General features: G+C 43.7%; 1 protein-coding gene across 2 annotated transcripts; it reads left to right on the top strand.

Moving 5' to 3' along the window:
- Window positions 1–40,234: 40,234 nt before the first annotated feature.
- On the top strand, window positions 40,235–117,565 carry KDM5B (lysine demethylase 5B). 2 transcript variants are annotated; one of them, XM_073542553.1, is made up of 28 exons: window positions 40,235–40,818; window positions 48,846–48,923; window positions 50,437–50,559; window positions 50,658–50,828; window positions 52,616–52,672; window positions 54,924–55,043; window positions 55,126–55,222; window positions 57,318–57,400; window positions 57,581–57,739; window positions 66,301–66,420; window positions 66,494–66,652; window positions 66,736–66,917; window positions 66,997–67,159; window positions 67,431–67,550; window positions 68,182–68,376; window positions 70,595–70,776; window positions 73,349–73,470; window positions 78,458–78,608; window positions 85,805–85,919; window positions 86,013–86,365; window positions 87,212–87,350; window positions 87,431–87,610; window positions 88,751–88,912; window positions 88,995–89,474; window positions 89,588–89,699; window positions 93,419–93,621; window positions 107,566–107,832; window positions 116,668–117,565. In XM_073542553.1, the coding sequence occupies exons 1-28, from the start codon at window positions 40,684–40,686 to the stop codon at window positions 116,803–116,805; spliced, it is 4,566 nt and encodes a 1,521-aa protein (XP_073398654.1). In that variant the 5' UTR covers window positions 40,235–40,683; the 3' UTR covers window positions 116,806–117,565. The 2 variants fall into 2 exon arrangements, with proteins under 2 accessions (XP_073398654.1, XP_073398653.1); XM_073542552.1 differs by having other exon boundaries at window positions 40,236–40,818; window positions 57,315–57,400.
- The last annotated feature ends 26,614 nt before the right edge of the window (window positions 117,566–144,179 follow it).

Raw genomic sequence — 144,179 nt, forward strand, 5'->3', positions numbered from 1 at the left:
AACGGGGTCAGTGGGTGCTCTCGTCCACTGGCCCAGCTGTCTTTAGAATGACTGCATGGACCAGGGCTCATACCACTGAATGCCCACTCTACCTCCCCGTGTGCATCATACTACACAGACAACGCAGGGTTAGGGTAAAACAGTGTGGCAATACATTACTGAACCACAACACCCAGTAGCAAGCAGAACAATTCCAGCAATTTCCCCAAGATGGTGCACATTACAAGGTCTCTCCCCTCCGCTGACTCACCGAGATGCTAGTAGATGTTATGTTAGGAGCTCCCAGGGTCGCTATTCCACCTGTGATAACACACAGAGAGGAGGTCGCGACAAGCGTAGGGAGATAACCGAGAGCAGTCCTATGTTCTTTCAGCTGGGTCTGACATACCCTCAGCTGGGATCCTGAACAGTTTCTTGTCCGTTAAGTGTTTAGCAGAATGTCCGGCTAGTAGCTCTATGTGATGAGATGAGACACTGTCTCTCTGTCTCAGGGTCTTTTATACCCAAGGCAGGTAAGCTATTGTTAGAATTACCCAGTGTCCTTCAGTACACCCTCACCCTTTCCCTATCTACAATCAAGTCAACAAACTGATCCCAGAATATAAACAAACATCAGATAAGCACACACTATGTTACATGGTATATCATTGTGCAAGTCAGCCTTCTTGACCCACCAGAATCCACACTTAAATCCACAAGCCAAATATACAGACAAAAAGTCAATTCCTCCAGGCCTGTTAAGACATAGCCATCTGGGCAATTAAGATATACTCTGGTTTCATCACACTCACCAGAAAAAAAATGTGTTGGTTGGTGATGATGTCACGAAGTGACTGGCCCTATGTGACAGCTGGATGGCAATGCAAGTGCTTGTAATATCCCAAAAGTAATAGAAATTAAAAAAATAACTTTTAACCATTACAAAGGAGTTGAAAAGAAAAGTCTTGAGTGAGGAAACGAAGGGATCAATTTTGGCTTTACTAGCAGAGGGATACAGCGAGCATCATGTGGCCTCCATCCTTTTCTCTTGGGTTTAAAGGGAAAGCACTTCCATCGAGAAGATCTGCAGTGCCACTATCTGGTCCCCGGTCCATACCTTTTCTAAACATTATGGATTAGAATTAATGTCTAATGTCTAATTAATGTCTACTTGGCCTTTGGGAGGAAAGTTTTCCATGCTATTGTCCCTCCTTGACATTATTCTTTGGTATTCCTCCTGTGGTGCTTTAGTGGAGAATGACTTAAAAAAAGATAATTAGACTTACAGGTAATTCAGTTTCGATGAAACTTCCATGACGACACAGGTAATTTCCACCCTTCAGTTTGGTTGTATTGCTTTTTTCCTTGGTGATAAGTGGTGGAGAAAGGTTGAACTTGTTGGAACCAGATCTTTTTTCAACCTGTGTAACTATATGTAATATACAGGGGTTGGACAAAATAATGGAAACATCAACAAAATTAGTTTAATATGGTGTAGGTCCACCTTTTGCGGCGATTACAGCCTCAATTCTCCGAGGTATGGATTCATACAAGGTGTGAATTATTACCAAAGGAATTTTAGCCCATTCTTCAGTTAAAATACCCTCCAGTTCTTTGAGCGACGATGGCGGCGGAAATCGATGTCTAACTTGAATCTCTAAAATCGACCATAAATGCTCAATAATGTTGAGGTCTGGGGATTGTGGGGGCCAGATGAGATGCTCAGCTTCATTACAATGTTTCTCGTGCCATGCTTTAATGATTCTAGCTGTATGAATCGGTGCATTATCATCCTGAAAGATGGCGTTCCCCTCCGGGAACAGTGCTTGAACCATAGGATGCATTTGGTCACCCAAAATGCCTAAATAATCTCGGCTGTTAATTCTTCTATGAAGGGATATCATTGGCCCGGCGGATCTCCACGAAATAGCACCCCAGATCATCACAGAACCTCCACCATGTTTTACGGTTGGGAGAAGGCAGTCTGGATGGAATGCTTCTTTTGGCTGTCTCCAAACGTACACTCGGCCGGAGGTCGGAAATAGGGTAAACGATGATTCGTCTGAGAATATCACATGTTTCCACTGCTCGAGGGACCAATTCTGGAGGTTTCTACACCACTCTAAACGCTTGGAAACATTTGTCATTGAGAGCAGCTGTTTTCTAATTGCAGCTCTTCCGTGGAATCCAGATTTGTGCAGCTCCCGACGAACAGTTTTCGTGGAAACTGGGTTCTGTAGGTGTTCATTGAGCTCAGCAGTGATTTTCGGAGCCGTGGTCTTGCGATCCTCTCTCACAATTCGCTTTAGAGTTCGACAGTCTCTCTCAGTCAACTTCGACTTTCGGATGGACCTGTGCTTTGCTGCGGATGTTTTTCCTTCTCTTTCAAATGCAGTCATTACTTTGGAGACAGTACCTCTTGACACGCCAAGCATTTGGGCGCTTTCTGTTACACTAGCGCCTGCCATATGAGCACCAACAATTTGGCCTCTTTGAAAATCCGAGAGGTCTGCCATTGGTACCAGGTTTTCATCAATGTTCTTACAATTCTGCAAAACAAACAGTTAATTTACAGACACATATCACATAACACAAATAATCAACTACAAAACATTACCATATAAAAAACAAAAAACAAATCTGAACTGAGAAAAGTAAGTTAATGTGTATGCACAATGTAAGTGCATATTAACACATGACCATTAACCAGAAAAAAACAAAAAGCAAAAAACACAAATATCCTGAACTAAAAAGTAAAAAATACTGCAAATAATGCATAAAGGTAATAATAATAATAATAATAATAATAATAATAATAATAATAAGGGTATTTAGTAAACATAATTTTGATCAAAATAATGTACAAGCCATCCCGCCACGTCACGGCAACCCTTGTGGGACAGTCCCTACTCTAGTATTTAAAACCTTTTCACTTGCCAAGTGACGTGAATGTGAATAAGGATCGAGCGGCTGAACCACTAGTAACAGCTTAGGCCAGACTGAATGGCTTTCCCAGCTCAGAAAAAGGGCGGTCACACCCATATATGCACTGAATGCACAATGAAATGAATAAAAAACAAATCTGAACTGAGAAAAGTAAGTTAATGTGTATGCACAATGTAAGTGCATATTAACACATGACCATTAACCAGAAAAAACAAAAAGCAAAAAACACAAATATCCTGGACTAAAAAGTAAAAAATACTGCAAATAATGCATAAAGGTAATAATAATAATAATAATAATAATAATAATAATAAGGGTATTTAGTAAACATCATTTTGATCAAAATAATGTACAAGCCATCCCGCCACGTCACGGCAACCCTTGTGGGACAGTCCCTACTCTAGTATTTAAAACCTTTTCACTTGCCAAGTGACGTGAATGTGAATAAGGATCGAGCGGCTGAACCACTAGTAACAGCTTAGGCCAGACTGGATGGCTTTCCCAGCTCAGAAAAAGGGCGGTCACACCCATATATGCACTGAATGCACAATGAAATGAATAAAAAACAAATCTGAACTGAGAAAAGTAAGTTAATGTGTATGCACAATGTAAGTGCATATTAACACATGACCATTAACCAGAAAAAAACAAAAAGCAAAAAACACAAATATCCTGAACTAAAAAGTAAAAAATACTGCAAATAATGCATAAAGGTAATAATAATAATAAGGGTATTTAGTAAACATAATTTTGAACAAAATAATGTACAAGCCATCCCGCCACGTCACGGCAACCCTTGTGGGACAGTCCCTACTCTAGTATTTAAAACCTTTTCACTTGCCAAGTGACGTGAATGTGATTAAGGATCGAGCGGCTGAACCACTAGTAACAGCTTAGGCCAGACTGGATGGCTTTCCCAGCTCAGAAAAAGGGCGGTCACACCCATGTATGCACTGAATGCACAATGAAATGAATAAAAAACAAATCTGAACTGAGAAAAGTAAGTTAATGTGTATGTACAATGTAAGTGCATATTATCACATGACCATTAACCAGAAAAAAACAAAAAGCAAAAAACACAAATATCACATAACACAAATAATCAACTACAAAACATTACCATATGTCACGGTTTGCATGTTTATAACATGTTTGAAGATGATGCCAAAATGTTAGGCGTTTCCATTATTTTATCCAACCCCTGTATGTTAAATATTTGAAGCATTAATGCTGGTGTGGTCCTTTAGCAAAACAAAGAATAGAGGAAATATTTGACCTCTTTGTGTTTTCTGTCCCTAATAGGCCTGGGAGTCAACCTTCTCTTATGTAGGGTTCCTAGAAGAAGCTGAACTACTGGTAAGTCTAATTCTATTTTTAAGGTGTTTGAGGCAGAGGGGCTTGTTAGGACACCAACCCAGTCCTTAGGCAGGGCAGAAGAAGGACATTTCAAGATATTTGGAATTTATTCACTTACTCCCCTCTGGCACAATGAGAAAGTCCCGGAACTGCTGTCCCTTTCTGGAGATCTGGGATAGGAGATTCAGGTGTGACTTATATCTCAGGTATGTACAGAATCAATGGTAATAGATTTTCCCATTTGCAGACCAGCTATGATCTGCCAGATGCCCAAATTTTTAATTACCTATGTGCAATGAGTGCAGAGATGGGTACAAGATTATGAAACTTACCTACCTTTACCATGTTGGAGCTGTTGCTTTTCCCTCCCATCAAGGGTGAACTTACTGCCGACATCGGCCCGTATTTCAGCTGAAATGTACTGTAGTGCAGTGACCCTCCTGCTCACTACACCGCAATATACACCGCAGGCCAATCAGAGTCAAGCAGCTGATGACGAAGTGCCTATCAGAGGTGGCGCATGGCGAGCACGCCGAATTCAGCTGCAGGCTCCTGCGCCGGCTATAGGGGAGGACTCCGAGTGTTGTGGGAGAGGAGGAAGATAAGAAGAATCATTTGCTTTTTAAAATGTGTTAAAGAAGAATGGGGAACATGTTACCATGAAAGGGCCCAGGATGGGGACATTATACCAAGAAGGAGCCCAGGATTGGGGACATCATTATTTGGGGATGAACACATATATATTTTTTACTGTCTAGAAAGCTAAAAGGGTCCATACAACTGTCCAACATGCAGGTGGGGACCCAGGTCCAAATTTTGTTAAGTATTGGAAGCATCCTCTCCCTCCCCCAAATAATTATAAGACCCTGATAATGTTTTCACCCACCCCCTAATTCATTAGGGACGGGTAATAAGGTTATGTGCACACATTGAGGATTTACAGCACAAAATCAGCCATCATCTGCTATCATCTTATTAATATATACTCATTTTATACAATACACGCTACTATTTGTACAGTGGGTACGGAAAGTATTCTGATCCCTTTAACCCCTTACCTACAATTGACGTAATATTCCGTCCATGTGACCATGGACCTAATTACCATGGACGGAATATTACGTCACCATGATCAGCGGCGCCCACGTGGTGAGCGCCGCTGATCGTGGCCGGGTGTCAGCTAATTATCATAGCTGACACCCGGCACAATGTGTCAGGGGCGGTCACGGACCGCCCCCGACACGTTAACCCCTTGCACACCGCGATCAAACGCGATCGCGGTGTACCGGGGGTTAAAGGGAAGCATCGGCAGGGAGGGGGCTCCCTCCGTGCTTCCCTGAGCCCCCCACAGCAGCGCAATGTGCAGCGCTGCTGCGGGGGGCTCCTTTCCTCCAGGCCCCCGAATCCAAGATGGTGACGGGGGCCTTCGGGGGCCTGAGGAAGCTGGCTTCCTCAGTGCCTGCAAAGCGCAGGCATGAGGAAGTCTGCAGCAGTGCCTGTGACAGATCGCTGATCTGTCACAGTGATCTGTGATGTGACAGATCAGCGATCTGTCACAGGACAGTGATGTCCCACCTGGGACATGGTAATAAAGTAAAAAAAAAAAAAAAAAAGTGTTAAAAATAATTTAAAAAAAATCGCTAAATAAATTAGTAAAAAAAAAAATATATATTCCCCAATAAATCCATTTTTTCAAAATAAAAAAAACCAAAAACAATAAAAGTACACATATTTGGTATCGTCGCGTCCGTAATGACCTGCCCTATAAAACTGTCCCATTAGTTAACCCCTTTAGCGAACCCCTTAAAAAATAAAAATAAAAAACGAAGCAAAAAATAATGATTTATTATCATACCACCGAACAAAAAGTGCAATAACGCGCGATCAAAAAGACACATATAAATATCCATGGTACCGCTGAAAACGTCATCTTGTCCCGCAAAAAACGAGCTGCCACACAGCGTCATCTGCAAAAAAATAAAAAAGTTATAGCTCGCAGAATAAAGCGATACAAAAATAATTATTTTTTATATAAAATTGTTTTCATTGCAAAAAACCGACAAAACATAAAAAAACGACCTAAATGAGGTATCGCTGTAACCGTACTGACCCGAAGAATAAAACCGCTTTATCAATTTTACCGCACGCGGAACGGTGTAAACGCACCCCCCCAAAAGAAATTCATGAAATGCTGGTTTTTGTTCATTCTGCGTCCCAAAAATCGGAATAAAAAGCGATCAAAAAATGTCACGTGCCCGAAAATGGTACCAATAAAAACGTCAACTCGTCCCGCAAAAAATAAGACCTCACATGACTTGGTGGGTCAAAATACGGAAAAATTATAGCTCTCAATATGTTGTGATGCAAAAACTACTTTTACAATAAAAAGTGTCTTTTAGCGTGTGACAGCCGCCAAACATAAAAACTGCTATAAATAGTAAATCAAACCCCCCGTTATCACCCCCTTAGTTAGGGAAAAATAATAAAACTAAAAGAAAATGTATTTATTTCCATTTTCCCGCTAGGGTTAGGGTTAGGGTAGGGTTAGGGTTAGGGTTAGGGCTAGGGCTAGGGTTAGGGCTAGGGTTAGGGCTAGGGTTAGGGCTAGGGTTAGGGCTAGGGCTCATATTAGGGTTAGGGGTGTGTTGAGGTTAGGGTTGGAGTTATAATTGGGGGGTTTCCACTGTTTGGGCACATCAGGTGCTCTCCAAAGGCAACATGGCGTCTGATCTCAATTCCAGCCAATTCTGCGTTGAAAAAGTCAAATGGTGCTCCTTCCCTTCCAAGCTCTGCTATGCGCCCAAACAGTGTTTTACCCCCCATGTAGGGTATCAGCCTACTCAGGACAAATTACAAAACAACTTTTGGGGTCCAATTTCTCCTGTTACCCTTAGGAAAATAAAAAATTGGGGGCAAAAATATAATTTTGCGGAAAAAAATGTTTTTTTTATTTTCACGCCCAGGCGTTATAAACTTCTGTGAAGCACTTGGGGGTTCAAAGTGCTCTCCACACATCTAGATAAGCTCCATGGGGGGTCTAGTTTCCAAAATGGGGTCACTTGTGGGGAGTTTCAATAGTTTAGGTACATCAGGGGCTCTCCAAACGCATATGACACCCGCAGACCAATCCATCAAAGTCTGCATTCCAAAACGTCACTACTTCCCTTCCGAGCCCCGACGTGTGCCCATACAGTAGTTTTCTCCCACATATGAGGTATCAGCGTACTCAGGACAAATTGGACAACAACTTTTGGGGTCCAATTTCTCCTGTTACCCTTGGGAAAATAAAAAAATTGGGGACTAAAAGATGATGTTTGTTGAAAAAATACGATATTTTTATTTTCACGCCCGGTCGTTATAAACTTCTGTGAAGCACTGGGGGGTTCAAAGTGCTCACCACACATCTAGATAAGTTCATTAGGGGGTCTAGTTTCCAAAATGGGGTCACTTGTGGGGAGTTTCCACTGTTTAGGCACATCAGGGGCTCTCCAAAAGCAACATGACACCCGCAGACCATGCCATCAAAGTCTGCATTCCAAAACGTCACTACTTCCCTTCCGAGCCCTGATGTGTGCCCATACAGTAGTTTTCTCCCACATATGAGGTATCAGCGTACTCAGGACAAATTGGACAACAAATTTTGTGGTCCAATTTCTCCTGTTACCCTTGGGAAAATAAAAAAATGGGGACTAAAAGATGATGTTTGTGGAAAAAATACGATTTTTTTATTTTCACGCCCGGACGTTATAAACTTCAGTGAAGCACTGGGGGGTTCAAAGTGCTCACCACACATCTAGATAAGTTCCTTGGGGGGTCTAGTTTCCAAAATGGTGTCATTTGTGGGGGGTTTCTACTGTTTTGGTACATCAGGGGCTTTCCTAACGCGACATGGTGTCCGATCTCAATTCTAGCCAAAAACGTCAAATGGCGCTGCTTCCCTTCCGAGCTCTGCCATGCGCCCAAATAGTGGTTTACACCCACATGTGGGGTATCAGCGTACTCAGGATAAATTGCACAATATCTTTTAGGGTCCTGTTACTTTTGGAAAAATAAGAATTGAGGGTGAAAAGATCATTTTTGTGGAAAAAAATATGATTTTTTAATTGTACTGCTGTACGTTATAAACTTCAGTGAAGCACTGGGGGGTTCAAAGTGCTCACCACACATCTAGATAAGTTCCTTGGGGGGTCTAGTTTCCAAAATGGTGTCATTTGTGGGGGGTTTCTAGTGTTTTGGTACATCAGGGGTTTTCCAATCGCGACATGGTGTCCGATCTCAATTCTAGCCAAAAACGTCAAATGGAGCTGCTTCCCTTCCGAGCTCTGCTATGCGCCCAAATAGTCATTTACACCCACATATGGGGTATCAGCGTACTCAGGACAAATTGCACAATAACTTTTAGGGTCCTGTTACCCTTGGAAAAATAAAAATTGGGGGTGAAAAGATCATTTTTGTGGAAAAAATATGATTTTTTAATTGTACCGCTGTACGTTATAAACTTCTGTGAAGCCCTTGTGGGTTCAAAGTTCTCACCACATATCTAGATAAGTTCCTTGGGGGGTCTAGTTTCCAAAATGGGGTCACTTGGGGGGGGTTTCCACTGTTTAGGTACATCAGGGGCTCTCCAAACGCGGCATGGCGTCCGGTCTGAATTCCAGCCAATTTTGCATTGAAAAAGTCAAACGGCGCTCCTTCCCTACTGAGGTCTGCCATGCGCCGAAACAGTGGTTCCCCCCCCCACATATCAGGTATCAGCGTACTCAGGACAAATTGCACAATAACTTTTGCAGTCCAATTTCTCCTGTTACCCTTGGTAAAATAAAGAAAATTGAACCTGAAGTATTTTTTTTGTGAAAAAAAGTTAAATGTTCATTTTTTTTTTTAATATTCAAAAAATTCCTGTGACGCACCTAAAGGGTTAATAAACTTCTTGAATGTGGTTTTAAGCACCTTAAGGGGTGCCTTTTTTAGAATGGTGTCACTTTTGGGTATTTTCTATCATATAGACCCCTCAAAGTGGCTTCAAATGTGAAGTGGTCCCTAAAAATAAAATGGTGTTGCAAAAATGAGAAATCGCTGGTCAATTTTTAACCCTTATAACTTCCTAACAAAAAAAAATGTTGGTTCCAAAATTGTGCTCATGTAAAGTAAACATGTGGGAAATGTTATGTATTAAGTTTTTTGTGTGCCGTATCGCTGTGATTTAAGGGTATAAAATTAAAAGTTGGAAAATTGCGAAATTTTCAAAATTTTCGCCAAATTTCCGTTTTTTTCACAAATAAACGCAAGTTATTTGAATGCAATTTTACCACTAACATGAAGTACAATATGTCACGAGAAAACAATGTCAGAATCACCGGGATCCATGGAAGCGTTCCAGAGTTATGACCTCATAAAGGGACAGTGGTCAGAATTGTAAAAATTGGCCCGGTAGTTAACGTGCAAACCACCCTTGGTAGTGAAGGGGTTAAATTTTTCACTCTTTTTTCATTGCAGCCATTTGGTAAATTCAAAATAATTAATTTTGAACTTCTCATTAATGTACACTCTGCACCCCATCTTGACTGAAAAAAGCCAGAAATGTAGAAATTTTTGTAAATTTTGCTCAGTATTGAGTAGAAGCATGCTTTTGAGTTAGTACAGCCATGAGTCGTCTTGGGAATGATGCAACAAGTTTTTCACACCTGGATTTGGGGATCTTCTGCCATTCTTCCTTACAGATCCTCTCCAGTTACATCAGGTTGGATGGTGAACATTGGTGGACAGCCATTTCCAGGTCTCTCCAGAGATGCTCAATTGGGTTTAGGTCAGGGCTCTGTCTGGGCCAGTCAAGAATGGTCGCAGAGTTGTTTTGAAGCCACTCCTTTGTTATTTTAACTGTGTCCTTAGGGTCATTGTCTTGTTGGAAGGTGAACCTTCGGCCAAGTCTGAGGTCCAGAGCACTCTGGAAGAGGTTTTCATCCAGGGTATCTCTGTGCTTGGCCACATTCATGTTTCTTTCAATTGCAAGCAGTCGTCCTGTCCCTGCAGCTTAAAACACCCCCATAGCATGATGCTGCTACCACCATGTTTCACTGTCGGGATTGTATTGGGTAGGTGATGAGCAGTGCCTGGTTTTCTCCATATATACTGCTTATAATTATCACCAAAAACTTCTATCTTCATCTCATCAGACCAGAGAGTCTTATTTCTCATAGTCTGGTAGTCCTTCATGTGTTTTTTTTTAGCTTTCATATGTCGTGCACTGAGGTGAGGCTTCCGTCTGGCCACTCTGCCATAAAGCCTTGTAGGAGGGCTGCAGTGATAGTTGACTTTGTGGAACTTTCTCCCATCTCCCTACTGCATCTGTGAAGCCCAGCCACAGTGATCTTGGAGTTCCTCTTTACCTCACTCACCAAGGCTCTTCTCCCACGATTGCTCAGTTTGGCTGTATGGCCAGGTCTAGGAAGGCTTCTCGTGGTCCAAAAATTCTTTCATTTAATAATAATAATAATAATAATAATCTTTATATAGCGCAAACATATTCCGCAGCGCTTTACAGTTTAAGAGTTTCAAACACAACAGTCATAAGTAACAACGTTAACAATACAATAATTAAACCAAAATAAGACAACCCTGCTCTTGACAGCTTACAATCTACAATGAGGTGGGGGAGATACAAAGTACAGGTGTATATTTACGATGATGGTCCAGTCATCTTGAGGGAGTGAGGGATAGATAGAGATAGTAAATAGGCTACACACACACACACACACACACACACACATAAAATGACTTTGATTAGGGAACGTGATAGGCCGCTCTGAACAAATGTGTTTTGAGGGAGCAACTAAAACTGTACAAGTTGTGGATGGTCCTAATTTCTTGGGGTAGAGCATTCCAGAGGATTGTCACAGCGAGGGAGAAGTCTTGGAGTCGGGAGTGGGAGGTACGGATTAGTGCAGAGGTTAGTCGAAAGTCGTTTTCAGAGCGCAGCGATCATAGAATCATAGAATCGTAGAGTTGGAAGGGACCTCCTGGGCCATCTGGTCCAACCCCCTGCTCAAAGCAGGATTCGCTAAATCATCCCAGTCAGATGTCTGTCCAGCCTCTGTTTGAAGACTTCCATTGAAGGAGAACTCACCACTTCTCGTGGCAGCCTGTTCCACTCATTGATCACTCTAACTGTCAAAAAGTTTTTTCTAATATCTAATCTGTGTCTCCTCCCATTCAATTTCATCCCATTGCACTCTAACTGTCAAAAAGTTTTTTTCTAATATCTAATCTGTGTCTCCTCTCATTCAGTTTCATCCCATTGCTTCTAGTCTTTCCTTGTGCAAATGAGAATAAAAATGATCCTTCTACAATGTGACAGCCCTTTAGATATTTGTAGACAGCTATTAAGTCTCCTCTCAGTCTTCTCTTTTGCAAACTAAACATTCCCAAATCCTGCAACCTTTCCTCATAAGACAGGGTTTGCAGACCGGTCACCATTCTGGTCGCTCTTTTCTGAACTTGCTCCAGTTTGTTGATGTCTTTTTTAAAATGTGGCGCCCAAAACTAGACACAATATTCCAGATGAGGTCTGACCAAAGAGGAGTAGAGGGCAATAATGACTTCACGTGATCTAGACTGTATGCTTCTGTTAATACATCCTAGAATTGCATTTGCCTTTTTTGCTGCTGCATCACACTGTTGACTCATATTCAGTCTGTGATCTATTAGTATACCCAAGTCTTTTTCACATGTGCTGTCACTTAGCCCTATTCCTCCCATTCTGTATATGTTTTTTTCATTTTTATTGCCCAGATGTAGTACTTTGCAATTTTCCCTGTTAAAAACCATTCTGTTACTTGCTGCCCACTGCTCCAGTTTATTTATATCTTTTTGAATCCTCTCTCTCTCTTCTCTAGTATTAGCTATCCCTCCTAGCTTTGTGTCATCAGCAAATTTAATCAGTTTACCCTCAATTCCTTCATCTAAATCGTTGATAAAGATGTTGAACAATACAGGGCCCAGGACAGAGCCCTGTGGTACCCCACTTGAGACATTCTTCCAACTGGATGTGCAGCCATTTACGACCACTCTTTGGGTCCAATCACTAAGCCAGTTATGAATCCACCTAACAGTTGCCTTGTCCATTCCATACTTAGTCATTTTTTCAATAAGGATTGTATGAGATACTTTGTCAAATGCTTTGCTGAAGTCAAGATATACTATATCTACAGCATTTCCTTGATCCACCCAATCAGTGATTCCATCATAGAAGTAAATTAAGTTAGTCTGACATGACTTATTAGTTACAAACCCATGCTGACTCTGTTTAATCACTTCATTCTTATCCAGGTACTGACATACATGTTGTTTAATAATTTGTTCAAAGATCTTTCCTGGTATAGAAGTCAGACCCCCCGGCCTATAGTTGCCTGGGTCCACCTTCTTTCCCCTTTTGAAGATAGGAACAACATTTGCTCTTCTCCAGTCTTCTGGGACTTCTCCTGTTCTCCAAGAATTTTCAAAGATTATGGAGAAGGGTTCAAAAATTTCTTCTGCTATCTCCTTCAGTACTCTGGGGTGTAATTCATCTGGACCTGGAGACTTGAATTCATTTAGGTTAGCTAAGTGTTTCCTCACTATCTTTCTGTTTATAGATATCCTGGATTCTTCTATTCCCTTAATAGGACAGTAAAGAACAGTTGATGTTAAATTTCCTTTCTGAGAGAAAACAGATGCAAAATAGGAATTTAAAAGTTCGGCCTTCTCAACATCCTGTCTTACCATTTCATCATTTTCATCCTGTAAAAATCCTATAGCATCTTTGAATTTTCTTTTACTTTGACATATCCCCAAAATCCTTTATTATTGTTTTTGACATCTCTTGCAAGCCTCAATTCATTGTCAGCTTTAGATAATCTAATTTGTGCCCTGCAGGTTCTGCAGACATCATTATATTCTTCTTTAGATATGCCTCCCTCTTTCCATTTTATAAACATTTCTTTCTTCCTTTTTAGCATGTGCTTAAGTTCTGTGTTCATCCATCCTGGTTTCCTTAAATGCTTCCTATTCTTCCCAATAGACAGGCCAATAGACAGAAATGAAGGAGGAGATGTAAGGGGGTAACGCACTGTGGAGAGCTTTGTGGGTGAGAACAAGTACTTTAAATTGGATCCTGTAATGAATGGGCAGCCAGTGTAACGACTGGTGAAAAGCGGACACGTCTGAGTGCCGATTATGATGGACGACTCTGGCTGCTGCATTAAGGATAGTCTGGAGAGGGGAAAGTCGAGTAAGGGGGGGTGTTAAATATTAATAATCCGTTATTTTCGTATAAGACTCAGTTCTGTACATTGCTTTAGCTGACACGACATAGGCTATTTTGTAAGCTTGGCTCATGGTACAGGACAACTCCATATATACCAGGATCACGTGCTTCAAGAGACGTATATAATTCATGGCTAACTGTAGAGGTCGCTCGCTACTTCCCTCACCATCATGAGACACAGACGCAAGATGTCATCTCTGCACGGACATAACTGAACATCTGGTATATAACTTTACTACGAAGAAGCCTAAGAGAGACAGAGGCCATTTTACCATTTGCAATCCCAGAGAAAGAAGGTGACAAGCTTTTCCTATGAACTAATGGACAATCTCTCTTTCACCTATTTTTATGTTTTTCTGTAATAATCTTTTCTTTGATGGAAGAATCCAAATAAACCACTACATTTTTATCTGGTAACTAGGCCTGAGTATTTTACAAGAATACGCATTATTTTACATTGGAGAGCCAGCCAGATCTGAATTTTTGTATTTTTTTGCGGATTTCCCTCAACTTGCCCAAAAGGGGGATTGAACTTTGCTAACGCCAGTCATATGTGCAAGTTATCAGGAACTCCACTACTCACAAGAATCAGACAGAACCTAGAAGTGAGGACTAAGAATTGCCAGATAGATTGAGAAGTACTACAAGTGCCAAAGTGCCAGACGTGCTGAAGCCAGACGTGTGAAGACAAGAGCCCAGCGTTGTCCATCAAAGGAACAAGCTGAGACATTTCAAGGTAAGAGAAATGGATTTCATTACTTCTTATGCTAAGCAGAGTAAATTGAAATTTAAGTCTGTAGACAAGTCTAATTCAGAAGTATTATGGCTTAGCTTATATGCAGAGTGTGAAATGGAGAATCTAAAGTTAGATTCTAAGTTGTTATCCTTTACTAGAGAAAGAGAGAAATTTAAAAATATTTTTCAAATGGTAGATGTATTCCATAAACTTGTAACAGAGAAATTTAAAAATGACTGTGCAAAGGAAAATAGTGATGTTCCTGAGATACATTGTAATGTAGAAAAGCAGTTACAAGATGAAAGGCAAATAGTAGCAGCAGCCATTCAAGGTGACCTTGCAGACGTGGAACAAGATGGATAAGTAGGAGGAGACTTCAGAACTGACATAGAGGACGTACAAGGGAAAGACGGACCACTAAAAATAGATGACTCACAGGCCCAACTCTGAAGTAAAGTAAGGAAAAGTTTGCTAAAAATATGCAAAATCATTCCTGCATATGATAACAAAATCCATGTTTGTAAAAACTCTGAGGTTTTTGAAAGCTGTGTTGACAAATTTGATTTATCTAACGAGGAGAAGAATCAGTTGTTCAAAATGTGGATCCCTCTAAACTTTGCTAGGAGATTGACTTTAAAGTTATCTGGTGAAACACATGAGAATTTAACTGATAAGGACAGATTAAAAATTCTTATTTTTTGTTCATCAAATGAAAATCATCCAGATATTGATATTCTTCAAAAATTAAGGATTGGTCGGAAGGAATGTACTTTTACGTTTATGTCCATATATGACCGTCTGTACAAAATGCTGAGTGAGAATGTCAAAACACAGTCCCTCATAAGGAGTTTTGTAAGCAAATTTTGGTTTCTAAATCCTGCATCTCGTGTTATTGCGTCACAAAAAGATTCTTTATTTGAATGTGCGCAATCCCTTGATTTTGCCAGAAAACACGAGAATCGTGAAAGGAAAGTAAATCGTGCTAATTTTGTGAAGACAGGCAGAGTAAAATCTTATCAGAAGCCTGTATTAGCAAAGCCTTCTAAAATGAGTTTTCCCCAAAATCAAATCTATGAAGAACGAAGAAAATCACATATTTGTTATAAGCCATACGGAATGATGCAAAGGATCACCGAAAAGACACAGATTGAATTAAGAAAAAAAGATGTAAAAAAGATGGCCGAATGTGACAGACAGAAGCAGGTGGTGAGTGACATCATTGACTTTGAGCTGAAGGGTCCATCTGAGCAGCTCAGAAAATCCGTTAACTTCAAAGTAGCAAGAATATTTAAAGACATCTTTTACAGGGAAAGAGTGGGTGTAGGAATTGGCTAAAAATGTAATTATATATATATTGTGTAAAAGTGTTATACAATGTATTAGTCAGTTATATGTAATCATTATATAGCGAATAAATCTGTAGTTCTATAGTTTTATAGATATACATATTCATACAGTATATATAGTGTTTGTAGGAGTAGAGATTGTAGAACTGTATTTTCTAGTGAAAATTAAAATCTACTCCAGTAATAAAATTTAGAATTATGAATATGATATTAACCTTCTCTTTTATTTTTCCTTAGAATTTTCATTTCAAAGCAGGACTTAATTGGGAAAAATTCTCTTACAAGGATTTATGCCTTTATTTACACAGGAAGTTGCAATAATTGCATGATTTTATATATTTAACACTTAAAAGAAAATAATTAACTGCATTTTAAATGTTCTGTGTGTGTGCCTTTACTGCATGGCTTGAATGACAACCACAGCATGTGAAATTTGAACTTTGTTCTAATAATAAGTATACCAGTATACTATGTCCCTGTTCTTTAGGAAAATAATTTTTAAGGGGGTCTCAACTTTTGCAAACCAATGGAATTTTTTTTCCAGGCCTAAATGTCAAGTATAGCTATACAATATATTTTTATGTCATGTGTATTTGGGGAATATTCAAAGAAATATTAAGACTAAATTTAAATAGTTTACAATGCATTGATAATTAGGATAATTTGGGTTAAAATACGTGTATTCATCACACCTCTGTATGTGGGATAATATGTGACACAGTCTGAGTGACAGTGACTGAGTGTAGGAGCAGCTGCTGAGCGAGTAATGTGATACCTTTGGTGTGTGTGAGGCCTCAGGATTCTGAATGCAATAAAAAAACAAACAAACTGTCTTTAGGAGAAATATGCAGATCAGTTAAATTATTAGAATATTAAGATATAATGAAATATCTACACAACATATATTTCTATATTTCTTTAGTAATTTCTTGATTTAGTTAATTGTGATAAGTGCAAAGTGCAATCGCACATCAAAATGGTTTATGAAGAAAATCTACATTTAAATTAATTTTTCCAAAGGATAATTTTATAATATTAAAATTAATTTTAATGGTGACACATTTTCAGACAAATAATGGTATAAGCAAGTATAATATTTACACAATTTATAAATTAATTATTTTTAATTTTGGTTTTGATAAATTAATTATTTCATAAAACAGTATTTTTCGGTATTAAGGGGAAAAAAGTGTTTTTGATCCTGACCACATCATCACATTTGATTAATACCTCTTCTTCACACATTTTAATAAAGAACAAATATACTGTAAATAAGGTACAATGATATAAGTATTGGGTATAATAACATTGAGTATTATAAAGAGTCATTTCTTTACACTAAGAGGAGTATTACATGCAAAGTTGCATAATTTGAATGTTTTGGTAACACAAGTTTATGACAATTATGAAATAATCCAGATCATGGAAATATTAAGGGTATATATTACTGAAGACATAACTACTCTGCATCAACATAAAGGCCTTATTTTTATTCTTATTCTTATTTTTAATTTTCAATTTTTTATTGTATTTTTATTTTTATTCTTAAATTTTATTTTTTCTTTCATCAATAGTAAAGTAATATCTACTATAGAATATTGCTTCATTAAATATAGCAATGATTCATTTATTCGCTCACTCATATATTCTTATTTTGGTTCATGGCTATACATTCCTACATATTATTAGTATAATAAATATATTCCTTATTAATAAAGATGAAAACACTGGTTACATAAAACACAGTGACACCTATGGGTTGAAAAAGGTAATTACACCTATGACATAAAAAAAATGTTCTATCACATGAAGAATATGGTTAATAATGTATTATCACTTATTATTGGCTTATTATTTCAAACATTGAAATCCATATACGGTACAAATTCTGATAATAATTATATGGATATTACTGATTGCTATGGTACGCTGTGATATTATAGGATAGGTAAATTACCAGATTTGGTATAGACTAGGGAATGAAGACTTCAAGCAAGATACTGAAATTACGTTAATAAAGACTTTTCATATTAAAATTGATTCTTATCAGTTGCAAGAAGAAGAATGCGATCCACAAGTCCCAGAAGGTAACAAAGCTATGATTTCTGAGAAATGAACTGTGTTAATTACAAGTGCAGTATCCACCACTGACAGTCACAAGTGCAGTATCCACCACTGACAGTCACAAGTGCAGTATCCACCACTGACAGTCACAAGTGCAGAATCCACCACTGACAGTCACAATTAAAGTGTCTAACCTGACAACCAGAGGATGATGATCCTATGATGCTGAGATGAACTGTGTTATCACGTTCTTATCAAGTTCCAGAGGTTTCCAATCACCTGTAAAGCTTCGATGAAGGCTGATGAATAATAAGGTAATTGTCAGGTAGCTACAACCCTGACATGTGTCCTGTGCATTAGGACAAGGACTGGTTATGGTGCTATGTTTAGCAAGGAAGAGTCATTTTAACCCTTGCTTTGCTGACCAAAGACGTCACAACTGTTCAAAGACCAGTGTGGATGGAAGAATCCAGAATATCCAAGGCGAGCCAATGTAAGCCCAGGTTTTTAAAGGTGACACTACACAGATATTAAAGCTACATTTCTTCTATAGACTTTGTTTTTGTATCAACATTTGAATTTATGGACTTTGATTTTATACACGACACGATTTCTACAACATCTATATGCTAGAGAAAAACTGTGTTTTTAAAAGAACCAAGAAGAAGACAGAAGACATCAAAATGAAGACCAGATGACATCAGATGATGATGACTGGACCTGAGATGCTTCAATTTAGACTTAGGGAAGTATAATTATACATATTTTATATGAATATTGTTCACGGCTTACCATAACATGAATTCACATCAATTATGTCATTGAGTACTTATAACAGTAATCTGATATTATTATTATTATTATTGATATTAAATTATTTTGTCAAAACAGAAGAAAAGAAGAAAGAAGATCTTGTTATATTTTGAGGGTTCCAATTAATGTCTGTCTCCCTCAAAAGGGGGAATTGTTAGATATTAATAATCCGTTAATTTTGTATAAGACTCAGTTCTGTACATTGCTTTAGCTGACACGACATAGGCTATTTTGTAAGCTTGGCTCATGGTACAGGACAACTCCATATATACCAGGATCACGTGCTTCAAGAGACGTATATAATTTATGGCTAACTGTAGAGGTCGCTCGCTCCTTCCCTCACCATCATGAGACACAGACGCAAGATGTCATCTCTGCACGGACATAACTGAACAGCTGGTATATAACTTTACTACGAAGAAGCCTAAGAGAGACAGAGGCCATTTTACCATTTGCAATCCCAGAGAAAGAAGGTGACAAGCTTTTGCTATGAACTAATGGACAATCTCTCTTTCACCTATTTTTATGTTTTTCTGTAATAATCTTTTCTTTGATGGAAGAATCCAAATAAACCACTACATTTTTATCTGGTAACTAGTCCTGAGTATTTTACAAGAATACGCATTATTTTACACCGACTCACCAAATCTCTGGTACCAAAAATACCTGGATGACCAGCCAATGCGGAGCAATAAATTTCAGACATCACTCTCTTTCTCCACTGATCAGGAACATACAATTTTCCCATAGGGCAACGCTCAGGTTTATCCTCCTGAAACTCCTCCAGGGCGCGTCTCAAATCGGGCGAAATGGCAGAAAGAACTACCCCCTCACCTAGGATGGTAGTAGGCTCGGTCACACTAAGAGAATCGGCAAAGAAACTCCTAGAAAGGGCATCTGCCTTAACATTCTTACTGCCCGGAAGAAAAGAGACCACAAAATTTAAACGCGTGAAAAACAAGGCCCATCTAGCCTGTCTAGGATTCAAGCATTTGGCCGACTCCAGATAAATCAAATTCTTGTGATCGGTGAGGACCACAACTTGATGTCTAGCTCCCTCCAACTAATGTCTCCTCTCCTCAAATGCCCACTTCATGGCCAACAATTCCCGATTCCCCACGTCATAGTTGCGTTCACATGGGGAGAACTTTCGAAAAAAGAAGGCACAGGGATTCATCTTAGAAGTCACAGGGTCTTTTTGGGACAAAACAGCTCCTGCACCAATCTCAGAAGCATCTACCTCCACCTGAAATGGAAGTGAGACATCAGGTTGCCGTAAAACTGGAGCTGAAGTAAATCTCTGCTTAAGCTCCTGAAATGCTGAGATAGCCTCAGGAGACCAATTCAGCACATCAGCGCCCTTCTTGGTCAGATCAGTCAGTGGTTTGACAATACCAGAAAAATTACTTATAAATTTACGGTAGAAATTAGCAAAACCCAAAAACTTCTGGAGGGCCTTCAAAGAAGTAGGCTGAACCCAATCATAAATGGCCTGTACCTTGGCCGGGTCCATTTCAATAGTCGATGGAGATAAGATAAATCCCAAAAATGAAATCCTCTGTACACCAAAGAGGCATTTCGATCCCTTAACAAACGGAATTCTCCCTCAAAATCTGGAACACAGTCCGGACGTGTTCCACATGAGAATCCCAATCACTAGAAAAGATCAAAATATCATCCAGATAGATGATCAAAAACTTATCCACAAAGTCACGGAAAATATCATTCATAAAAGACTGGAAGACAGAAGGGGCATTAGTGAGCCCAAAAGGCATCACCACGTACTCAAAATGTCCTTCTGGAGTATTAAACGCCGTCTTCCATTCATCCCCGTGCTTTATGCGAATAAGATTATACGTCCCCCTGAGGTCAAGCTTAGTAAACCAGCAGGCACTCTTAACTCTGGAGAATAAATCAGACATCAGAGGTAACGGGTACTGATATTTATCCGTCATCTTAAGGGAACGATAATCAGTACACGGTCTTAATGAACCATCTTTCTTGGCCACAAAAAAAACCCCAGCACCTAAAGGTGACGAGGATGGTCTAATATGACCCTTCTCCAATAACTCCTTACTATAGGATCGCATAGCATCATGTTCGGGTACTGATAAGTTGAAAAGCTGACCCTTGAGAAATTTACACCCAGGCATCAACTCAATTGCACAGTCATAACTCCTATGAGGAGGCAAAGACGCAGATTTGCTCTCACTAAATACATCAGAAAAATCGGCTAGATAATCAGGAATATCATGAGACTGAGGAGAGGTGGAGAAAACAGGAGCGTCCCTAAGAACACACTGACAACCCCAACTCACCACAGACCCAGATTTCCAATCCAAAACTGGATTATGAGTTTGCAACCAAGGAAAACCCAGAACAATAGTATCATGCAAATTATGCAGCACCAAAAATTTACAATTTTCTTGGTGGTCTGGGGCAACTCGCATTGTCACCTGGGTCCAAAACTGAGGTTTATTCTCCGCCAAAGGAGTAGCATCAATACCCCTCAAAGGAATAGGCATCCGCAGAGGCGTCATGGAAAAACCACAACGTTTAGCAAAGTCCAAATCCATCAGATTCAACGCTGCTCCTGAATCCACAAAAGCCTTCGTGGAAAATGTGGATAAGGAGCAGATCAGAGTAATTGCCAAAAGAAACTTAGGTTGCATACTGCCCACAGCAAATGTGTGTGCAAAATGTTTCTCTTGTTTTGGGCAGACAGAAATAATATGAGAGGCATCTCCACAGAAAAAACACAGCTTATTACGCCTTCTAAACTCCTGATGTTGCGCCTAGACTAAACCCCATCACATTGCATAGGTTCAGACGTTTGTTCAAAAGGTGGCAGCGCCTCCCATGTAGTTTTACGTTCACGTAAACGCCTATCAACTTGAATGGCTAATGACATAGAATCATCCAGACCAGAGGGAACAGGAAATCGCACCATAACATCTTTTACGGTCTCTGATAAACCCTTCCGAAATAGAGCTGCCAAAGCACTATCATTCCATGTAGTAAGGACCGCCCACTTTCGGAAGTTTTGACAGTATAACTCTGCAGAATCCTGACCCTGGTTTAATGCCAACAGGGTTCTCTCAGCTTGATCAACAGCATTAGGTTCATCATACAACAACCCCAAGGCTTGAAAAAATGCATCAACATTAGTCAGAATAGGATTTTCAGGTGTCAGAGAAAAAGCCCAATCCTGGGGATCGCCACGCAGCAAGGAGATGACAATTTTAACCTGCTGCACAGAGCTCCCCGATGAGTTAGGCTTCAAGGCCAGAAATAGTTTACAATTATTCTTAAAATTCAGAAATTTAGACCGATCCCCAGAAAACACATCAGGAGTATGGATCTTAGGTTCAGCAGCATGTGACTGCATGAGGTAGGTGGAAATTCCCTGCACTTCAGCAGCCAGCTGCTCCACACGATCAGACAATTGCTTAATCTCCATTAGGAAAAAGAAAAAAAAATCCTCCTACGGCCCCAGAGAAAAAAGAGGAAAAAAAAAAATATATATATAAAAAAAAATTCTGACATTTTTTTTAAACAACTTTTTCCTGCTTTTGAGTACCCTAGAATCTGCGGTATGGCTGGTGATTCTGTTATGAATGGGTCACCGAGGAGAAAAAAAGCAAAGCAAGCTAAGTCACAGAAAACCAGAGAGGTTGGTAACTAGGCAGATTGCAGATCCCTGATCCTACCACACAACTAGCAGCAGCCGTGGAGCGTACCTACGATGTTCCTAGACGCTTTGTCACAGCCGGAGGGCTAAATAAGCCTGAAGCATGAAAAGAGGAAAACTAACTGCCCCAGAGCAGACCCCAAAGGAATAGATAGCCCCAACACATGTATTGACGGTGAAACAAGATGAAGGCACAAACAGGCAGGAAAATAGGCTGAGCAAACAATGGGGCCCAAACTAACTAGAGAGGAAAGGAAAGACACTGTCTGCAACCTGCAAAAAACCCTACAAAAATAATGTCCAACACTTCTGATAGCAAAATTAACCCTGAAGTCACTAGATTTCTCCCACTATATCAGCACTCTGAAATATTCTGAGACAGAGCAAAAAGAGACCAAACTAGTAAGGGACAAAAAGCAAATTGGCAAAATACTGATAAATAAGAGTGGAAATTCAGCCCAGCCGAGGCTGGCTGACCACACCAAAAAACTGAATAAACCAACAAAATCAAGTGTGAACATTAGCAGAAAAACTTAGCTTTAGATGACTGGAACAGAGCTGAAAACCAAGAGCTGACAAGCCAGAAGGAATCACCAGCAACTGAATAGGGCGTCTGTCTTAAATCCAATCTGAGACTCCTGAGGTCCAATCGTCATCCTCATTCTCAGGTGGCAGATCTCCACCGATCAAATCAACCTCACTACCTCCTGTTACCACCAGAGGGAGTCTGGAAGGAGAACTCACAACTGATAAACCAGAGAATGAACTCACAACAGCACAGCTTAGGAAAAAAAAAAAGGTTACCTGTGCTTTTTATCAGTCCTGATCCAGCATGGATCATGACAGTACCCTCCCCTTAATGAGGGGCCTCTGGACCCTCAAAACCACTCCCCATCAGGTAACCACCTATAGCGGGGACACCCAGACCCAGAGTTCACCCCAGCAAGTACCTGCATGTCAGGTTGATGAGAAACGTGCCCGCTGGTATTGGCAACGTATGTTCTGGAGGCAACACACATCTCCGAAGCTGTGACCTGGGGAACGGGTTGTGTATGTGTATGTTTGGTATGAGCTGGTAAGACTGCACAACACACTTCCACTGGATGTTTTTTGGTGGCCACCCATACACACTCGTTCACACACAGGTCCGGACCTGAACGTTTATTGCCACTCGTTCGTTTGTCACAACTTGGAGAACTCTTTCTGGGATTGACAACAGAGGCGTCCCCCTGTGTCACCACACTCACACCGCCGCATCTCACCAAGGGGTACACCACCCTCCAACCCCTTCCTCCACGAGGTCTGCGCCTCCCAGGGTTGGCCAATGGCGAGGGTTGAGACTTGCCCCTACTCTCCTGCAGCACATCTGCTGCCCTCACCAGAGAGGAAGGGGTCCGTTGAAGAGAGACAGCAGAGACAGTAGTTCCTAGGCAGCAGTCCTCACACGAGTGCCCCCAGCTGACCACTTCCCTCGCCCGCCAATCTATTACCAGGTTGTGTCTCTTCAGCCAAGGGAGGCCTAAAACAATAGGTACTGGCATTCCCTCCAAGACGTAGCATGACAAGGACTCCTCATGATGTCCTATACGCAGATGGATATTCTCTGTCAAGTTCCCCTGGCTCAGTGGAACAGGGTTTATGGCCCGGACGCTTATAGGCTGAGCTAGCGTCCTACACCTCAGACCATGAGTCTGGACAAAGCGAGCATCCACCTGACTGACTCCTGCTCCACTGTCCACAAACACCGGTATCACCACTGGTACCCCGCCAGCCAAGACCTCTGCTGACATGGTACTTTGGGAGGGCAAAATGGAGGAAGTGTATACTCCCTGGTCGCCTCCCTCCAAGCTCTGCTTTTCAAAAAAAAAAGTGTTGGCTGATCAAAGCAATACAACAGGAAAAACTGTATATATTATTTTTTTCCAGGTGTGGTAATGTTGCAGCTTCGCATTAAACCATATACTCGTGTGTAAACCAATCCCTTTCCACACCCCTCTTCGGAGTACTTTATGTACCAAGTACAGACAATTATGTACCAAGCACAGGGTAAAAAGAATGACAAATAGTAAGTAAATTCATAATAAAAATATTACACATGCTGAAACTGTAACAGAGTAATTTCTTCTTGTAGGAGAAGGTAGCAGAGGCATTACTGTGTCTTTAAGAACATTTATTGGTTTTGAACATAAAGAAATGAAAACCATTAAGTCAAAATACAGGAATTGTACAGCAACAATGTAGTACATGGTTTTTTATCAATCTTGACAATGTAAAACTATAAAACCTTAGACAGGTAATGGGTAAGAGAACATACAGTCATAGCCAAAAGTGTTGATACCCTGGAAAATGTTCAAGAAAATGAAGTATTTCCCCAAAAAAATTATTTTCACTTACACGTTTTGTTATACACGTTTATTTCCTTTGCTTAATTGGCACAACACAAAACTACTGAGGAAAAACGGCAAATTGGACATCTCAAACCAAACCCCAAAAATGAACCAGAATAAATTGTTGGCACCCTCAACTTAATACTTGGTTGTGCACCCTTTGTAATAAATACCTGCAATCAATCAGTTTCAATCCTTTGGTAATCTTCAAATTTCATGATGCCTTACACATGTAAGGGTCTACCAGGACTATAGTCTTGGCCAGAGACACTAAAGCATCAGTGTCCAGGCCTAGCTTCACAGAAAATTGCAATCCACTGTACGGTGTACCTGTGTCTCCAGGTTCAGGTCCCCCTGGGCACTTCCCAAGTGTGATGGCCCCTCTCTGAGGCGACTCCCAGTAATTGAGACACAGTCCATGGTAAATTGAATGGTTTCTTTACTGATAACTTCACATAATATATCCACAGTTGGCACATCATAGGTAACACATTTGTCTTTACTTGCTTCCTCAGCTTTCCCTACTTTGCTGGCGCTTCTATATGGCACATGCCCAGACTGGACAGTCTTATACTGCTTCCCAGCTTCTTTCTGGCCTAACCTTCCCATGATGACAATTCCTTCTGGCTGTTTCGCCACAGTCTTGAAATCATCCGCCACCAGGTTTGGTTCCCTCTGGAAATGCATCCAACCCGTCTGTACCACTCCCTGCGAAGCTACAGCATCCTTCTGTTCCTCACTACATCTGACTCCCGCCCTAAGAGCATCATCCCAGGCTATGAGTCGCCACATTTTCTCTACTGCTTTGGTCCACTAAACTGATGTCCAATGGACGTGGATAAATTGGATTGTCGCTGCTTAACGTTGCGTGGCTGCCGAGTCATCCTGGGCCTATAGCCCATGTGGACACTTCGAGCACACTGGCCCAGTCTGAACTAACTTCCTTCTAATCTAACCTTAACTCCCGTCAGCCCCTCCTTCACTTAACCCTATCCTACTAAGAGCTCTATATACTAGAGTGCCCCCCTCTAGTGTCCAAAGCGAGCACTACGCTTTCTGTATTCTCTAAATGGCAAACATTGAAATGCAGTAAACATTATCACAACCTATGTGCAAATAAAAGCAACAATAGCCATAAAACATAGGTACAAACAATGGTAATACCCAGAGAGGTGTTGCAGTACCATTCCATATGTGTGGTAATACATGTGAACAGGTAGCAGTACCCTTTAGCAATGAGTAATAAATACAACGTTGAACATCTTACTTAACCCCACACACACAGCCATGGTACCCAGTGCCAGAAGCAGCAAAACCACAATCTCCACCGTAGTTTCTGTGTTTTCTTTGTGGCCGCGTTCCGTTTTCGATGAACAGTAGAATGATGTGCTTTACCAAAAGCTCTATCTTGGTCTCATCTGCCCACAAGACAATTTCCCAGAAGGCTTTTGGATTACTCACATACATTTTAGCCAACAGCAGGCTAGGTTTTTTATGTCTCTGTCTCAGCAGTGGGGTCTTCCTGCCATAGCGTTTCATTTCAATCAGATGTTGATGGATAGTTTGCACTAACACTAATACACCCTGAGCCCACAGGACAGCTTGAATTGCTTTGGAACTTGATTGGAGCTGCTTATCCACCATCCGGACTATCCTAGGTTGAAACCGTTCATCAATTTTTCTCTGCCATCCACGTCCAGGGAGAATAGCAACAGTGTCAGTTTGTAAACTTCATGATTGTTTTGCCACCGTGGACAAAGGAACATCACGATCTCTGGAGATACATAGTTACATAGGTTGAAAAAAGATCTAGGCCCATCAAGTTCAACATTTCTCCACCAATTGTAAATTTTTTAACTAAATTAACTAACCCCCAATGTTAGGAAATCATTCATCCCTATTGTGAACACCTTTGACCTGGCTTCTGAGTGTGGGCTCCCTCTGGTGGTTGCTGCTGGTAATAGAGCTGGTCTGGCTGACAGAAGTCAATCACCTGAGGATGATGATTGGAGGTCAGGTGTTACAGACTGGAGAGGTTTAAGTGAGCAACCTTCCCTCAGTTGTTGCCGGTGATTTGGTTTTCTTCCTGAGCATTTTGGAAGTCTGATTGCCTCCTGCTCCATCCTGCATCTTTCTGATAAGTTATTTGTCTGCTTGAATCTTTTTTTTACATTTTGATTCATTTTTGCTGTTCTCTGATTTTTGCTCTGCTGGTGTGAGTTCAGCCGGGTTTCCTTTTGGGACCTGTGCTGGACTCTGTTTCATATGCCACAGCTTGTGTCAGTCTTTTCTGTATCTCTAATCCCGTTATATCAGTCTCTTTGTTTTGCGCCCAGTTCACACCAGAGTTCTGATTTAGTGGGGGAGAGGTTCTGATTTAGTGGGGGAGAGGTCATGTGGCCTCAGTATTTTTGCATATCAGACGTGTTGGTTTTTTGCGTGATTGCAGACAGTATCCTTTTCTGTCCTGTTCTATCTAGACAGTTTGGGCCCCATCATTTGCTTACTCTATTTTCTACCTGTGTTTTGTGCCTCATCTTGTCTCACCGGCAATATATGTTCAGGGGCTATCTATTCCTTTGGGGTTCTACTCCGGGGCAGTTTAGCTTTCCCATTTCTCTCTTTAGGCTTAGTTAATTCTTTGGCTGTGCCGAGGCGTCTAGGGCATCGTAGGTATGTCTCACGGCTAATTCTAGTTGTGTCGTCAGTTTAGGAGTCTGCAATCCGGTAAGCTACCAACGTCTCTGGTTATCTGGTTACCTAGCCTATTCACCTGCTATCCTCCTCGGTTACCTAATCATAACACATCCCTTTTTAAAATTTGTTATTGTGTCCATTTTTACTATCGCTTGTGGCCGGGCATTCCACATTCTGACTGCTTCAACTGTAAAAAACCCTTTCCTAATTAGCAACCAGAATTGCCTTTCTTCCCCCCCCGTAATGAGTGCACCCTGGTCCTTAGTATGGTCTTTGGAAGGAATAAATCATGTGCCAGTCTTTTGTACTGATGACACATATATTTATACATGTAAATGAAATCTCCTCTGAGATGTCTTTTTTCTATGCTAAAATGCCCATCCCTTGTAATAATCTAGTTGCCCCACCTTTGAACGGACTCTAATTTCTGAATTTCCATTTTAAAATGCGGAGCCCAAAACTGGATCCCATGTGGCCTCACAAGTGATTTATAAAGAGGTAATAATATGTTGGGATCGCAGGATATTCTCTTTTTTTATACACACTAAAATCTTGTTTTCTTTTGCGGCTGCTGCTTGACATTGAGTACTGCTGCTCAGTTTACTTATCAACATTAAACCAGATTTTCCAAGTATTTGCCCATTCAGTCATCTTATCCAGATTCTTTTGCAATATTTTAGTGTCAAAGTCAGATTTTAATATCCTATATAGTTTGGTGTCATCAGCAAAGACTGAAACTTTACTCTCAATCCCATTCACAAGATCATTAATAAACAGGTCAAAAAGATCCCTGCGGTCCCCACTGCTGACTATATCCCATTTAGAGAATATACCATCTATATCAACACTTTGTTTCATGTCATTTAGTCAATTCCTTACCCATCTGCATATAGTTTCCCCCAGTCCTTGCCTCTGTAGCTGCAGCACAAGGTTGTTATGTGGTACAGTATCAAATGCCTTTGCAAAGTCCAGATAAATCACATCAGCTGCATTACCAGCATCCAGATTAGAGCTCTTACCTTCTCATAGAAACCAAACATGTTGGTCAGACATGACCTATCTTTCATTAATCCGTGCTGGTTGTCAGTTATTATATTATTCTCTGCAATATTCAGTTGTGTGAAAAAGTGTTTGCTCCCTACCTGATTGCTTATTCTTTTGCATGTTTGTCAGACTTAAATGTTTTAGATCACCAAACAAATTTAAACATTTGACCAAGATAACATAACTAAACACAAAATGCAGTTTTTAAATAAAGGTCTTTATTATTAAGGGAAAAAGAAATACAAACCTACAGGGCCCTGTATGAAAAAGTAATTCCCATACCCCCATTAAAACATAAATTAACTGTGGTTTATCCCATCTTTGGGAAGCAGTTTTCAATTTGCAGGCCTCACTTGCCTCAGTTAAGGTCAGTGTTCATGACTCCACCATAAGAAAGAGGCTGGGCAAAAATGGCCTGCAGTGCAGAGTTCCAAGATGAAAACCACTGCTGAGCAATAAGAACGTAAAGGCTTGTCTCAGTTTTGCCAGAAAAAAATCTTGTTGATCCCCAAGACTTTTGGGAAAATACTGTGTGGAGTGATGAGACAAAAGTTGCCCCAGTACATCTGGTGTAGAAGTAACAGAGCATTTCAAAGAAGGAACATCATACCAACAGTAAAATATGGTGGTGGCAGTGTGGTAGTCTGGGGCTGTTTTACTGATTCAGGACCTGGAAAACTTGTTGTGGTAAATGGAACTCTTATGAGTTCATTTTCCCCTTCACCATTGAGGTCTGATGAACTCCCTCTTCTGGCGAAGGAAGGTAGTGAGGCTGATTACCAAGCACCTGAGCTGGGAGAGGATGACTGGGCGACGGGGATCTCTGACTGGATATAAGGCAGCCGACGCCCTTCCTCCTCGCTGGTGATTTCTCTGTGGAATTCTAGGAGACCAGTCTGATTCCTGCTCCTCAAAAGCTAAGTTTTCTGCTTTGCCTTTTTGCATTTGTGTTTTGGTTTTAGTTTGCCTTGCTTTTCTGGATTCTGCCATTCCCTGCTGGGGTGAGCTGAATTCCTTTTTTGCCAGTTGCTCTGTCTTCAGAAAATACCTGAGTACTGACATAGTCTTTTTGAAGCCTAGCATCTTCAGGGCCTTTTTCCCTGTCAGTCTGTTGGCTCTTATTTTCATAGGGTTTTTCGCGGATTGCAGACAGCAGCTTTCCTATCCTGTCCTTTCTAGTTAGCTTCGGCCCCATCATTTGCTCAGTCTATCTTTCTATCTGTGTTAGTGTTTTTTCTTCTTGCTTCACCGTCATTATATGTTGGGGGCTGCCTATTGCTTTGGGGTCTGCTCTGGGGCAGTTTAGATTTCCCTTTCTGTCTTTAGGCTAGGCAGTTCTCCGGCTGTGATCGAGGGGTCTAGGGCATTGTAGGAACCCCCCATGGCTACTGCTAGTTGTTGTTGATAGGTTTAGGGGTCTGCAATCCGATAGCTGCCAACTTCTCTGGTTTTCTGGACTTAGCTAGCATTTCTGTTTTTGCCTCCTACGGTGACTCATTCATAACATGGAACCATGAATTCTGCTGTCTCCCAAAATATCCTGAAGGAGAATGGCCTGCAATCTGTTTAAGACCTCAAGCTGAAGCACAATTGTGTTAGGCAGTGTAAGGATTCCATATGTTCCATGAAGCCTGTTTTGCCCTTGTCCAAGATGGAGTCTGGTACTTCGTCCTACCTTTGAACTTCCTGTCTGTCCTGTTATTTAAGTCCGGGTTGGGAAACACTCCTTGACTATTTTATGTGCTGCTGGCTCCAGAGCTTCCTCCTGGCTTGCTTCTGTAGTTCCTACTGCTGCTCGTTGCTCAGTTGTCTGCCTCATCACTTCCAGCTGCCTTCAGTCATCTGTACTGCTTCCTGATCCTGGCTGTGGTTACCTTTGTTCGGACGTCTAAGTGAGGAGTTATACTTTTCTGGAACTGCTGTGTCTGTACGAACCTTTGACATTATTATCAGTGTACTAATTCTTGAACTGTGTCTGTGCAGGCTGCGGTGCTGGACTTTGCGGGACTTTTTCAGCTGTAAAGTAGTACAGTGGAAATCCTCCTCATTGCTGCACATCACCTGCATACTTTCGGACTGCCATGAAAGTTGCTGTGTTATGATGAGTCACCGAAGGAGGAAAAAACAAAATACCAGCTAAGTCCAGAAAAACCAGAGAGGTTGGCAGCTATCGGATAGCAGACCCCTGAACCTATCAACAACAACTAGCAGTAGCCGTGGGGGGTTCCTACGGTGCCCTAGACCCCTCGATCACAGCCGGAGAACTATATAGCCTAAAGACAGAAAGGGGAAAAACTAAACTGCCCCAGAGCAGACCCCAAAGCAATAGGCAGCCCCCAACATATAATGACGGTGAAGCAAGATGAAAACACTAACACAGATAGAAAGATAGGTTGAGCAAATGATGGGACCCAAGCTAACTACATAGGACAGGATAGGAAAGCTGTTGTCTGCCATCCGCAAAAACCCTATCAAAATGAGCCAACCGACTGATAGGAAAAACAGGCCCTGAAGTCGCTAGGCTTCAAAAAGACTATATCAGCACTCAGGTATATTCTGAAGACAGAGCAAAATATCAACAGATCAGAGACAAAAATGGAATTCAGCTCACCCCCGGCCGGGGATGGCAGAACTCCAAAAAAACAAGGCAAAACAAAAACAAAACTGAAGAGTACAAAGCAGAGCAGAAAAACTTAGCTTTGAGATGCAGGAATCAGACTGGTCTCCAAGAATTTTCTTTTCCTAAGGGTGAAGAGGATGGTCTAATATGACCCTTCTTCAATGCCTCCTTAATATAGGATCGCATAGCCTCGTGCTCGGGTACAGATAAATTGAAAAGCCGACCCTTGGGGAATTTACACCCCGGGTTCAGCTCAATAGCACAGTCATAACTCCTATGAGGAGGCAAAGACGCAGACTCATTCTCACTAAATACATCATAAAAGTCAGCCAAATAGTCAGGAACATCATGTGACTGGGGAGAGGTGGAGAAAACAGGAGCATCACTAAGGGCACACTGACAACCCCAACTCACCACAGACAAAGATTTCCAATCCAGAACTGGATTATGGATTTGCAACCAGGGAAACCCCAGAACAATGGTATCATGCAAATTATGCAACACCAAAAATCTGCAATTTTCTTGATGGTCTGGGGTGACCCGCATTACTACCTGGGTCCAAAACTGAGGTTTTTTCTTCGCCAAAGGAGTAGCATCAATACCCCTCAAAGGGATAGGCGTCCGCAGAGGTGTCATAGGAAATCCACAACGTTTAGCAAAATCCAAGTCCATCAGGTTCAGAGCTGCTCCTAAATCCACAAAAGCCTTGGCGGAAAATGTGGACAGGGAGCAGATCAGAGTAATTGCCAGAAGAAACTTAGGTTGAACACCACCCACAGAAAACGTGTGTGCACAACGTTTCTCTCGTTTAGGGCAGACAGAAATAATATGCGAGGCATCTCCACAAAAAAACACAGCTTATTACGCCTTCTGAACTCCTGACATTGCGCCCTAGACAAAACTCTATCACATTGCATAGGTTCAGACATTTGTTCAACAGGTGGTAACATCTCTCGTGTAGTTTTGCGTTCACGTAAACGCCGATCCACCTGAATGGCTAATGACATAGAATCGTCAGAATTCTCTCCTGCTATTGAGTACCCTAGGAACTGCAGTACGGCTGGTGATTCTGTTATGATGAGACACCGAAGGAGGAAAAAACAAAATACCAGCTAAGTCCAGAAAAACCAGAGAGGTTGGCAGCTATCGGATTGCAGACCCCTGAACCTATCCACAACAACTAGCAGTAGCCGTGGGGGGTTCCTACGGTGCCCTAGACCCCTCGTTCACAGCCGGAGAACTATATAGCCTAAAGACAGAAAGGGGAAAAACTAAACTGCCCCAGAGCAGACCCCAAAGCAATAGGCAGCCCCCAACATATAATGACGGTGAAGCAAGATGAAAACACTAACACAGATAGAAAGATAGGTTGAGCAAATGATGGGGCCCAAGCTAACTACATAGGACAGGATAGGAAAGCTGCTGTCTGCCATCCGCAAAAACCCTATCAAAATGAGCCAACCGACTGATAGGAAAAACAGGCCCTGAAGTCGCTAGGCTTCAAAAAGACTATATCAGCACTCAGGTATATTCTGAAGACAGAGCAAAATATCAACAGATCAGAGACAAAAATGGAATTCAGCTCACCCCCAGCCGGGGATGGCAGAACTCCAAAAAAACAAGGCAAAACAAAAACAAAACTGAAGAGTACAAAGCAGAGCGGAAAAACTTAGCTTTGAGATGCAGGAATCAGACTGGTCTCCAAGAATCCAGCAGGAAAATCACGAGTCAGGAAGAAGGGCGTCGGCAGCCTTATATCCAGTCCTCAATTCCAGCCACCCAGTCATCATCTAGCTGCCCAGGTGTTTGGTAATCAGTCTCACTACCTTCCTTCACTAGAGGAGGGAGTTCATCAGACCTCAATGGTGAAGGGAAAAATGAACTCACAACAGTCCCCTCCCGATGGTCCCGCGTCCCGCCGGCGTCATCCGGATCTGGAAGAAAATGGCGGGCGCATGCGCAGTGCACCCGCCGGGAATCTGCCGGCTCCGGCTGGCAGATTCCATTCATTCATTTTGATCACGATGATAAACTATCATAGTGATCAAAATAAAAAAAATAGTACATAACCCCCCCATTTATCACCCCCTTAGTTAGGCCAACATAACGAAATAAAGAAAATATATTTTTTTTCAGTTTTCCATTAGGGCTAGGGTTAGGGCTAGGGTTAGGGTTGGGCTAGGGTTAGGGCTAGGGTTAGGGCTAGGGTTAGGGTTGGGCTAGGGTTAGAATTAGGGTTAGGGCGATATAGGATTAGGGTTAGAATTATGATTAGGGATTAGGGTTGGGATTAGGGTTAGGGTTGGGATTAGGGTTAGGGGTGTGTTGGGGATAGGGTTGGAGCAAGAATTGAGGGGTTTCCACTATTTACCAACTTTGGGGGTCTAAAAAAATCACAGCTCTGCATTTATAAACTTCTGTGAAGCGCTTGGGGGTTCAAAGTGCTCACCACACATCTAGATAAGCTCCTTGGGGGCGTCTAATTTCCAAAATGGGGTCACTTGTGGGGGGGTTTCCACTGTTTAGGCCCATCAGGGGCTCTGCAAATGCAACATGACGCCCGCAGACCATTCCATCAAAGTCTGCATTCCAAAATGGCACTCCTTCCCTTCCAAGCTCTCCCATGCGCCCAAACAGTGGTTGCCCCCCACATATGGGGTATCAGCGTAATCAGGACAAATCGCACAACTGTGGGGGTATGATTTCTCCTGTTACCCTTGCAAAGATAAAAATTTGGGGGCAAAAAGATCATTTTTGTGGAAAAAAAATGGATTTTTTATTTTCACGGCTCTACGTTATAAACTTCTGTGAAGCACTTGAAGGTTCAAAGTGCTCACCACACATCTACATAAGTTCCTTAAGGGGACTAGTTTCCAAAATGGGGCCACTTGTTGGAGGTTTCCACTGTTTAGGGCTCTCCGAATGCAACATGGCATCCGATCTCAATTCCAGCCATTTCTGCGTTGAAAAAGTCAAACGGCGCTCCATCCCTTGCGAGCTCTGCCGTGTGCTGAAAAAGTGGTTTACCCCCAAATATGGGGTATCGGCGTATTGAGGAGAAATTGTACAACAAATTTTGTGGTTGATTTTCTCTTTTAATACTTGTGAAAATAAAAAAAAATGGTTCTGAATTAAATTTTTTGCAAAAAAAAAGTTAAATGTTAATTTTTTCCTTCCACATTGCTTTAGTTCCTGTGAAGCACATAAAGGGTTAATAAACTTCTTGAATGTGGTTTTGAGCACCTTGAGGGGTCTAGTTTTTAGAATGGTGACAGTTTTGGGTATTTTCTGTCATGTACACCCCTCAAAATGACTTTAAATATGATGTGGTCCCTAAAAAAAAAATGGTTTTGTAAATTTTGTTGTAAAAATGAGAAATCGCTGGTCAACTTTTAACCCTTATAACTTCCTAACAAAAAAAAAATTTTGCTTCCAAAATTGTGCTGATGTAAAGTAGACATGTGGGAAATGTTATTTATTTAGAAATTTGTGTGACACATCTCTCTGATTTAAGGGCATAAAAATTTAAAGTTTTAAAATTGCAAAATTTTCTAAATTTTTGCCATATTTCCGTTTTTTTCATAAATAAACACAAAACTTATCGAAGAAATTTTACCACTAACATGAAGTGCAATATGTCACGAAAAAACAGTCTCAGAATCAGCAGGATCCATTAAAGCGTTCCAGAGTTATAACCTCATTAATGGACAGTGGTCAGAATTGTAAAAATTGGCCTGGTCATTAAGCTGCAAACTGGTTCTGTGGCTAAGGGGTTAAAATCCATATTTTACTTCTTGGGATGGAAAAAGGGTTTCTTCATAATTTTACCAATCGTTTGCTTTGCAGCTAAAAACAAATAGTTTAAATTTGAAAGTTGTGACTCCGGTTGCATTAAAATGTAGAAGGGTTTCCAACCTTTTTTTTTAGCTACTGTAGGTCAATATAAGAAAGAGAGAAAATTCAACCATAAACTATAGACCAAATCTGGGTCAGTCTGGGGCTTGACTACAAAATACGGTATTTAATATATTTCCCTGTAAGCCACACAGAAGACTTCCAATCATGCGCAGTGCGCCTCTCGGAAGCTGGCACCCGTACACCCGGCTTTAGAGGATGAATGCAGTGAGGGAAAGTATAGCGCTAGCGATGACACCGGAACTTGTAAGTTATATCACACCCATAGGGGCGTGATAACAGCTAAGTGGTCCGACTAGTCTCAGGACACTAATGCCCCCTCGACTAGTGGAAGCCCTCATTTCCATATAAATGGACTATAAATACTTTTTCTAAAGATCTGTTTATGCATGTAATGTAATAAAGGGACTGTTGGGCAGAGCATTTACATATGCAGACACAACTGCTGGTGGCTCTGGGGGCACGGGAGACCTGACATGTTCCCTTTAACGCTGGTATACTAAATGCCAGTCTTAATACATTGTGACTATAATGAGGTGAAAAATGTAATATATTTATTATTATATCATGCAGGATTAACTTTATTCTACAGGTCAGTACGATTATGGTGATACCAAAATATATATTTTTTTTACATTTTCCAACTTTTTGGTAAAAATTATTTTTTTAAATCATCTGTTTTTGTCTTAACATATTCTGAGGGTCATTTTTTTTTAAAAATTTTTCCATCAACGGAGCTGTACGAGGACTTGTTTTTTGTGGGATGAGATGATACCATTTTGGAGTACATGTGTTTTATATTAATTACTTTTTATCCCATTTTTTCGGCAGGCAGACAAACTTTTTTTTTTGTTTTACATTTTTTAAACATAATAGTTTATTTTTTATTTTTACACATTTATTAACATTACAATTTTTTTGGCAAAGTGTTTATCTTTGTGCCACTTGCAGTCTTAAATGATCTGAAGTGCTCAGATAATAGACTGTAAGGGCAGGTGCAGACTACCGAATGTTCTCCATCTGAGAGAAACGGTCCGATTATGTGAATAAGAATTTGGTCACACTTTAATTTAATATTTTCCAGCTCACATTGCAATAAGCTTCCAGCTAATATCCTAACACATTCATAGGTTACTTATTAGAGGAAACACTTCCTCACCACTGTCACTCTCACCATTTTAATATGTACAATGTGTCCTTTCTTATACTGTAATAACACATATCTTCATCTTTATACGTATCAGGTCTAGCAGTCATTATTCATTCTCTCAATGCTCTATTCACTGATGGCACATCGTATAGCTCGGCTTTGGATGCCAGAGTGCACGCTTCTTTGGGTCATGCCTCTTAACCTGCTTGACCTCAGCTATCAGATCCCGCTGGCACGCACCACGGTGGTTACCATGACCGCACTGCTGGCTTGTGGGTCATCTGCCGGAAACATCAGATCATGTGATGGGGCGGAACCATGATGACGTGCGCCACGATATGTCGTCTCCAACTCATAACCCGTACACATCCATGAATCACATAACACTGTTGAAGTCTATTCATTGGTGAGTCTTTTACATTTAAGATCTGATGTCTCTCTCCTCTGACACACCCCCTGAGGAAGTGAGGACGAAACGTGCGTCGGGGTAGGGAGACGCTGGACTCAACCAGCCAGAGGCACTCTTTCCAGTAAGTGACAATCTCGATACTGGCCATTTTTACCACTCATAACTATGTACCTACCTTAATAGCTGACATATTTGTCTATCTCTTCATTACATATAATGGTTCCATAGCAGGTTGCAACTTGTAATAATACATCCATTCGTGACCAATACAAATGCCTTTTGATCTCCTATCCCATGCTACATATTATTGGCAAACTGAATGCCAAAAAATAAATAAATTAGTGGCACAAGGAATGTATTATGGAGTGTGACCTATGGTGTTTTTAGGTTAGAAGGACTAATATGTATGCATACATAATATAGGCAGTCTGCTGTTCTACATTTTCATGCACATTAATCAGCTCTTTCCTGTTCTTTACCACAGGATTACACCATCTCACTTGAGTTAATAGGGAATTACACTTATATATTACCATGCACTTTAATTCTCTTATTGCTCTGTTAGACAGCACTTCTGGGCCCATCTCAGTTTTGAGCAACGCCTCTTACTTAATTTGCATCTAGTCTCATTGTTTACAGGTACAACATTATATTCTGATTCAAGTAGGCTGATACTATTGGTGTACAGATTGTCTTTACTCATATGTGCCGGATAGTACGTCCCTGTGTCTCTCACACTACAAGCACGTTATTTTATTTCAGTGTTTATGTTCTTTATGCGTTAATAAAAATTATATTCATAAATACTTTTTTCAAGTTGTCACTGTGTTCACCTGTGTGGGACGATACACTCTTGATTTACATTTGATCAGAGTGGGTTGCGGTTTTCTCGGATGTGGAGAATTAAAAAAATTCTCCATCTTCTCAATTCAGGCTATCTGTGAAATTATCCATGGACCCATAGATATGAATTGGTGGATGACATTCAATTATTGGAGGCAAATTGTGCATACTGTGTGTCACAGCGCGGTAGCAGGATATCCCAGGGTTAGGGGTTCCTTCCCTATCCCTCCAGATAGAGGGCTCCCTGTTGTGAGTTCTTTCTCACCAGTTGTGAGTTCCCCTTCTGGACTCCATCTGGTGGTGACGGGAGGTGGTGCGGCTGGTTTGATCGGTGGAGATCTGCCACCTGAGAATGAAGATGACGATTGGATCTCAGGATTCTCAGATTGGATTTAAGACAGCAGACGCCCTATTCAGTTGCTGGTGATTCCTTCTGATTTGTCAGCTCTTGGTTTTCAGCTCTGTTCCAGTCATCTAAAGCTAAGTTTTTTCTGCTAATGTTCACACTTGATTTTGTTGGTCTATTCAGTTTTTTGTGTGGTCTGCTAGCCCCGGCTGGGGGCTGAACTGAATTTCCACTCTTATTTATCAGTATTTTGCCAATTGGCTTTTTGTCCCTTACTAGTTCGGTCTCTTTTTGCTCTGTCTCAGAATATTTCAGAGTGCTGATATAGTGGGAGAAGTCTAGTGACTTCCGTGTTAATTTTGCTATCAGAAGTGTTGGACATTATTTTGTAGGGTTTTTTGCAGGTTGCAGACAGTGTCTTTCCTTTCCTTTCCTGTCTAGTTAGTTTGGGCCCCATCGTTTGCTCAGCCTATTTTCCTGCCTGTGTTTGGCCCTTAATCTTGTTTCACCGTCATTACTTATCTAATAGAAATCTATTGGGGCCGCAAAAACGGCCCACAAGAACATGGTAAATGTAAAAGAAGCCTAAGAATACACTAACCAGACAAACAAGGGAAGACCAACAGGGATAAATGAAAATATCAATCATACATATATGCACTCAAAAACAACAGAGTAGAACATCGGGAAGTAAAGGAAGGAGAAACAAAATAGGAGAGGATGAGAATGTGCACACGGTCAAAAACTCCATGCAACAGTCTTCTAAACAACGCTCCAAAATGCCTCCTCAAACAACCAACTCCAGAACCAGGCAGTATGAACTAACACTGGCCCAGGCCAAAGGCGAATATACATAGCAGAGGGAAGTGGCCAACACTGAACAGCTGAGATAATCAAAGCAGGGAAGCTTCAAAAGCTCTCAACTGAACAGATTAACTTTTTAACTGCTAGCAAGGAAAAACCCACATAATTTAATAAGAAGGTGAAGTGCTTCTAACCAGTGCAGGAGTAATTGAAATGAGACGCAGCGTCTTCAGGCCCCACTCTGTTGCTGTATACCCATGACACAGTAATTCTTCTACTCAGACCATTCGGACATATGCACGGCCTCATTTAATAACAACGGTCTAAGTGCAATCCAATGTTTTGATGGATCACACATGAACCGAAATGACGGTCATCTGCACGAGCCCTACTACTTCTGTATTTGCAGTGTAGTATGCCTGTCAGCGTACGGGCTTCTTTATACGAGCATATTATACATGGGTGTGCTGTCGCTGTTAAAATCAGATAGCACACTGACAGATGTTATTCAAAAGAGCTGTTCAGATGACAGGTTCTTTTTACATGGATTGAGTGACCAAGCGAAAAGTAAATTTGCAGTATGGACTATTCTCTTCCGTATTTTGCATGGGACTTTCCTATTCACGCTTATGGGTGATGCAAAAAAATCAGATCCTACAGAGATCACCTATAGAGCATCCAATTTTGCAACTAATAAAGGGGTTGTCCACTACTCGGACAACCCCTTCTCAAACCTCATGTTTCCCCCTTTTAAAGTAATAGCACCTCTGGTGCCATTCCTGTGCTGTTAACATTGGCGGTCCCAGGGATCGCATAACAATGTTATGTCATGCGATCACTGCGGCCAATCACCGCTGGCTTCCCTCACCACACTTTCGGACAAATTACATACACACAGAAGATGTTGAGTGTATCTGCTGTCTCACTTCATCTGGAGGTATAGGATACATCCAAGACAGGAGAGTGCAGCCAGCGGTGATTGGCTGCAGGGATTGCGTGACATAACAATGTTATGTGATCCCCGAGACCACCAGTGCCAACGTCACAGGAATGACAGCAGAGGTGCTATTATTTTAAAAGGGGGAAGCATGAGGATTGAGAAGGGGTTGGCCGAGTAGCGGACAACCCCTTTAACATAGGAAACTATATTTGATCACGTACATTTCCAACTGTTGAAGTGGAAATAACACAGATGACACACAGATGGAAGAAGTAAGGATAAAAATTGGACGATTTCTTTCTATGCTCATCAGAATCCAGCCTAATGGCATCAGACACCCTGTGCGATGTCTTCTCCTTTCTAAGAGGCCATGATGGATGATGGGGACCAGTGACGGCCCCGGTCGGCCAGCATTATGTGTCGGAACCCTCGTGATCTACCATTGTTGCGGGAATCCATTTAATTAAAAGGACAACTGAGTCCAGTGTGATGGAGCCGGCAGTGCGTGTCTGCAGCAGGCCACACTCCCAGCCTGCACCTCGGCCGGGTCAGCACTGCTGTCAGCTACTCATCAGCCATTGCTGCGCTCCTGACCTGCACATAATAGGAGGCGGCCGCAGCCCCGGAGCGCCACGCCCCCGCACCACGTGACGCGCGGCCACTCGCTCCACACACTGTAGACAATGAGCCCCCAGCTACAGCTCGGCAGCACCGCCCCTCCACGCCTGACGTCGCCACCTCTCGCCAATCCACGGCCGGCATGAGGCTCTTTAAAAAAAGAGGTCCCGGCGATGGTGTGGCAGTCAGCTGTATACAAATCCATCCGCCCATGTAAACATAAGGAGTCGATCCCACGGTTGAGCCAGTTGGTGGAGGTGGGATGAGATCTGTCACTTGTGAAGGGCAGCGCCAATCGGCGCTCGGAGGAGGGCTGAGGAGCCTGCCTGTCACGTAGAGCTGATGAATAAACCTTGGGTCCCCTCACATGCACGTGTCCCCCCTACACTCCTCGGCTGCAGATGGCTCCTAGGACTCGCTCTATAGCGCGGGCGTCTTCCCCGTGAGGTGCTGCGCCCCCCGCAGTGCTCCGGAGCCAGCGCTCAGAGCGGACGTGAGGCGAGCGGGACTACTTGTCTTCTGCCAGCCCTACTCCGCGGACGCACACCGCCTTCGTGCGCCTCGCTCTCTCGTTCTCTGTCGGTTGGTACGTGTTGCTCCGCCTCCCTCGTGCACTGTCCACCCGCTGGTCCCGGGGGCTCGGCTTCTGTGTGTACACTGTGGCTGCTTCCCGGCGATATGGAGTTCGTGCCGCCCCCGGAGTGTCCGGTGTTCGAGCCCAGCAGAGAGGAGTTCGCTGACCCCTATGCCTACATCAGTAAGATCCGGCCGATAGCGGAGCGCACGGGCATCTGTAAGGTCCGGCCGCCGCCGGTGAGTACCGGGAGGGGCGCCACGAGTGGAGTGGGCTCGGTCACCGGCAGCAGTCAGGTGCCCCCCCGTTACCGGTGCGGGAGCCCCTGCAGCTGGGGCCCGGCGTCCCCTTATATACTGAGGTGTGAGCTCCCGGAAGTAATGTCTCCTTACATGTCACCCCTCAGGAGTTGTGTTGTTGGGGGGCCTGCTGGAACTATTCAATATGGCGCCCGAGCCCCCAGTCCTTTGTGTGCTGAGGGGGGGCGCACTACCTGACACCAGTGGGTGACCCAGCAGCTGCCATGGAGGGCACAAAGTTGTGCAGCCATCGTCCTCCTGTGTGTGTGGCCATGGAGCCCTACAGAGGGGATGATGGCTGACATGGAAGCCCCCCGAGCCTCACAGACATTGGAGGGGCTCATGTCAAGGACTAAACCTGTGCTGCCTGCTCAGAGGCCCCCGGGAGCGCTGCCTCCATTGTGCCTGTGGCTAGCAGACTGGGTTTCCTTGGGCTTTTTCCTCCCATTTTCTGGGCCCTGATCACTGTGCCTCTTGTCTTGCTGTGGTAATCCTATTACACAAGGACAGATGAGGATCACACCCTGCTTTAAAACTTCTCCGAGGCCAGTGAGCCGCTCCATAAAATCCCACATTACTCATCGTCGTATCCTAGAGCGTGCGCCGTCTTGCGTGGCTGTGCAGTGCGGACGCGCCGTCTTGCATGGCTGTGCAGTGCGGACGCGCCGTCTTGCGTGGCTGTGCAGTGCGGACGCGCCGTCTTGCGTGGCTGTGCAGTGCGGACGCGCCGTCTTGCGTGGCTGTGCAGTGCGGACGCGCCGTCTTGCGTGGCTGTGCAGTGCGGACGCGCCGTCTTGCGTGGCTGTGCAGTGCGGACGCGCCGTCTTGCGTGGCTGTGCAGTGCGGACGCGCCGTCTTGCGTGGCTGTGCAGTGCGGACGCGCCGTCTTGCGTGGCTGTGCAGTGCGGACGCGCCGTCTTGCGTGGCTGTGCAGTGCGGACGCGCCGTCTTGCGTGGCTGTGCAGTGCGGACGCGCCGTCTTGCGTGGCTGTGCAGTGCGGACGCGCCGTCTTGCGTGGCTGTGCAGTGCGGACGCGCCGTCTTGCGTGGCTGTGCAGTGCGGACGCGCCGTCTTGCGTGGCTGTGCAGTGCGGACGCGCCGTCTTGCGTGGCTGTGCAGTGCGGACGCGCCGTCTTGCGTGGCTGTGCAGTGCGGACGCGCCGTCTTGCGTGGCTGTGCAGTGCGGACGCGCCGTCTTGCGTGGCTGTGCAGTGCGGACGCGCCGTCTTGCGTGGCTGTGCAGTGCGGACGCGCCGTCTTGCGTGGCTGTGCAGTGCGGACGCGCCGTCTTGCGTGGCTGTGTATATGGACGCGCCGTCTTGCGTGGCTGTGCAGTGCGGACACTCCATCTTGCGTGGCTGTGTATATGGACGCTCCGTCTTGCGTGGCTGTGCATATGGACGCGCCGTCTTGCGTGGCTGTGCAGTGCGGACGCGCCGTCTTGCGTGGCTGTGCAGTGCGGACGCGCCCTGTGCTTTCAGGAGTTTCTCTGTGAGGCTGGATGTGGTTACAGCTGTAATGCAAAAATTCAAAATACCCCGGGACTCAGTGTGAAAAATAATTACTCTTTATTAAACAAAAATAGATAAATGAACAGTCCATCAGCAGTAATGTGTATATGGTTTACTGATCGCAAACACTAGGGTTTCCTTTATGGAAATGGATTCCTTTGATGTTTTCTCCTCTTTTATAGGGATGCCTACCCTCCTATTGCTCCCCTAATAATTTGCTCCTGAAAGGTTTGATCCCCCCTTTTTTTTTTTTTTTTTTTTTTTTTTTTTATATGGTGTAGCATCCATCCCTTGCTTTCCTTGTTGCGTCTGCAGTGTTTTTAAAACTCTTTTATAGGGTTTTATACCCGTCTATTGCTTCATTAGTAATCTGCTCCTGTAATGTTTATTCTCCTCTCATAGGGTTTTGTACCCATCCATTGCCCTCCTAGCTGTTCCTGCATTGTTTTGCTCCTCTTATAGGGTTTTGTACATCCATTGCTTTCCTATTATCTCCTACAATATTTTTCTCCTCTTATCGGGTTTTGTGCCCATCCATTGCTTTCCTAGTTGCTTCTGCAATGTTTTTTTTCTCCTCTTGTAGGGTTTTGTGCTCATCAGTTGCTTCCTAGTAGTTGTTCCTGCATTGTTTTTTTCCTCTGTTATAGGGTTTTGTTCCATCCATTGCTTTCCTCAGTAATCTGCGCCTGTAGTATGTTTTCTATGAGCACCGCAGCCTCTTCTCGGGTTTCTCTATGTTCTGCTTTTGCCTCGTTGTGAGCTGCTTTTTGGAGCATTTTTGAGTGGATCCTATGGGGCAGGATTGCAGTCCAGGGGCTTTTGTGTGTCAGGCGGAGATAGAAGTGCGTCCTCAGCACAGGATTACAGCAGAGCCATGTTGTCATTGTAGTCTTTTATTAGTGAGCTGCAGGATGTGGTCAGACCCGGGCTTGCTTTACAGGCTAGTTTGTACTTCTAGGCCATCCATGTTTTCTGGGTGACTTTCCTCCATCCTTCTCCTTCAGCCCCGTCCACCATTTTACACACAGGAGCTGGAAGCAGCAGGGATGCTGCCTGGGAACTTCCATAGATTTTCTGACTGATATTTTGGTGCAATATACAGATTGTACAAGAAACCTCCAAGTTGTGAGAGAAGCATATAAGGATGCTAGAATAGAAGGTGTTAATCTCTCAGTATTGGGCATCAGCACCACACAGTCTGACCTGTTAATGTTGGTTTATTGATCTTTAAGCCTTCCATCTAATGTTCTAAGGTCATTTAATTAAATGTGGGCATTAATTTCCACAGTACATTAGCTGTCCATATATAGTACAATGTCCGCCTTGTTCTGGATCTCCTGTAGACTTGAATGGAAGACGTACGTGCTCTGTACAGATCCCCACCACGCCCGTCCATAAGAGGCGTCATGCAAGGGATCCATTATTTTGGGGGTCCCAGTGGTTGGCACCCCCACCAGTATAATTTTTTTTTAAACTTTTTTTTATATATCTTAATGGAGGGGTCGTTGTAACATGGCGACAATTTATTTTATAAGTACAGATATTCTTGCAAAAGATGGATTACATATTTCTACTGCAGTTGCCAGAAATGAGGTGTTACATGGTACTTATTCCTTCAAAATGGGATTTTTTTTTCTTCTCCCAATTATGCAGTGGTTAGTCATTGAAATTTGCGATGTGTTCCTACAATTTTGCCATTTGTCCCAGCCAACAGCTGTGGAAATGAGCCAAGCCGACACCAACCTAGATCCCACTGATTCCATCAGTTCAGGTAATGACCTGTGGGAATGACGTGCCCCCATAAGGTGGACACTGACCTTTACCTGTATTAGGCTGGTTTCACATTAGCACTTTTGTGCGCAGCGCATCTTGCGCACCTATGTTTAACATGACGTGCGCATGGTCTTGCGCACACTTGCGTTTTCGTGCGCATGCGTTTTTTGTCTTGCGCGCCAGACGCAACATGTTGCATTTTTTGGTCCACCCTGTCTCGTCAAAAAAACGCTTGCGCATGGAATGCGCAAAAACAAAACATTGAAGTCTATGGGAACGCATGCGTGCGCATGGTTTTGCGCACACTTGATTTTTTTTGCGCATGCGTTTTTGAGGTAAACAAGTCTGGAATGTGGTCTAGACAATGGAAAAAATGCTACACCTAAAAACGCATACGCATAAAAAACACAAACGCAAGCAACACTGCTTTTTTTTTTACGCATCAGCGTTCACATGACGCTAAAAAAACGCACGTTTGTTTTGCGTTTTTCTTTGCGTTTTTATGCGCACGGCCGAAGTCAGTAAAGATGTTTTAATTTTACCAGAACAGGTATTATTAGACAGTCTGATAAATGATGCCCTATGTGTACAGCGCGACTGCAAAAATAAGCCGCCGCTCGCCACCCGATTGGTTACACAATGGTGCACAAGGACCCAGATGATACGACTGAGCACAATAGCTGGTTGTTCAATTTTTATTAATTGTATGATCAATAAAAGTCCACAGGATCAGGGAAGAAATATCAAAAGTGCAATCATATAATCCCTTTAAAAATATGAAACTTTAATAAATTGAGGTAACCCCCCCCCCCCCCCCCCCCCGGTGAAATAACACAATTAACAAACTCTATATAATAGTAACCTTCGATATCCCTACACTGGCCTCCTATCCCTTCCTGACAGTGGAGGTTGGCACCCTAAAAAATACTCCGCGGCGGCTGTCCCAGACTCTCCCTAAATGACCCTTATAAACTACAGGTGGGAAAACAATAAAGAGATGAAATACACAGGCTATTAATGTACAATATATAAAAGACAGGCTAGTACATGTAAACATAGAGAAACCTTTTGTATAACCAATAGATAGTAACAAGTCTTGTCTTTTTGGGTATTAATAGACCACAGAAAATATAGATTCCATAAGCTACCAGTAGATAGTAACAAGTCTTGTCTTTTTGGGTATTAATAGACTACAGAAAACAGATTCCATATGCATTAAGCCCCCGTTACACACTGCGATATCGCTAGCAATATCGCTGTAAAGTCACCGATTTTGTGACACAGCAGCGATATTGCTAGCGATATTGCATGTGATACTTGCCTCCGACCGGCTCCCCGCTGGTTATCGCTGATCGCGCGAGAAGCTCCTGGATCATTCCTCATCGGTCACTTCCTGCGGCGCTTCCTGTGGCGCTGACGAGCGACGCGTGGAGCCGGGCGGGAGGACGCAGGATCGCCGCATCTGACAGGTAAGTAGCGATCCCCGTCCCCAGCGATGTCGCTGGTGAGATCTGCCTGTGTGGCAGATCACTAGCGACCACCTAGCGATGCACCAGCGATCCTGACCGCGTCACATCGCTTGTCGGGATCGCTGGTGCATCGCTAGGTGTAACGGTACCCTTATCAAAGCCAAAAACAATCTCTCTGCAGTAAAATCAGACAAGCACAGACAAGAGGTAAAAAAAAATGGCGTGGTTCTATAAAGGAACATCAGAATTATATCCATATTGGTTCCCATAGAAGGCAATGGATGATACCTATTGCCAAACAAAAAAAAAAAAATTATAGAAACAGCTGGGGGTTAACCCAAGCTTAGCTTCCAGCCTCGACGTGTTTCCCCGTCCACACTGTTCATCAGGAGGCACAATAAGGAACCAGCCAATTCATGGATGTGAGGTGTCCAGATAGGCTCTATCTGGACACCTCAGTGTGTCCGTTTTTACTATGGGTGTGTCATCAGTGTACGGACAGTGTTGGTTTTTACCATGGGTGTGTCATCAGTGTACGGGCAGTGTTGGTTTTTACCATGGGTGTGTCATCAGTGTACGGGCAGTGTTGGTTTTTACTATGGGTGTGTCATCAGTGTACGGACAGTGTTGGTTTTTACTATGGGTGTGTCATCAGTGTACGGACAGTGTTGGTTTTTACCATGGGTGTGTCATCAGTGTACGGACAGTGTTGGTTTTTACCATGGGGGTGTCATCAGTGTACGGGCAGTGTTGGTTTTTACTATGGGTGTGTCATCAGTGTACGGACAGTGTTGGTTTTTACTATGGGTGTGTCATCAGTGTACGGACAGTGTTGGTTTTTACCATGGGGGTGTCATCAGTGTACGGGCAGTGTTGTGTTTTTTTTTTTTTTCCATCGGTGTGTCATCAGTGTATGGACCTTGTGTCTGTTTTTACCATGGGGGTGTCATCAGTGTAAGGACCTTGTGTCCGTTTTTACCATTGGTGTGTCATCAGTGTATGGCCCTTGTGTCCGTTTTTACCATTGGTGTGTCATCAGTGTATGGACCTTGTGTCCGTTTTTACCATCGGTGTGTCATCAGTGTAAGGACCTTGTGTCCGTTTTTACCATCGGTGTGTCATCAGTGTATGGACCTTGTGTCCGTTTTTACCATCGGTGTGTCATCAGTGTAAGGACCTTGTGTCAGTTTTTACCATCGGTGTGTCATCAGTGTATGGACCTTGTGTCCGTTTTTACCATCGGTGTGTCATCAATGTATGGACCTTGTGTCCGTTTTTACCATGGGGGTGTCATCAGTGTTTGGACCTTGTGTCCGTTTTTACCATGGGGGTGTCATCAGTGTATGGACCTTGTGTTCAATTTTATCATCGGTGTGTCATCAGTGTATGGACCTTGTGTCCGTTTTTACCATGGGGGTGTCATCAGTGTATAGACCTTGTGTCCGTTTTTACCATGGGGGTGTCATCAGTGTAAGGACCTTGTGTCCGTTTTTACCATCGGTGTGTCATCAGTGTATGGACCTTGTGTCCGTTTTTACCATCGGTGTGTCATCAGTGTATGGACCTTGTGTCCGTTTTTACCATGGGGGTGTCATCAGTGTATGGACCTTGTGTCCGTTTTTACCATGGGGGTGTCATCAGTGTATGGACCTTGTGTCCGTTTTTACCATCAGTGTGTCATCAGTGTATGGACCTTGTGTCCGTTTTTACCATCAGTGTGTCATCAGTGTATGGACCTTGTGTCCGTTTTTACCATGGGGGTGTCATCAGTGTATGGACCTTGTGTCCGTTTTTACCATGGGGGTGTCATCAGTGTTTGGACCTTGTGTCCGTTTTTACCATGGGGGTGTCATCAGTGTTTGGACCTTGTGTCCGTTTTTACCATGGGGGTGTCATCAGTGTATGGACCTTGTGTCCGTTTTTACCATGGGGGTGTCATCAGTGTTTGGACCTTGTGTCCATTTTTACCATGGGGGTGTCATCAGTGTATGGACCTTGTGTCCGTTTTTACCATGGGGGTGTCATCAGTGGTTTTCACGGATAGATAATGGCAGCTTTTCCTATACTCTGTAATGTTAAACATGGCCATGGATGTAACATGGAAGCCATCTGTGTGCCGTACTTGTTCTTCACGGCCCCTGTCATCCATGCTGCTAGAAGCTGACATATCTAGATGTGATTTTTGCATGGCCACATAGTCTGTGAAAAACACAGACATGTGAGCAGCACCATACTTTATGTCATTCTTCAGTAACATTATTCCCATTAAATGAAGAAAGAAAAGCTAAGCTTCAAATGTAATGTGTGAATGCGTTTTGATAATGTTTCATTGACTGTTACATCTGGAATACTGAGTTAAATGTGGCCAAGCCATCAGATAACGCAATGATGTAGCTTGTGATTATGGCCTTTTATAGGGATTTGATGTGTTTTCCAAGTGGAAATCTGCATCAGTTGTGCCTGGTTATCAATTGGAAAGCCACATAACCAGTAATATGGCAGAAGCATTTTCCACCCTGGACATAAGCCGACACATCTCGGGTCAAATGAGTGACTTACTACTGACCCACATACAGCCTTGCCTGATTGTATGGTGCAAACCTGTGACAGGCCAAACTGCAGTTCTGGCATGGATTCCCCTGCAAGTATATGTTGGATTTTTCTAGAGGAAAAACCTGCCGTGTGAACATGGGAGCGTGTTTGTTCAAAAATGTGCATGGTCCACTGCTTGCCTTCTGACCAGAGCAAAACCTTGTCCTGGACACAGCCAAGGCTTAACCTCTAGGCTGAAATCTCATGCTGTCTGTCGGAGACACCCACCTGCTGCCACCAAAGAGTGCGTGAGCAAAGGGCAGCACAGCATGTGAACGGCAGCCTAGGAAAAGTAGTGACTGGCCAGGAAGTGTCAGGTGTGCTCATGCTTTGCACATAATCTAGGCTGTAGGTCATTGTCTCCCTGTGCACGTGCTTGGAAGGGCCACTTTTAGTGTAACTAAGGCCACAATTGGGAAATCTCATATTTATCTTTATATAATGCATATTTTAGAAAAAGGAAAGGAACGCTGTTGCCATGTATGTAACAAAAAGATTGCATTTGTTGGGGGAACTGTGGCTGGTGTTTCAGAGTATAGAAGGATTGCTTGATGTACAGATGCAGGAAATGGGTTTCTTCTAATTTTCTGGATTTAATAACTTTTCAATTGTTCTCTGCAGGACTGGCAACCTCCATTTGCTTGCGATGTTGATAAACTCCACTTCACCCCACGTATCCAAAGACTTAATGAACTTGAGGTAATGTGCTTGTCGTTCTTCCCAGTTTCTTTCAGTATTCTAATCCTGCATCGGTGTAATTGCTCCACTCCCTTATTATCTGCTCTATTAAAGGCCTATTCTGTATGAAGTCATGGCATATTACTAGCATAAGCCCTTACTGCTAATTGGTGAGATAAAGGCTTGTGCTTCTTTAATGCTTTTAGTATCTCTTAGCCAAAGAACAGACTCCTTGCCCTACAAGTGAATTGCAATACCTGCACAGTGTCTAGATTTCCATGTAGCTCGACAAACTGGCATCAGGGCCCCTGCAACCTAGCAGGACCACATTTTCTGGCAAATATACACGTGCCTTAGTGGTGGACAGGGCAAGTGCAGACTGTAATGCTCTCAGTGGCCACTAGTCTGAAACCCGTCTTAAGGGCCTGTCACACTAAGCGATATCGCTAGCAATATCGCTATAACTTGTGACGTTATAGCGATATTGCTAGTGACATCGCTGTGTCTGATACTTACCTACGACCCGCTCCCCCGCTGGTTATCGCTGATCGCGCGAGAACGTCCAGGACGTTTCTCGTCATCAGCTTCCTGCTGTGACGACGAGCGACGCGTGGACGCGGGCGGGAGGACGCAGGATCGCCTGGTGTGACAGGTAAGTAGCGACCTCCGACCCCTGCGATGTCGCTGGTGAGATCTGCCTGTGTGGCAGCTCACTAGCGACCACTTAGCGATGTACCAGCGATCCTGACTGCGTCATATCACTGGTCGGGATCGCTGGTACATCGCTAAGTGTGACAGTACCTTTAGTCAAGAGTGGAAACTGCAGAGAGAAAAATGATATCATTGAAAGACACACTCCTGTCTCTTGAACAAATTTTTTTTCTTATAAATACTAATGAAATACCAATGTGAATACGGCCTTATTCTTATTACAGGCTCCTAATGAGTCACTAATCGTATCTAATATGTTGCATGCAGGTTTTCTCTCCAGTCTCCAAATGGATCGCAGTGCAATGAGTCACTGATAATAGAATGTCAGAGCTCTAAGGCTTCACCCATGAAAAATTGCTATCAAATTACTAGGAAGGCTTGATTCATAATAATTGTACAGACTGCAGGTCATCAAACGATGGGCAAAACCTGTTCTTTGGGTGAAAGGACTTTTTTGGTTTGCACAGAACAAGTCTTCATTCTCTGTAGCACACCATACTTTGTAATTCTCATCTGTGCTGCCAAGCAGAACGGCAGCCTTTGTGCACTGAGAATTCTATTTCCGATTGTTGATTGCACATTTGTAGCGAGGTTGGTCTGTGTAAACGGGCCATTAACAACCAGCGACATGCATGGCACAAAGTAAATGCACCTTTAGAGGAGAGCAGATTGATACCAGATCTGTCCCCACCAGCACCTCAGAAGTAGGGAAATGGGCTGGGTAAATGCTGTGCATGTACATACGGTATTTTTTTTTTTTTTTTTTCCTTCCAAACTTGCTAACCTTAGATAAGTAATTTTATTAATTTGAAGTTTTCTTCAGGCTCAAACTAGGGTGAAGTTGAATTTCTTAGATCAGATTGCCAAGTTCTGGGAACTGCAGGGATGTACTTTGAAAATACCTCATGTTGAACGGAAAATACTGGATTTATTTCAGCTAAACAAGGTGAGAAAAACAATAGCATGAATTATATAGGCTGATCATTTACCTGTTGGAGATTAAGCAAAAGCACCATGGCTGACTACATTTTCTCTTCACTACAGTTGGTAGCTGACGAAGGCGGTTTTGATTTGGTCTGCAGAGAGAGAAAATGGACTAAAATTGCTGTCAAAATGGGCTTTTCAGCAGGAAAAGCCATTGGCTCTCATATTCGGGGTCATTATGAACGTATACTCTACCCCTACAACTTGTTTCAGTCTGGAACTAGTTCACTGGTAAGCATCAACTTTTATTTATACTTTTATGTCGAAAATTCACCAAAATTTAATTTCCTATATATTTTTGAACCGTAGTTAAAAGGATATTCCCATCTCAAAGATCCTATCCCAATATGTAGTAGGTGTAAAAATAATATTTGCAAATACCTCCAGTTAGAAATGTAGTGTAGTTATTCTGATAACCTATGTTGCTTACCCCAGGTGTAGGGCATTGCAGTAGCTTAGGTATCCATGGTTACAGCCACTAACCGCTAACTGTCACAGTATGAGTGGTTGTATCCATAGGTAACTAAGCTACTGCAATGCCCTGCACATGGGTTAAGCAACATGGCAAATAGGAAGAACTATACTACAATTGCTAATTGGAGGTATTTGCTAATGTTATTACACCTACTAGGTATTGTGATAGGATTTTGGATATGGGAATGCCACTTTAAAAAATGTCTTGTGGAAAATTAACTACAACTTTTAGGGTATATGCACACGCTGCGGATCTGCAGTGGATTTGGCACTGCGGATCCGCAGCAGTTTCTGCTGCGGTGTACAGTACCTATATTTTCTATGCAAAATGAAAACCGCAGTGCAGATGCTGCGGAATTTTCCGCATGGTTTTGCTGCGGTTTCAAATCTGCAGAAAGAATTGACATGTCAATTCTTTCTGCAGATTCTGCTGCGGTTTGCCATCTGCTCCATTGTAGAGATGATAAACCGCAGGGCAAACCCGCAGGCTAATCCGCAGATAAACCGCAGGTCTTCTGACCTGCGGATTTTACTAAATCCGCGCGGAAAAATCCGCAGAGCATTCCGCAGCGTGTGCACACAACCTTGAAGGAAAACTGTCACCATGAAAATGCAGACCAATCAGCAGGCACCATGTTATACAGCAGGGGGCGCAGAGTAAAGTGATATATAGCTTTGTGAGAAAAGATTCAGTATAACCTGGGTTTTATTCATTTAAACCTCTTATCTCTGAGATTTTCGGTCCAGTGGGCGGGCCTATCAGTGATTGACACCTGTCTTTGTGTAAATGTGTATACAGAGGTAGCAGTCAGTCACTGATGGGACTGCCCATTGGACCAAAAATCCCAATCGGTGACTGACAGCTACCTCTGTATAGGAGCGCCTACCAGACCAATATTCTGATGGGGTTAACTGGCATGATTGTTTTTCCCATGGGGCTAAGAACTGATAGGCAGTTGCTAACTGCCTCCCTGTTGTGCCCTGCGTCGACACGGCACAATCACAGACTGCTCCTGCTGGTGATTCTAGTGGTTCACGCTCTTCCTTCTCGAGGCTGCTCTGTCAAAAGGATGTGACTGCTGACATCATGTTGATAGCTGCTTCCCCGCAGTAATGCAGCGAGGAGTCAGCTGCTGTTTGGCATGTCATCAGTAGTCACACCCCATCACACATGAGACCAGCAGAGAAGCAGTTTATCTGTCAGTGATGTCACCACTTGGAGCTGGCAGAGATCCACGTGGGGCACCACTGAAAGGTAGATATCTACCTGTAAGTTCTTAGCCACATAAGAAAAACGTAAAACACTGTTGTTCCGGGTAACCCCTTTCAAAGATTGCAAGTATGATGCTGTTATTTTTGATGGGTTCCCCTTTTAAAAAAAAAAAAAAAAAAATAGTCTTTTCAGTTTAAATTTTGTTTCCTTTATATAATTTTCTTTTACAATGCTGTCTCAAAATTTGTAATAATATAAATCCATTGCTACTTCTGATCAGTTAGACTTTGATTACTCTTCTTTGGTTTTATTTCTATTTTTTGCACTTCAGGCTTTAGAGTCGTGCACCAAGCTGCTTGGATTTAATGAAGATATTAATTTTGATAAGGTATGGACTGTGTGTAATTAATTGAGCATAAAGAGCGCTAACTTGAAAAAATGTGTTCAAAAGCTTAAAGGACTATTCCAGGGTTATTAAACCTATTATCAGCATAAGTCCACGTTCACACATTCAGCATTTGGTCAGCATATTACATCAGTATTTGATGAGTTTTTACCTCCGTATGTGTAAGCCAAAACCAGGAGTGGAACAGTCAGAGGAAAAGTATAATAGAAACCCGTCACCTCTTCTGTATTTATCACCCACTCCTGGGTTTGGCTTATACGTAAATGCAGAGGTATAATACTGACCAAATACTGAGTGTGTGAGCAGACTATATAGGCCCATATCCATATTATTAATTTTCATTGCATCTTTATGTTCTATTTAGAATTGTTCTGTGAGGGTCTGCTCAGCCGAGCATATAAATTGGACCTGTGCTATCCAATATTAAATCGGAGAGCAAACAGACCCCACCATGACCCTTAGAAGTCAGTAATGGGGCTGTTCAGATGACTAATTATTCTTTTGGCTTCACTGTCCAAGTGGAAAAAAAAAATGAAGCATGCACTAATTCGGTCCGATTAATGGACTAGAATAGAGCATGTAAATGGCTGACAGCTATTACCTTTGTCTGATGAGCAAATGGCTGCGACTGGTTCACGTTTTCGTATGGCTGTCTGAACCCAGCCTGACGCTGATGCTGTCTCTGAGTGATCTCCCTCCCTTCTCGGTTGCAAAGCCACAGGTCAGGGAGCATGGCTTGTTTCTGGCTCATTTAGGCAAGCAAGGCCCCTTGATGAAGTCTCATTTCTGATCTGTGTCTGTTTATTAGTACTGTCATGGCTAGAACTGATTTCTGATTCGCTATGTCTCTTACCCCATGTGCAGGGCATTGCAGTAGCTTGGGTATCTATGGTTATGACCACTCATATGGTGACAGCTAGATAATAGTGGTTGTAACCATGGATACCTGTGCTACTACAATGCACATTGGGTAAGTGACAAAGCGAATCAGAAGAACTATACTACATTTTTAATTGAAGGTATTTGCTAATATTTTTGTTCTCACGTCTACTACATATTGGGATAGAATCTTGACGCTGGGAATACCAGTTTAAGTTACCACCCATCTATAAGTTAATTTGTAAGCCATGGTTATGGGAAGGGGGTAAAAACAACCAACATATTTTTAGGGTTTTTTTAGTATAATTTTTATTAATGTTAAAAATACAGGAACACATTTTTATTAAATAAGATGTTTATTAAGGACTAGCTGATACTGGCGTTGCCCAGGCATAGACCACCCTGGCAGTGTGAGACCCCGTGTAATGTGAGCACCCCTCCCCTTGCAGTGTGAGGACCCCCTGTGTATTGTGAGCACCCCTTCCCTTGCAGCCTTGCAGTGTGAGACACCCCTCCCCCCCCCGTCAAACTCTCGGTACATGCGAGATCCTGAGCAGCAAAAGGACCTGTGATGATGTCACGACCATGTAACCAGTCATGTGCTTGGGAGGGGGAGTCAGACGCAGGGCTGTGCTGTTGCTGGAGTAGAAGTGTGAGCTCGTGTCACAGAGCAGAGTCTTATATAGCACTCTTGTCAGCGCAAGTATGTACTTAGCCTCACTCACACTCAATTATCTATATATAAATTGAAGACCTTTCTCTCTTTAACAAACAAAAAAACCCGTCATGCGCTGTGGCAGTTCAGTTTTGTTATATGGACGCTGGGCTATGTAACTGCTTAGACTATCCCTTCTGTACCTGTGACCTAGACTTTGTTCCATGGGGGTTACGGGTTTGTTTGACCGGTTTTATATGGTTTGAAATTACTTTGCACTTTGTTTACAATGGGGGAAATGGGTTGAAAGGATACAACTTTGTGCTCTCCACATATTCCACATAGGATATCGGTATTTGAACCAATCTTCATTCAAAACGCTATCAATATGGTTCTTCATGTTAGGATCCTGACTGCAGAATATGTTTTCAACACGAAACTAAGAATTTCACTCTTGACACTTTAGTGGGCTTGGGCATTCATTGTTACTACACAGTCTAATATATCCATATTATGTACATATAATATTTCTTCTGACCTTGGGTATGGGCAGAGAAGGTAGCCCAACACTGATGGAGCTTCTTTATCCACTGTATCCACATTAATGTTGCAAACATAATTCATGCTGACTTGTCCTGCAGTCTAGTTTTGTAATCTGTATCCTTTAATTAAGCAGTTTGTGTTTATTGTAAATTGTAGAAACCAACGTTTGTTCCTGATGTTAAGGATAAGGAGTACAAACCTCACGATATCCCACAGAGACAGTCTGTCCAACCTTCAGAGAACTGTGCCCGACGAGCTAAACGTATGCGTGCAGAAGTAGGTGCCACTCTTCTTCCCTTTGACTTCACACTATGATTATATCTATCTATCATAACTTTTTTTTTTTCTTCCCATACAGGCTGTTAAGATTAAAGTTGAACCAGAAGAAGGACCAGAATCGAGACTTCGTACTTTACGCCGAAGGATGGGCTCTTCACCATCCATGTGTGACAATGGTAGGTAATTATACAGATTCTTATAATGCATTTATGCGTTTGGATAATCATCTATAATCCACCTATGTAAACATTCCAGGGATCACACTCTGAGCAAAACACTTGTTCATTGGGTGACTGGAATATTTATACCCGAGATCAGTTAAAAAATCAGTATTCTGCTATTACTTTATCCCTATTATTGCTCTTTTGTGAGGTGCGGCCGCATGTTGTTGGAATGCCACAGTTTCTAGAACTTTGGCTGTCAAATGGCTATATGAGGATCGCGGGCTGCAGTTTTCCCAGGTCTGCTGTTTGCAAGAGAGAAGTTGTGTGCAGATATTAATATGGGGAAGCCATGTGTGTCTGACACTTAAGAAGTTCTAAATAAAGGGGTTATCCAGGGATAGAAAAAAAATAACTGAAGAAAAGGTTGTTATAAATAAATTCCTAAATGCATTTAATCAAATCATAATTGATTTGACTAATTACGTGATCGCTATAGAATTTAAATGTCCGCTGCCTTATTATGCTGACAGAAACCTGTCCAAGAATGTTTGGAGATGGCAGACGTGCAGAGGTAAGAGGAGGCTGCTCCCACTGCTGTCCACAATATTTATCTGATCTAATACTGTTGATGGCAGACGTGCAGAGGTAAGAGGAGGCTGCTCCCACTGCTGTCTACCATATTTATCTGATCTAATACTGAAGATAGCAGAGGTAAGAGGAGGCTGCTCCCACTGCTGTCCACCATATTTATTTGATACTGTTGATAGCAGACGTGCAGAGGTAAGAGGAGGCTGCTCCCACTGCTGTCTACCATATTTATCTGATCTAATACTGAAGATAGCAGAGGTAAGAGGAGGCTGCTCCCATTGCTGCCTACCATATTTATCTGATCTAATACTGTTGATAGCAGACGTAAGAGGAGGCTGCTCCCACTGCTGTCTACCATATTTATCTGATCTAATACTGTTGATGGCAGACGTGCAGAGGTAAGAGGAGGCTGCTCACACTGCTGTCTACCATATTTGATCTAATACTGAAGATAGCAGAGGTAAGAGGAGGCTGCTCACACTGCTGTCTACCATATTTATCTGATCTAATACTGGAGATAGCAGAGGTAAGAGGAGGCTGCCAACACTGTTGTCTACCCTGTCTGTCTGACATACTAAAGGTCACTGCACTAGAGCTTCCTACTGCACATGCTCACAGGCACCTGTCCTAATATTCTAACAGGATGGCAGACATTTTAATTCTATAGTGATTACCTCCCTAAACAAAACTATTGCGATAAGTATTTATAATGTCCACTTTTTCTGTGCTAATGAAGTCTTTAGCTAGATAATGGGGCGTTAGATTCTCCAGACGAGTCTGCCTCCTTTCCCTGTCGGCATGACAAATTTGCAGTAATTTGAAGGAGCCGTAGTCATTGCCAGGTCCTGCACATTTCGTGCATGTACGCGCCTCATTTCGGCAGCATTATTGCGAAAATTACTTTGGATCATGCGCTGTGCGTCTCTGAAACTGGGAAGCGTACACCCAGCTACAGAGGCGCCTCCTTTCGGCAGCATTAATGCGTGTGCTTGCGTGAGATGTGCAGGAGCTGGCAAGGACCTTGGTTCTTGCAAATTATCACGTTCCCAGGTGCGTGATAACATTGAATGAAGGCTGACTAGACTGGGGAAACTAATGCCCCATCAACTAGTCAAAGCCCTCATTAGCATAGAAAAAGTGGATATTATAAATTTTTTAAACATTGATTTAATATTATACATGGCCGGTTAGGCAGGGAATTCAGTCATACATATGTGAATACTTCTGGCTCGGAGGGAATGGGGGACCTGACAGGCTCTCTCTCTGGCGCCTAGGTGCCTCCTGTGTCTTCTGTGATGTCTGCTGTTTGTTGTCAGTCATAATCCATCTTTAGCAGCAGAGACGCAGATGCAGAATACATGATTTGGGTGCGGGTGTATAGGTCTGCGGCCATCTGCTCCATTTTTTCTTTTGTTATACTCCAGTGTAAAGCATAAGTCTCCCTTGGTGAGATGTACAGTTCTGTTGTACTGTGTTGTGGGTGTTTCAGAAATAATTCCTGTTTTCTTTCCTATAGAAGAAAGTCAAATAACATTCAAACGAGAGCCGGTAGAATCTGTTATAGAGAAGCCAAAATCGAAATCTAAGAAAAGCCGAAGTCCAGTAAGTATGAGATCAGTTGTTTCATGTGTTTCCTTATTTTTTTGAAGAGCATGGTGAAAATGTAAACCTGTTTCTCTAAGGTGCTCATAGTCCTATCAGGTTACATGTTTTTGTCCACAGTCAAGTTATGAATAAACTAAATCCTAAGCTGTTTTTTATTTTATTATTTTTCTTTTTAAGGTGGATTTATATGTTTGCTTTCTGTGTGGGAGTGGTAGTGATGAAGATCGCCTTCTTTTGTGTGACGGTTGTGATGACTGTTACCACACTTTCTGTCTTATTCCACCACTGCATGATGTGCCCAAAGGAGACTGGCGATGCCCAAAATGTCTGGCACAGGTACTGCCACAGCACTTCACTGATTTCATTTTTTGCAAGACTACACTGTTTCATACAAAGAAGAATGTGAAGAAAACAAGCTAATAATTGCTTAAAGGGGTTGTGCCATGAAGGTCATTTATTACCAATACATGACATGGGTGATAAATGTCTGATTATTGGGGTTTCCACCACTTGGACAGCCATTTTGGACCATGTTGTACTACATTTGTGTTTCCACCAGCGTCTGTTTAGAAAGGATTGCCCTGCCAGTATTGCCTCATTCAAGTGACACCATTCTAAGGGTAGTTTTACTTTATCTGCCTGTACTTATTGATGTGACCGATCAAAAGGCACAATCCATTTAGTAATTGGATAATTATATCATCAGAATCTAGCAAACTGTTGTATATAAGAAAAATATATATTTTTTTTCTCTTGAGGGTAAAAAACTGGTTCAACGTGATGCTATTCAACAATGATGCAGTTCAGTTCAAGGCGAAAAGTACTCCTATGAGGAAGCAGACCATTTCATTCAACTAATTCCCATCTTTGCTAAAATTAATATTAGAAAAAATAGATATCCGGCACCGTTGTGTGGAAAAATACCCTGAATGTCTGCACATATATTTTTCACATTAATAAAAAACACCTTAATCCCACTTGGGACGGGTGCTCAATCCCATATTGAAAAAACAGAACATTTCGTTGTGGATAAAGAGAGAAAAAGGATGGCACTCACCGTTCATGTGAATCAAATCACTTTATTTCACATAGACAAGGCATCGGCATAGGCACGGGAGCAATGTGCTGGAAGACGGACAACAGCCATTTCGCGCTCAATACGCTTCAACAGGTCCTATCAAGGACCTGTTGGAAGTGTATTGAGCGCGAAACGACTGTTGTCCGTCTTCCAGCACATTGCTCCCATGCCTATGCCGATGCCTTGTGTATGTGAAATAGTGATTTGATTCACATGAACGGTGAGTGCCATCCTGCTTTTTCTCTTTCTCCACAATAAAATTAATATTAGATTTTCACCTACGTAGACTACTTTGTGCTGATGCATCACACACAAATCGGATTACAAAAATATTTAAACACTGGTTGCAATGTATTAAAAAAAAGAAAAAAAAAAAAGCCAAGCCAGCCACCACTGTGCATATACACTGCTCAACAAAAATAAATGGAACACTTAACAGAATATAACTCCAAGTAAATCAAACTTCTGTGAAATCAAACTGTCCACTTAAGAAGCAACACTGATTGACAATCAATTTCACATGCTGTTGTGCAAATGGAATAGACAACAGGTGGAAATTATTGGCAATTATCAAGACACTCTCAATAATGGAGTGGTTCTGCATGTGGGGACCACAGACCACATCTCAGTACCAATGCTTTCTGGCTGATGTTTTGGTAACTTTTGAATGTTGGTTGTGCTTTCACACTCTTGGTAGCATGAGACTGACTAAACAACCCACACAAGTGGCTCAGGTAGTGCAGCTCATCTAGGATGGCACATCAATGCGAGCTGTGGCAAGAAGGCTTGCTGTGTCTGTCAGCGTAGTGTAGTGTCCAGAGGCTAGAGGCGCTGCCAGGAGACAGGCCAGTACACCCGGAGACGTGGAAGGGGTCGTAGGAGGGCAACAACCCAGCAGCAGGACCGCTACCTCAGCCTTTGTGCAAGGAGGAACAGGAGGAGCACTGCCATAGTCCTGCAAAATGACCTCCAGCGGGCCACAAACATGCATGTGTCTGCACAAACGGTTAGAAACCGCCTCCATGAGGATTGTCTGAGTGCCCGACGTTCACAGATATGGGTTGTGCTCAAAGCCCAACACCGTGTAGGACGCTTGATATTTGCCACAGAACACCAGGAGTGCAAATTCGCCACTGGTGCCCTGTGCTATTCACAGATGAAAGCAGGTTCACACTGAGCACATGTGACAGAGTCTGGAGACGCTGTGGAGAGTGATCTGCTGCCTGCAACATCCTTCAGCAAGACCGATTTGGCAGTGGGTTAGCAATGGTGTGGGGTGGCATTTCTTTGGAAGGCTGCACAGCCCTCCATGTGCTCGCCAGAGGTAGCCTGACTACATTAGGTATCGAGATGAGATCCTCAGACCCCTTGTGAGACCATATACTGGTGCGGTTGGCACTGGGTTCCTCCTAATGCAGGACAGTGCCATACCTCATGTGGCTGGAGAGTCAGCTGTTCCTGCAAGATGAAGGCATTGAAGCTATGGACTGGCCCGCTCATTCCCCAGACTTGAATCCGATTTGAGCACATCTGGGACATCATGTCTAGCTCCATCCACCGTCTTGTTGCATCACAGACTGTCCAGGAGTTGGCGGAGGCTTTAGTCCAGGTCTGGGAGGAGATCCCTCAGGAGACCATCCGCCGCCCAGGTGTTGTAGGGAGGTCATACAGACACGTGGAGGCCACACACAATACTGAGCATCATTTATACTTGTTTTAAGGACATTAAAGTGGAATGTAACTTTGTGTGTGACTTCAAATCCAGGCCTCCATTGGTTATTAAATTTGATTTCCATTTATGATTTTTGTTGTCAGCACATTCAACTTTGTGCAGAACAAAGTATTCAATGAGAATATTTCATTCATTCAGATCTAGGATGTTATTTGAGTGTTCCCTTTATTTTTTTTGAGCAGTGAAAAATTTTTATTTTGCCGCTTTTCTTTTTCTTCAAATTTTTGGGTTGGAAATGGAACAAAAAAAGCACTTCATAATTTTTTTTTTCTTTCTTTCACGTTTTTCCCTATAGTACAACAATGCCGGACTCTCCCTTTTGGTACGGGCTCCAGAGCTGAGCAAATGGCAGCTGATCTATACAGTGACGTGCCTGCAACAGCCACGGGTGTAATCGCGATCCACCCGTGGCAGTTAACTAGCTAAATGCGGCTGTCAAAGTCTGACAGCGGCATTTAACTCGCGCTTACCCCCTCACATGATCGCGGGTCACTGATGGGTCAGCATGACAACCAGATCTCTGTGGTTGTCATTGCCAGGTTGCTGTGAGTGCCACCCCATGGTCGGCGCTCATGGCAAGTGAGCATTTCTGCTACACACAGGCGATTTGATAATCGCCTGTGTGTAGCAGAGGCAATCAAAGTATTGCAGCTTCTATTCTCCCATGGAAACTATTGAATCAAGCAAAAAGTAAAAAAAAAAAAAAGTGTAAAAATTGAATTCGACCTCCTGTCGCTCATTCAAAATAAAACAATAAAAAATTCAAATATATACACACGTGGTATCACTGCATTTGGAATTGCCCGTTCTATCAATATTGATAAAGGATTAACTCAATTGCTAAACGGCGTAACAAGAAAAAACTTCAAAACATCGTCTTTTTTTTTTTTTTTGGTCTCTGCTACTTAGCAATAACGGGCAATCAAAAGATTGTATCTACACCAAAATGGTATTGATAAAAACGTCAGCTTGGCGCGCAAAAATGAGGTATTTTTGGTACTCACCGTAAAATCTTTCTTGGAGCTTTCATTGGGGGACACAGGTTACCATGGGGTGTATGCTTCTGCTGCTAGGAGGCTGACACTATGCAAAATAGGAAAAATAGCTCCTCCCCCGGCAGTATACACCCACCGACAGGAACGAAGTACCTCAGTTGGTGAAAAAAGTAGGAGAAGTAACATGAACTCACAAAATATGTACCAACCCAACAAGAGGCTCGTAGGCCCAACACAGTACAACTGAAACAGGGAGGGTGCTGTGTCCCCCAATGAAGGCTCCAAGAAAGAGATTTTATGATGAGTACCAAAAATCCCTCTTTCTTTATCGCTTCATTGGGGGACACAGGTTCCTATGGGACGTCCCAAAGCAGTCCCAAGGGTGGGAAAATGAACTTGGGCAACATGAAGAAAGGACTTGCCGCCTGCGTTACCTTTCTACCTAAAGTTGCATCGGACGAGGCCTGGGTATGAACCCTGTAGGACCTCGCAAATGTGTGCAAGGACTGCCAGGTCGCAGCCCTGCAAACCTGTAATGTTGAAGCTTGGTGACAGCCCAAGAAGCCCCTACAGCTCAGATGGAGTGGGCTCTCCCGGAAGGGGCCGTTTCTCCTGAACATGTTATGCTTCCAGTATTGTAGAACGAATTCAAGAGTAATTGTGAAATTGGAAGCTGGGAGCCCCTTCCGGCGACCTTTAGAGATGAGAAGCAGGAAGTCGGATTGATGAAAAGAGACTTGTCCTAGAAAGACTCAAAAGTCTCTGACCACATCTAGCTTGTGGAGAGACTTCTCCAGCGGGTGAGTGTGAGAGGGACAAAAGGAGGGAAGGAAGATGGTCTCTTTCCACATCAACGAGGACATCTTGGGAAGGAAGAACCAAGTACGAGAAACAGGATAAGGCCGCAAGCTCAGAAACTCTCCTAATGGACGTGATGGCAATTTGGAAGGTCCCTTTCCATGAAAGGAGGGAAAGTGGAATGTTCTGAATGGGCTCGAAAGCCGCGCTTTGGAGAGCGCTAAAAACGAGGTTAAGATGGCACGGATCACTCTTGAGATCAGAGCAAGGTGGAAACCGATAAGGGAGTCGAAACTGGGCCCACAGAATCACCAGTGCGTCGCAACCGATGGCCAGAGGGTCCCTGGTCCTGGCTACAAATCGAGGAACCTTGTGGTTCATTCGAGACGCCATGAGGTCGACATCCAGAGTACACCAACGATGACAGGGCTGAAGACCGTGGAGTGGAAAGACCACTCGCCTGATGCTAGGCCCTGGCGGCTTAGGAAGTTCCCACCCCCGGGATGTGAACGGCTGAGATGGTTGGGATGTAACGTTCTGACGAACGTAGGATCCTTGCCATTACCCGTTTGCTGCAAGTTCTGCCTTGGTGGGTTATGTACGCCACAGCTGTGGCGTTTTCCGGATGAATGCGGACTGGTTTGCCCGCGAGAAGAGCCTGCCAGCGGAGGAGGGCAAGGAAGATTGCTTTGATTTCCAGAAGGGCTTCTTGAGGGATTCAGCGCCGTTTTCCAATGGAAAACCGCTCCCCACCTGAGAACTGGTGTCAGTGTTGGTGACCTGCCACTGAAGAGGGAGAAAGGATCTCCCGTGCAGGACTAACGAAGGCAACGTCCCCAAGTAAGAAATTGCCTCACCTTGAGAGGCCGGAGTATAAGTCGGGCAAGAGAGACTGAAGACGTCCCAGGCAGAGAATAGGGGACGGCTACCATGGCGGCTTTCATCTACCCTAGGACCCTCATGCAAGACCGAAGGGCAATGAGAATTGGCCGTTTCAGGGATCGGATTCCCTTCGAGAGATCGGAAAACGTGTCCCTCGTAAGGAACACCCGGGCCAGGTTCGTGTCGAACTCCATGCCCAGGGAAAACTAGTCGTTGAGTAGGGTACAGAGTGGACTTCTCTCTGATGATCATCCAGCCGAGGCGGGTCAGAGTGCTCAGAGTAATCTGTAGATTCTGAACGCATTCTCGGCGGGACGGGCCTTTTGATTAACAGATCGTCCAGGTAAGGGATTATTGGAATCCTCCTGGAGCGAAGGACGGCTATGACAGCTGCCATGACCTTTGTGAGGACCTTGAGGCCGAAGGGAAGAGCCGTGAATTGGTAGTGATCCTCCTGGATCGCAAATCGAAGTAACCTTTGGTACTGTACACAAATGGGATGTGGAGATGCGCATCCTGAATGTGTACGGAGCAGAGTAATTCCCCCGGCTCCATGGAGGCAATCACCGAGTGTAAAGACCTCTGTCCTGAAGTGGCGGGTCCGATCGTGGTGATTCAGTAGTCTGAGGTCCAGGATTGTGCCGAGCGAGCCGTCTTTTTCGTGATTACGAAGAGATTCGAGTAGAACCCTGAAAACCGTTTGTTTGGAGGAACAGGTGCGAGTGCTCCGGTGGATAAGAGGGAAGAGACAACATGGAGGAACCCTGTTGTCTGAGATGGATGTCTTGGTGGGCGAGACAGAATTTCTTCCCTCACAGAGAGACGCTTCTATCTTGCAAAAGGAAGTGATGATTTCCCTTACCTAGGCGTCGTTGACAACCGACAGCCACTCATCCCTGAAGGAAAGAAGTCTGCCTCCCACCCTAGAAAGACTTCCAGGTGGGGGTGACCCGACACTTGGAAGAGAATCTGTTGGAGTGGGATCCAGAGGGCTTGGGGGGTCCTGCCCTTTGGTCTCCAGTGGGGCGAGCGTTTGAATGAATGTCTCTTCCGCACTCCGGAGGTAGAAGGAGGGTCCTTCTATGAGGAACTTTCCGAAGAAGGGAAAGGTCAAAAAAAAAAGGACCTAAATGGCCCTTCCTGTGTAAAAAAAAAAAAAAAAAAAAAAAAAAAAAGGACTTGGGCATGGCCTGAGGAAGAGAGGTAATCGTTTCCCCCCCCCCCCCTGTAGCATGAGATATTATCTGGTCCAGCCCGGCTCCAAGGAGCCTGGAACTTTAAAAGGCCAGGTTTGAGAGCGACTTCTTAGAGATGGTGTCCGCATTCCATGTTTTCAACCAAAGGATGCGGTGTATGGCCACGATGTTACTGTTTGCTCTTGCGGCACACCCGAGCCCATCCACTGAGGCAGCTAGAAGACATTTGGTGGCATGATCAATCTGGTCTGCTAATTCAGCTAGCTCATCTTGAGGAGCTGACGCTAAGATACCCTTATGAAGTATCTTTGCCCAGGCTGAGATGGCTTTGGCCACCCAAGTTGAGGTGAAGTTGGGACAGAGAGAGGCGCCAGTGGCATCAAAAATAAATTTGGACAGTGATTCGATCTGTCTGTCGAATCCTTCAGTGACGCACCGTCCGGTAGTGATAGAATTTAGAAATGTCTTGGAAGACGGGCGAGAAACCGGCGGATCTATCTTAGGGGACTCAGCCCACTTTGTGAGGAGCACGGCTAGATGATTTCATCCTGAAAAATACTTTTCCGGATGTTCCCAGTGTTTGCTCAAGTTAGCCTCGAATTCTTTGATTTGGAAAGGTTCGGGAAGGAGGAGGGATCTAATCCTCCTTTAGCTTGGGTAATAGCCTTATATCGGCTATTACATCGGCTATCTACCATGTACGTGAGGACTGCATCCGAGTCGCAGATAGAGCTGTGCTGGTACCGTAGACTTAATAATAATAATAATAATAATCTTTATTTTTATATAGCGCTAACAAATTCCGCAGCGCTTTACAGTTTTGCACACATTAGCATCGCTGTCCCTGAAGGCTCACAATCTAAATTTCCTATCAGTATGTCTTTGGAATGTGGGAGGAAACCGGAGTGCCCGGAGGAAACCCACGCAAACACGGGGAGAACATACAAACTCCTTGACTTCTTCTTTTTGGAGCGTCAGTCTTCTTTCCGGCTTATGATGAGGAGGCATACCGCAGGGTCCCACGGGTGGTGAGGTTCGCTGGGAGACTAGATCCTCCTTCCCGCACTGTGTCCCTACAATGCAAAAGAAAAAGGGTAAAGGCCCCGTCTCGCATAGCCAGATCGCTGAAGCCTCACTGATTTTTTTTTTTTGTGACGCAACAGCGATCTCTCCAGCAATCTCGCTACATGTGACACATGGCGGCGATCGGCCCCCCGCTGGATATCGCTGATCATGCTCGAATGTCCTGGGCCATGTTTTTCATCGTCGGTGTCCTGCTGGCCAGCGCGCATCGCTGTGTTTAACACCGACGAGCGACCTCGTTGGCGATGCAGAACTCAGATGTAGGCGGGAGTCGTCAGAAAAGCTGCTGTGTGACAAGGTACCAACAACCGCCGAGGTCGTTATATGGATCGCTGGATGGTTGCTGCGTCGTTGCAGAGATCTGCCTGTTTGGTAGCTTACTAGTGACAATGTAGCGGCGCACCAGCGATCCTTACCAGGTTGTATCCTGTCGGGATCGCTGCTGCGTCGCTATGTGAAACGGGACCCTTAGCTGCGGATCTGGGAAGATCCAGGTCCGCCTCCTACAGACACTAAGCACAAACTGAGGTACTTGGTTCTTGTCGGTGGGTGTATACTGCCTGGGGAGGAGCTATTTTTCCTATTTTGAATAGTGTCAGCCTCCTAGCAGCAGCAGCATACACCCCATGGTAACCTGTGTCCCCCAATGAAGCGATAAAGAAATATGCCCTCACCCAGCACAGGATCACAAAAAATGAAGACGCTACAGGTCTCGGAGAATGGCACCGTTTTTTTCTTTGCCAAATTTTGGATTTTTTTCACCACTTAAATAAAAAAAAGAACCTAGACATGTTTGGTGTCTGTGAACTCGTAATGACCAAGAGAATCATGCCAGGTCAGTTTAAGCATTTAGTGAACATGGTAAAAGACAACTGTGGGATTGCACTTTCACCTTACTTGAATTTTTTTCCCATATACCAGTACATGATATGTTGAAACCAATGGTGTTGTTCAAAAGTACTCTTCCCGAAAAAAAGACAAGACCTCACATGGCCATTTACAAAAACAAGCCCTTTACCTTTCTATCCAACAATATTGTTTGTGCGTTGTATTCTAATAGCTTCATAACAAAGAGAGTAAATTAAATCTGTTTTCCAGATGTTTTTCTCTTAGATTTCTTTTCTTCCCTTTAGGAGTGCAGTAAGCCCCAGGAAGCTTTTGGTTTTGAGCAAGCAGCTAGAGATTATACTCTACGTATGTTTGGAGAAATGGCAGACAATTTCAAGTCCGACTACTTTAATATGCCTGTGCACGTAAGTACATTTGCTGTTTCATGGCATCTTATTGTTTTTAAGAGCAGAATATAATTTTTCTTTCATTTACCAGATGGTGCCTACAGAGCTGGTGGAGAAGGAGTTTTGGCGTCTAGTAAGCACAATAGAGGAAGATGTGACGGTTGAGTATGGAGCAGATATTGCTTCAAAAGAATTTGGAAGTGGATTTCCTGTGAGAGATGGAAGATTTCGTGTAAAACAAGAAGATGAGGTACAGTAAATATCTTTTTGGAAATGACCTTGGACTGGAACAATATCGATTTCTATAGTGCTAATTTTTCTTATTCTTTGTAGGAATACCTGGACTGCGGATGGAATTTGAATAATATGCCTGTGATGGAAGCGTCTGTCTTGGCCCATATAACTGCTGATATCTGTGGGATGAAGTTGCCCTGGCTTTATGTGGGAATGTGCTTCTCTTCTTTTTGTTGGCATATTGAAGATCATTGGAGCTATTCTATTAATTACTTACACTGGTAGGGTGCCACCTGTAGCCATTCAAGTAATATAGCACCTAACTACCTGTGGCTTAGTTTTCCATTGCTGTTTTGACAGGGGTGAGCCCAAGACTTGGTATGGTGCTCCTGGCTATGCTGCGGAACAGCTGGAGGAGGTGATGAAGAAATTGGCTCCAGAGTTATTTATTTCTCAACCTGATCTCCTCCATCAGTTGGTCACCATCATGAATCCAAACACATTGATGTCTCATGGTGTGCCGGTATGTCTCCTAACGGTTGCTCCATTTATTGTGATATGAACTGATATGTTTTGAATGAACTGAAAATCTGACATGAAGCAGACACTATTTTCATTAAATGGGACTACTCTTTGTTGTGGCCATGGTATAAATGTCCTGCACAGCACTTTAGGGGGTTGCCTTTGTGATTGTCCTCTCACTTTACATATCTTATGGTATGATAGTTCTGGTTGGATCTGTTTGGCTGGTTTTCTCCTTGGGTTTTTCTCTTATTACTTTTTTTTTCTTGCAGATATATCGAACTAATCAGTGTGCTGGCGAATTTGTGATCACTTTTCCTCGGGCATATCACAGTGGATTTAATCAGGGCTTCAACTTTGCAGAAGCTGTCAATTTTTGCACAGTGGACTGGGTATGGAATATCTAAATGCAAAAATCTTTCTATTGATGTGCTTGAAGTTAAACAAGTGTGCAGATCTGTTGCATAACTAGTTCCTTATTCTGATCCTGCTTTATGGCACTTATCATACTTTCCAGCAGCATTCATCATCTTCAGAGCTGAAATCTCCAAGTTTTCTTAGCTCTTGCTTAACTCTGTGGCTACATAGTTTATGTGGGAATTTGCATTCAGAAAGGTGCTGGCAATCCACTTTCACTATCTGAACTAGGAAAAACTTATTTTTAAGCACGCAATATTTAGACATACTAGGGATTTTAAAATCCACATCGTGTTGATTATTCCATAGAAATTAAATGCCCTATTTACATTATTTTAGGGCAGGGTAGTAGCAGATTGTGTTAGGAATAGGATTTAGGTGTGCAATCTTTACCTACAGCCTGGTGGGATCCTTTTTGTGTGAGTGAGCATAGCCTTAGAGTAGATGTTAGTGTTGTGTGTATTTATTGGCTTGGTGACTACTTTGACTTCAGCTAGTAGGACTGTATCAACCTTTTCTAGATTTCAATTTCAAAATTTCTATTTTTCTGTTTAAACTCAATTTTGGACCACGCATATGTTAAAGTCTTGTATGCTTAACTTCCAGCTGCCTCTTGGGCGCCAGTGTGTGGAACATTATCGAGCCCTGAACCGGTACTGTGTGTTCTCTCATGATGAGATGATCTGCAAGATGGCCTGTAAAGCAGAAGAACTGGATATTGTTTTGGCATCCTCTGTACAGAAAGATCTAGCTATTCTGATTGAGGAGGAGAAAGCGCTTAGAGAGACTGTCCGAAAATTGGTAAGAGTTTGTTGCCTTGGTAATTTATTACACCTGGTTCCTCTATTATGTTAGGCTGCACCCTAGGAAAGATAAATGTATGATTATTGTGGGACTTCCAATGATGGCTAAGGGCAGTTTCACACATCAGTGTCTCCGGTACGTGTAGTGACAGTTTTCTCACGTACCGGAGACACTGACGCACGTAGACACATTCGAATGAATGTGTCTATGCAGATGTCAGCGTGTTTTTACGGACCGTGTGTCCGTGTGCAAAACACGCTGACATGTCCGTTTTTGTGCAACAGCACGGATCACACGGACCCATACAAGTCAATGGGTCCGTGTAAACACGTACCGCACACGGTTTTTAAAAGTCAAAGGGTTAACATTGAAATTTTTCAAAAACACGGACAGCATACGGATGGTAAACATGGACATACGGATAGCACACGGATGGCATACGTATGGACACGGATAGCGCCGATACCGGTTTTTCCGGTACCGGAATTATCTGGACGTGTGAAACTGCCCTAAAACAGGTAGCCATGTGGTTTGTCTCCCTTCTTTGGACATTCTTGTAGATGGATTTGAATATATCGGCTGCCAAGTATGCTTGATGCCCCTCCATTCAAAGCCTGTGGGACTACTGATATGGTATTACATACCAGCTTGACATGCTCCACCAGCTGTCTGTTGAGACACCTCACTGTAATTGTGCAGTGAAGAGGAATAGGAAACTCTGAACTACCATTGAAGTGATCATGGGAGGTCTCTGCTGTGAGACCAACCTGTCGTCGTAGGTAGAATCCTTTGTTGTCTCCTACTATCATCTTACTAAGGTTCCATTCATTAGAGATTATGGGCCACGAAATGAAGAGAAAATGTAAATGAGGCTATTCCTGGGTTCAGACTTTTTTTTTTTTTTTTTTTGGGCATATCCATGAGATACCATTTTATATATCTGGGCTGGCAATACCCCTTTAACTTTTCCACCACCAATGACTTAAATATACGTCATCAGCCGTGTCCCTGCCTTTGATGCGGCCTCTGGTGCTGAGCCCACATCTTTACCCGCACTGTTAGTGCATCAACAGCTGCGGGTGGAACTGTGATCGGTCTGTGGATCTGAGCTGGCCATACACATTAGACTTTTTTCAGCAGATCCTTAAACTGCATGCATGACAATCTTGTGAATGAAGCTTAGATTTGGCTGCACTTTACTATTGAATCCTTTTGTAGGTCTATGCTCGCATAGACCTACTACACCCATGTGCATGTATGGCTGACTTTTTTTTTTTTTTTTGTCATGCAAAACTTCTAGTTACTTGTCATGCATTAAGCTGCCTTGTGTTACTACGGTAATACATGGTTTTAAAGGGGTTGTCCGGGCTTTTTACATAATCTCAGTACATATCTGGGCTGCAGAATTATGACAATAAGTAATTTACTTTCTGTCACTAGTTTGCACGGTTTTCTAGATATTCTGAGCAGAACGTCCAAGGGGGGGTGTGTTATGGCATTGAAACCTCCTACTCTACTCCAAACATGCCCTCTATAGCAACAACCCCACCCTCCATAGCTACAGGCCCTCCCCGTCCACATGAAGAAGCCCTCTTCACACAGTAACAAATCCTCCCCCTCTTGCAGCCTCACTGCAGAGAGCAGCTGCTCCTCCCCCAGACATACGCTGAACAGTGTTCTATGTAAAGGCCAGCAGCCTGGGACAGTGAGGGAAGGAATTACTGATGAGTTATGTATTGTAATCATGGAGTGGCCCAGAATACAGGACGATTTTCCCTCCTCACTAGTTTCACTTTCCATAGATAACTGTTCAGTGTGTGTCTGGGGGAGGAGCAGCTCTCTGCACTGAGGCTGCTGGAGGGGTAGAATTTGTTACTGTGTGATGAGGGCTTCTTCATGTGGATGGGAAGGGCTTGTAGCTATGGAGGGTGGGTTTGTTGCTATAGAGGGCATGTTTGGAGTAGAGTAGGAGGTTACGACCAGTTCTCATTTCAATGCCATAACACCCCCCCCCCCCCCCCCTTGGACGTTCTGTTCAGAATATTTAGAAAACCGTGCAAACTAGTGACAGAAAGTAAATTACTTATTGTCCTAATTCTGCAGCCCAGATATGTACTGAGATTATATGAAAAGCCCGGACAACCCCTTTAAATAGAGACTCTTTTTGATTACATACTAACCAATGTTAATGATCTCCTACATTCATTTTCTCTAGGGGGTTGTGGAATCTAAAAAGATCTGTCTTGAAATAGTAGCTGATGATGAACGGCAATGTGTGAAGTGTAAAACTACCTGCTTCACATCTGCAGTATATTGCCCCTGCAGCCCCGGAGTTCTAGTCTGTCTGCACCATGTTGATGCTCTGTGCTCGTGCCCAACCTACAAGTATAAGCTGGGGTAAGACCCGTATACCGACCTCCTGATGTACATACGTTACAGCTATTCACTCAACCTGTGCATGACTGTGGACTGTCTCTTGATGTTTTGCTCAGTACTGCTTGTTGACTCTCATGTATCGCTTTTCTTTCTATCTACTTTGTAGGAGTCATGGAATAAAACAAGTTAATGTAATAAATAATCAAATGATATGCAAGTCCTATGTTTGTTAGCCTTGAAGTTATTTTCTTTTTCCATAATCGTATTAGTAATGATAGTGCCTTGCGAATGTATTCTGCCCCCTGGAACTTTTCAACCTTTTCCCACCTATCATGCTTCAAACATAAAGATACCAAATGTAAATTTTTAGTGAAGAATCGACAACAAGTGGAACACAATTGTGAAGTTGAATGAAATTTATTGGTTATTTTAAATTTTTGTGGAAAGTCAAAAACTGAAAAGTGGGCCGTGCAATATTATTCGGCCCCTTTACTTTCAGTGCAGCAAACTCACTCCAGAAGTTCATTGTGGATCTCTGAAAGATCCAATGTTGTCCTAAATGACTAATGATGATAAATATAATCCACCTGTGTGTAATCTAGTCTCCGTATAAATGCATCTGCTTTGTGATAGTCTCAGGGTTCTGTTTGAAGCACAGAGCGTATCATGAAGACCAAGGAACACAACAGGCAGGTCCGTGATACTGTTGTGGAAAAGTTTAAAGCTGGATTTGGATACAAAATGATTTCCAAAACTTTAAACATCCCAAGGAGCACTGTGCAAGCGATCATATTTAAATGGAAGGAGTATCATACCACTGCAAATCTACCAAGACCTGGTCGTCCCTTTAAACTTTCATCTCAAACAAGGAGAAGACTGCTCAGAGATGCAGCCAAGAGGCCCATGATCACTCTGGATGAACTGCAGAGATCTACAGCTGAGGTGGGACAGTCTGTCCATAGGACAATAATCAGTCGTATACTGCACAAATCTGGCCTTTATGGAAGAGTGGCAAGAAGAAAGCCATTTCTCAAAGATAGCCATAAAAAGTGTTGTTTAAAGTTTGCAACAAGCCACCTGGGAGACACACCAAACATGTGGAAGAAGGTGCTCTGGTCAGATGAAACCAAAATCAAACTTTTTGGCAACAATGCCAAACGATATGTTTGGCGTAAAGGCAGCACAGCTCATCACCCTGAACACACCATCCTCACTGGCAAACATGGTGGTGGCAGCATCATGGTTTGGGTCTGATTTTCTTCAGCAGGGACAGGGAAGATGGTTAAAATTGATGGGAACATGGATGGAGCCAAATACAGGACCATTCTTGAAGAAAACCTGTTGGAGTCTGCAAAAGACCTGAGACTGGGATGGAGATTAGTCTACTAACAAGACAATGATCCCAAACATAAAGCAAAATCTACAATGGAATGGATCACAAACGTATCCAGGTGTTAGAATGGCCAAGTCAAAGTCCAAAGCTGAATCCAATCGAGAATCTGTGGAAAGAGCTGAAAACTGCTGTTCACAAACTATCTCCATCAAACCTCACTGAGCTCGAGCTGTTTACCAAGTAAGAATGGGCAAGAATTTCAGTCTCTCGATGTACAAAACTGCATCCTGCTATATGTGCATTTGTCATCAGACAGGGTTTTGGTAAGGCCATATCTTGTGAGTTTTTTTTGAATTTTTTCTATGTTAGCTGTTTTGACATTAGTGTTAGGGACCTGCAATATTATGAGGAGCCTTGACGTTGGCTTGCAGGCTCTATCTATTTTGGCCAAAATTTTAACCAATACTTCATTTAATGTACTCATTGTATGCATTAATTTTTTGCACGGTGCAGCCGGGCCTCTTTCTGTTGGCTTGGTCTATTGGGGCGTCTTTCACTGTGTTGCATATTATAGTGCTGTAGCAGCCCGCCTGATAATACTATGGGCGTCATTAATAGGTTACAAGCCAGACACTTTGCACCACACTTATGTGTGTGTGACTGATGTCCTATGCAAGCCTTATCTGTGTGCATTTTTCCTACTAGGCAGCCAACCCCACCATGGTTTGTTAGATGTGGGGTGGTTGTTTCATCAGTAGTTTGCACCTGAGCTGCCCCTTGCCTTTATTAGTGGAGACCTGCTGCATCCTGCTATATGTGCATTTGTCATCAGACAGGGTTTTGGTAAGGCCATATCTTGTTGTGTGTTTTTTTACAAAACTGATAGAGACATACCCCAAGCGACTTGCAGCTGTAATCGCAGCAAAAGGTGGCGCAACAAAGTATTAAGTTAAAGGGGCCAAATAATATTGCACGCCCCACTTTTCAGTTTTTGACTTTCCACAAAAATTTAAAATAACCAATAAATTTCGTTCAACTTCACATTTGCATCCCACTTGTTGTTGATTCTTTACCAAAAATTTACTTTTGGTATCTTTGTTTGAAGCATGATATGTGGGAAAAGTTTGAAAGTTCCAGGGGGCCTAATACTTTCGCAAGGCACAGTATATTGCTTTGATTATATATACATAGATACACATATAGTGCAATGCAATAGTATTGTGCTATAACGTTGTTTCCTAATTCTTGCTTCTGTAACAGATATCGTTACACTTTGGATGATTTGTATCCTATGATGAATGCGGTGAAGTTTCGTGCAGAATCCTATGATAACTGGGCTTCTGAAGTTATTGATGCTCTGAAAACCTCAGGCAGTAAAAAAGGTTTGTTGATTTAATTAACATGTATCTTGTTTCATTTCATTTTTTTTCTCCTTACTTGGGCTATATCAGCCAAGCAGAATTTGATAATTGCTCATTATTCAAAGAATTGCATGCGGAGCCTGCGTCTTTCCCTGCACATGGTGGCTGATTTTAGTCTGCCATCATGTGCCTCTAACAGCCGTGGGTGGAGGGAAGCGGAGCTCTGCCTTGGCTGTTAACCTGTTAAATCCCACTGTCAATCTCTGACACCTGCATTTATCATGTGTCGCTCCATTCTCTCATCAGCGTGCCTGTGGCATGATCTTGTGGTACCAATGGGTTGTCATGAAAGCCGGGGGGTCTCCTGAAGACATACTCTACCTGTCGTTTAAAATACTCCTGTGAAAGCTAGCTCATGGCCGCTCTTCATAGAAGATTGTGATTTTCTCTATACATAGCAGTGCTCATGCACTGGAATGTATAGTACAAGATATCAGGTGATCGCAGCGCCATGTACCGTAAGAAGACTAATAAATACAGTAAAAAGTTTAAAAAAAAAAAAAAAAAAACCTTTTTAAGAATGGGAAAATTTTTTCAAATCAACCATTTTTGCACCATTAAAAATAAAAACGTCAAGAAAATACATATATCTGCTATTGTTGAGCTGTAAAAGTATAATAAATTTATCCGATTGGTAAACGGCAATAGTGGGGGAAAAAAAAAATCAAAACGCCAGATTTTTTTATTTTTTTTTTTGTGCTGCCGCAACATTGCAATAAAATGCAACAAGAGCCAATCAAAGCATCACCTCTATCTCAAAATGTTATCAGTAAAAACATCAGATCAGGGCGCAAAGAAGCCCCAGATCCCAAAAAATGAAAACATTACTAGGTTTGGAATGGCGACAAAAGCAAAATTTTTGTTTGTTAGAAATTTTTTTTTTTTTTTTTTTTTTTTTTCCTCCACTTTAAAAACAAACAAGAAAAAATACGGTTTGGTATCGGTGTACTCGTAGTGACCTGGAAAAGCATATTTATAGGTCAGTTTTACTTAGTGAACATGGTAAATGGGGGGGGGGGGGGGAATAAAAAAAATAATCGTGAAATTGTGCTTTTTTTGCAATTTCAACACACCTGGAACTTTTTTTTTTTTTTTTTTTCCCGGTTTCCAGTGTGGTGGAATGAATGATGCTAGTCAAAAGAACAACTCGTTCCACCAAAAAGCCCTCATACGGCGAACGGCTATGCTGACGCAAAAATAAAAAAAGTTATGGCTCTTGGAAGAAGGGGAGGAAAAAAATGAAGAAAAAGCAAAAGACAATGTCCATTTTTATAAACCAGTTAAAGAATTAATAATTAGGTCCTGCATGGACATTCATGAATCTTTGAAAATCACTTTATTTTTGTATTTACCTTCATTCCTGTAAAAAAATAAAATTAAAAGCATGCACGTGGTGTCCAAACATCTACCTGTTTTAGTCTATTTTCCTGCCTTCAGCTGAACTGACATCAGAAGGTACTCATTTAGGGTATAGATGATGGTGGTGAAAGGGCCAGCATCGGTCTCCTTTGAGTGTTGTACTCATCAGGCTTACCCCACATTTAGTGAGATATAGATGCTAACCCTTTCACTGCCTAATAAAGTGATTTGCTATGATTCATAACTAAAAGTGTGCCATCAAATTGTCGCAATAGTGTCAGGGTTTTGCAGGTGTTCCGGTAACATGCTAAAAATGTAACAAAGTTGCACATGGCTGTAAATGGCAGTTATTCTTCCCACAAGAAGATAATGGTACTTCCAATGTGGATTCCTCATGTATGTGCTGAGCCCGGGGACCATACCCAGCAGACGCCAGCATCTGTAACAGGAGTGACCATAGCTGGTTCATATTGGTGCTGGTGCTCCATCTAAATGCTGGTTTAAATCTGCTAGCAGCATGTAAATTGTCAGTGTAGCTTCTTCTGCCCCCTTCCCTTCTCTTCCCTCTTCCAACACTCCCCGCTTGTGACTTGATCGAATGTGCTAATGGGCTGTCATTGCGGCTGGGGGCCTGAAGACATTCATAGCTGTGGTTTGTCATTTTATCTATACCGTATAAGCTGAGTTTTTCAGCACATTTTTTTTTGTGCTGAAAACGCCCCCTTTGGTTTATATACGAGTCACTGTTCCAGAAAGCCGGTGGTGGAGCAGCGGGTCACAGAGGCAGGAGCCTGCGGCTGGGGCTAAAACCTGTGCTGCTGCTAAAGAGAAATGAATATTCATTTCTCTTATAGTGTGCACAGTTACAGCCGCAGCCACCGGCTTCCAGCACACATCCTACTCACCTTCCTGCATGCCCTCGCTGCATCTCCTTCGTTCTGGCGCCAGCAGCACTTCCTACAGGAAGTGGATAGGTGGTACCTGAACTTCGATGGCTTTCAATTCTTCCCTCTAAACCCAAATGTAATAAAATGGACCAAAAAAAAGTTATACGCATCTAGAACACACGATTACAATAAAAAATGAAGGGATCAGTATGTATATTGGGAAATCTACTACGAGCCTATAAAAGGTAGAGGAGCTCAGTCATTCAACCCTTTGGAGGTGACTGTGTCAAGAGTGACAATCCAGTTCGTTTCACGCTGGGCTAACAGTCTCCTTAAACTATTTTACCTGAATAAATGACACTTCACCTTCAAGAGGCATCTTTCTGACTTGTGAAATAGTTAAAATGGTTAAGGATCTTTTTGAGGCAAGTATCACGCTCTTCCTAGGAGGCCTCGAAATCAAGATTTTGTTACCTCACAAGCCTGCACAATTTTCTGCTGGTCATTCCTATGTAGATGCGGTTACATGGGACAGGTTGTGTAATGATTGCTCCACCCATTTTGCATGAAATTGGGTAATTTTATATTCCTGAGTCTGATAATTCCAAAAAATGCCACACAACTACCACATGCTTTAACCCCTTAACGACCACCGATATGCCTTTTAATGGCGGTAGTTAAGGGTACTTAAACCACGGTGCTGTTAATTATCACAGTGATCAAAATAAAAAAAATTAGTAAATACACCCCCCCTTTATCACCCCCATAGGTAGGGAAAAATATATTTATTTTTCATTTTTCTGTTAGAATTAATGTTGGGGTTGGAATTAGGGTTAGGATTAAGGATAGGGTTGGGATTAGGGTTAGGGGTGTGTTGGGGTTAGGGTTGGAGCTAGAATTGAGGGGTTTTCACTGTTTAGGCACATCAGGGGGGGTCTCCAAACGCGACATGGCGCCACCATTGATTCCAGCCAATTTTGCGTTCAAAAAGTCAAATGGTGCTCCCTCCCTTCCGATCCCCGACGTGTGCCCAAAGAGTGGTTTACCCCAACATATAGGGCATCAATTTCTCCTGTTACCCTTGGGGAAAAAAACAAAAAAATTGGGGGCTAAAAAATCATTTTTGTGGGGAAAAAAAAAGTTTTATTTTCACGGCTCTGTGCTATAAACTTCTGTGAAGCACTTGGGGGTTCAAAGTGCTCAGCACACATCTAGAGAAGCTCCTTGGGGAGGGGGGGGGGGTCTAATTTCCAAAATGGGTTCACTTGGGGGATTTCTACTGTTTTAGGCACATCAGGAGCTCTGCGAACGCAACATGACACCTGCAGAACATTCCATCAAAGTCTGCATTCCAAAACGGCGCAAGGTGGGTGAAGCAAAAAAGGAATGTCAGAAGGGTTTCTCGGTTGTGAGGTTTAACCCCTCTGTTGCAAGTGCCACTAATTTAAAAATCAAAAAACTTTCCCTCCTGATTAAACTCTCATCTCTCTCCCTCTAAATTAGGGACACTAGCACCAGAGGGGTTAAACCTCACAATCGAGAAACCCTTCTGATATTCCTTTTTTGCTTCACCCACCTTGCTGCTTTTAATATATTTTAGCTTATTTTTAATGTTCCTATTAATATTGATCATTCTACGTGTTATGTCCAATTTTTTTTTTTATCTACTTTGTTTTTACTCCATGTACTTTGTTTTTAGTGTTGCCATGATGTTTTAGTTAATAGCCATTTTCCATTGGCTATCGTTCTTTTAAATACCTGCCCCCCCCATGTGATCTGTACTGCCACCTGAGGAAGACAGATTGTTCTGTTGAAACGCGTTGTGGACATGTAATAAAGAAGACCTCTAACTACTTTATTTTTTGCGCTCCCTTCTGACCGGGTTTGTACTTAGAACTGCCATTTTTTTTCCTCTCTTGAGGTTCCAGACTGGAGCAGCATTCTCCTAAAATACGTGCGGCTGGCGCTCCATTCTTTGACCGTCCCTACACTAGCTTTAGAATTGTAAAAACTGGCCTGGTCATTAAGCTGCAAATTGACTCCGTCACTAAGGGGTGTTAAGTCCCCACTTACGACCTTTTGAGCCAAAAAGTTAATTGGGATGGTTGCCGTTGTAATGACTGTGGGCCAACATGCCCCTCAGGTTGTTCACCTTACAATGGGTGATTGATGGTCCCTGTTAATAGATATTGTCTCAATGTATTATCCAATTACAAAATGTCCCAATATTTAGTATGTCCCAAACGTCACGCCAACTGGAATTATAATTGTTAAGCTAAAGCAGATCTTTTGCTAGACATCACAATACAGGATACGACAATTTTAAATAGATCTGTTAGACCCTACAAGGCCGATGGACTGATGTTGCAATCCATGGTAGAATGGCTATATCATCCAATGCTAACGTTTCCCTGTTTCATGTTAAAATGACAGTCCAGTTCTAATTCAAGTATTATACAGCCATTATGATATGGAGTTTGACACGGGCAGCCTCTGATGCTACAAATAACACTTTTTGCTTTTTACTCCAACTTGTTGTGGTACATGCTCTGAGCCAGTCTTGCTACATTTTCCCCTTGGTTTTCATATCTAAGTGTTGCTATGAATCCCCTTTACAATAATATATGTAACTCATCCTATGATTTTCCTATATACTTTGGCATTTAGCTTCCAGTCATTTACCTCACCTTGTTACTTTGTAGGCCTTTCATGTCTTCGAAAGCTTGTAGACGAATCTGAATCCAAGAAATTTCCAGACAATGACCTCCTGCGACATTTACAAGCTGTTGTGCAGGATGCAGAAAAGTGTGGGGCACTGGCACAGCAGCTGCTCAATGGGAAACGTCAGACCAGGTAATTTAAAAAAAAAAAAAAAAAAAAAAACTGAAGAGAAAAAAGGATGGTTCAGTTATTTTTGCAAGTAAATTTTGCAATCTGTGTTGATTGCAATCATCAGTAGCTTGTCTATTAGATTTCCCGTACGATGGCAGTACGGCACTGGTGTTTGTAAGCAGTTCACAAATTCTAAGTGTCCTAACTGGAGATGCCAACTTTTTAAAGAAGTTAACTACCGTATATACTCATGTATAAGCCTACCCCCCCTCCCCCTAATTTTGTCGCAAGAAACTGGGAAAACTTATTGACTCCCGAGGAGGGTGCACAGTGAGTGGCCCCAGATAATGCTGCACAGTGAGTGGCCCCATCATATTGCCGCTGTCTCCGTTGCAAAAAAAAACAAAACTGTATACTCCCCTTCGTTGCTGCCCCCTGCTCATCAGCGTTGCGGGCTCTGCAGTGACTGTGCAGGCAGAGGGCACGATCGTGCCCTCTGACCTGAATGTCACTGCAGAGGATGCAAGACAGCAGAGCGCAGGGACAGGTGAATATGCCTCTTTCCAACCCCACTCCCGACGTTCATATCCTGGCGCTTGTCTCTGCAGCTCCCCTGCTTGTTCCATGTTGTCGGCGCTGCTCTCTTCCTGCTTTAGCGGTCACGTGGTACCTCATTAAATATGCGCATATTTAATGAACGGGTACCATTTGACAGCTGAAGCAGGAAGAGAGCAGCGCTGACAACCTGGAACAAGCAAGGGAGCTGCAGAGAAGGGTATGATCTGACACTCCCCCTCCCCCGCCGATTTTCCCCCCCCCCTCGGTATATGACTCGTGTATAATCCGAGAGCCGGGACTTTTAGCCCCAAAAAATGGGCTGAAAATCTCGGCTTATACACGAGTATATACGGTATACTTTATTTAACTACTTCAGGACTGCCCCTAGATATTAATCGGACAGTCTTCTCTTATTCCTGCACTGAAGTTCTAAACTATGAGTGCAGTTTAAGCAGCTTCCACTATATTGTGAAGCTGACAAACGTCCCAGAGAGATGTGCATGATTTAATTTGTCTTCTAGATCTCTCTTTATTCAGTGCTGAACTAGCCCTGTGTACAGTCATGGCCAAAAGTTTTGAGAATGGCACAAATATTATATTTTCACATGATCTGCTGCCCTCTGGTTTTTATGTGTGTTTGTCAGATGTTTTTATCACATACAGAAATATAATTGCAATCATATTATGAGTAACAAAAGGTTATATTGACAGTTAGAATGAGTTAATGCAGCAAGTCAATATTTGCATTGTTGACCCTTCTTCAAGACCTCAGCAATTCTCCCTGGCATGCTCTCAATCAACTTCTGGATCAAATCCTGACTGATAGCAGTCCATTCTTGCAAAATCAATGCTTTTATTTTGTCTGAATTTGAAGGTTTTTGTTTGTCCACCCGTCTCTTGATGATTGACCACAAGTTCTCAATGGGATTAAGATCTGGGGAGTTTCCAGGCCATGGTCCCAAAATCTCTGTTTTGTTCCCTGAGCCATTTAGTTATCACCTTTGCTTTATGGCAAGGTGCTCCATCATGTTGAAAAAGGCATTGTTGATCGCCAAACTGCTCTTGGACGGTTGGGAGAAGTTGCTCTTGGAGGACATTCTGGTACCATTCTTTATTCATGGCTGTGTTTTTAGGCAAGACTGAGAGAGAGCCCATTCCCTTGGCTGAGAAGCCACCCCACACATGAATGGTTTCAGGATGCTTGACAGTTGGCATGAGACAAGACTGGTGGTAGCGCTCACCTGGTCTTCTCCGAATAAGCCGTTTTCCAGATGTCCCAAACAATCGAAAAGGGGATTCATCAGAGAAAATGACTTTACCCCAGTCCTCAGCAGTCCACTCCCTGTACCTCTTGCAGAATATCAGTCTGTCCATGATGTTTTTTCTGGAGAGAAGTGGCTTCTTTGCTGCCCTCCTTGAGACCAGGCCTTGCTCCAAGAGTCTCCGCCTCACAGTGCGTGCAGATGCACTCACACCTGCCTGCTGCCATTCCTGAGCAAGCTCTGCACTGCTGGTAGCCCGATCCCGCAGCTGAAACACTTTTAAGAGACGGTCCTGGCGCTTGCTGGTCTTTCTTGGGCGCCCTGGAGCCTTTTTGGCAACAAGGGAACCTCTCTCCTTGAAGTTCTTGATGATGCGATAGATTGTTGACTGAGGTGCAATCTTTCTAGCTGCTATACTCTTCCCTGTTAGGCCATTTTTGTGCAGTGCAATGATGACTGCACGTGTTTCTTTAGAGATAACCATGGTTAACAGAAGAGAAACAATGATGCCAAGCACCAGCCTCCTTTTAAAGTGTCCAGTGGTGTCATTCTTACTTAATCATGACAGATTGGTCTCCAGCCCTGTCCTCATCAACACCCACACCTGTGTTAATGGAGCAATCACTGAAACGATGTTAGCTGGTCCTTTTAAGGCAGGGCTGCAATGATGTTGATATGTGTTTTGGGGGATAAAGTTAATTTTCTAGGCAAATATTGACTTTGCAAGTAATTGCTGTTAAGCTGATCACTCTTTATAACATTCTGGAGTATATGCAAATTGCCATTAGAAAAAATGAAGCAGTGTTCTTTGTAAAAATTAATTTGTGTCATTCTCAAAACTTTTGGCCATGACTGTATATAGATTGGGAAGCACTGGCTGTGCTTTATCCTCCGGGCTCTCAGCGTGCAGGGAGGGATCTAACCAGACAGCTCTACTATGAAAATTCCACTGTAGTAGGGGCTAATCTACCAGCTTCCATTAGAAGAGAAATTTTGGGAAAAAGCAAATGTATTGACGCGGTAAAATGCCCCATCCATTGTAACCAAAAGGTATTTTAAGATATTGTGGGGGAACAGTGTATAAATTAAAAAACAAAAACAAAACACACTGCAGCCTAAAATTGTCCAATATATAAAAATAAATTCTGTGGAATGGGGAACACAATGTTAAAATGTTTTGTGTGGTCCTTTTGAGGTTGTAAGTGAAAAATAGACAATAGATTACTCTTTTTCTTCATGTGTTGCAAAAAAGAGGCAAACATTTTTTTTTTTTTTTTTTTAAATATACGAGCAAGAAAAAAAATTATAGAACCGTTAAAAGTGCAGAAAGGGGGGGGGTAAATGACCAGGTCATGAACTGGTCAATATAACTTTAGGGAGCCGACTGTCAATCAGCATAGCATGATGTCGGCAGTTGTGCCTCATCCACAGAGTATTCCAGAAAAAGAGGAGCTGCTTTGTAGACGTGGAGCAGCTGAATCATTGGCATGAGAGGATGGCGACTGTTCTGAGCCAGTGTCGATGCTTCTGATAGAGACCATCTTGGCACCTATAATTGCAATGTGTGGGGTATAAAAACTTCCTTGGTCATACAACCTGGCTGAGTCCTTGCATATGTGCAGGGCTGGCTCCAGGTTTTTGTGGGCCACACATACCATGATTAATGATGCACAGATAAATATAGGTACACAAGGCACCGCCTGCCCCCTCATCCTTCACATATGCAGACATTCACATACACACACAGTACACAGACTGCACAAACACGCAGACTATGCTCAGACAATACGCACATATACATATTTCACACAGACATAAAAACCCATAAGAAATATTTTTTTAATATGTTGAAGCTGGCAACAAGCGTCACTGACCTGTCCCCGGCTTGTCTCCTGTCCTGCTCCTCTGACACGTGTCTGTGCAGGGCCACTGGCGCTGCTTGATTGCAGTCACTTTAACAGACATGGCTGCTCGCAGTACACTGCTGCTGTGTCAGCTAGTAATGATGTGTCTGGGCTGGTACTACGTCTTTCATTTTGCTAGTGTGTCACCCTGGCCTCATCGTTACTAACAGACACAACCGCACTGCTCGCTGCCTTGTCGTTGAAGTGACAGCTCAAACACTTCTGGCGGCCCTACACATTGCAGCTGCTGAGGGAGCAACCCGAGCCCCGATTGCGAGTGAGCCCTGGCACTTGCCCGGGGGGGGGGGGCTCTGGGTGCTGATGCCGGCCCTTCATAATCAAGTGCGTCTCACAATTTTAGAATATCATCAAATTGTTAATTTATTTCAGTTCTTCAATACAAAAAGTGAAACACATATAATATGTAGAGTCATTACAATCAGAATGATCTATTTCAAGTGTTTATTTCTGTTAATGTTGATGATTATGGCTTACAGCCAATGAAAATCCAAAATTCATTATCTCAGTAAATTAGAATAATTAACAATAAACACCTGCAAAGGCTTCCTAAGCGTTTATAAAGGTCCCTTAAGGCCCTTTTACATTTAGCGATGCACCAGCGATCCAACCAGCGATCCGACCCGGTCAGGATCGCTGGTGCATCGCTAAATGATCACTAGTGAGCTTTCATACAGAAAGATCTCACAGCGATGCAGCAGCGACGCAGCGCACGATACTTACCATTCACACACAGCGATCCTGCGTCCTCCCGCCCGCCTCCACACGTCGCTGGACGTCACAGCAGGAAGGCCCAGCAGGAAGCGCCCGACGAGAAATGGAGCCGGACATTCTCGCGCGATCAGCGATGGACAGCAGGGGAGCCGGTCGCTGGTAAGTATCACACATAGCGATATCACTAGCAATATCGCTATAACGTCACAAAACCGGTGACGTTATAGCGATATTGCTAGCGATATCGCTTAGTGTAAAACCCCCTTTAGTCTGTGTCAGTAGGCTCCACAATCATGGGGGAAGACTGCTGACTTGACAGATGTCCAGAAGGCAGTCATGGACACACTCCACAAGAAGGGTAAGCCACAAAAGCTCATTGCTAAAGAAGCTGGCTGGTCAGAGTGCTGTATCCAAGCATGTTAATGGAAATTTGAGTGGAAGGAAAAACTGTGGTAGAAAAAGGTGCACAAGCAACCAGGATAACTGCAGCCTTGAAAGGATTAAGAAAAGGCCATTCAAAAATGTGTGGGAGATTCACAAGGAGTGGACTGCTGCTGGAGTCATTGCTTCAAGAGCTATCACACACAGACTTATCCAGAACTGGACTGTTGCTCTGTGGTCCAAGGTGTAGTTTTCAGATGAAAGTAAATTTTGAATTTCATCTGGAAATCAAGGTCCCATAGTATGGAGGAAGAATGGAGAGGCACACAATCCAAGCTGCTTGAGGTCTAGTGTGAAGTTTCCACAATCAGTGATGGTTTGGGAAGCCATGTCATCTGCTGGTGTAGGTACACTCTGTTTTATCAAGAGCAAAATCAGCGCAGCCTTCTACCAGGAAATTTTAGAGCCCTTCATGCTTCCCTCTGCCGACAAGCTTTTTGGAGATGGAAATTTCCTACTCCAGCAGGACTTGGCACCTGTCCACACTGCCAAAAGTACCAATACCTGGTTTAAACAACAGTGTCACTGTGCTTGATTGGAGAGCAAACTCGCCTGACCTTAACCCCATAGAGAATCTGTGTGGTATTGTCAAGAGGAAGATGAGACGCAAGACCCAACAATGCAGAAGAGCTGAAGGCAGCTATCAAAGCAACCTGGGCTTCCATAACATCAGCAGTGCCATAAGCTTATCGCCTCCATGCCATGCCACATTGATGCAGTAATTGATGCAAAAGGAGCCCCGCCCGACCAAGTTTTGGGTGCATTAACTGAACATACATTTCAGTAGGCCAAAATTTCGATTTTAAAATAATTTTTTCAAGCTGGTGTTATAAAGTTTTCTAACTTACTGAGATAATGACTTTTATTATTATACATTTATATAGCGCCAACATGTGCAAGACAAGGGGCACACAAGTACAGAAGGAGAGAGGACCCTGCCCGCGAGGGCTCAGTCTACAGGGACGGTTGAGGATACACTAGGAGAGGGTAGAGCTGGTTGTGCGGTGGTTCAGTAGACCGAGGATCATTGCAGGTTGTAGGCTTGTCGGAACAGGTGGGTCTTCAGGTTCTTCTTGACGGTTTCCGTTGTTGGTGAGAGTCTGATGTGTTGCGGCAGAGAGTTCCAGAGTATGGGGGAAGCACGGGAGAAGTCTTGTATGCGGTTGTGGGAAGAAGAGATGAGTGGAGAGTAGAGAAGGGGATCTTGATAGGATCGAAGGTTGCGTGCGGGTAGGTACCGGGAGACCATGTCACAGATGTATGGAGGAGACAGGTTGTGGATGGCTTTGTGTGTCATGGTTAGGGTTTTGAACTGGAGCCTCTGGACAATAGGAAGCCAGTGAAGGGCCTCGCATAGGGGGGAGGCTGGGGAATAGCGGGGAGACAGGTGGATTAGTCAGGCAGCAGAGTGTAGGATAGACTGGAGTGGTACCAGAGTGCTGGAGGAGAGGTCAGAGACTAGGAGGTTGCAGTAGTCGAGGCGGGAGATAAGGGCGTGCACTAGTGTTTTTGTGGTTTCATGGTTGAGGAATGCGCGGATCCAGGAAATATTTTTGAGTTTGAGGCGGCAGGAGGAGGCAAGGGCTTGGATATGTGGTTTGAAAGAGAGGGCAGAGTCGAGGATCACCTCAAGGCACCGAGCGTGTGGGACTGGGGAAAGAGAGCAGCCATTGACATTGATGGACAGGTCTGGTGGAGGGGTAGAGTGAGATGGGGGAAAGATGATGAATTCTGTTTTGTCCATGTTCAGTTTGAGAAAGCGAGCAGAAAAGAAGGCTGAGATAGTAGACAGACATTGTGGGATTTTGGTCAGTAAGGAGGTGAGGTCAGGACCAGATAGGTAGATCTGCGTGTCATCGGCGTAGCGGAGGTACTGCAAGCCGTGGGATTCTATGAGCTGTCCCAGGCCGAAGGTGTAGGGGCCGAGGACTAAGCCTTAAGGAACACCGACAGATGGGGCGAGGTGAGGAGGTGGTGTGTGAGAGGGAGACCCTAAATGTTCGGTCTGTTAGGTATGATGAGATCTTGGATAGGGCCAAGACTTTTGGGTTTTCATTGGCTGTAAGCCATAATCCTCATCATTAACAGAAATAAACACTTTAAATAGATCACTCTGTAATGACTATATAATGAGTTTCACTTTTTGTATTGAAGAACTGAAATTAACTTTCTGATGCTATTCTAATATTGTGAGACGCACCTGTATGTCCCACCCATATAATGCTGTCAGCCATTTTGAGGGGCTTTGGGGGTGGTCTGAACTGGTGAACGACTGACTCCCTCTAATAGGCAGTTTGTTTCCATTTTATTCTCACTATAGATTTCGTTCAGGTGGTGGAAAGTCCCAGAATCTGCTTACTGTTGGAGAACTCAGGTCATTTGTAAAACAACTTCATTCACTGCCATGTAGCATTACCCAAACGCCTCAACTCAAGGTAAGAAAAAAAAAAATAAAATTTCACTGGTGTAAAGTTGTTTGTTTTTTTTAATAAAATTTCTTTAATTTTAAACTTCTCTGTGACTTTAAGGACTTACTGAGTCGAGTGGAAGAATTTCAGGCACAGAGCCAGAAGCTCTTAGCAGCAGAAATGCCACGAGCTAGTGAACTGCAGCAACTCCTTGATTCCAGTTTTCAGTTTGACTTGGAATTGCCTTTAAGAAGTCTTCGGGATCGATTGGAACAGGCTCGTTGGTTAGAAGAGCAGCAGCAAGCATGCCAGGATCCTGGGACACTCACAATAGATGTCATGAGGAGACTTATAGATTTAGGTGTAGGCCTGGCACCTCATACAACTGTGGAGAAAGCAATGGCTAAACTTCAGGAATTGCTGACCATGTCAGAACATTGGGATGACAAGTGCAAGAGTCTTCTTAAAGCCAGGTGTAGTATCAATCACCTTTTTGTCATGTTTTTTGCTTGTGCATATTTTGGGTATTATTTGTATAACCCTATAGTAATCCAGATATGTAGCCTTTACTGCAGCATCATTCTCATTGTAAGCCAACTCCTCAAGACTTAGATTTTATAAAACCACTCTTAATAAATCTGTTGTATATGAAATCTTTGCAAGGGTAAAGGGTACCTTCCCACTAGAATTGTAAAGATATTTTGTAGCAAATTATATCGTCTTGGTTGGGCTTCGGCTGCCCGCATCATCTTCTTCTTTCTCTTTTTTTTTTTTTTTTTTTTTGGAAAGTGGCTTTGCTGGCTTAGATATGCAAAGAGTTGCAAGATTATCAACATTTTAGCCGTATGCTCCTCCATGGCTGTTTTTCATTGCTTCAGAATTAAGCTGATTCCTATCTATATTGAGCACATTTTGCAGGCAGATTGGCTCTTGTTGCATCTGTATAATAGTGTAGGGGCCAATCTGAATTTAAGTATCTTGAGCAGGAAAATACCAGTAATATATGTAATTCTGTTATTGCGTGTTTGCATTTCTATTAGTGCCCACAGAGTACTGCTGTATCTTAGTGTATTGATATAAAGTCCTCAATGTAATAGTCATTGAGCCAAAAAGGAACACTGAGAGTGGTGAACCCTAAAGAGTGCAGACTTGTGATTGCAGCTGACTATAATGTAGGCTATACCGTGGAAGAATGCAGTGCATTTACTCAACTTTGCATGACGATTAATTCCATATGTCAGTTGTAAACGATCAAAGGTGGAGATTCACTTTAAAATGGGAAATTGTGCTCATGTTTCTGTTCTCGTCCCTTTGTATAGACCACGTCATGACCTTGACACTCTGACTTCAGCGCTGCGGGAAGTGGAAAACGTTCCAGCCTACCTTCCAAGTGTGGAGTCTCTAAAGGATGCTGTGGAAAGAGCACAGGAATGGTTACAGAAGATTGAGACATTGCAGGTTAGGGTTGTTGTTTATCTCAAATGTATGGGTAATAGTATTAGGTCTGTAAAATTAATATTTTATTGTGATCTCTTTAGACTGGTTCGAGAGTTCCAGTACTTGACACTTTGGTTGAGCTCGTGAATCACGGGCGAATAATTCCAGTTCACCTTGGTCCACTGCCAAGACTTGAAGCACTTGTTGGAGAAGTCCGTACCTGGTCTGAATGCGCTACAAGCACGTTTTTGACATCCAACTCTCCCTACACTTTGCTAGAGGTAAAAACAGTCCCAGATATCTGTGATATCTATTTCAGCTTGTAGAGAACTCCTATGCGCTTTTCTCCTTGCCTTTCTCACAGTACAGTAGTACAATGCAGTATGTGCGTAATTTTTTTCATAAGAATTTGGGAAAGTTATGAAATGTCCTATATGTATGTTCTGTTCCTGATCTAAGGACTTCGGCTTTTAGTTGCGACAAATCTGTGCTGCACTTGATGTACATGGTCAAGTAGTGAGGCAGGGCTGTTGAGTCGAGTCTGAAGTTTAGAAATGGGCTCTAAGGAGTAATGTTTCTTCTTATGCAGCATGACATGCCAGAGAAAGGAGGCTTATAGGCCATGCAATAATCCTCTGGGAAATTTAAATATGCAAATTGTGTCTTCAGAGAGCTAAAGGACAAACTCTTGTCACCTATTGGAAGTAGTAATCAAAAAGTCCATAGCCATCCTCTCAATCAAGCCTTGCCACATGACTTGGGATAAAAGACAAACCAGAATCTCAATTTTTAGTGTCGTGTTTTGGGGTGTTGCCCTTCCTCAGTGCAAAGCATGAGATATGATTTTTCTGTATTAGATGCCTCTGACTGGTGTCTAAGGGGTAATGTTTCTCCTTTTGTCGAGTGAATTGCCTGGCTAACAAGGCTTACAGGCCGTGCACTGCTCTTCTCATACAGCCGAACCAGATCTTATTCTTTGCACTGAGGAAAGGCAAAACCCTGAAACCCATGTGTGCAAACTGAATTTCTGGTATGGCGTTTATCCTACAATTCATGTAGCAGGGCTCATTAGGATTGCTACTTCCAATCGGTGGCCCTACATTGAAGTCCTCTTCCTCCCTGAAGAGACAGTTTGCATGTAGCATTATAAATGTATGCAGATAAGGTACCAGTCACACGGTGTTGCTCCATTCTGAGTAATGGCCTATTGGTCACACCCATACTAATAGGTCATGTGGGCTGTCCAGTCCTTGCGTAACTACAACACACAAGTTCCCTTCCCACTAACATGAGTAGCCTATGTGATGGCTCAAATGGCAGCGCCATGTCAAAAATTGCTAAACTGGATCTTGCAATTCGCTCTTATGCCCAGGGCTATAAGTAGTCTAAACATTTGTTCTAAAGTCTTGTATACCTTGCAGGTTCTGTGCCCTCGATGTGATGTGGGCTCTTCTAGCTTGAAAAGGAAAATGAGAAAGATAAAGGATATGCAATCTTTAGCAGGAAAGAAGAAATATCCCAAGCCAGATGGCCTTCTGGAGTTGGAGAAGTCTTTGTCTGAGAGTAAAGATACAGCTACTGCTGTAAGTACTGATCAGTTCTCACAGAATAAGATATTTAATATGTATACTTTCTACTAAGATGTGTAATTCTCTGCTTTAACAGATGGCAACTCTCGGTGAGGCCAGGCTACGTGAGATGGAGTCTTTACACAGTATGCGGGTCTCGAATGAAAACAGAATGTTGTTAAGAGAAGAACAGAGTGACTGGAAAGTGTGTGTTTGTCAGGGTGCACCCATGGCTCCTATGGTCCAGTGTGAGCTATGCCGTGCTTGCTTCCACACTGGCTGCATTACAACTCCAAGGCATGGGTCCCTAGTCTGGCTGTGTCCACAGTGCCACCGCTCAAAGAAACCACCTCTGGAAAAAATCCTCCCTCTTTTGGCATCTCTCCAACGTCTTCGTGTCCGACTACCAGAGGGAGATGCGTTGCGCTACCTTATAGAGAGGACAGTTGGTTGGCAGCATCGGGCACAGCATATGCTGTCTTCTGGAGACCTACAGCTTGCACAAGAGAGAGTCAGCTCAAGTCAACTATACAACAGATGGCAAGCAACAGCTGGGCAACTATCTGATACTTGCAATGTAAGTTAGCATTCACAGCGCAGTTTACACTTATTGGGTTACAAGTTATTTGTTAGAAGAAATTATTATGCAGGTTACAACTATATTATTGCAAAATTCCCTTTTTTCTGTAGGTATCACAGAGTGTTGGGGCTACTTCATTCTCTTTGTCTCATGAATGGGACAACAGGACAACCTATGTCCAGTCCCCATTTTCTCCAGGTCGAAACTGTATACCCCTGCACAGTAAGTTTTATGTCCTTTACCATCAGCGTCAGTAATGCATGATGACCGGTTAGGCTTATCTGAATGACATTGCACCAAATGCCCAAAGACAAAGCAAGCTTTTGGTAGAATAGTGTTAACCCTTTCACTGCCCAGGGTGTGTTTATGACATGACTGTAAGCAGTAGTCCTAACTATGATATAAGAGCTAGAGCCTGACTCGCTATCCAGATGAAAGCTTTAAATGTCATATTTGCAGAAAAGACAATTCACCTTGTAGCAGAAAGGAAATGAGACGGACTCGAATGTTTTCTGGATCGTGGTCTCACTTCTGTTGATTTTATGAAGATGTGCATGTAGACATAATATTGTGCATTTAAATATCTGCTCGCATTAGACATTTTGCAAATTTATTTTATGCATATTTGGAAAAATTTTAGTTTGTAAGGCTGGCATCACACTAGCGTTTTGTAGCGCTGCGGATGGCAGCCTCCTTCTTCCGTCCTCCGTTAAGCCCCGCTCACTGCCACACCTCTTCATTCAGCTCCACCTACGTCTGCATGTGTCCTGTTTTCCCTATCTTTAACATTGGGTACGCAGGCCATGTGGATGTATGTTAACGCATCCGCATGCGTCGTTTTGACAGTGCTCTGAGCTGCGCTGAATGCAACAAGTTGCATTTTGAGGCGGTCGGCGGACACGTCAAAACGACGCATGCCGATGTGTCAGCATACATCTGCATGGCCTGCGTACCCAATGTTAAAGATAGGGAACACAGGACACATGCAGACGTAGGCGGAGCTGAAGGAAGAGGTGCGGCAGTGGGCAGGGCTTAACGGAGGCAGAAAGAAGGAAGTAGGCTGCCATCTGCAGCCCTGCTGAAAGTTAGTGTGAAACTATCCTAAGTTATGCAAAACTGCAAAAAGGCTTACATGTGGCTGTTTATCGCTTTCACACATAAAAAAATGTATCTGTCCACGGAAAAAGCGATAAATGATTAATAGTTGGCGTCTGTCAATCAGTGTAAATGGGTTCTCAGCCCCTGGGCCTATTTATCAAACACAGGTCAGATTCACACATGCATGTGTCATAGTCTAAGTATAGACCGCCATACACAGACTGGCCGTAAGTTACCTGATTTTGACAGACTCTTATATGCCTATGAGACTGAGTTTGATTCATGGACAGGTTGTGGATCTCCCAACCCACTGACCTTTTGGCTTTTAAGGGAATCTGTCAGTTGTTGCTATGTAATCTGAAGAGAGCAGGAGAGGGGCTGAAACACAGATTGTGTTGGTTTTTTGGCAGTGTGCTGTTTACTTACAATGAAGGTTTTACCACTTGGGGATATCACTACTAGACAGATTCCTCCTAAGCAGTGGTCCAACTCTGCCCCTCCTGTGATAAGTAGCTCTTTGTCAGTAGACAGCATGCATAGAAAGCTGTGGTAGGGGCAAGGTTAGCGTTCTCAGCCCTGCTACATGCTATAGCTAGGGATATTGATGATTGAACATGCTCGGATAAGGCGTTACCCCGGTATGTTCAGGTGCTAATAAAGTGTCTTTGGCTTGCTCGAATAATATGTTCGAGTCCCTGCACCACATGTCTACCAGCTTTTCGACAGCCACAACGCATGCAGGAATTGCCTAACAAACAGCCAATCCATGCAGATGTTGCATATGTCAAACAGTGGCGAGAAATGCAGGTGCGGGGTCTTGAACATATTATTCGCGCACAATGAAGACACTTGGTTAGCACATGAGCATGCTCGGTTACCACCTTATCCCAGCACGTTTGCTCATTACTAGCTAAGTACTGTCACAACTGTTGCACCCAGTAAACAAAGTGATACATCATTTGGATCAGACCCTATATTGTGCTACTCTCAGATTAATTTTAAATGAGAGTCAAATAAGCAATTTATGTCACAAAGGCCAAGAGAGGGGGAACACCTCACTCCCTGTATGAGTTCACCAGATTACATAGTGAGAAAAGTATGCACACAAAGAACGGAGTACAAAGACCCCACCGAAAGTTTAAATGACAATGTAATTTATTAATCAAACGTCATATAAAAGTATCAAAATATACTGCTGACCCCTTGACGCGCGTTTCACTTGGTAGCTTTTTTGAAAAAGCAGGGAGACGAGTGGACACTTCCATTTTCCATAGGTTAGCTGGGCTAACTTTTTGTGACTTAGGAGCCTGGTGGTATATATACTATATGCTTATTGATCGGTCACCAGTTTTTCCCTATGCTTGTGTATCATTGCCAGTGATGCAGATTCCCACTTACCCCTGGTTATATATGTGCTCACTCTTTCCTTGCTGTACCAGTATGTCTCTTTACCTTTTCTCCTCTCTGTGCCATTTTGTATGATATATTTTGATACTTTTATATGACGTTTGATTAATAAATTACGTTGTCTTTTTAAACTTTTGGTGGTGTCTTTGTACTCCGGTCTTTGTGTGCATACTCTCAGATTAAATAGAAAATTCTGGTGACAGATTCCCAAGGGTTGTCCAAGACTTGAACAACCCCTTTTTGATCCTTATATTTTCCTCTTGTAAAATAACCACCCCTACACTCGCCCTTTGGACGCTTCCCCTGGATGTATGCGATTGGTCCAAAGGCAGGGAGAGTGAAGCCAGAACTGATTGGCCGCAGGGATCACATGACATTGTTATCCCCAGGTGAGCCGGGGCCGACATTGCTGGAACCGCGCCGGCACCAGAGGTGATTATAAGAGTTATTATTTTACAAGGCAGGAAACACAGGAATTGAGAAGGGGTTGTCAGAGTAGTGGACAACCCCTTGTAATTTTAGCCAAAAACCTGTCTCTTAGGACTTGAACCATATTTATGATGCGTTTTAGGCACTTTTTCCGATGTCCATCTAGAGGCCCAGGGGTCGATGAATAGGTGGTGAAACTTGGATCACACAGTCTATAAATAACATTTGTGAACCATTTTTATAAATGTAACACATTTGTAAGACCGTCTAGTCTAAGTTTGACTTGGCCAAGAACAGCCGGGTATGGCTGTCTATTTACTTTAGTGCAGTAGACTTCTGTATGTATGAACGCTGTGTTAGGCTGTGTGCACACGTTGCGGATTCTGCTGCGTTTCCGCAGCGTTTTTGCCGCTGCGGAAACGCAGCAGTTCCGCTGACCAAGTACAGTACAATGAAACCCTATGGGGTTTCAAAAACGCTGTGCTGACGGTGCGTTTTTTTCCGCGCGGTTTTGCTGCGGTTTTCAAACCGCAGCATGTCAATTGTTTGTGCGGTTTCCGCAGCGGTTTCACACCTTTAACATAGTAGAGGTGTGAAACCGCAGGGAAAAACCGCAGACCAAACCGCAGGAAAACCGCAGGTCACTTTACCTGCGGTTTTACCTGCGTTTCCGCGCGGAAAAAACCGCAGCGGAATCCGCAACGTGTGCACATAGCCTTAATGTGACGCTGCGCCAAGGCATCTGATGCCATAGCATGGAGTAAGAAAACCGGGTGAAATGTCAAACTGAAAATGGGTTTCTGATCAGAGTTAGAGAAAAAGCTGAACTTCAAAGAGGCGCACTGGACATGTAAGAAGTCTAGAGCTTGGTCAAGTAGAGAATAATCGAAAATATCTTGACACCTTTTCAAATATAGGATTACAGTGCAAATGTTTTCTCGATTTTTAGACATAACGAAAATCCTACCACTAACGTTTTTGTTTACCTATTCTCATTTTTGTTCTAGGTTTAAGTACTCAATTAGATGAGTTACTTATGGAAGCTCAGCTTCTGCAAGTGTCACTTCCTGAAGTACATGAACTTTATCAGGCTCTTGTTACCCAGCCAAACACACTGACTCCTGAGCGTAGCTTAAGCCCGACAGGCACTGGGAGAGAGAAGGCCCACTGTAAGCAGCAGGGAGCAGAATGGAACACAACACGTTCTGAGGTATGAAGAGAATATCTTGAAGGGAATCAGTCACCAGGGTTTTGTTCTACCCCATCTGAGAGTAGCTTAATATAGGTGTAGAGACCCTGATTCCAGCCATGTAACATCTTCTGGCCTGCATGCTGTCATTTTGATAGATCTTCAACAGTGATTTTATCAGTTGTCTGCATGCTAAGCTCTGTATGAATGCTCTCGCATCACTGATTGACAACTGTGTACACTGTGCATAAGGCAGAAAACTGCCAATCAGTGATGGGGAGTGAACATGACAGAGGACTACATGAAGGTTTACTAGTCCTGTAGTAGTCTCTGGCTGATAAAATACAAACAAACAGATTTTTATAAAAACTGTATCAAGCAGCCCAGTAAGTGATAAATCACTGGAATCGGGGTGTCTTTCTATGTTATGCTGGTCTCAGATTGGGGGGCAACAACCTGGTAACAGATTCCCTTTATCACACAGATTGGGCAGTCACACCAGTCACGTTGTTGAGGCAATAATAAAGCTTAGCTAGAGGAGTACCTATCACTTCTGAAAAAAACACAAGTGACAGCAGATGGAATTGTTAGATTTTCCTTAAATGCATATCATTAATAAATGAAAATAATTTAATGATGCCAGAGTGGGCAGAGAATATGGTGAGACTCTTTTTGGGAGGTACTAACTCTGTGAGGCAGAACTCTCTTCACAGCATCTGAATGCTACAGTAGATGGATCTCTGTGCTCAAATCTGGCCGAATATTTTGGGAGAAATTATTTGTCTCTCTTTCTCAATTTGTCAAAAGCGAAGAACAAACATGGTGAATTAGTCAAAATATCCCACTAAACAGCAAATTGAAAAAAATGCAAACCATTTTTTTTGTCACCTCTCATCAGGTGCATGCATTTAAAGAATCGATATGGTTGTCCATGTCTACTGTATAGCCAAGATAAAGGGTTAATCTACATAATGAGGAAATAGCTGCTTGTAAAGGGCTAAGTGACTAAAGGAGATGGCTGCGGGGTCTCCCTACATTCACAACGTTTAGCGGTCACAGTGAGCAGAAAACTGTCTGCTTTAACACTATTTTTGTTGGTCGCGTCGGGGCGCACGTCCGGTTCCACTCCCCCACTTTTCACCCCTAGATTCGGTCATTATGTGCAGACGGGGCCATAGACTTTAATAGTGCAGACAGAGTCAATGTGCGCTCTGTCATGCATCATTTTTTGGGTGCATGCACCTACTGGAGGTGGACACTCAAACGTAGAAGTTTACATGCTCAGAAGCAGGAAGTCTCACAGAGCTGTAAAACTAGTTATTGTGGAGAGCCTCAATTTCAGCTGACTTCAGTCTTAAGGGACAAGATCTTAAAGGGGTTTTCCAACAAACAGTTAATTTTGATCAACATTTAATCAATAGGACTTTGAATAATAAGTTTCATAATGGAATGTGTTTAAAAATAAAATGTTCCTGTCCTGAGATGATCTTGTCAATGTGCCGCTACTATGTACTGTGTAATGTGTCTGATCATACCACAGCTCCTGGGCTGGGAAGGAAGCAGAAGAGAGTATACAGAGAGGACATCACAGGATCCCAGATGATTTTCCCGTCTCCCATGACGGCACACATGAGAGAGGGGATCCGCCCAGCCAGGACAGGAACCCTACTGAAGATAAAAGGGGCGGTACCTCTCCCTCGCTTCAGTTGGGTTTCCTGTCCTGACAGGGACCCGTGTACTGAAGAAACACGTACCTGCCCCTTTCTCGTGCCGTCATGGAAGAACAGGCAGGGTCCTGGGCGCTGTGCGTCGGGAGGGGGAAGCACCGTCCGCGGGTCCCCCGGGGGCTCAGCTTCCGAGCGGGCGCAGCAGCAGCACGGCTGGGGTCCTGGGGCTCTGCCGTGGCTGCCGTGCCGCCCTCTCCCCTCTGCCGCATCGAGGAGGAACGGCCGCGTCCGGGTCTCGCACCTCTGGCGTCGCACGCAGGGCACGCTAGGAAAGGGGCGTGACGTCGGGAGGCGGCGCCGGAATCCAAGATGGCGGCGCCCATCGGAAAAAACGCCGTCCGTCAATAGAAGATCCCGGCGGCATTACAGGGGGGGAGGGGCTGTAGGGGTAACCGGAGGAGGCGGAGAGTGCAGTGGATCCCCCTTATATAAGGGGGATGACCACAGAAGACACACTCATGCCCAAAGCTTCACAATGGAAGTGGGGCAAGAGGAGCAGCAGCAGCAAGAGCTCTCGCCAGATGCCAGGCCGGGCCGCCAGCATACCAGGAGCAGCCGCTCAAGTGGTGGGAGCGGCAGTCATAGACACGACCGGCTTGACTCTGAGACATGCAGAAGAAACGTCACGAGTGCATCTGAGGAGCCTCCGAGATCGGTACCCCTGATAACGGTGGTGAGTGATCTACGTGAATGTCACCCTTATGGTAACAGGGTTCCATTTTCTCTGTTTGATCACTAGGGGTCGAGGAAGGCTAGCAGAAAAACAAAGAATAGAGAATGCGCCCTATGCAAACACCCGCTGGCAGATCAGTGGCAGAAAGACCTCTGCACTGACTGTGTGAAGCCTTTAACAGCTTTCTTCATAATTGTTTATTTATTCTTCTGTGATTTCTTATGCTTGTCATTTATACGGGCAGCACGGTGGCTCAATCCGACCAAGGACAACATCTGCAAGGAGTTTGTATGTTCTCCCCGTGTTTGCGTGGGTTTCCTCCGGGTACTCAGGTTTCCTCCCACACTCCAAAGACATACTGATAGGGAATTTAGATTGTGAGCCCTATTGGGGACAGCGATGAAAATGTGTGTAAAGCGCTGCGGAATATGTTAGCGCTATATAAAAATAAAGATTATTATTATTATAATGCAACAGCACCACCTACTGGCTGTCTGTACAAACAGCTTTGGAGTTCATTCTAGTCTACTTCTCTTGTTTGATCTATCCGGCCACCGTAGTCTCTACCTTTGACCCCTGGGAGACATCATATAACCTTATTCTCCAGGAGCCATTTTAGTTTTTCATTCCATGTGGTACTGAAGCATCTCTCTGCCTCCCGGCTTACAGAAGCACCGTCGGTAAGGAGATTCAGGTTTTGACTTAGGACTATCTATACGTCAGTGCTTCTGTGTTTCTCCTTTGTAGTCAGCATTAGTTAGATCTCGTTTCCGTTCAAATAGGAACTACTTATGTACATATCTGTGATTTCAGTTCATGTATTACTTTACTATGTATGTACCATGTACTAAATGCTCCTATTGTTGTTTCACAGTTTCACTCTGCTTCATTGCAATAAAAGTTGAATACGGAAACTTCTCCAATCAATGAGTTGCGTGAAGGGAGTTAGCTTTATGTCGATTTATGTACGCCTTACACATAAAGAGGACAGAACAGTGAAACGACTCTTCTAGAAGCTACGCAGTGCACCGAACCCAATCAGTACTATAGACCAGTGACGTTAGAACCAACATGTCAGCAGCAGAGGAAAGCCAATGTGAGACACGGTCACACGTCTGTCAACTCCGGAAGCTCGACTAGGTCAGTGACCAGCTCCGCAGTCGCCAGAGCTCGCGCGAGAGTCGAAGCCGCAAAGGCACGAGCGACCTTTTCAGAAGAGGAAAGACGATTGAAATTAGAAAAAGCACATCTAGAAATGGCATTAGACAAACTAGCAGCCGAGAAAGAAGTTGCAGCCGCCATTGCTGAAGCAGAGGCCTTACAAGAGGCCGCAGATGCGTCAGAGAAAGAACGTGACAGCATATCCTGTCACTCACAGCGCGTTCTAGACTATGTAACGCAACACGTTAAGATAGACGACAACTTGCACCCAAGAACTACACCAATTCCTGCCGATGAATTCACACAGAAACCTATTGGACTGAACGCAACCCTTATGACCCAAACTCCTTATATGGACCAATATGATCATCCCGTATACCGTGAACCCGCAATGCGGACGTCACCTAGATCAACAAACTTCCACAACATGAGCACAGGTTTCGAGAAAGAGAAAGATGATGTTTACTATGCAGATGAATGTAAAGATTACTACGGTCGACCAGCCCCGACAAATGACAACTCAATGAGTAGAGATCAAGGTATGCCTGACTTTCTTAAGTTTTACGCACGACGAGAGCTTATAACCAAGAGCCTCCTAAAATTTGACGACCGTCCAGAAGGTTATAGAGCTTGGCGTTCTTCATTTAAGAACGCTATCAGAGATCTCGAGCTGTCAGCAAGTGAAGAAGTTGATCTCCTAATCAAATGGCTAGGTAAAGACTCCGCAGAGCACGCAAAGCGAATTAGAGACATTTGCATCAACCACCCTAGTAGAGGGCGAGCCCTTATATGGGAAAGACTCGATGAATGTTTTGGATCACCAGAAGTGATAGAGAACACTCTCTTCAAAAGGGTTGAAGACTTCCCTAAGGTTTCTAACAAAGGGTACCAGAAGCTGAGAGAACTAGGGGACCTGTTAATGGAGCTCCAAGTCGCCAAATCTGAAGGTGACCTACCAGGTCTCGCGCTGTTAGACACTTCACGTGGGGTCAACCTCCTAGTGCAAAAGTTACCTTATAATTTACAGGAGAGGTGGATCACCCAAGGCTCAAAGTACAAACAACGACATGGTGTTTTGTTTCCCCCCTTTGCCTTCTTCGTAGAGTTTGTGAATCAACAGGCAAAAACCCGAAACGATCCTAGCTTTGATCTGTCTCAGCTTGACGCTGCTTGTCTTAAAGTAGGTAAACCCACATTACTTCGCAGCGGGAAAGGCATGCCAATAGCTGTCCACAAAACTAGTGTATCCTCATCAGACTCTTTACACAATCCTCTACCCTTAGAGGACCCAGAGAAGCCCCATGCAAGAGACTTAAGTAAAGAGTGCCCTCTACACAACAAACCCCACTCACTACTAAAGTGCCGAGGATTCAGGAGCAAACCCCTGAAAGACCGCAAGATATTTCTTAGAGAAAACCGCATTTGCTTCAGGTGCTGTATAACAACTGCTCATTTGGCAAAGGACTGTACAACAGAAGTCAAGTGTGCCGAATGTGATAGCAGAGAGCACAACACAGTATTACATCCAGGATCAGCTCCTAAGTTCCTTACTCCTCTAGACCAGGCTACGGACCACGGCGGGGAGGAACACGCCACAGCATCTCCCGACGTGACGCCCCAATGTACCCAGGTTTGTGGAGAAGGCCTCAGTAACAAATCATGCTCCAAGATCTGTCTTGCTGTAGTCTATCCCGTTGGACAGAGAGAAAAAGCGGTAAGAATATACGTCATCCTCGATGATCAGAGCAACAGGTCTCTTGCTAGCTCAGCTTTCTTCGACATGTTCAAAGTTGAAGGAAACACCTTTACGTATCTGCTCAAGACGTGCACAGGTGTGAGTGAGATGGCGGGGAGAAGAGCAACAGGCTATCAAATTGAATCTATAGATGGAGAACTATCTCTACCTCTGCCTACGCTGATTGAGTGCAATCAAATCCCAAACAACAGAGAAGAGATCCCTACTCCTGAGGCGGCATTACATCACAGACACCTGAGAGCCATAGCCGACCACATTCCTGCACTAGACCCAAAGGCTCAGATTATGCTTCTGCTAGGAAGAGACATTATAAGATTACACAAGGTGAGGCAGCAAGTAAACGGCCCTCATAATTCGCCATATGCGCAGAAGCTCGACCTAGGCTGGGTCATTATAGGCGACGTCTGCCTAAGGGATTTTCACAAACCAACCACCGTGAGCTCTCTGTATACAAACTCGCTAGAGAGTGGACGCCCATCCTTTTTGCCACCCTGCCCTAACAAGTTCCTATTTAAAGAGAATCTTAGTGGCCCTGTGCATCTTACCTTTAACGAGCGAGAAGACTACTCTGGTGGTACAGTCAACGACCATCTAGGATGTACAGTCTTTCACAGAACAAAGAAAGATAACAAGATAGCCCCTTCAATCGAGGATAAAGCCTTCCTAAAGATAATGGAGCATGAGTTTCTCCAGGATGAGACAGGAAGCTGGGTCGCACCACTCCCTTTCAAGACACAGAGGCGTCGCCTCCCTGACAACAAGAGTCAAGCACTAAAACTCTTTACTTCTCTCAGACACAACTTTCAGAGGAGACCAGACATGAAAGAACATTTTTTACTGTTCATGAAAAATATATTTGAGAGGGGGCATGCAGAAGTAGCTCCACCTTTAAAGGAAAAGGAAGAATGCTGGTACCTACCAAACTTCGGAGTCTACCACCCTAAGAAACCAGGACAGATTCGGGTAGTCTTTGATTCTAGTTCCCGTTATGAAGGCGTCTGCCTCAATGATGTTCTCTTAACGGGGCCAGATCTTAACACCCTCCTTGGGGTCCTCATCCGATTCCGTAAAGAAGCAGTTGCCGTCGTCGCCGACATACAGCAGATGTTCCGTTGTTTCTTAGTGAAATCAGAGCATCGGAACTTCCTAAGATTCTTCTGGTTCCGAGAGAACGATCCTACCAAAGACGTCATAGAGCATCGTATGAAAGTACATGTTTTCGGCAACAGCCCTTCCCCTTCAGTTGCTATTTATGGACTCAAACTGTCTGCACAGAAAGGAGAGGAAGACGTCAGGCGCTTCGTAGAAAGAGACTTTTACGTGGACGATGCCCTAAAGTCTTTTCCATCAGCAGAAGCCGCTATCAATTTGCTCAAAAGGACCTAGGACGTGTTAGCCCATTCAAATCTCAGACTACATAAGATTGCTTCAAATAGCGAAATTGTTGTGCAAGCTTTCCCCAAGCAAGATCGCGCTAATGATCTGAAAGATCTAGACTTGCCTACAGATTCCATCCCTGTTCAACGGAGTCTGGGGCTCAATTGGGACCTCAATACTGACACCTTTATTTTTCAGGTTGTCCGTGATCAAAAACCATTCACAAGACGCGGCGTCTTATCCATGATAAACAGCTTATACGATCCGCTTGGGTTTGCAGCACCAGTGACGATCCAAGGTAAGGCTCTGCTCAGAGAGCTAATTACAGATACGTGTGACTGGGACACTCCACTCCCTCTTGAAAAGGAACTGTTGTGGACAGTGTGGAGAGATTCTCTAGAGGTATTGTCAAGCTTACGCATACCCAGACCATACGCACTTGTCCCTCTTGATGAGGTCCAGTCTAAGAGACTACACATCTTCTGCGATGCTTCCGAAAAAGCAATTGCTGCGGTAGGTTACCTCAAAACTACAGACATTGGAAATCGAGCTCATATCGGCTTTGTAATGGGCAAGACGAAGTTGGCACCACGTCTGGAACTCACGATACCGAGACTAGAGCTTTGTGCTGCCGTCCTTGCAGTAGAACTATCTGAACTGATTGCAGCAGAAATAGACGTAGATCTCGAAGATACAATGTTTTATACAGACAGTAAGGTAGTGTTAGGCTACATTCACAATGAGACCAGGAGGTTTTACGTCTACGTAAGTAATAGAGTCCAGAGGATCAGAAAGTCAACACAACCTACCCAGTGGCACTATGTGTCAACTAACCTAAACCCAGCAGACTGCGCAACGAGAGGTGTAGCAGCGTCTCGCCTCAGAGACACTATGTGGCTCACAGGACCAGTATCGTTATATGAGACAAAACCTGAAACTCTGGAAAGAAATTCATTTGAGTTGCTAGAACCAGAATCTGACATAGAGATTCGTCCTCGAGTCTCTACACTTAATACAGTTGTTTCAGACAAGCAACTCGGTATTGGACGTTTCAACAAGTTTTCTACCTGGCGGTCATTGTGTAGAGCTATAACCCATCTACGTCACATAGCTAGATCCTTTAAAGCTTTAAAGCTTTAAAGCTGAATCACCACAATCACCACAAACATTGCAAAGGTTGGCATTGCTACCGCAGACCTTGTACCTCAGATGAACTCTCACAAACTCAGGACTTTATTATACAATGTGTTCAACGAGAAGCTTACGCGCAAGAGTTTGAATGTTTAATGAACCAAAGATGTGTCTCCAAAGACAGCCATCTTAGGAGACTCGACCCATTCTTGGATAAAAACGGATCGCTTAGAGTGGGAGGTCGCATTTCAAATGCAAGGATAGAGAGCAACCAAAGCTACCCATTATTACTCCCGAGTAATCATATTGCGTCCTTACTTGTGCAACACTACCACGAGCAAGTTAAACATCAAGGTCGTCTGTTCACCGAGGGAGCTTTACGCACTGCAGGCTTCTGGATAGTGGGAGCAAAAAGACTCGTGAGTAGTGTAATCTTCAAATGTGTCACTTGCAGGAAGCTTCGTGGTACATTCCAGTCTCAGAAGATGGCTAATCTTCCAAGGGATCGACTGAGTACAGAACCTCCATTCACAAACGTCGGTCTAGATGTGTTTGGCCCTTGGTCTGTCATCGCACGGCGCACCAGAGGAGGTCATGCTACCAACAAACGCTGGGCGGTTATATTTACTTGTATGAGCATTAGAGCCGTGCACATAGAGGTGATTGAATCATTGGACACCTCTAGCTTCATAAACTGTCTTAGACGTTTTATTTCCATTCGGGGACCAGTAAAACTTATCCGTTCTGATAGAGGAACCAATTTTGTCGGAGCCTGCAGAGAACTGAAGATCCCTTCAAACATTGACGATGAATGTGTAGGAAGATATCTCGCAGATCAAGGTTGCAGGTGGATGTTCAACCCGCCACACTCCTCTCATATGGGGGGCTCATGGGAACGCATGATTGGCATAGCCAGAAGAATCTTAGACTCAATGTTCTTACAATTAGGGACTTTGACTATCACACACGATACCCTCATAACATTCATGGCTGAAGTGGTAGCTATTATAAACGCCAGATCCTTGACCTTGATATCCAATGATCCAGAAGATCCTCTTTTGCTCACTCCTGCTACTCTGCTCACCCAAAAGGTTGGTACAGTTGCTGCACCTACTGATGAGTTTCCTTCAAAAGACCTATACAGGTGCCAGTGGAAGAAAGTACAAACTCTTTCTAATACCTTCTGGGAGAAATGGAAAAAACAGTACATTTCTGTTCTCCAGACACGAGACAAATGGCAGGTTGACAAACCTAACATGCAGGTTGAGAGTGTTGTCTTAGTCAAAGACCCTCAATCAAAGAGAAACCAATGGCCTCTAGGATTGGTCTCCAAAGTGTTCCCGAGCGAAGATGGAAAAGTTAGGAAAGTAGAAGTGAGAGTTTGGAAGCAAGGTCACTCAAAACTTTTCTTGAGACCCGTTACAGAATTGATCCTGTTAGTTTCCCCTAAAGTGTGTTAAAGTGATATCTTCAAGACATCAGACGGGGAGTGTGAAGCCTTTAACAGCTTTCTTCATAATTGTTTATTTATTGTCCTTCTGTGATTTCTTATGCTTGTCATTTATAATGCAACAGCGCCACCTACTGGCTGTCTGTACAAACAGCTTTGGAGTTCATTCTAGTCTACTTCTCTTGTTTGATCTATCCGGCCACCGTAGTCTCTACCTTTGACCCCTGGGAGACATCATATAACCTTATTCTCCAGGAGCCATTTTAGTTTTTCATTCCATGTGGTACTGAAGCATCTCTCTGCCTCCCGGCTTACAGAAGCACCGTCGGTAAGGAGATTCAGGTTTTGACTTAGGACTATCTATACGTCAGTGCTTCTGTGTTTCTCCTTTGTAGTCAGCATTAGTTAGATCTCATTTCCGTTCAAATAGGAACTACTTATGTACATATCTGTGATTTCAGTTCATGTATTACTTTACTATGTATGTACCATGTACTAAATGCTCCTATTGTTGTTTCACAGTTTCACTCTGCTTCATTGCAATAAAAGTTGAATACGGAAACTTCTCCAATCAATGAGTTGCGTGAAGGGTTAGCTTTATGTCGATTTATGTACACCTTACACATAAAGAGGACAGAACAGACTGTATAAATAAAACTATACAGAAAGCAGCCCTTTCGGAGGAGGAGATTTAACAGGGGTCGTTCTCTGGGAGATAGGAAAAACTGGGACTTTAAAGAAAGGAGAGGATCGGGCTATATGTTTAAAGGGCCCTCCATTTCCTCCAAAAAATCTCCCCAATGACATCAGGCCGGAGTTAGGGGGAAGGCTTTCTCTCTTCCTTTCCGCCTGGGCAGATATCTCCCCCCAGTACATGGGTCCTAAACATAATCAAGGACGGGTTAAAAATAAAATTCATCCGTCCGCCCAGGCATACCTTTATAATAACACCCCGAAGGAGAGCCCAAGAGCAACAGCTGGCCCTGGAAACAGAAGTCTTGGGACTAGTGCAAAAACAAGTCCTACAGGAAGTCCCAGTGCAAGAAGAAGGAAGGGGATTCTACTCCCCCCCTCTTCTTAATACAAAAACCAGATGGCTCTTGGAGAACCATGGTCAACCTGAGGAGATTCAATCAGTGGGTAGATAATTGCTCCTTCAAAATGGAGTCAATCAATATGGCCACAAAGATCCTATTCCAGCACTGCCTCATGGCAGTGATAGACTTAAAAGATGCCTACTATCACATCCCAATTCATCGGGAGTATCAAAAATATTTGAGAGTAGCGCTCTATGTCCAGGGGCAGGTGAAACACTACCAGTACGCAGCCCTTTCATTTGGCCTGTCTACAGCCCCCAGAGTGTTCACCAAAGTGATGGCCGAAGTAATGTCTTTTCTTCGTTCCCGGGACATAGTGATCGTCCCATACCTAGACGACTTTCTGGTCATAGGGAGGTCAGAGATCCACTGCGCACACCAAGTGAAGGAAGTGATATCAACTTTAGTAGGACTAGGATGGATAGTAAACATCCCCAAGTCAAGATTGACACTAGTAAAAGAGCAATCCTTCCTAGGGTTAATACTGGACTCCGAGTGACAACGCTGCCTCCTGCCAGAGAACAAAGTAACCAAGATAAGGGGCCTAGCTCACACAGCAATACAAAGGCCAGCTATGACACTGAGGAACGCAATGTCCCTTTTAGGCTCGTTGACATCATGCATACCCGCAGTAGCGTGGGCGCAGTACCACTTAAGACAATTACAGTGGGAAGTTCTGTCAGCACAGAAACAATTAAAAGGGCATTTAGAGGGCAAACTATGTCTCTCCGTGGCTGTAAGAGATTCCCTGCTATGGTGGACTGTAGAAAAGAATCTAACAGCCGATGTTCCGTGGCAAAAGCCAGTCGAGGATATCATTACAACCGACGCGAGTGCCACAGGATGGGGAGCACACCTGAGAACTTGGTCCTCGCTAGAAAAAGATCCGGGTTCAAATGTAAAAGAACTATGGGCAGTAGAAAAAGCCGTGAAACATTTCCTTCCCTTGCTTCTGGGCCGCCACACCCGGGTCATGACGGACAATCAGGCAGTAGTAGCCTACATCAATCACCAGGGGGGAACGAGATCTCGGGGCCTCATGCAAATATCGGATCTACTTTTCCAGCTAGCAGAACAACATCTGATATCCATCACAGCTCTGCACATAAAGGGGGCAGAAAATACACTGGCAGACTTCCTGAGTCGCAGGCACATAAGACACGGGGAATGGTCCCTAAACCCCCAAGTCTTCCAACAAATAGTTCAGGCCTGGGGCAAACCAGAAATAGACTTGTTCGCTACCGCATGCAACAGATAGGTCAGGAAATTCTGCTCACTAAATCCAAGAGAAAACCCCTTCACAGTAGATGCCCTACAGATACCCTGGAAGTTCATCCTGGCCTATGCATTTCCCCCGATAACAATGATCCCAGTAGTGGTCAGGAAAATCTCAGGGAGGATCGAGTGAGAATAATTCTTATAGCTCCATTTTGGCCAAGGAGACCTTGGTTCTCCCTTCTGAGACTCATGTCAGTGACAGATCCATGGATATTACCGGAGATTCCAGACCTGCTTTCCCAGGGACCTGTAGTCCACTCTCATGTGAAGGGCTTCCATCTAGCAGCCTGGAATTTGAGAGGGCGCTACTGAGTCGCCAGGGATTCTCTCCAGGGTTAGTCTCCACCCTGTTGAAAAGTAGGAAACCTATAACATCCCAAATCTACGGCAGAACGTGGAAAAAGTTCCTAGACTTCCTGGGGGAACCTTTGGGGGGATGTAGCTCCAGTGGGACCTATCCTAGAATTCCTACAGTCTGGGCTGCAACTTGGGTTAGCCACTAACACACTCAAAGTCCAAGTCTCGGCTCTGGGGGCCCTATATAACTGCAACCTAGCAGCCAATAGGTGGGTGTCCCAGTTCATAAAGTCCTGTGGCAGGTCGAGGCCGGTCATTATCCCAAAGATACCACCCTGGGACCTCAACCTAGTCTTAGAGGCCTTAACCAAAGATCCCTTTGAACCATTACTAGAGCTGTCACCAAAGCTACTCACACTTAAAACTGTGTTACTGGTAGCCTTAACATCAGCCCGAAGAGTGAGCAACCTACAAGCGCTATCCATATGCCCTCCATATACGCAGATCTTGGATGACCGAGTGGTTCTAAGACCAGACCCGGCCTACCTCCCCAAGGTAGTCCAAAAGTTTCATAGGACTCTGGAGATCTCCTTGCCATCTTTCTGTAATAATCCTAGAAACCCTGGGGAGCAAAAGTTCCATACATTAGATGTAAGGAGGGCCATATTACAGTATACGTCAATAACTAGTCAGTGGAGGAAAGATCAGTCCCTTTTGTAGCCTTTCAGGGTAGTAGAAAAGGGCATGGGGTAGCTAAGAGTACGATTGCCAGATGGATCAGGGAGGCCATTATGTTATCCTACTCTGCAAGTGGCGCTCTGGTTCCAGAAGGCATCAAGGCTCACTCCACCAGAGCCGTGGCTACCTCCTGGGCAGAGAAGGTTGAGGTATCGATTGAACAAATTTGTAAAGCCGCTACTTGGTCCTCACCTTCCACCTTTTTTAAGCACTACCGACTTGATCTGTCTTCCTCTACTGACCTAACCTTTGGCAGAAGGGTGCTGCAAGCGGTGGTCCCTCCCTAAGGTGTCTTATTCTACAAAAGTCTTTCATGTGTGCCGTCATGGAAGACGGGAAAACACCAAGGTTACTTACCGGTAGCCGGTTTTTCCGGAGCCCATGACGGCACCTGTATATACCCCCCCTTTTTCACTCCTTTGGTGTGCACTATAGTTTGGGTGCTTTTTTTAGTTAGATATAATGTGGTGATAGTTTTACCATGTGTACTAACCCAGGGGGCCTCTCCTGCTCTGTAAACCAACTGAAGCAAGGGAGAGGTACCGCCCCTTTTATCTTCAGTAGGGTTCCTGTCCTGGCTGGGCGGATCCCCTCTCTCATGTGTGCCGTCATTGGCTCCGGAAAAACCGGCTACTGGTAAGTAACCTTGGTGTTTATTTTAGGTAAAACATTGCTTAAAAGTAGGCAGAGAAGTTTTTTTTTTTTTTTTTCTCACAAAAAATAACTTGCGATCCCATGCTGTAATGTCTGAATCCTACGTTGCTTCCTCCCCTGCCCAGGAGATGTTATGATCAGGCCATGTTCTTTCATGGTCAGACACAGTCATTACACAGTACACAGCAGGTGCACATTTATAAGATTATCTCAGCACAGGAGCATTTTATTTAAACACATCCAATTGTGGAACTTTTATTTATTCCAAGAACTATTAATTAAATGTACTTTGTGGAAAAACCTCTTTAAGTTACCAAAATAGAGGAAAAAAAAATCCTAATGTATATTAGAAATGCTTCCTAGGAGGTGATAGGTCCTCCTCTTTAAATCTTCTCTAGTATGTGATTTAGGTAGAGTGCCTATTGACTTGAGAACCTGGACCTGTGTAAAATTGAATAAGGGATTGTGACTCGCTTCAGAGAAACATAACTTTTTAAGATACTAATATTATATTTTTTTTTTGGGGGGGGCAGGGGGCTGTTGTATAAAATTAAAAGTATTTAACTCAGTGATGTATAAATATTCCCAGTAGTACTGTGGTTGCATTTTAGTTATTTATTTTCAAGGTTGTATCCTGTTTAATGAAGAGGGAAAGGACTGAGTGCACAGACAAGAAATTGAAAAGGCGTCATGAGGGCACTGATGGTAGAATGAAGAAGACGCCGGCTCCACATAAAAAGAGAGTGACATCCTTGCAGACCAAAGACCTGTGCTGGAGAGAGCAACATCTAGAGATCCAGGATAGTGATTCCGTGTGCTCTTTCACATCCGAATCTGAGGATGATAATGCTGTTTGTCCTGCAGGCCATTGCGTGGAGCCTGAAGGCGACGAGGTAAGGAATAGGGAATGGCACGTAACGTGTAAGATAAAACTAGGATTTCAGAATGCATGTGGTTTTCTTTAACCATGTGTGTTTTTTGTTTTTTTTTTTTGTTTTTTTCTCGTTAAAGCGAACTTGTCAGCAGGATTGTGCTGAGTAACCTACAGAGTGTCGGGTCCACGCCGTTACATTGTTACAATGATGCCTTTCATGATGAAACCTGTCTTGTGGTGGTAGTTTAATCTTTATTTTCAGTTTTGAGTTAATGATATGCTTGTGCTGTGGTGGTGGTGGTTCATGTGGTGCTCTGATTAGGTATTCATGTGTATGGCTTCTGACAGGTCACTGATCTCACTGACCTGCCCCCTATTTTACATATTGAATATTGTATATATTGGGAAAAAGAAAAAACCATTCAGGCGCTGGCGGCACCATCTTGGTGGTGACAAATTTTTTTTTTTTTTTTTTTTCATCTAGCAAGATGGATCTTTGATATATGCTGCTGCGCATGTGGTGCCATATTGAAACTTTTTTTTTTTTTTGTTTTCTGAATTTATATATACTAGCAAAAAAATAATTAAATGCACATTATACACGTGATCATGCTGCAGTGCGGGCACTGCCGCCGGCACCTGCCTGCTGAAGGTGATTTTTATTTTCTTCCCCCAATATATATATATATAATATTCAGTATGTAAACTCGTGGGCCGGTCAGTGAGGGATCAGTGACTTGTCAGAAGCCATACTGATGAATAGCTAATCAGAGCACCACATGAACCCCCCCCCCCACAGGCCGCCCTGGAGCACGAGCATATCATTAACTCAAAACTGAAAATAAAGATTAAACAACAACCACAAGACGGATTTCATCGGTGCCAACCTGACAGTGTCTGTAGGTTACTCAGCACAATCTTTCCCTTTAAATCACTCCAAATGACAATGATAATAGTAACAGCAAATAAGACAAGTGTATTTTTTATTATTAATAGATTCCTATTCCGATGCTCTATGGATTCCCAAATTTCTCTCTTTCTGGTTTTCCCAGGAAATTCAGCTGATCACTAGCTGCATAGTAGCATTCCTTGTATGTGCCCAGGAAACAGAACTGGAGTGGGTTTGGTAGAGGTGATCTCTATTTTGTCAAAGGAGCAGGGCTGTGGAGTCTGTAAGCCAAACCTCCAACTTCCCAATTACCCTAACTCCCGACTCCCAGGCAGCACTGCCTCACTACTGAGCATGTACATAAAGTGCAGCACAGATTCATCTCATCTATGACTCCACAGCTCTGCCTCACTAGTGAGCAAGTACATAAAGTGCAGCACAGATTCAACTAAAAGCCGAGATCCTTAGATCAGGAACAGAACAGGCATGTATAGAACAGCTCATAACTTTCCCAAAATTACAGCACATCCTGCATTGTGCTACAGTACCCAATTTATTTATTTTAGGAGTCTCTCTATTTTATACTAACTCTACCAAAATGGACTCCGACTCCACAGCCCTGTTTAGGAGGAAACAAATAACTTTACAAACTTTTATTTTTTTGCTAATTCTATTCAACATTAAAAGTTATGTATCTTTGCTAATCACATCTAAGGGTACTGTCACACTTAGCGATGCACCAGCGATCCCGACCAGCGATATGACGCGATCAGGATCGCTGGTGCATCGCTAAGTGGTCGCTAGTGAACTGCCACACAGGCAGATCTCACCAGCGACATCGCTGGGGACGGGGGTCGCTACTTACCTGTCACACCAGGTGATCCTGCTTCCTCCCGCCCGCGTCCACGCGTCGCTCGTCGTCACAGCAGGAAGCTCCGCAGGAAGCTGACGACGAGAAACAGTCCAGCCTGTTCTCGCGCGATCAGCGATAACCAGCGGGGGAGCGGGTTGTAGGTAAGTATCAGTCACAGCGATATCGCTAGCAATATTGCTAGAACGTCACAAGTTATAGCGATATTGCTAGCGATATCTCTTAGTGTGACAGGCCCTTAAGTAAAGTGGCATCCAAACCACTGGTTACTCATTATTCTGCTTGGCTGGCTTTTAGTACTTTAGCAGTGGAGGGGGAGGCACCTTAGGGATGCATTTGCACTTGTGCAAGGTATTCATTGCAGCGATTCTCCTGTCATTGCTGTGTGGTCTGTGTAAGCATTACTAAATGGAGTGTCTGCTTGAATGTGCCATCAGCGAACACACTTCTAAGGTGCTTCCTCCTTCCCTGCCAGTTTCTACACCCTGTGCATAGTAAGAGTGCGGAACAGCCAAACAAGTAGACTAAGGAGTAAGCAGTGGATTGGAGGCCACTTACCCGAAATACAACTTATTTTGTTTTTGCAAGGCTGAAGCTAGATGGTTTAATTTAGTGACTTGTAAAGTTAAATATCTTTTTAAATGGTCAATAGAATTTTCAAAACATTATTGCCATTCTGCATAAAGTTATCAGCTGGATAACCCCTTCAGGATCTTAGTTTTTATTTTACTGGTGGCAAACAATCATGGCTTGCATCTTTATGGCTCAAAACGTGGCCAGAAGATGCAAGAGAATTCAGAAATAGCTAGCGTACTAGAGTACAAAAATGCAGTAAACCAAAACATTAAAGGGGGTTGTCCACTACTCGAGAAAATTATCTTGAAACAATTGGCTGAGTAACCATGCAAATTGTGTGGTCATGTGACAGTCGTTTAAACCGCCAAGCAGAGCTGAATCTCCAGTGTGTATGCTACACAGCAATATGATTCGTCAGGTATAGACAACCCCTTTTTAAAGCCTAAGGCTACTTTCACACTAGCGTTTTTTTGTGCAGTCCAAACGCATACAAAAAACGCATCAAGCGTTTTGCATGCGTTTGCTTATTTTATGCGCATGCATTTTAACCAGTTTGTAGTCATATTGACTCTTAAAACGCATGCGATTTGGGGGCGTGGTTTGCAGGGGACAGGAGCAGACGTGTTTTGCTGAGCTCCTGTTATTTCCCCTATTTAAGCCAGCAAAAGCTTACTTTTGAAGCAGAACTTTGGACTCTTAAACTTTCTAAGAATGCCTGGAATAAAGAAGAACCCGGATCCGAAGAAAAACAACTTTAATACTGGATTAAACAGTTCTCTGAAGAGATCTGAAGGAGGCCTGCCTTCCAAAACAAAGCCGCGGCCTGGATTTACAGCACCCGGCCAAGAGAAGTGGAAGGAGATGACTCAGCTTGACCAGCAGACTCCCTGGGCTGTAGGCGCTAAAGAAACATCGCAGACAGCGACCCCAGTACTTCAACGGTCATGCCTGCTGAAGCGTCGGGAGATCCCGGGGAGATTTACAGGAAAAACCTCCCCGGGGTCGGTACTGGGCCGGAGAGGAGGAAAGCCTAATGCAGGGAGGGAAGACAATCCTAGGAGGCCAAGTACAGCAGCAGGACCAGCGGCGGGACCAGTAAAAGCAGCGGCACCGGTGGGAGGAAGAAACCGGCATGAATCCGCTTCTATCAAGCTGGTAGCAGGTGCAGGACGGGTTCCGAGAAAGGCTGCGGTAACGTCAACGGCCACGGGAGCGATCGGCGGCGCGGAGGTAGCGTCACAGGAGGTCCGGGATCCAGAATTGACAGCGGTGAGAACGTCAGCGACCGCAGGAGCAGCCGGGGACTTGAAGGAGGCGGCGGTCTCTCCGCCGGCAGCGGCGGGAACTATCAAAAGACGGGGAAAAGCGGCGGGATCTGTGTCCACGGCTGATGAAGGAGCTGACTTTGCCGGAGAGGTGGAGGTGAGTCTGTCGGGGGCTTCGGGAGCAGCAAGATACCCAGGGGATGTGGTGGTGTCGATTACAGAGACTGCCGGAGCAGCCAGAAGATTAGAGAAAATGGCGGGAAATTTAAAAATGGAGGAAATGGCGGCAAATTTAAAAATTGAGGAAATGGCGGGAAATTTAAAAATGGAGGAATTGGCGGGAAATTTAAAAATGGAGGATGGAACTGTTGGGAGACTGGGGAAGACGGCGTTGTCATCAATAGCGGTGAAACCGGTAGTAATGGCGGCAGTTCCAAAAGTGGCTGTGGGAACAATGGGAAACACGAAAGTAGTAACAGATACAAGATCTGGAGACTTTACAGTAAATTTAAAAGCTAATGAAGAATCAGATGGGAGCTTTACAAATGAAGAAAGAATTACATTATATTATGAAAGAAGCTGAAAGAGAATTTATAACAAAATTTAAAGCAGCTACTGGAATAACACTTAGGGGGAGCTAGATGAAAAGGGAATGGAGGAAAGGTGGGGTGAAACAGCATTGTATATAATGGACGAGATGGCTAAGAGGGAGAGATTGGTATTAACGGAGGAAATGGAAATGATAAGCTCTATTACAGTGGAACAGACACATAATAATAGAGATGATCCCAAGAGGAGGGGGGAGGAATTAAATGTTTCTAATGATATAAGCTTTGGCATAGGGGATAGCTTTAAGTTATGTGACAGGGTGGTAATGGGGGATGAAGACCAACAGGATTACACTACAACCTTAATAGGACATAACCAGCATAGGCCCCTTTCACCCATTTTAATTATTGATGGTAGACTTAGACATGAAGCACCAATATTTATCCCAAAAAAGGATGAGAAGGTACTTTATGGGTCATGGCAAGGGGAAGAAATAGAGACTCAAAGTTTTGAATTTTCTGGGCCCAGTGACCACTCAGGGGATTTATCTGATCAAGCAAATAATTCGTATAACTCATTAGAGGATTTGCAAGGTATACATTTAGAGGACATTTCGGAGATGGGGTCACCTGAACATAGACGAAGTGATATATCTGTTAGTACAGATTCTGAATTTAATCCTCCAGATTTTTCTTCAGAAGATGAGCAAGAGGGTAACTCTGATTATGAAGGGAATGACCATAGGAAGGAAAAATATAGTACACCTATCACATCATTAATTGACACAATACCTGCATCTGATGGTTATCCTACAGAGGATTTCCTAATTAAATTATTTAAAGCTTTATTAATATCTGTTGAAACACTAAGGGGGAATTCTATTATAGGGGAAAATTCAGAAGCAACTTGTACGTCAGAGCTTTTCTTAAAAGAACTCTTCCAAAAAGTGCTGCTTTCCTTCCTGGAAGGACTTAATTCTAAACCTACAACAACCTCAGTTATTCCTACTCAAAATTTCAGAACGAATGATATTTCTCAGTTGAAACTCGAAACTCTACGTCCTGAAGAAACCAAGAATTTATTTTCACTTGCAAAATCTGTAGAAAAAATTCAAGAAGACATAGACTTCTTCAGAAATAATCTGGCTATATATGAAGACTTTAAGAGGAAAAACAATGTTAAGATTAGGGGAATCCCAGAGAAAGTCCCTGCCTTTCAATTAAACAATTATATCTCCTCAATGATTCATCAAATTATCCCTCACACAAGCAAGATAAACCTGATTGAGAAAGCCTTTAGAGTCCGCAGACCTCCTTCCCTCCCGTCTGACGTTCCCAGAGATGTCATTGTCTCATTTTATCCTAATTGGATTAGAAATATATTGCTGAACATTGCTAAAGATCCGCTGTTTCTCTCATCATCTTATAGCCACCTATCCTTCTATAAAGATTTTTTCAAGGACACATGGAAGAAAAGAAGATCATTCCAAGCAATAACGAAGGAACTTCGTTGTGCTAATATTTCTTATACTTGGACCCAAAATTCCTCCCTCCAGATAAAGTTTGCAGCAAAGATGTTTCTCATTTCTTCCTTGGAAGAGGGTATGAAATTTTTGAAAAATATTGGAAGATTGCCCTCGGCGGACTCACCTGGGATCTCGAAACTTCTTAAAGCAGACATCAACCCTCCATGAAGATGTCTAAAGATTACAAAACTTTAAGATGGTGGCAGACTTGTTCTTCTTTATATTATTTTATTTTTTTTTTTTAGGAGTAAAATTCACGTTTTTAAATCTACAAAGATTCGGGCACTAATAATAGTAGTACATTTTAACAGGGCAAATTATTTGTGTTTAACAGATTACAACTAGGAAGATTAAGAAGTATAATTATATATATATATATATATATATATATATATATATATATATATATATATATATATATTATAGTAGAATAAGCAGGTATCTGCTTTGTAGCTTTGTTTGAACCTTATTTACCCCAATCGGTCCTAGAGCCACCTTGTGTGGTTTAGGATGGGGGGGTAAAGCCTCCAAACAGGTCCTAGACCACTTAGTGGTTACGGACGGGACAGGTAACATGCAACTATAGCTTTTTGTACATATGACGTAATATGGTACTTTATGTTTGTATACCTGTCTATCCCCCATCTGGGGGTCTCCCTGTACTTACAGGGGGTATCCTTTTCTCACCTAACCTTTTCCCACTTTCTTTCCTTTCCTGTTAAAAATTCTGAAACGTTAATAAAAAATATTTAAATAAAACGCATGCGATTTTAAACGCTGACGTGCGCATGTTCATGCACACGTCTTCGTTCCCATAGACTGTAATGTGATTTTTTTTTTGTTTGTTTTTGTCGCATTCCGTGCGCACGCGTTTTTTGACAGGTCGGACGGACTAAAAATGCAACAGGTTGCATCTGGCGTGCCTGGGCGCACACCACAAAAAAACGCATGCGCACGAAAACGCATACGAACGCATGCAAACGCTAGACCTTGCGCCCCCATGTTAAAGATAGGGGATCAGGACGCATGCGCATGTACGCGCACGATGCGCTGCGCTAAAAAATGCTAGTGTGAAACCAGCCTAAGATAGTCACAAATGTAACCATGAAAGATAATGCAGTCCTACCTACTTTCATGTCAATTTCCCTGGAATACAATGTTAGAAAAGTCATACTTTGAATTGATGAGAAGGAAGGGAAAATTAATCCGGCTACAGGGAATAAAATCTTCAATCTTAATTTGATCATACAGTATTAAAATACTGAAGAACTTAATGGAAGTGTCCGTAGGCAAAATACCAATGCTTTTTTGGTGGGTATATACAGTATATCGGTGTGTGTGTGTGTGTATATATATATATATATATATATATATATATATATATATATATATATATATAACATACATCATGTGCCTTTTACAGCCGTGGGTGAAACAGAGCTCTGTCTGCGACTGTTAACATGTTAAATGCCGCTGTCAATCTGACTGCAGAATTTACCATTCACCGGCAGTGAGTGCTTCGTTCCACACTCTTGTGATTGCAGGGTGCCGATTGGTTGTCGGGACAGACTGGAGTCTGCTGATGACACTTGTGCATGTCTATATGATTTTTCTGTGAAATCAAGCCTGTGGCCGGTATTCATAGAAGATAGTAATTTTGGCTATCTACTGCTGTGTATTGCACAAGTGATCAGATAATCACAGCTTCAAGTCGCTTACAGAAACTAAGAAATACAGTAAAAGTGCAAAAAAAAGGCTTTTTTTGTTAAAATATGGAAAAAAACAAACCATTAGATAGAATTATCCCCCTTTGAAAATAAAAGAAGCAAAAAATTACACATTTTGGTATCACTGCCTTTGCAAAAATCCAGTCTATCAAAAATATAAAATAAATGAATCTGATCTGTAAACAACTTAACGACGTGAAAAAAAATCAAAACTCCAGAAACGCTGGCTCAGGATGCAAAAAATAAGCCCCAAATCCTGAAAAATGAGAAGGCTACATGTCTTGGAAAATTGCTGCAAAAACGGAAAAAAAAAGCTTAAATTTCTAAATTTATTTTTTACCACTTACCAAGTGTGTGTGTGTGTGTGTGTAAATTAGTTTTACCATATAGTGAACATGGTAGATTAAAAAAAAAAAATAATTGTGGAATTGCACTTTTTTTGCAATTTCATCGCGCTTGGACTTTTTTTCCTGCTTTCCAGTGCGTCTCATGATAAGATGAATGGTGTCATTCAAAAGTACAACTCTTACCACAAAAAACAAGCCCTCATATGGGGGTGGAAAAATAAAAAAAGTAATGGCTCTTGGAAAATCTAAAGGGTTAAAGGCTTGTCTGGTCTCGTCTAAAAAATCTACAGACTTGTGAATCCTCACATTGCTCACACTACTCGGTGCCAGGAGTCAGTTGATCGCAAGTATGTGATTATACAATCTTTCCTCACAGCGTGTATTGTGTATGCGAAGTGAGGACTTAACAAGTCCGCAGTTACATACAGTGACTTCAGGTCAGTACTTTTAAGACCAAACAACCCCTTTAATCATGGTTACCTACCTGGTTAAGCTAAAATATGATAAATTGGGTTTTATTTGTTTGAATGTTCTTTAACTCCTGGAAGTAGAAATATTTGTAGGTAAACTTTTTTTTTTTTTTTTATTAACCCCTTGAAAGAAATGGATATTAAAATTAAGCTGTCACTGGTTTGTACTCCCCGAACCATGAGCAGCATGAACCCGTGCCTGACTACAAGATTGCAGCCACACATTTTTCTGACGTCTCCCATAGTCACAATGTTTTCAGTCACCTGGCTCTGCTTTGTGAGAAGCTGGCCGGGCGGGATGCCAGACCAGCCTCCTTTCTGGCTATAGTCCTGGCCTGTGGTTGTGCAGCCAGGCTCTCTTTCCTGCTGGTTTGGGCAGCATCAAATGACTTGTTCCTGTTCGCTTTAGTGTCATATGATTGCAGGTGACATAACTTCTGCTCAGCTGTTCTTTGCTCCCAAACTTTGTTAGAAATTTTTTTTTGTACTAATTTGCACAAAACCCAACAGGGGAAAAACCTGTATTAAATCCGAGGCCTGTAGAGGTTACAGATCAGTCTGCATACACCTATGGGTGGCCTATTACGGCTCTGTGCAGGAGATGACTTTACAATTTTCTTTCTCTTCTATTGCAGGTGGACTGGGTACAATGTGACGGAAGTTGTAATCGTTGGTTTCACCAGGTCTGCGTGGGTGTATCTGCAGAAACGGCTGAGAAGGAGGATTATATCTGCTCTCACTGCATTGAAGCAAATATGGCTGCATTAAAATAAATGCAGTATCCGCTCCCTCAGTGAATAAAGACTGTAATCTCCTACCCAAGTTCTCGGTGGGATTCATGAACAATACTCACAGGAGCTTTAGGATTCTTTTACTTTCCTTTAGACACATGCCAGGTTTCCTTTCCAGATCCAGCTCCCAATGGTGCTTCTCAGACCCTATAAATCCATTGCTCCTTCCAGGGATTTCTGACTTCACTGAAAGATTAATTGTTTTGGAAGATGACTTTCCTGTTACAAGTTACAGATCAGCTGGTTCTCCAGCACAATTTGTTTGTTATTGGTTGTTTGGTTTCTGAAGACCTTTTGTACCTCATAACTATGGATGCAGGTCAGTGCAGACACAAGGGAGTCTAGATCAACTTTCACTTGGGGTGAGGTACCAAGATTTGATGTTTCAGTTCCATTTAAGACCATACAGTTTCTGTGTTTTTGTTTGTGTAGGAAAGTTTTCCTGAGCAATAACTTTGGTTTTGTTTTATTTTCTTTCTTAAATTCCAAAACTTAAATCAAATGCTGAACCTTTTGCTCTGAACTAAAAGCCCTTTCCAAATTAGGGTCTTGTACAGAAATGTGGGGTGAGTAGGTGCTTAGGGCAGCCAGAGTGTTAGACCTAGCAAACTAAGCTGTGCGTCAGCTACCCTTAAATCCCTATTAATTATTATTTCCCGTTTGTTTTTGGCTCTTCTTGTAGCTTGTATTAAATTTTGCAGTTTATATTGTGGAATAAAAATCCTTGGTTATAACAGAAGAACCTCAATTTGCTGTATTGAAATATCACATTCCTGTGTGTTTTTATAAGAGGTCCGCTTTACATGCGGTAATTAAATTTTACTCACGAGCTAATATGACAACTATAGAAGGTATTTGTATAGGATTTAAACAAGAAAACTGTAAACATCTCTGTTAGTCTTACTGTATTTTACTATCAATTGCTCTAATGCAAAGCTCTATGCAAAAAAAAAATTAAAATTCACATTTTGGGAGATGCCGAGAATGGACTTGCAAAAGCTTGAACAGTCATTGTTGGACAGCTTGCCCGAGGAGCAGCACTGGTATAAGCCACTCTGCTTCTATAGGAAATTCTGCAGCTGTCAACTGAAGTGCTTGACTGCAGCCAGGTGACTCATACCAGTGCTGTGCAGGCATTAGTTATTGCCTAGTAGAGGACAGTGTGAGATTCTCAAAATGCGAGGGTTCAGGTAAGTGACACTACTTGGGAAATGTAGAGAGTTTGGCCAGACCAAATGATCATGAGTCCAGTTTGACATTCACTTATAGTAACCACTTGTATTTAAAATCTGTTCAGTAACTACTTAACGATGCACAGTGTGCATCGTATGCCGACTTCCTGACTGATGCAGGCTTGCAGTCTGAGCCCGCATTTCTGTCGGCAGATGATGGCTGATTTATTCAGCCATCATCTGCCTCTAACAGCCATGGATGGATCTGAGCTCTGCCCACAGCTGTTAACCTGTCAAATGCCACTGCCAGTCTGTGATGGCGGCATTGACAGTGCATCGGGCAGGTGGGCGCTGAGGGGGTTGCCATGATGGCCACATGTCCATGCCTGTCATGACTGTACTCCTGTGAAAGCCAGCCCATGTCTGAGAGAGCCCTCATACAGCTATCTTGGAATAAAAAAAAGTTTTGGCTCTTGGAATAAGGGGAGGAAAAAAACTAAAGTGCAAAAATGAATAATCACTCTGTCCTGGAGTGGTTAAACCCACCCCCTCGCCCATAAATGTTTCATAATGAACACTGCTTACTAGTGTGGAAGTAATCACAGAAAACTAAGATCTTGAAAATTGTGAGAAAAATTGCAACTCCTAGTTAAAGTATAACTTTATTTAGTGGTTTGGCCTATTTATATAAAATAAGAAACCCTTGTAAATCAATGCTGAATGTTCTCAAACGAAGTATTGATTGGTTTTGTAAAATTACTTGCTTATCCAAGTCCAGATGCTGAGGAACCAAGGTAATTACCTTGAAAGAATGCAATAATCAGGGCAGCTATTGCTGCAAACACCTATAGAAAAAAATTTTGCCTTTTTACATGTGGGAACATGGCCCTATGAGTCAAAAGCTACCTCCGCAAATAACCTTGCAAAATAACTTATGATATTAAAGGGGTATTCCCATCACCCACATTCTCTTCCTGTGAAAAAACAAACAGTGTGAATTTGAGGAAATGCCTTGGAATCAACCCTGGAAGGTGTTTCTCAGGTTATTTATGGTAAAGATATTCTCTGCTTAAAAATAGTCTACTACTGGTCATCAAAGGGTTACAATCACTCCCTAACTTTTTGTGACCTCCCTATGCTGTTTGATTACATATTTTATGTAATTCTGTGGCTAAAAATGACAATAAAAATACATTTAAAGGTTTATTGAATTAAAAACACACCAAAATACCGCAAATGTAGATACAGACACCTGGCATATCTGTGAAGAGGGGATTGAGCTGCTTCCGTAAATGCTTCTGTTTTGGGAGTTTTTGGTGGCGTTTTTGATGTTTCCTGAATCTGAGGTGAAGAGCTTTTATAGGGCATGTTAAGGCAATGGTTTGTGAACTTTCTGTCCTGAAGAATGTCTGCAAAAAGTGCTCACAAAACGTTTGACAGAATCTTCGTATTAATTTCTGTTTGAAAATCAACATGGTTGTTCATACGTCGAAGCTTTTGAGTGTTTTCTAAATGCTTCAGGTGTTTAAGGGTAAGTGCACACGTTGCAGAAAATTTCTGCACAAAAACCTGCATCCCTTCCCAGAAACCGCACCTATTTTTCCGCGGCGGTTTTTGTGCGTTTTTGATACGTTTTTTACCGCAGCGGTTTCTAAAAGCATGGGAGAAGCTTAAACCGCGGAAAAAAACGCAAAATTAATGTGCATGCTGCGGTTTTTACCGCGATGCGTTTTTTTCGCGGTAAAAAAAGCATCACTGTGCACACAAAGTGCAAAATGCATAGAAATGACTGTGCAGCTTATTTTTAGCGGTTTTAGGCCGGTTTCACATTAGCGCTTTTTAAGCGCACGCACGGCCGGGGGTAGCTCCGCCCCCGAGCCGGCTCTCTGCCCGGCGTGCCCGCCCCTTGCTTGTAGCGCCGCCTACTAGCGGACAGCGGCGCCTGCGATCGGCGCACCCTATCTTTAGCATAGGGTGTGCAGATCGTGCGCAGGCCGTGCGCTAGTTGCGCTTTGACCTGCGCTGCGCACTTTTGACGGTGCGCCGTGCGCGCCAAAATCAAACTTTTCGGATTTTGGCGCACACGGCGCACCGTCAAAAGTGCGCAGCGCAGGTCAAAGCGCAACTAGCGCACGGCCTGCGCACGATCTGCGCACCCTATGCTAAAGATAGGGTGCGCCGATCGCAGGCGCCGCTGTCCGCTAGTAGGCGGCGCTACAAGCAAGGGGCGGGCACGCCGGGCAGAGAGCTGGCTCGGGGGCGGAGCTACCCCCGGCAGTGCGTGCGCTTAAAAAGCGCTAATGTGAAACCGGCCTTATAGTGAAAACCGCGGTAAAAACCGCTAAAAAAACACTGTGTGTGAACACAGCCTTAAACATCAAGCGGGCCTTTCTTCAGAGGTTTTCCATTATGAAGCTACTCCATATAAGTTAGGATCCACTTCAAACAACAGATTTGTAAGGGTATGTGGACACATTTTTTTTTTTTGGCAAAGCCTCAGAGTTCTTCTAAGCAAAGCTGCTTCAGGAAAAGGCATGATCTTTATCCTACAGGAACTTCGATGACTTTTTTGCCATAATTTTGCTGGCGAAGTTACTTTAGGAAAATGACCACTCAGTGTGTGCAAACAATGTCTTCCTTTTTTTTTTTTTTTTTTTTTTTTTTTTTTTAAGTACTCACTCACACTGGTGTACAACACGGCCGAGTGTCATCTGACGTTTTATCTGATAGCGCTTGACCCAATGTTATACTATGGGGGCAGTGGAGATCTCTGATTATATTTTCTCAAGTGATCCAGCATGAGAAAATAACTGCAGCATGCTGCAAGTGCAGCCGATGATCAGATCTCACATAACCATACAAGTCTATGGATGCGAGTGAAACATCGGACTGCACTAGGATGTCATCTGAGTGCAGTTCGATGTAGTCGCACAGTCAATGAAGAAATTAAGTGCTCAGTCTTCTCCGCAACTTTGCTGTGATTGCCTCATGCGATCGGATGACACTTGAATCAAACGCTGACCGTTTGGTGCAAGTGTCATTAGCATAATCTGTGCAATTCTCTCGTAAGAGAGAATATACACCAGTGTGAGCGTACCCTTTAGTCGTATTCTGCCTGTAATCCACGAGAAAGATCTCCAGTAAACTGCCATAAGAAATGAAACGACATTGCTGTGCACATGTTCCGTCATGTTACTAGCTGCTTCAGGGTTCAGAAACTGAGCGGTTAAAAGAAGTCACGTTCTTCCTTCACGTGCCTTCCAAACTAAGTTATGGTTGAAAGTGCAAGGAAGCGATGTCGCCTAATATTGCTACCAGCACCAAAATTCACCAAAAATTAGTTAACGAGGATTTTGGAGTGATTCTCCTAAAAAAAAAAAAAAAAAAAAAAAGTTCAACAAAATTTGTAAAAAAAAAATAGAAAACAAAATCTCAAATCTGTTTTCCCATTAAAAATAAAGCATTTCTGCAAAAACAAAAATACATGAGACTCGTATAGTTGTAGGCTAATTTCAGACCTTTCTCACAATCATCCTTACACCACGAGGTGAGTATTTGCATGGAGCCCTGGAACGAGTAAAACTGACCATTAGCTTGTGTTTCTTCTGTTTTCTAATAATTGTCACCAAGCTGTTTGCCTATTGTCCTGTAACCCATCCCTGCCTTGTACAGGTCTCCAATTTTGTCCCTGGTGTCTTTAGGCCACGTGCACATGTAGTGAAAGGTGCTGCGGATCTTTCCCCACGGATTTGGAAAAATCCGCAGGTCGAAAGACCTGCGGATTAGCCTGCGGTTTGACACCTGGACAATGGAGCAGGTGTAAAACCGCTGCGGATTCCGTACAAAGAATTGACATGCTGCGGATTGTAACCCGCGGAAAAGTACGCTGCATGTGCACAGCGTTTTTTAATTTCCATTGAAAGCAACAGTACTGTACAACGCAGCTAAATCTGCTGCAGTTCCGCAGAGCCAAAAACGCTGTGGATCCGCAGCAGAATCCGCAACGTGTGCACATGGCCTTAGACAGCTCTTTGAAGACCAAAGAGCCATCGTGGAGAGGTTGGAGTGTGATTGAACTCGTTACCTGTCCACACACTCAGACAGGTGCAATTAATACAGGTAATGAGTGCAGAGTAGCAGGGCATCTTAAAGAAACAGGTCTGTGAGAGACAGAATTCTTGCTGGTTGGTAGGTGAGCAGATACTTATTTCATGCAATAAAATTCAATTTATTTAAAAATCATATAATGTGATTTTCTGGTTTTTATTTTTAGGTTGTCGCTCACAATTGAACTATACCTACGATAAAAATTAGACGTCTCCATTCTTTGTAGGTGGGAAAACTTGCAATGTCGGCAGTGTATCAAATACTTGACTCCCCTTTTAATGTCTTATTTTTCCCACTGTATATACAGTGCCTACAAGTAGTATTCAACCCCCTGCAGATTTAGCAGGTTTACACATTCGGAATTAACTTGGCATTGTGACATTTGGACTGTAGATCAGCCTGGAAGTGTGAAATGCACTGCAGCAAAAAAGAATGTTATTTCTTTGTTTAATTTTTTTTTAAATTGTGAAAAGTTTATTCAGAGGGTCATTTATTATTCAACCCCTCAAACCACCAGAATTCTGTTTGGTTCCCCTAAAGTATTAAGAAGTATTTCAGGCACAAAGAACAATGAGCTTCACATGTTTGGATTAATTATCTCTTTTTCCAGCCTTTTCTGACTATTTAAGACCCTCCCCAAACTTGTGAACAGCACTCATACATGGTCAACATGGGAAAGACAAAGGAGCATTCCAAGGCCATCAGAGACAAGATCGTGGAGGGTCACAAGGCTGGCAAGGGGTACAAAACCCTTTCCAAGGAGTTGGGCCTACCTGTCTCCACTGTTGGGAGCATCATCCGGAAGTGGAAGGCTTATGGAACTACTGTTAGCCTTCCACGGCCTGGACAGCCTTTGAAAGTTTCCTCCCGTGCCGAGGCCAGGCTTGTCCGAAGAGTCAAGGCTAACCCAAGGACAACAAGGAAGGAGCTCCGGGAAGATCTCATGGCAGTGGGGACATTGGTTTCAGTCAATACCATAAGTAACGTACTCCACCGCAATGGTCTCCGTTCCAGACGAGCCCGTAAGGTACCTTTACTTTCAAAGCGTCATGTCAAGGCTCGTCTACAGTTTGCTCATGATCACTTGGAGGACTCTGAGACAGACTGGTTCAAGGTTCTCTGGTCTGATGAGACCAAGATCGAGATCTTTGGTGCCAACCACACGCGTGACGTTTGGAGACTGGATGGCACTGCATACGACCCCAAGAATACCATCCCTACAGTCAGGCATGGTGGTGGCAGCATCATGCTGTGGGGCTGTTTCTCAGCCAAGGGGCCTGGCCATCTGGTCCGCATCCATGGGAAGATGGATAGCACCGCCTACCTGGAGATTTTGGCCAAGAACCTCCGCTCCTCCATCAAGGATCTTAAGATGGGTCGTCATTTCATCTTTCAACAAGACAACGACCCAAAGCACACAGCCAAGAAAACCAAGGCCTGGTTCAAGAGGCAAAAAATCAAGGTGTTGGAGTGGCCTAGTCAGTCTCCTGACCTTAACCCAATTGAAAACTTGTGGAAGGAGCTCAAGATTAAAGTCCACATGAGACACCCAAAGAACCTAGATAACTTGGAGAAGATCTGCATGGAGGAGTGGGCCAAGATAACTCCAGAGACCTGTGCCGGCCTGATCAGGTCTTATAAAAGATGATTATTAGCTGTAATTGCAAACAAGGGTTATTCCACAAAATATTAAACCTAGGGGTTGAATAATAATTGACCCACACTTGTATGTTTAAAATTTATTAAAATTTAACTGAGCAACATAACTTTTTGGTTTGTAAGATTTATGCATCTGTTAATAAATCCTGCTCTTGTGTGAAGTTTGAAGGCTCTAACTTATTTGCATCTTATCAAACCTGCTAAATCTGCAGGGGGTTGAATACTACTTGTAGGCACTGTATATATTTCTTTGGGAGAGTTTTATATACACGTTCTCATGTCTCAAGAATGGACCATGTAAATCTCATCTCTCCTTAAAATGAGCGAAGCAGCTGCCTGAACATGCTTGCAGCCGCTCAATTATAAGGGCCAACTCACATGGCAGATTTTCAAGCAAAATTTAGGCATGAACAGGTCATTTCTCAGCACAACTGCGGCTAAAACTCACCATTCTGCAATCCTCATCAATGTCTCCCATTGAGATGAAGGGGCCGTCATGGATATTCAGCAGAATGTCACCGTGGCTGTCCATGCCAAGCTTCTGCTTGAAGATTCGCCATGTGAACTGGTCATAATTATTATCCCATATTTTGTGTATAGGGGATAAGTGTTGGGTTACTAAAATATCCCATTTAAAGGCGTTTTTGGCCTATAAACTGCGGCCACCGCCATCAGGGGCTTATCTACAGCATTCTGTAATGCTGTAGATAAGCCCCGATGTAACCTGAAAGAGAAGAAAAACAAGTTAGATTATACTCACCGGGGGGGCAGGTGCGGTGGGTGTCGCTGTCTGGTCCAGCGCCACTCATCTGGGAGGCACCGGACCCTGGGGTGAGTATAATCTAATTCGTTTTTCTTATCTTTCAGGTTACATCTGGGGCTTATCTACAGCATTACAGAATGCTGTAGATAAGCCCTTGATGGTGGTGGCCGCAGTTTTATAGGCCAAAAATGGGGTGACAGATTCTCTTTAAGACGGGCAACTGTACCTTATTGCAGACAAGCAGCAGTCAGTAAGGTTGAACAGAGTTGTACTTAATAGTTTGCAGGCAGCTGACAGAGATGGCCTCCAACTTTCCAACTTCACACTGCATGAACAAGTAGGTGGAGCTCCAGAAGAGTAGCGAGCTGGTAGGGGAATGGGAAGTTGGACGGGTGGGTACGTGCACCTCATCAATACAAGGTCCCGGGGTACGGCAACAGCGTAGGACCAGAGGGCAGCCCGGCAGCATCTGATGGCCCTCTGCTGTGGCCATACAATGTAAGTAACTCTGGGGCATAATAAGGTAAAGTAGTTATCCCGGACCCCAGTGTGCCATGTAGTCTGCCAGTCCGTTTATTCAGTGGCTCGGTTGTGCTGGCCTCAGTGCAGACTGCGCAGTGTGTCTCACCCAGTCTGGGCCCCCTGCTCCTTGCTTCTGCTCACTGGGTCCCATACACCAGTAATGGCAGTAAAACCCTGATGGTGGTCTTGGTACTCAGGACTGTGCAGTGTGTCTCACTCAGTCTGGGCCCTCGCTCCTTGCTTCTGCTCATTGGGTTCCATACACCAGTAATTGCAGTAATACCCTGATGATGGTCCTGGTACTCACACTGATGTTTTCAAGGGGTAACAGGGAAATATGTCCATCTCTTTACAGGGGCAATAAAGGGCAAATTTGCAGAGGGTGCCATTCAGCCTAAGGCTGACCCTGCTTGTAGATCATAGTTTAAATGGCAAAATGAAATGTCAATCAGCGGCTTCTAAGGCGAGCAGGATATTGTCTTGTATTAACGCAGGCATGGCCTCATGACTAGAGATGAGCGAACTTGTTCAGAAAACATTTGCCAATCTCAAATTCGGCACGAACATTGTACACTTGGAGTGCTGAGCATTTTCCTCAAAATCGGCAAAATTAAGTGAAAGTTGGGTAAATGATTGAGTTTCCACTAATGCTTTTGTTAGGACTTTGGCTAGGATAGTGGCGCTGTATGATGAGCTTTTGGGATGTGCTTGATGAGGGAAGTGGGTTGGGGAGAAGTCAGAGGAGTAGCGGACTGTGTTGTTCTGTTTTTTGTTTTTTTATTAACTTCATGTGTGGTGATTGCTGCAGCCAGTCGGGGTGCAGAAACCATCCATAACGTCCAGATGTAAAGGGATACTGGAGTGAAGTTTGTTGGATGCAGTGAAGAGCCTGAGGCAGAGAAGGGGTTAACAGGATTTACTCCAACAGGTTATTGATGGACAGGGAATACTCCGCAGAGGGAGATTAGCTCAACAACGAAATAACACAGGAACACAGTGCAACAGCACTATTTGAACAAACACAATATTTTGGGAAAAAGTGTATGAAAGAGGTAACTTATCGCTTGCAGTTATTGTTAGGGAGAGGCTGGAATATCTCCCGCCGGCATCGTAGATCGTGGGCAATGTCTCGGGCTCTGTTACAGAGGAGCGAAATGCACTGTCTTCCGACCGTGCTGATGGATCAAGACTCGCTTGACTTGAGTGCGTTGGAATAGGGAAAGTCCTTTTGTTGATTCCTCTGGAATGGCACAGAACATGAACAGCATGCACGCTTGTGGGCCATGGCAGCGTGCGAACCTCTGACGTACTCGCTATGAACAGAGCGAGTAAAATTATCTTTCAGTGGGCCTGAGAAGGACCCGAACGGTATGGGAACATCCGGGGACAGCTCAGTAAGATCACAGTCAGTTGGTAAGTCAATCCGCGGGGAACAAGAGGATGAGATGTTTGCAGTGGGGAGGGAGTCAACCTCCTGTCGCCTTCCCGCCAAATCTTCCCCCCTTCCTACGCTCAACCCCTTTTATCTCCCTTACGCCACTTGCTGTCCAGTACCAAAGTCCTCCTCACTCAGAAGACTCGTCCCCCAGCAACAGTGGTGACAGTCCCGATAGCTCTGGCCCCAAAGTGTACAGGGAACCGCTGACTCTGTCATGGCTCATCTTCTTTCATCGACACAAGGACTTGTGTCATTGGCTGCCGAAGTCACATCTCCCTCTCCATATAAAAAGCGGACATGTGGCTTTGGCCTCATTTTGTGACTGCAACAGCATGGTGAGGCTGCAGCTGCTGCAAGTAAGCAGATAGCTAGCTAGGCCTTTTATTGTCGGCTTGTTCAGATAGAATCGTGTCAAATCGACTTTCCATATCAATCCTTTTTACTCATTGTGTGGTCCCATCACCAGCCCACGTTTTGGCATCTAAAAGAGGGGAGGGTACATCAAACATGAGTAGGGAAAAAGTGAGGTGATGATAGAAGAGGTAATAGGCTTGGTGTTTAAAGTGTACGTGGTATAGGTGGTAATGTTACTGAAAGCTCTACTGAACAAACACCGGCAGTTGTCCAAAGACAACGGACAACATCTGTAAGGCCGGGGTCACACTAACCGGCGCAAAATACGGTCCGTATTTTACATGCGCAATACGGAGAAATGTCCCCTTAATAGTGCTCCGTATGTCATCCGCAATCAAGGTGTGGTCGCGTATTTTGCGCATGTAAGCATCCGTATGCAGAGATTTTCTCGCCGACTTGCAAAATGGACATATAATGGAGCCCTATGACAGGTTTTCTACCACAAATGAAAGAATAGATATAGACACATAGAATGAATATATATATATACACTCACTGGCCACTTTATTAGGTACACCATGCTAGTAACGGGTTGGACCCCCTTTTGCCTTCAGAACTGCCTCAATTCTTCGTGGCAGAGATTCAACAAGGTGCTGGAAGCATTCCTCAGAGATTTTGGACCATATTGACATGATGGCATCACACAGTTGGCGCAGATTTGTCGGCTGCACATCCCTGATGCGAATCTCCCGTTCCACCACATCCCAAAGATGCTCTATTGGATTGAGATCTGGTGACTGAGGAGGCCATTTGAGTACAGTGAACTCATTGTCATGTTCAAGAAACCAATCTGAGATGATTCGAGCTTTATGACATGGCGCATTATCCTGCTGAAAGTAGCCATCAGATGTTGGGTACATTGTGGTCATAAAGGGATGGACATGGTCAGCAACAATACTCAGGTAGGCTGTGGCGTTGCAACGATGCTCAATTGGTACCAAGGGGCCCAAAGAGTGCCAAGAAAAAATTCCCCACACCATGACACCACCACCACCAGCCTGAACCGTTGATACAAGGCAGGATGGATCCATGCTTTCATGTTGTTTACGCCAAATTCTGACCCTACCATCCGAATGTCGCAGCAGAAATCGAGACTCATCAGACCAGGCAAAGTTTTTCCAATCTTCTACTGTCCAATTTCGATGAGCTTGTGCAAATTGTAGCCTCAGTTTCCTGTTCTTAGCTGAGAGGAGTGGTACCCAGTGTGGTCTTCTGCTGCTGTAGCCCATCTGCCTCAAAGTTCGACGCACTGTGCGTTCAGAGATGCTCTTCTGCCTACCTTGGTTGTAACGGGTGGCAATTTGAGTCACTGTTGCCTTTCTATCAGCTCGAACCAGTCTGCCCATTCTCCTCTGACCTCTGGCATCAACAAGGCATTTCCGGCCACAGAACTGCCGCTCACTGGATTTTTTTTCTTTTTCGGACCATTCTCTGTAAACCCTAGAGATGGTTGTGCGTGAAAATCCCAGAAGATCAGCAGTTTCTGAAATACTCAGACCAGCCCTTCTGGCACCAACAATCATGCCACGTTCAAAGGCACTCAAATCACCTTTCTTCCCCATACTGATGCTCGGTTTGAACTGCAGGAGATTGTCTTGACCATGTCTACATGCCTAAATGCACTGAGTTGCCGCCATGTGATTGGCTGATTAGAAATTAAGTCTTAACACACAGTTGGACAGGTGTACCTAATAAAGTGGCCAGTGAGTGTATATATATATATATACACTCACTGGCCACTTTATTAGGTACACCATGCTAGTAACGGGTTGGACCCCCTTTTGCCTTCAGAACTGCCTCAATTCTTCGTGGCAGAGATTCAACAAGGTGCTGGAAGCATTCCTCAGAGATTTTGGACCATATTGACATGATGGCATCACACAGTTGGCGCAGATTTGTCGGCTGCACATCCCTGATGCGAATCTCCCGTTCCACCACATCCCAAAGATGCTCTATTGGATTGAGATCTGGTGACTGAGGAGGCCATTTGAGTACAGTGAACTCATTGTCATGTTCAAGAAACCAATCTGAGATGATTCGAGCTTTATGACATGGCGCATTATCCTGCTGAAAGTAGCCATCAGATGTTGGGTACATTGTGGTCATAAAGGGATGGACATGGTCAGCAACAATACTCAGGTAGGCTGTGGCGTTGCAACGATGCTCAATTGGTACCAAGGGGCCGAAAGAGTGCCCAGAAAAAATTCCCCACACCATGACACCACCACCACCAGCCTGAACTGTTGATACAAGGCAGGATGGATCCATGCTTTCATGTTGTTTACGCCAAATTCTGACCCTACCATCCGAATGTCGCAGCAGAAATCGAGACTCATCAGACCAGGCAACGTTTTTCCAATCTTCTACTGTCCAATTTCGATGAGCTTGTGCAAATTGTAGCCTCAGTTTCCTGTTCTTAGCTGAGAGGAGTGGTACCCAGTGTGGTCTTCTGCTGCTGTAGCCCATCTGCCTCAAAGTTCGACGCACTGTGCGTTCAGAGATGCTCTTCTGCCTACCTTGGTTGTAACGGGTGGCAATTTGAGTCACTGTTGCCTTTCTATCAGCTCGAACCAGTCTGCCCATTCTCCTCTGACCTCTGGCATCAACAAGGCATTTCCGGCCACAGAACTGCCGCTCACTGGATTTTTTTTCTTTTTCGGACCATTCTCTGTAAACCCTAGAGATGGTTGTGCGTGAAAATCCCAGTAGATCAGCAGTTTCTGAAATACTCAGACCAGCCCTTCTGGCACCAACAATCATGCCACGTTCAAAGGCACTCAAATCACCTTTCTTCCCCATACTGATGCTCGGTTTGAACTGCAGGAGATTGTCTTGACCATGTCTACATGCCTAAATGCACTGAGTTGCCGCCATGTGATTGGCTGATTAGAAATTAAGTCTTAACACACAGTTGGACAGGTGTACCTAATAAAGTGGCCAGTGAGTGTATATACAGTCATATGTAAAAGTTTGGGCACCCCTATTAATGTTAACCTTTTTTCTTTATAACAATTTTGGTTTTTGCAACAGCTATTTCAGTTTCATATATCTAATAACTGATGGACTCAGTTATATTTCTGGATTCAAATGAGGTTTATTGTACTAACAGAAAATGTGCAATCTGCATTTAAACAAAATTTGACCGGTGCAAAAGTATGGGCACCCTTATCATTTTCTTGATTTGAACACTCCTAACTACTTTTTACTGACTTCCTGAAGCACTAAATTGGTTTTGTAACCTCATTGAGCTTTGAACTTCATAGCCAGGTGTATCAAATCATGAGAAAAGGTATTTAAGGTGGCCACTTGCAAGTAGTTCTCCTATTTGATTCTCCTATGAAGAGTGGCATCATGGGCTCCTCAAAACCTCAAAACAACTCTCAAATGATCTGAAAACAAAGATTATTCAACACAGCTTTTCAGGGAAAGGATACAAAAAGTTGTCTCAGAGATTTAACCTGTCAGTTTCCACTGTGAGGAACATAGTAAGGAAATGGAAGAACACAGGTACAGTTCTTGTTAAGCCCAGAAGTGGCAGGCCAAGAAAAATATCAGAAAGGCAGAGAAGAAGAATGGTGAGAACAGTCAAGGACAATCCACAGACCACCTCCAAAGACCTGCAGCATCATCTTGCTGCAGATGGTGTCACTGTGCATCGGTCATGTGGGTGGTCTAAGGCGCATTAGATTTCTTGGTGAAAGCTGCCACCTCTCCAGATTTTCAAATAACTCATATGGGGTTTTGGGGTGTGTGCTTGCATCAAGCAGGATCTGAAAACATCCTCGAATACGGAGCCTCACCTCACGGGAAAGGGCACGAAGATAAAGGGCCAGGCTGCATGAGTATGCCTCCTCGCCATCATCATTATTCACTCTAGACAGAGAGTTGAGGACCCCTGTGTCCACATTGGTACGGGTATCTTGGGCAGGGATATGGCGCCGCCTTCTTCCTCGCAGGGATGGTCCAGCAGGCTGTGGGGAGCCCCGAATCTGGGCAGTTGGGCTGCTGCTCATGTTGCCCTGCTCCTCCTGTATGGCTGATGGTGCAGCAGCAGACGGTCCTGGTTGTGGATGTGGATGTGGTCCTTGTGGTGGGGTTTGTGGCGCAGGCACTGGCTTTTCCTGAGAGGATTCTTCACCCATGCTTCTTGTAGGGGGAGAAGATGGACCAGCCACCTCATCCCCTACAGGATCAATGATGGGCTCTGTATCTGAGCCAGTTCCTCTCTCCGTAAGGTTGGACTGAGTTCTGTTATGAAATCGAGCAGAGCCCAAAAAATAAATAAATATTTCTGGCCCTGTAAAGTATCTGTGTAATGTGGTGTGAGGTATCTACTTACGGTCTCAGATCCAGAATAGGGGCGAGGAAGGAGAGGCGGTCATAATATATGTATTTCCTCTTTATGTGGCCCGCATCACAACTCCTGGACCGCTGCTGACGTTCCCGCCTGTATTGGTCGCGGATGCTGCGCCAGCGTCTCATCACATCTTCCAATGCAATTTCACATATTTGATAGGTCAAATTTGCTACCAGTAGCCTAGGCATGTGACCTTCTAGGGTGTGCTTTCTATCCAGGGTGGCATATATAATTGGGGCATCCAGGCCAGATACACAGGGTCACAGTAGTTCATGTATCAAGTAACTACACTTACTAACTTGGTTGGCTAGGAGGATGAGGAGCTTGTGGCCTGGGCCAAATGATGGCAGTGTAAAACCATGAGTCACATCAAAATCTACCCGCCTCATGAGCAAAAAAAGTACAAGCACAGGAAGAGGGGGGGGGGGGGTTGATTCTATATGCATTTTTGACGTGAGGTGATTTTAAACAGTTTTTGGGTTTTACTTACTCAGTTGCTGCTGCTGCTCCTCACGTGGCCGATCACCAAAATCGTGGAACACCTGGCGACATATGCGCCTCCATGACGCCTCCTTTCTTGCCCGGTTGGCATAATGGGCATCACGTTGGTCCCATATTTCTGGCCGCTCCTACACTAACGCAATAAGCATCTCCACATTGAGAAAATATGGCGCCATGACGCTGATGTACTCCGTGGAGGCGTACGTCCAGGATGTCTGGAGCGCTTTTTGAGCTCATTTGCATGTCTAAGCTTCTTGATGATGGATTGGTCCATTTCCTGTCACCTGCCAAAAGACCTGCGTATTTCTCGCAAGTCACACGTGTGGTCCGTGTGTAATCCGTATTTTTTGCGCACCCATAGACTTGCATTGGCGTACTACGGGTGTAGTACGCTGACAATCGCAGCATGCTGAGATTGGCACGGACCATAGAATACGGGCGAGAATTATACGGCTGTTGGGAGCTGCCCCATAGAGAATCATTTGTCCGTGTGTAATGCGTGCTTTTAACGCCTCACGCTCGTCCGTATTCCTCTCTAGTGTGATCCCGGCCTAAGTGCCAGACTTGGCACATCTTATAGATGTGCCATTTCTGGGGTGTCTGGGGGCAGATTTTTGTAGCCGGGGGGCAAAAACAATGGTCCCTCTCATGGCTATTAAAATCTGCCCTCCCTCACCTGCTTTACCTCTCTGGTTGACAAATTACAGCGGGAGCCCATGCATTTTTTTTTACAACGAATTAACACCTACACCTCCCAAATTTTACACATCAACCCTCATCTAATTACTAATGAAAGACATACAGTAAACCATTTCATGTTTTTTTTTTTTTTTATATGTAAACCATGTGTAATTTCATGTCGGGTAGGGGAATGATTTGACAAAAGCAGGCAATTGAATTAGCGGCTATTCTGCTATGAAGAACTATCTGAAATATATATATATATATATATATATATATATATATCTCTCAATGATGTGTATATGTATTCTATGTGTATATATCTATTCTTTCGTTTCTTTATTAAACCTGTCCGTGTGATTTTACTGTATCGCGCACTGAATTGCCAGCTTTTCTAAAAGACACCGGGTGCGTATTTCTCGCAAGTCACACATCTGGTCTGTGTGTAATGTGTATTTTTAGTGCACCCATAGACTTGCATTGGTGTACTACGGGCGTAATACGCTGACAAGCGCAGCATGCTGCGATTGGCACAGACCGTAGAATACGGACGAGAAATATACGGCTGATGGGAGCTGCCCCATAGAGAATCATTTGTCCGTGTGTAATGCGTGGTTTTAACGCCTCTCACTCGTCCGTATTTCACTCTAGTGTGACCCCAGCCTTACTGGACTGGCTACTCAACTCCCTTTCTTTGGCAGCCACAGAGCGGTAAGCCTTGTGGATGAGGCCAGAAAGAGCATGTGCTCCAGTGGATTGCAAGCGCTGCATCAAGTGACCTCTCCTCTTCCACCACCTTAACATCACTCAGTACAGTTGTCAGAGGTGGCACTCCAGTTACCCTTGATTTTCCCCCCACATCACAACTCTCCAACCACCCACTGACTGTGTGAAACCACAGATTAGCAAGTCTGCAGAGCTGTTCACACATCCTATTCCATGAGCATCAGAGGTCTGCTCCAAAGATTCACAGACTCCAGAGGAGGAAAGCGTCTGCACCAGTGCCCAAAATTTTTTCAGCTAGATCCAAGGCTGGACAAAGTAGGGTCTGAGCAGTATCCAGACCCTCGTCAACAGATGTTAACCCCCCAGTGGTGGAGATGATCCTGATCAGACTCCAATACTTGAGGCATACATGGACTGTACTGTGCTTTCAGGGCAGGAAGAGGAGGAGGGTGACTCTAAGAGTGAGGAGTGGGAGAACAGAGAGGATGACAAAGAGGTTGTAGATCCAACTTGGTGTGAACCCAGAGGTACGCAGCTGAGAAGCTGTGCAGAGGAGGAAGGCAAGGAGGTTATGTTGCAGCTTCCCATACAGACACGTAGTGATGCAACCACGACAAGCACTGAATCCTCAGCCACAACTCACTGTGGTCATCAGCGGTCATGGGTCTACAGTTCGCTCTGAGGGCAAGGGTTGCCAGCCTGGGCATTTTTTCAGACCACAAAGGATGGCCCAATTCACGTTATCTGCCAATTTTGTAAAAAATGACTCCATAGAGGCAAAAATTTGACTACTCCATGCATGAACCCATACATGAGCGATCAACATGTGTTAGTCTGGAAATCTCACTACACTAAAATGGGGCCTAGTGGGCCTTGCCAACCATCGGCCGCACCATCAACTGCATCTGCTGCTTCTTCCTCTTCCGTCACCGTGGCAAGTGTTCTCACACAGGTCTCTGGCCGCAGAACCTACACTTGTTTACTAGCTACAAATGGGGTGAGTGAGAGCCCATCAGTTGTTACTGAAGTGGGCTTGCCTGCTGTTTTCGACCAATCTCAGTCATCGAACACACCACATATTTCTTAATCCACCATAACATCTCCACTTGCATGTCACTCACAGTCCTGCAGTTTGTTGTGTACACCCTACTCCACCCTCTCTCAGCACAGCAGCCAGCCCTTGGTCCTGCAGTTGTGGTCACGTGAAAGAATGTTTCCTCCTACACATGCAAAATCTAAGAGCTTGAACTTCACCATCTCCAATCTGTTGGTCACGAAAATGCTGCCTTTCTGCCTGGTAGATGCAGATGATTTCCGAAAGCTGATGGCCGTCGCAGCCCCCCCAGTACCAGTTGCCATTATTTCTCTAAGAAAGTTGTGCCTGTGCTACACCAGCATGTCACAAACACCATCACCCATTAATTGAACAAATGTATGTCTAACAAGTTGCATTTCACCACTGACACCTGGACGATCAAGTATGGCTAAGGGTGTTACATTTCACTGGCTTGGCACTTGTTGACTCTTGTGGCTATGGGGGCAGGCAGGGAAGGGATTGCTTCACAAGTCTTGAAATTCCCAAGGCTTGTGGGACAAACATATGTATTTCACACTTCCTCCACTGTTTCTGCCTCCACCCCCTCTAGGGCGTCCACCTGCATTCTCAACCTTTCCCTTAGGTCAGGGTCAGACTTGCGAGAAACTCGCACGAGTCTCGTGCCTTAATACCCGGCACTGCCACCGGCACTCAGACCGGAGCACTCACCTGCATAGAAATACATGCAGTCGCACATGCCGGTCCTGAGTGCCAGCGGCAGTGCCGGGTATTGAGGTGCGAGTTTCTTGCAAGTCTGACCCCGGCCTTAATGTGAGACATGTTCCAAAAGTGCAGAGAGAATCCTCCCCACCTCTGTACTGCGCTGCCAGGGCTCACCGCAATCAGGCAGTGATACAATTAATATGCCATGGAGATAGCAGTCTCACAGCTCAAGAGTTGTGGACAGCTATCCAGGTCGAGTTTGAGCAATGGCTGTCTCCACTGAACCTGAAGTCAGGGAAGGCTGTGTGCGATAACGATGTGAACCTGGTGATGGCCCTACACTGGGGCAACCTCACACACATGACTTGCATGACTCACATCCTCAATCTGGTGGTACAGCAATTTCTCTGCCACTCTCTTGGCCTGGATCCACTGCTGCAGAAAGCACGGTCACTGTGTGCTCACTTATGATGATCGCACCCTGCAGGTTATTGACTTGCATCGCTACATAGGTCTTTCAGCCTACTGGTTAACCGGTTGATATGTGATGTGCCAACATGGTGGAATTCCACTCTGCACATGTAATGACACTGGCAGCAACTATGAGCCCTGGTGCAATATGTCATTTTGTGTAGGCTGGGCAAACACAGTACGGACGTGGCGCAAATCATGCTTGCAGAGTGGGCAGAGATAAAGGAACTCTGCACTCTTTCGCACAGTTTTGAAATGGCTACTAAGATGTTTAGCGCTGAAGATGCCATCATCAGCATCACTGTTCCGGTCATCTACATGCTGGAGCACACTTTGAATAGTTTGCGGGATGAGGTGGTGGTCCCAGAGGAAGCGGAGGAAGCAGAGGAGGATGTGGAAAGGATAATAATATCTCTAAGTTCCAGACTGTCGTTGTACAGGTGGGTACCATGGGAGGGTGGATTACACAGATCTAGGGGGGCTCATGGTGGCATATAAACTGTTAGTGAAGGTGCAGGAGACAAGTAGCAAATGGAGAAGGACGAGGAGGAAGAGGTGATGGTAGTGCAACAGTTAGGAGATAAAGAGGATAATGATCTCTCTGTTGTCTGTGGTTGGAAGGAGGGGACAGAGGAAGCAAGCTTGAGTGTGACCCTGTCACCAACACCCCACAGACTTTGACCTAATGGAAGCACCCAACACATGAGCACCTTCTTGCTGCACTATCTGCAACATGATGCCTGTATTGCTAAGATTAGAAATAGTGCTGACTACTAATTTGACACTGTTAGATCCATAGTACAACAGTAAGTTTTGCCAGATACTCCCCCCCCCTCCTCCCGGAAAGGGACGTGCGCATGCTGGAGTATCGAAACACGCTTGTAGACAATCTTAAGAGTGGTTTTCCCTAAGACAGCAGTGAAGCACACCATCTGCATCACAGTTCTAGACTTCCAGTCCCCGGAACGTCGAGTAGTCAAAGCAAAAACATTAGCAGCAAAGTAAGTGGCATAAGCAATTTCTGTGAATCGTTTCACACACTTTTTAGACCAGCCCGTGCACGCGCAGAACAAGTACAAGTCTGACACTTAGTGAACAACTGGAGAGGATGATGCAGAAGTATCTTGAACTCAATATCAATGCCATAAGGGGGAGTTTGGACCCTTTTACATTTTAGTCTTCAAAAATGGAAGTGTAGCCTGAGCTCGCCTTCTTCAAACCTGCTGGTGGTGTCCTGATGGATAAGCACATGTGGATGTGCCCTGAAAGTGTAGACTGCCTAACTTTCATCAAGATGAACAAGTCATGGCTCTCCAATGACTTTTACACCCCAGTCGTAGACTAGGCGATGGTGTAGTTTAATGTGCTGCATTGATCTTGCGTTATTGCAGTCTGTGACACCTTGGTAGTGGCTTCTGTGGCTGCTGGTGCTGATGTTATTAAAATTTTTTTGAAATGTGGAGACTCCAAGTTGTGTCTCCATCTGGTGGGTTGCCGGAAGCGGTGTCAGAGCCCCTGGTGTCTGCCCCAAATTTTGTAAAATGCTTGGACTACAAGTTGGGTCTCCTTTATGTGTGTTGACTGTAGCATTAGTGCTCCCAGACCGGCAGGCCTGCATTTACTTTCAGTCAACTATCCGTGTTACTATCCTTAAATTTTCTTCCAGCATAGCAGGCCTGCACTAGTCACTCACACACCTCTTAATTTAAAAGCTGTAATGCTGGCTCAGACTGTGTCTCATTCATGGCCAATGCTTGACTGCTGCTGTGCCATTATAAAATTTGTGGATCAATTGATGCCACTTTTCCTGGTTTCTGCCTCTAATTTGAGCTGTTTTGGCAGCTTTTAGGCCTCCCTGAAGGTGTTGGCTTGCGGTTCTGTTATGTTCGATGTTGGGAAGTTCGCCGATCCGAACCTTGAAGTCAAGGGATGTAACACTACCACTTTACAAAGCATTAGTGCAACCTTGTCTGGAATATGCCTTTCAGTTCTGGGCACCAGATCGTAGAAAGAATGTCTTGGAGGTATAAAAAAAAAATAATATGCAAAGAGTCACAAAGCTGATAAGGGGCATGGAGGATGTTAATTATGAGGACAAGATGATTAAGAGAATTACATTTATAGTCTAGAGGATAGATGTTTAAGGTGGGGGGACATGATCAACTTGTGGAATAAGATAAATGCCCACAACAACCACAAGATAGCATACATAGCATTTAATATTATATAAATATCAGAATCATCCACAAGATGGCATAGTGGTTCAACAATCCAATATGTATTCACAGAAATTTAGAGATGTGTCTCTTACACACAACTATAAAGTAAAGTAAATGAGAGCAAACCATGGAATGGCCGTGTATTGGATACATTAATAAGGTGAATGACACACAATAGAATAGGAGGTGGAAATTCAAAATGAAATTCAGTTTGTAAGCAACCTTCATGACCAGGCCAAATTTTACAATTCTGATCAGTGACACTTTATGAGGTAATAACTCGGGAACGCTTCAATGGATCTCACCGATTGCGTTTATTTCTGAAAATAATGGAAATTTGGTAAAAATGTAGAAAATGTTTCAATTTTCAAACTTTTAATTTGTATGCCCTTAATTCAGAGTGGTGTCACACAAAATAGTTAATGAATAACATTTCCCACATGGTTACTTTACATGTACACAAGTTTTCAAAAAAATGTATTTTTTTTGTTAGGACGTTATAAGAGTTAAAAGTTGACCAGCGATTTCTCATTTTTCCAACAAAATTTTCAAAACCATTTTTTTTAGAGACCACCTCACATTTGAAGTGAGTTTGAGGGGCCTATATGGCAGAAAAGTGAAACCATACTCAAAAGTGACACCAGTCTATAAACTGCACCCCTCAAGGTGCTCAAAACCACATTCAATAAGTTTATTAAACCTTCAGGTGCTCCATAGGAATTTTTGGAATGTGGAAGGAAAAAAATGAAAATTTAACTTTTTGTGACACAAATTTTACTTTAGACCCAAAGTTTTTTTTTTTATTTTCGCAAGGGTAACAGGAAAAAAATGGACTCCAAAATTTGTTGTGCAATTTCTCCTGAGCATGCTGACAACCCATATGTGGGGCAAAACCACTGTTTGGGCACACAGTAGGGCTTTGAAGGGAAGATGCACCATTTGACTTTTTGATGTAAAATTTCCTGGATTAATTAGCGGACGCAATGTTGCATTTGCAGAGCCCCTGATGGGACTAAACAGTGGAAACCCCCAACAAGCTGTGAAAATAAAAGAATTACATTTTCCCCACAAAAATGTTTTTACCCCCAAATTTTGCATTTTTACACAGGAAACAGGAGAAATTGCACCATTCAATTTTTTGTGCAATTTCTCCCAAGTACGCAGATATTCCATAGATGAGGGAAAACTACTATTTTGGGACACAACATGGCATTGAAAGGAATGATCATCGTTTGACTTTTTGAATGCAAAAATTGCTGGAATAATTTGCAGATACCATGTCGCATTTGGAAAACCATTTTGAAAACTAGAGCCCTCAGGGAATTTATCTAGATGTGTGAGCATCTTGAACCCCCAGGTGCTTCACAGAAGTTTAAAAAATTGAGCAGTGAAAATAAAAAAAAAAAAATCACATTTTCCCCAAAAATATTTTTTAGTCTCAAATTTTGCATTTTCACAAGGATAAAAGGCAGAGACGCTTATCTGCCCAGGCGTCCAAACAGGATGCAGTGGACCCATGTAGTTAAGATGGTGGCAACACAGGTGCAGATATACCGATGAGAAAACCATTCACAACCTACCAATCCCAGTGGAGGGGAAAGCTGCTTGGTATATAACTGCACAAAAAAGACTTGTATGTGGCGCTGTTCACACAATGGAAATGCACAGCATCCAGGTTAACATCTTATTAGTGACGCCCTTCTATTAGATCAGGCGGGCTGCCCAGCTCTATCCAAATACATCCCATGTGAACAGACACCACAGTTACAAGACCAAATGGGCCCAATTGCACCCTGAAAAAAAGTACAAAAAACACATATAAAAATATGTGAGGTATTAGTTAATATTTTGGCCAAAATATGCAAGCTTGTAATCCACGTCAATGGTCCCCATGCTTACAAGTCCTAACTAGTGATGAGCGAACGTGCTCGCCACTACTAGTTACTTGCCAAAGTATCACTGTGCTCGGTGTACTTGGCGAGCATTGAGTATTTCCAGGATTACTTGGCGGGAACTCGGGTCTCCGCCCAGCAATTTTAGCAGACTTTAGAGACCCAATAATGGTGCAGGGATTGTCTGACAGGCCATGAAATGCAGTTGCCATCTTTGTTGTGGTCGTGCAGTGATTGGCTGGCCGCACAGTATCATCAAGGGTATAAGGGACCAGACGCCGCCCTGCTCACCGCATTCAGCTCCGGATTGAGAGAGTATAGGGAGAGAGATAGGGTCAGAATTTGGCATTTCTTAGTTAGTGTGGGGTCTACCATCCTAAATACATCCAGCTAAACCAACAGTCCTTCTAAGGACTAATTCTGAAGTATATAGGTTCCAGTGTTAGGCAGGCAGGGTAGTGTACATTGCTGTATACACATCAGTGCAAGGCCTGCAGGCACTGTATCTGTGTATATAGAGCACTGCATACATCAAGAGGGTCCATTCCCTTCCTGTGTTCTGGTGCTGCTGCTATCTGTGGGATATATATAGCTAGCCCCAGGTGTAATTGGAATACAGGCCACACATGTTTTGGTGTGGTATCTCCATGCCAACTCATATCTGTGCGTGCTCAAACTTTGGCCAGTTTACGGCCGCTTTATTTTTTTGGGCTGGCTGTCACTTTTGTTTAAATACAGCAGTATTTAGCCCACAAAAAAAATGCCACACATTCTGGTCAGGTGAGGAAAGTCTCCAGGAGTGGACCCTCTGGATCGTGGCACCGAGGGGCCCCAGGCGAGCCACCAGGTGGAGCCGACCCCTATACAGGGATCGTTAGGAGCAGGCCCAGGGGTTCGGGTACCACGATAGCCGGTACCGAGAGGGGCGGCTCAGAACGGACTGAACTAAGACCACGGGACTACAGGAGACAGGACCAGAGTAGGACTGCAGGACTGGACCACGGACAGCAGGAACATGGAAGACAGGACCGGAGTAGGACTGCGGGACTGGAGTACGGACAGCAGGACGGAGCAGGGACACGGAAGACAGGACCGGAGTAGGGCTGCGGGACTGGAGCACGGACAGCAGGACGGAGCAGGTACGCAGAAGACAGGACCGGAGTAGGACTGCAGAACTGGAACACAGGCAGCAGGATGGAGCAGGGACACGGAAGACAGGACCGGAGTAGGACTTGTCCACGTGCTTGTGGTTAGGTGGACTTAACAAGTAACAGCATTGTGGAGGGCACGGGTAATGTTGTGAGACACGAGCCTGTGTAATGCCGGGACGGCACTCCGGGACAAATAGTCCCGCATGTTCGTAGCCTTGGGGTGATCACCCACTCTGCCCTCTCTTTCAAGCTACATATCCAAGCCCTTGCCTCCTCCTGCCCACTACAACTGTTAAACATTTCCTGGATCCGTACATTCCAAGAAACTTCAAAAATGTTTATGCACACTCTCATGATCTCCCGCCTCGACTATTGCAACCTTCTACTTTCTGGCTTCCCCTCTAGCACTCTTACAACACTCAAATCTATCCAAAACTCTGCCGCCAGAGTAATCCAACTGTCCCTCCACTGTTCCCCAGGCTCTCCTCTCTGCCAGGCCCTTCACTGCCTTCCTATTGCCCATAGGCTACAGCTCAAAAACCTAACTATGACATACTAAGCCTTGCACAACGTGTCTCTTCCATACATCTGTGACATAGTCTCCCAATGTCCGACTGGGTCATGACTTCTACACTAACCCAGTGTGCCATCAGCGAGGTGTACCGTCCCTGCCCACAAGGACTTGTCCACGTGTCCGTGGTTAGGTGCACTTTCCCTGTAACAGCATTGTTGAGGGCCCAGGTAATGTTGTGGGACACATGCTTTCTTCCATAATGTCGTGACGTAGAAAGAGTTGCGGGTGTGGACCGAGTACCTAGTTACGGTCACCGCCATCAGGTTGCGGAAAGCTTCCGTCTCCCATGAGCCTAAAATGCAACATTTCAAGCACAAGTAGATGAGAAATGTATGAATTTAGTACTGTGGCGTTGGCTGTGTATTTCTGCCTGCGTTCCAAGGACTGGGGTATAGACAACTAAACGCTGCGTTGGGACAAGGACGTGGACGTGCTTGTTAATGGTGCTAGTTGAGTTTGTGTGCAACTACAGTTGCAGGGCAGGAGGCATCTTTGCATGCACCATGGACAAGGGATTGGCTTGCACGCACATCAGCAGAAGAAACAGTAGTATCACGCGCAGACACCGTTCATGGAGCCTGGTGTTGAACCAACAAAGTCGGGTGCTTTTCTGCCATTCACCTGGACCCATAGAAGCGAGTAATCGCGAAATGGCCGTTGTCCGGCACCTCCCTCCCCTAGCATTCCTCTAACGTCCTGCATGTCCACATATCTGTTGATGGAATTCATGTGAAATAAAAAGATGCACAATTTTTCTGCATTATTAGTGAGTGCTGCATATTTCTTCTTTTTTCATTTTACATTAAAATATTCATGTTTTTTCATGCAAGCACCTCCGTTTTTTGACTGAATTATATACCGTAATACTTCAGATAAATAGCTCCATCTGTTAATGTGGTGATTTGGGTGCCCTACTTTGCCGTTCATCTGTTTTCTCTTTGCTGTGAGCTTTGCTGCCATGTGCCTGATCATGCTGGGGGTGGTAAGGCTGGTAGTTTTGCTACCCCTGCTGATGAGGGCATGGCCGGCGGTGCAAATGGCCTATTTGGGGTTATCGGCAGAGTCTTTAAAAACCAACAAGAATGTTCGGGGGACATTCATAGTCTCCCTCTCCCACACCACCTCCTCACCTCGACACCTGTCATTCGGGGTTCCCCAAGGCTCAGTTCTAGTACCCCTACTCTTCTCCATCTACACCTTCAGCCTGGGACAGCTGATGTAATTGCACGATTTGCAATCTCATCACTACACCGATGACACGCACATCTAACTATCTGTGCCTGACATCACCTCCTTTCTGACCAAAATAACACGTCTTCCCGCCTAATCATCCTATAGGTGGTGCCTGATTATCGCTTTTGCTTCCTTGCTAGGCCTTCTTGGTGCCTGCATGGTGGCTCGCTGTTCTCAGGTCCACTACCTTGTACTATGGCGTGCTCCCCAGCACGCGCTCTGCTCTGTCTTGTACCCAGACGTGCTTCCCAGCAAGCGTTCTGCTCTGTCTTGTACCCTGACGTGCTTCACAGTACACCTCCTGCACCATCCTGTACCCATGCGTGCTTCCAGTACGTGTCCTGTACCATCCTGTACCCTGCGTGCCCCCGTGTACATGCTCTATGCACATCCGTATCCAGCGTGTCCCGAGTACATGCTTTACATATTCATGTACCCTGCATGCCCCGTCTTCACCCTGCTTAACACCGGCTCTCGTGCCTCCTTTGAGCCGGCCACCTGGTTCCAGCAGTCGTGGTACTTTATTCCCCTGGGCATGCCCCTGACGCTCCCTCACCAAGTCAGCCCGCCCGGGGTGCGTTGGTATCACGGCCCAGAGGGTCCACTCCACGAGTCGTCACAAGAACTTATTTCCAAGCAAAATCCGTTTTGGTATGTTTTTTTGGTGCACCAGTAAAAATGGCATGAAACTGTGAAAAAATTGTTTAAAGCTGTGAACTAGGAGTCAGGAATGCTTCCAGGGGCGATCCCCATGATGTCCCCGTGTCATATGAGCAGTGATTCCATCATTTTCAGACGTTTTTAGAGCCTAAAAGGACCCCCGGGGGGATCACTGTAAAAATGCTCGGGTCTCCCATTGACTTACATTGGGCTCGTTGTTCTGTCCGAGTACCCGAGTATTCCAATTTGCTCGACCCGAACAATGAGCACCCAAGCATTTTAGTGCTAGCCCATAACTAGTCCTAATACTAAACAAATATAGCACAGAAGGGGATTTAGAGATCCTTCAAAAAATACTAGCAAAAGGCAGAGCTGCCTACCTGCCCAGGCCTCCAAACAAATGCACTATCAGGATGCAGTGGACCCATGTAGTTAAGATAGCGGCTTGCGTATTTTGGCCAAAATATTAGCTAATACTTCACATATTTTTATATGTGTTTTTTGCACTTTCTTTTCAGGGTGCAGTTGAGCCCATTTCGTCTTGTAAACTGTGGTGTCTGTTCACATGGGATGCATTTGGATAGCGCTGGGCAGCCTGCCTGATATAATAGAAGGGTGTCACTATTATGCTGTTAACCTGGATGCTGTGCATTTCCATTGTGTGAACAGCACCACATACAAGTCTTTGTTGTGCAGTAATAGTGTTGCTGCCATCTTAACTACATGGGTCCACTGCATCCTGATAGTACATTTGTATGGAGGCCTGGGCAGGTAAGCATCTCTGCCTTTTGCTAGTATTTTTTGAATTTTTATAGTATCTCTAAATCCCCTTCTGTACTATATTTGTTAATTTTCACAAAGATAACAGGACAAATTGCACCATACACTTTGTTGATCAATCTCTCTTGAGTACGCAGATACCCCAAATGTGGGGGTAAACTACTGTTTAGGCTCACGGCAGGGCTCAGAAAAAGTGTGATGTTTTGGAACTCAGACTTTGATGCAATGGTATGCCGATGTCATGTCTCGTTTTGAAAGCCCCTGATGTGTCTAAACA

The sequence above is a fragment of the Dendrobates tinctorius genome, unplaced genomic scaffold, assembly GCF_039654945.1.
Source record: "Dendrobates tinctorius isolate UK_male_01 unplaced genomic scaffold, ASM3965494v1 ptg000127l, whole genome shotgun sequence".
Classification (NCBI taxonomy): domain Eukaryota; kingdom Metazoa; phylum Chordata; class Amphibia; order Anura; family Dendrobatidae; genus Dendrobates; species Dendrobates tinctorius.

What these genes read in the sequence shown, in the direction of transcription:
- KDM5B (XM_073542552.1), top strand. Translation starts at nt 40,684, where the DNA reads ATGGAGTTCGTGCCGCCCCCGGAGTGTCCGGTGTTCGAGCCCAGCAGA. An exon ending in CTAAACGTATGCGTGCAGAA is followed by an intron (nt 55,044 to 55,125) that starts GTAGGTGCCACT and finishes CTTCCCATACAG; the next exon opens with GCTGTTAAGATTAAAGTTGA. An exon ending in ACTTTAATATGCCTGTGCAC is followed by an intron (nt 66,421 to 66,493) that starts GTAAGTACATTT and finishes TTCATTTACCAG; the next exon opens with ATGGTGCCTACAGAGCTGGT.